General features: G+C 43.3%; 1 protein-coding gene across 3 annotated transcripts; it reads right to left on the bottom strand.

Moving 5' to 3' along the window:
• Positions 1 to 11674: 11674 nt before the first annotated feature.
• zhx2a (zinc fingers and homeoboxes 2a) lies at positions 11675 to 93063 on the bottom strand. Of its 3 annotated transcripts, none has more exons than XM_078539874.1 (5): positions 92824 to 93063; positions 34202 to 34313; positions 28061 to 28149; positions 16727 to 19550; positions 11675 to 12219 (listed from the first exon to the last, which is right to left on the bottom strand). In XM_078539874.1, exon 4 carries the CDS (start codon positions 19369 to 19371, stop codon positions 16732 to 16734), a length of 2640 nt encoding a protein of 879 aa, XP_078396000.1. In that variant the 5' UTR covers positions 19372 to 19550; positions 28061 to 28149; positions 34202 to 34313; positions 92824 to 93063; the 3' UTR covers positions 11675 to 12219; positions 16727 to 16731. The 3 variants fall into 3 exon arrangements, with proteins under 3 accessions (XP_078396000.1, XP_078396001.1, XP_078396002.1); XM_078539875.1 differs by lacking the exon at positions 92824 to 93063 and adding an exon at positions 30873 to 31000; XM_078539876.1 differs by lacking the exons at positions 28061 to 28149; positions 34202 to 34313.
• Between the last annotated feature and the right edge of the window lie 38587 nt (positions 93064 to 131650).

The raw sequence follows: 131650 nt of genomic DNA, 5'->3' as shown, positions 1-131650 counted from the left end.
AGGGCAATGGGGCATCTGAGACCAGAGTGAACAAGGGAATCAATGGTCTGTCTCCTTAAACCATGAGATTTAGAGATTGAGAAAGCTGGAGAACAAGGGTGAATTAGTGTCAAACCAGGCACAGAAAGAAAAGGGAAAGATTGGATTAAGAGACCAAAAGGAAAAGTAAGGATGTATTGTACAAATTTAAAATATCTTAAGAAGAAGGAGACAGTTCAAGTTGTTCCCTTTCTGGGTTGGAGAGGTTGATTGGTGCTGCACTAACAATGATCCAACAAGCTTTTCAAAATAAGGTGAAGGCTGAGGATGCGAGGCCTTTGGTGAGAAGTTTCGGTGGAACACCGTGAATTGACAAGCAAATTCTAGAGACTGACAACTCACAGAATCTCTCTTCATCCACTGAACTGGCGTGAAAATTCAACACTGGCTAAACTTGTGGCAATCGGGTCACCATATTCGCCACGTGGAAAGTACTTTTCCTTTTCCCAAGAAAAATGCATTTGTGTAGCATTTTTCGTGACCACTGGACACCTCAAAGTACTTCGCAATCAATTAGGTACTTTTGAAGTGTAGTTGCAGTTGTACCGATACAAAATATATGCAAAGGATGGACTGAATCTTATACCGATCTCCCAGAGATGATCTAGGATTGAGGGACAGGACTAAATGGTGCCCTGCACTGTGACAGCAGCTCTGTCAAAAATGTGATTACCACACAGCATCCAGTTCTGACGTAGCAGATAAAATATTTCACCATGTTTTTACTTCTGTCAATAGGCACATTTTTACCACATCCCTTAATTGAGATGGGCTAGTTTTTTTTAATGTTAAGGCTTGTTTTTCATGCAGGGTTTTCTGCTAACTTTTGATATGGTCATGGATTGTGCCACAATCTGGAGCTGCATCCTCATTCCAATAGGCTACAAGAGCAGGTCAGAGTCTGGGAATCCTGCGGTGAGTAACTCACCTCCTGACTCTCCAAAGCCTGTCCACCATTTACAAGGCACAGGTCAGGAGTGCTATGGAATACTCTCCACTTACCTGGATGAGTGCAGCTCCCACAACACTCAAGAAGCTCAACACCGTCCAGGACAAAGCAGCCCCGCTTGGTTGGCACCCCATCCACAAACATTCACTTTCTCCACCACCGACGCACAGTGGCAGCAGTGTGTGTACCACCTACAAGATGCACTGCAGAAACTCACCAAGGCACCTTAGACAGCAACTTCCAAACCCACAACCACTACCATCTAGAAGGACAAGAGCAGCAGGTACATGGGAACACCACCACCTGGAAGTTCCCCTCCAAGCCACTCACCATCCTGACTTGCAAATATATCACTGTTCCTTCACTGTCGCTGGGTCAAAATCCTGGAACTCCCTCCCTAACAGCACTGTGGGTGTACCTACACCACGTGGACTGGAGCGGTTCAAGAAGGCAGCTCACCACCACTTTCTCAAAGGTAACTGGAGATGGGCAATAAATGCTGGCCTAGCCAGCGACACCCACATTCACATCCCTCGAATGAATAAAAATACTGTAGGATCCCAATTTCTATCTTACTATAATCTGTCACCTGAGGAAGAGCATCAATTCGGCACATGTGGCCAGTGGTCAGTATTGGGCAACACAGCCCTGAACTTGCTGACTAATTTGCACATGAATAATGCCATTATTTTTCCAAGAACGTTTGACTTGTTTCTTGGTAGTTTCTGCTGATTTTTTTTGTTGAAGCCATTAGATATTAAACTGTCTGCTCTCTCAGATGGATGTAAAAGGATCCCATGGCACTATTTTGAAGAGCAGGGGAAAAAAATCCCCGGTGTCCTGGCCGATTTGGAGTGCTTAGCGGGGGGCAGGGCAGAGACGATACGGGGAAAAACCTTTTTGCGTGACGAGTGGTTGGTGTCTGGGGTGCACTGCCTGAGAGTGTGGTGGAGGCGGGTTCAATCGAGGCATTCAAAAGGGAATCAGACTGTTATCTGAAAGGGAAGAATGTGCAGGGTTACGGAGAGAAGGTGAGGGAAATGGCACTAAGTGAATTGCTCATTCAGAGAGTTGGTGCAGCCATGATGGGCTGAATGACCTCCTCCTGCATGGTAAAAATTCTGTAACCAACATTAATAAAAAATCTGATCCTTATCACTTGGCTATTTGTGGGAGTTTGCCATGTGTAAATTGGCGTTTCATCATTACATCAGTGAATACACTTCAAAAGTGCTTCATTGGCTGGCAAGTGCTTTGGGACGTCTTGAGGTTGTGAAAGGCACTACAGAAATGCAAGCCTTTGTTTTTGCTGGACCAACCAGCACTGAACAGCTCAAAACAAAAAGCTAAAAGCTACTGCGGATGCTGGAAATCCAAAACAAAAACAGAATTACCTGGAAAAACTCAGCAGACTGGCAGCATCGGCGGAGAAGAAATCAGTCAACGTTTCGAGTCTTCATGACCCTTCAGCAGAACTGAAGCATAGTTAGGAGAGAGGTGAAATATAAGCTGGTTTAAGGTGGGGGGGGCGGGGGGAGGACAGCTCACTCTGTGTGAAAAAAGATACTTCAGATTTTTAAAGCTCGCGAAGGAAAGAGGTAAAAACTGTACTGATAACTTAATGGTGGCATAGTAGCAATGTCACAGGACTAGTAATCCAGACTATTTACATGTTATAATTGTTTTCAATTGAAGCAACATTGATTATGGACATTGACTGTGAGGCTTGGAATGCCACAGGGCTATGTTTGCATTTGGAATCCCAAAACAATCGGGAGATGATACTTTCAGCATGTCCACAGAACCATTATTTTGGCAGATTATGTAAAATATTGCCGGTACAGAAACATTTGAGGGGGAAAAAAACTGCCACTACTGGTGTATCACACCTTCCATTTTAGAACACAATGCCCTAAGAAAAAGCCCGGTCGAAAATCTTGAAGTTGGCTTATTTTCTTGATACAAATCTTATCATCTAATTTTCCAGGTAAGAAAGGGTTTCTGTTTCTCCATAATTGTCTCCCAAAATGTCGATTAGGTTTTTATTTCAAATGGGGCATTTACAAACCAGCCATGTCTGCCAAGTGCTAATTGTTTTATAAATAGTGAACACTGCTTTTGCAGATTGAACTTACGATGATCCATGAATTGTACTATTTATCTCAGAGCTGGGTGTCTGTGTCTTGGGCCTTTGTTGGCTTCTCTCAAATATGTGGACACTGTTTGAGTGGACCTTCTGGTCAGGACACAGCCAATCAGCTGGATCACTCTAATAATTGCACTCAGTAAGATTGATACTAACCATCGACTTAACAAATGGGATTCAAAAGAAATATTAGTATTAACCCTGTAATAGTTTTTGTTATGGCTTATATATTCATCTTGGGTAATATTTTATTAGACCATCATCATCTGACTTCAGCTAATCTATATAGTGCAGAGCAGGTAAATGTGAATGGCGTTCTGGAGCAATTTATATGTTGGTATTATAAGATTTTTTTAAAAAAATCCACCGATCAACAAACAAAGATTCTTATCCATGAATAAATTCATCGTACAACACCAAGTGGCTACAGAGAAACACAATGTGCATATGAAATAAAAATTACCAAGGCACACAGTTTAACATAACCATTTAAAGAATGACTACTGTAACACTTAATCCAGCATTTTCATAAATCAAAGAATTGGGAACATTCATATCTTTCTGCATTGTGCATACATCACACCAGTTGGAGAATCAACTAGTTTTCACCTGAGTAACAAAAGCATCACTTTGATTCAGACGCAATAGGACATTTCCCTCGGGTACAATACGTGGATAGAATTCAGTTCAAAACATTTACAGCAAATCACCTCAAAAGGTCTCTTGGCCATCTCCTGAAATAGTGCTTTGCCATTTGCAAAATCCAAGGAAGTGGGGGGAACAACACTAATATAACAACTGTGGAAATCACAAGATTTACATCATTTATTGCAAACTATACTTTCAGTAACTTCCAAGTTTTCCTCCCCACCCTCCAACTAAAGTTTCATCAATTCATAAAGAATGAACATGTTTTCAATAATTTGGCGGTACGATTTTCCTGTACCTCCAACGACCAAGTCAAAGAAGCCAAACTGTGCGGAGCTCATTAAGTGTCATGTCCTGTTACACAGAACTACTGATGGGATGATTTCTCAAATTCTATTTAATGAACAATCAAATGCAATTTCCCATTTAAATTGTAAATTTATTTAACTGTAGTATACATTTTAGAATTTCATCTGTAAACTTAAGACACGGAGAGAGAATAAGATGTAATGACTTCCTAAAATACCATGTGAAAGAAAGATGGATTATCACAGGAAGCCATATCCAATAAATTCCCTCCATCAAGGTCAGACGTGGGGATGTTCGCTGATGATTGCACAATGTTCAGCACCATTTGCGACTCCTCAGATACCGATGCAGTTTGTGCCCAGATGAGGTAAGGCCTGGACAACATTCAAGCTTGGGCTGATAAGCGGCAAGTAACATTCGTGCCACACAAGTGCCAGGCAATGATCATCTCCAACACGAGAGAATCTAACTATCTCCCCTTGACATTCAATGGTATTACCCTTGCTGAATCTCCCATGATCAACATCCTGGGGGGTTAGCATTGACCACTGAGCTGGACCAACCATGTAAATACTGTGGCTACAAGAGCAGGTCAGGGGATGGGAATTATGCATTAACTAACTCACCCCATGACTCCCCAGAACCTGTCCACCATCTACAAAGTACAAGTCAGGATTCTGATTGAATACTCTCTACTTGCCTGGATGAATGCAACTCCAACAATGCTCAAGAAGTTTGACATCATCCAGGAAAAAACAGTCCACTTAATCGGCACCCCATCCACCACTTTAAACATTCTCTTCTTCCACCATCAATGCATCATGGCAGCAGTGTGTACCATTTACAAGATGCATTGCAGCAACTCACCAAGGCTCCTTCAGCAGCACCTTCCAAACCTGCGACCTCTACCACTTAGAAAGAGGAGGGCAGGAGATGCATGGGAACACCATCACTTTCAAGTTCCCCCCAAGCCAATTTACATATGAACATATGAAATAGGAGCAGGAGTAGGCCATTTGGCCCCTCGAACCTGCTCCACCATTCAACAAGATATGTTTGTGTTTGGAATTCCACATCCCCATCTACAACCGATAACCTTTGATTCCCTTGCCTGACAGGAATCTATCTACCTCCGCCTTAAAAATATTCAATGACCCTGCCTCCACCACCTTCTGAGGCAGAGTTCCAAAATCGCACAACCCCCTGAGAGAAAAAATTCTCCTCATCTCTGTCCTAAAAGGACAACACCTAATTTTAAAACAGTGCCCCCTAGCTCTGAACTAACCCATAAGAGGAAACATCCTTTCCATGTCAACCTTGTGAAGACCGTCCAGGATCTTATACAGTTCAATCAAGTCACCCCCCATTCTTCTAAACTCCAGTGGAAACAAGCCCAGTCTGCCCAACCTTTCCTCATTAGACAACCCACTCATTCCAGGTATCAATCTAGTAAACCTCCTCCAACGCTCTTACATCCTTCCTTAATTAAGGAGACCAAAACGGCACACTATTCAAGATCTGGTCTCACCAATGCCCTGTATAACTGAAGCAGAACATCCTTACTTTTATGTTCAATTCCTCTCATAAGAAAGGATTGCATTCCATTAGCCTTCTTAATTACTTGTTGTGAAGCCACTCACCATCCTGACTTGAAAATATATCGCCGTTCCTTCACTGTTGCTGGGTCAAAATCCTGGAACTCCCTCCCTGACAGCACTGTGGGTGTACCTACACCACATGGACTGCAGCAGTTCAAGAAGGCAGCTCACCACCACCTTCTCAAGGGGAATTAGGGATCGGCAATAAATGCTGGTCTCAGCAGCAAAGCCCACATCCCGTGAACGAATAAATAAGAAACTCCTGTATTGAACAACAAGATCCCATTTCGAGGAAATTGATTTCTGCACTTCTTGATTAATCCTTATGCAAAAGTTAAAAATAAACCCTGCTGTTTAACAACGTGTAGATATTATGAATAAGATCAGCTGTTTGCAAAACATGAATGAAGCATGAATCATAAAAAGCTGGCTTGTTAAGACAGACCAATGTATTTTTATTTTACATTTCAGATTATAACTTAGGAATACAATCAGAAGTATTATCGCTTGAGAACATTGATGTGCATCTTTTGACGTGCATTTAGATCCAGTGACTATGAAATGTCACTAAAGCTGCACCATCACCTGAATTGAGGACTTGCATGGGCTCCAGACTCCCAAATCAACACTCCTCCTTTTCAAGAAAAAAATAGCCAAAGAAGCAAAGAGTGATGAGTTGCAAAAATAATAAACTCCCTCAACCTCACGAAATACCTCAACAGTTCCATCACCTCAGAAAAGTTTGTGGCTTCTTAACAGCTAAACAACTTGAAAGCTAAGATCTTGTGTTCAACTCTCAGAACGTTAGTATTAGAGCAAGGGACCTGCCTTCCAATTGACTTCACCTGGGTTCTGAGAATATCTATTTTAGAACAAATAGATTTTTCAGTTCACATACCTAATGGATGGAAATACAGGACCAACTGTAAGATTTTGGTGAGGCTACACTTTTACAATACCAACATTTTCAACAGGTTCACACTTGCAGCTGCTGAAAAGCATATTCAAAATTATCAAACAGGCTAATGTCATTGCTTACCCAAACTGTCTCCAACAGATCTTAGCTGGATTCCCTGGTGGAATGGTGGATATGATGACCACCTCCCCTTAAGGAAAGCACGGGACAAGGGAAGAATGGAGAAAAAAATTACCCTCTTCTGCTTTTCCTCACTTCACAGAAGCCCAGGTGTGATACAGACACTGACCTGGAAAACACTACCTATTCATTATGATCAAGGAATGGCTTAAGGTGTGACAAACTCAATAGTAGGCACAAGCTACTTCAGTACATGTGGTGCTGGAAGGCAAACATTGAATAGGTCTATCTGATGTTCATCAGTTGAAATACTCATAACTTTGGTTTAAGATCAAATGGAATACAAAGAATGGAAATTTTTCCCCTGCCTCGCCCACTCTCCCCTCTCTCAAAACGAGACCAAATTAGAAAGTAGATAAATTGTTCAAAATTAAGCTTCAGTCATTGTGTAGAACACAGATGGCAAAAGCAGTCCAAATGCTTTGACATTAGTTGAGGCGCAACATTATTTCATTCACATTGGAAATGGCAACTACAAGGATAACCTGCAAATATGATGGAGATGTGCGCAAAATTTCGATAAGCTCTATGTCTTCAGTACAATTACAATAAAGCATCACCTTTAACCAGAACGCTTTTACCAGGAAGTATTAAACTGACATACAGAGCAATAGCTCACTGGTATTTAGAATGTGTTGACTGTTCCTCACTAGCGAAAGGGGAAAAAAAGCACAATTATCAGGAAAAGTATGCTGTAATTCAATTCCGAGGCACATTTTCCAATCGGATGTGAAAACCCATTAATACAAAAATCAACAAAACATATTTACATATGTTGGAAGAAAACAGAAAAAATATTATAATATACTCTTGGTTCAGATTTATTTGTAATCTACTTAAGGTAATGAATATGACAAAAAATGCAGAAAGATTATGAGCAACTATTATTCACATGCACAAAAAAAGTTTGCTCAGAAATGATAAAGGAAATATTAAAGTTAACAGCCCATTTATTTCTTCCTCACAATCTGGCACATTGAGTAGGACATGTAAAAAAAAGTTTATTTCCAGTAGCGATATTTTAAAAAGCTAAACAGCCATAGGTCCCAAAATTAACTATTTGACCTCAAAAGGATGTTGGATATCAAATTGGGCAAGAGACTTGTGCAGGATATCGGTGTATAGCAATTCCATGAGTAACTTAGTTGTTTTCACAATATGCAAATTTACACAAGTCATTTCATAATTAGTTGGGTAAATCAGAAAAGCGACATAGTATGACCAAGCAAAGGAACTTATGAATATGAAAGCATGCATAACGAAAAACAGTTGAATTTACAGCTTACTTCACAACAACTGAGTCACTTATTTCCTGCTAAGATTTTACTCGTGAAAAATTTCATGTCCCATTGATCTTCTGTGATGTTCATGTTCTGTTGAAAACTGGCAAAAATTTAGAAACAAACTATTTTCTCTTTCTTGGAAGTATACGAACAGTAGTTGTTTTTCATTATGTCATGAAAGACTTGTTATCCGATTGCTTTTGGCTGACTCTTTTGTGCTAAATTAGAATGTGGGAGTTAGAACACTTCACCCACCCACTGTGGCAGTAGCACTGGCATGAAGTACTGAAGATCGGGAATGGCACAGCCAGTTAGAGTAAACTGCTTTGCAACATCAATGTAACTGAACTAAAATGTCATTCATTTAAATAGCGTCACCTGAAAAGTTCCTTCCAAGGTTTGGTATGAACCAACAGATGTTAGATAGGCAGTTAAGTAAGTGATGAGTGCTACCAATGTATGACCCTGAAGATAGAAACTTCCAGAATGTGTGTTCTAACTATTTTTATGCCACAGTTAAAAAAAAAGAAAATGCACCTATGTTCCAGACACCAACTTGCAAAGGCTCCTTCGACTACACCTCCTGAACCTGTGGCTTCTGTCACCTAGAAGAGCAGCAGACGCAGGAGAACACCACCACCTCTAAATCACTCACCATCCTGCGTTGGAGCTATATCGCTGTTCCTTACTGTTGATGGGTCAATTGCCTGGAACTCCCTGCTGAACAGCACTGTAGATGCACCTACACCACACGGACAGTAGTGGTTCAAGAATGTGGCTCACCGCCACCTTCTCAAGGGCGATAATAGATGGGCAGTAAATGCCATCCTTGCCAGCGATAACCACGTGCCATGAAGGAGTCAGAAGAAAAATCAGTGCTCTCCTCAAGAATCATCTTGTTCCATGTTTACTTCAACACGAGCCTTCTGAATCTCAGCTGGGGTGAAATTGTGAACACAAACAACAAGAAAGCTGGGTTGACAACGTTCAAAGGATTCCACATAGTGACATACTTGAGTCACCATTCCATTCAGTTCTGAGCAAGTAGCTGAGCGATGATAGTACCATTAGCAGCAGTGCGCACAAGTGATAATTCGATCAGTTAATGCCGAGTTTGGTCAAATCAAGCTAAACAGAAGTAAAAACCAAAGCATTCCAAAAGCAGAGTGCTATTTCAGGAACTTAACAAGACAGCAAATTCGGTTCTTACCTATCATTGGGGTTAATAAAGTTACATTATTTCTGTAAACGTGCCCCTCACCCCAGCTTTCTGCCCCGCCACCCACCCAATAATTAATTTGTAAATCATTCTTCTGGTTAGAAATTGCCTTGTTAAATGCAATTATTTGATGAGTCCAGATTTGTTACAATTAAACCGGAGTGATTATAAAGTGAATACAGTCGAGATATGGTTTTAATTCTTTTTTGGCACAGGTCTGGCTAATGCAATAACTCAGCACAGTAATTAATCTTCTGCATAAATTCCCTTTTCTAGCAAAAGGGTGTTTTAAAATGTTTTACAACAGCAAAGTGATTAATACAAGTTCAGTCACTGTAATTCTAGAAAACAAAATGGCAGTGAAAATTTTGGTATCCCAAAGAGAGCAGAGTTAATTATTAAACTTGACAGGGCTGGTTTGGTTTTGTAGCTTTTTACTATTCTGATGTCATGGTGCATTTTTTTTTTTATTCGTTCACGGGATGTGGGTGTCGCTGGCTAGGCCAGCATTTATTGCCCATCCCCAATTGCCCCTTGAGAAGGTGGTGGTGAGCTGCCACCTGTCAGCTGTGGCTCAGTTCATAGCACCCTTGCCTTTGAACCAGAGGGTTGTGGGTTCATGTCCCACTCCTGGAAAACCAAGAACTGTGATTGTACTCAAAAGAGTTGCAATCTGTGACACTTGATAACTCGAAAGAGTTTGAACCACTACAGTCCAGGTGGTGTAGGTACACCCACAGTGCTGTTAGGGAGTTCCAGGATTTTGACCCAGCGACAGTGAAGGAACGGCGATATATTTCCAAGTCAGGATGGTGAGTGGCTTGGAGGGGAACTTCCAGGCGGTGGTGTTCCCACGTGTCTGCTGCCTTTTGTCCTTCTAGGTGGTAGCGGTCGTGGGTTTGGAAGTTGCTGTATGAGCTTTGGTGAGTTGCTGCAGTGCATCTTGTAGATGATACACACTGCTGCTACTGTGTGGAGGGAGTAAGTGTTTAAGGTGGTGGATGGGTGCCAATCAAAAGGGCTTTGTTCTTGGTGTAAAAATTGGATTTCGCACCAGTAAATATGGCCTACCTGGAGAAATAAGAGGGACTTTCAATTAGAAAAACCACAATGTAATGGAAGTATGTAAAATAGTTAATGAGCATTATTTTAAAAAATCCATGTGGTCCTACAACATATATGGTAACAGTGGAAACTAATATGATGCTTTCATTTAGTCAGTTCGAGTTGTTAGCATAACACATGCATGTGTAATAGTAAACTCAATGATATTAAATGTGATTATAATTTGGGATCACTAGCAATTTTTGTTATTAAGCTGCAGTGAAAGTGTAACCATACACCCAGCATTTCGACTCAAAGTCATGCATCAGAATGTCTTGATTTTACCTGAAACTTCTTGTTGCCTTTAATTGCAACATAAACTTACCGCTGTGTTATCCCTCTTCCAATGATCTGTGTTTATTTACCCTTGCCAGCTCAGTTTTTATAACAATGAAGCACGTGTTTCTTTTGCTGTTGCAATTTGAACACCATCCCTGAACAAAATAAAAACAGACTCCAGTTTCTTTCAGCTACAAACATAGGAATAGGAGGCCATTCAGCCCATCGAGCCTGTTCAGCCATTGAGATCATAACTGATCTATGACCTAACTTCATACACCGCCTTTTCCCTATATTCCTTAATAAGCTTTGTTTGATTTAAAAAAAAACTATCTCGGATTTAAAATTAACAATCGATCGAGCATCAATTGTCATTGGCTGTACTGAATTCCAAACTTCTACCACCCCACCCTTTGAGAGTACAGGTGTTTCCAAATGTCACTCCTGGCTCTTTTGACTGTTCCCCTGAAATAGATACTTTCTGCAGGGTGAGTATAGATCTTAACTGTGATAATTTTCCCCTCTGAATGGGACCAATTTTAACGTGTTGGTGGGTTTTGAAGAAGTTAAAGTCTCACCCAATATGTCACCACTGCTTGGCTAATGGATTGGAATCTGAAACGGTGGGGAGGGGGGGTTAAGACGTGAATTTAGACCCCGCAGAGTCCAATATTCCATCATCACAGCTATCCAGTCATCTCCGTCCATCTGCGAAATCTGATTCAGAAACAGATCTTATAACCTGAACTCTACTCTGTTAGTTGCAAAGTTTTGTAAAATAATTACAAAAATTCAGACTGGGGACAACACTTTTTTTTTTATTCTTTTGAATATGTAATCTTGTGATAGGAGGAAACAAGTTACTGCAACTTCAATTATGTTAGTATACTGACATAAATAAGTCAATATTGCACACCTCTAGCTGACGGAAGGCTGGCTAGAGCAGTTTGCATTACAATACAAATGTAGCCTCTTACAATATCAAGCTTCTAATAATGTGCTTGTTAAAATATCTTTTCCTGCCATTTTATACATCAAAAGACCTAAAGATGTTACTGGACTCAAACATAATTTTCGTCAATCAGTGTCTCAGCCCTCTTTGGCTAGGAGTTCAGATTTTATTTTTTGCAAAAAGTAGTGAGTGTAAAAGATGTCAAATGAAGAGAGTCTGGTAGTGGTTACTAAATCTAAAACCAATGGGGACTCTAAGGGCACACCCTGATCTGCAAAGTTTAACTCTCACCAATTATAAATGTAATAAAATTCCTAAATTGTACAAATCTGTTCAAAAACAGAAAAAATATTTACAAAGACCCTTTTGATTACAGTAGTAAAACTTTGGCACTATGGATATAACCAAATCTCTTGCTCTCTGAAAGATGCTCGAATGAGAAGTCAGTTCTTCATTCTGTCTCCGTGTTTGCGTTCTCACAATATAGAGCCAGAGCCGAAGTTCTCGATTACTCTCCTTGTGTCGCAGAGAATAGAAATGGTAGCTTTCTTTAGACAGATGTTGCTATTTGTGTCAGTACTTTTCTCATTTGGCTTCCTATGAAGGTGAAATGAAAAATGTTATGTGCTTAAAAGAAAGACAAATCCCCACAACAAATTTTGCCAAGCTATTTTCAAATCACTTGTGGCACAGTTTTTCACTCCCGCCTCCCAATTTTCCCCACACACAGTTTCCTGACCTTATCTTGGGTTTGGGGGCAAGCAGGGAAGAGGTGAGCAAACAAAGGAAAAATATCTGTGAACCATTTGGCCTTGTAAACGCTACTAAAGCCTCTATGCCAATGGAATAAAGTGATGGCAGTAAGTTATTAAAGGGAGCACCATTGCCAGAAGGACACTAGTGGTTACCATCTTAGGCAACCAGGCATGGATGATATTTACATTGCCAGATCAAACAAAATATCAGTGGAAGAGGAAACAAGTAATAAGTGGGGGAACTGTATTGTGGAGGCCAGTACAATCCATTTTCTCTTCAGTCTGTCACTTTTTTGACAACTTTCTTCCTCTTTCTTTAAAGATGTTTATTTCTACAGAGGGCGTGGCACCATAGGCAAAAGTGGCCTTTGATTGTCTCACACAAGTGGTCATTTCTGAACGTGCACACTGAGTGCCAGGAGAGTGTCGGGGACATCACAACAATGCACATTCCCGTCCTCGCCTAGCATCCTTACACCTACTTGCCAGGTAAAGTTACCCACAAGCATTCCTGAAGAGGAACCAGCCCCCACCAAACCCACAAACACACGAGTGCACAAGGGTCAGCTGCAGGTAAGGGGCAGCTGGGTAAGTGCATGAGGGAGAAGGGAATAGAGTGATATGTTGGTAGGGTGAGATGAAGTAGGGCAGGAGGAGGCTTGTGTGGGGCGTTAACAACAGCACAGGCTACCTGGGCTGAATGGTCTTGGTGCTGTAATTTCTATATAATTGCTGGTTGCCAGAATCACCATTCTTTTAAGGAGATATTTATTTGTTCAACAGGATTCCACCTTTCCACTACTAATGTGACCCAAATGTTTTAGAGAAAAAGGTAGTGTGTTTTTATTGTATGTTTTTGGAAATGCAACAATACATTATTAAAAAATAAAACATTTAAAATTGCCATTCATAGACTTGAAAGGAACAATGAAAGGGTCCAAAGGTCACCACTGGGCTGTCCTGAATCTGAAGAGAAACTTTAAGGATTTGATTGTTAAAGATCCTTCCTGCTTCTCCCCACCGTCCAAGAAACAAAGACTGCAACTCAACTTATACATTGGAGGAAAAGCTCAGGGAAGTTGCTGCTGCTGCTGTTTTCTGCTCTGGTTGTCCTTTTGTTATAATTGCATTTGTGAAGTCATACCCAGGAGGAAATATTTGAAAGGCAAGGAGTTCTTGTGAAGGAGGGGAGAGAGTACCTAAACTAAAAGACTTGCATTTCTATGGCGCCTTTCATGACCACAGGATGTCCCAAAGCACGAGACAGCCAATGATGTACTTTCTGAAGTGAAGCTACTGTTGCAACGTAGGAAACGTGGCAGCCAATTTACACACAGAAAACTCACATAAACAGCAACGGGATGATGACCAGATAATGTTTCTGCGATGCTGGTTATAAGGATAAATATTAGCCAGGATTCTGGGCATAGCCCCCCAGCCCACTCTCTTCTTCTAACGAGTGCTAACTGAGAGGGCAGACCGGGCCTGGGATCAACATCTCATCCGAAAGACACTCTCAGTGCTGCACTGCAGTGTTGACCTGAACTTCTGTACATAAGTCTCTGGAGCGGGTCTTGAACTGACAGCCTTGTGACTCAAGAGGCAAGAGTGCTGACCACTGAGCCATGGCTCACACTTGGCTCCTACCGTACGAGTGTCATTCTCAAACTATTCAAATCGAATGCTAACACCATGAACATTTTTGCAGAACTTACACAAGTGCACGCAAATAAAATGTCACATCGAAAGCTAGAACGCGAAAAATGTATTTATGCAGGACAATGCAAAGAGCTTAAACGTTTTTTTTTAAAAAGTGTAACAATACTGCGGTGGAGTCTCTAAGATGTCATGCAGAACAGAAGGTCATGGTTACTACAAAAAAGGGCACAAGGCTCATCAAACTGAAGTAATATTGACCCAGTTAGTGCAGAATTACAGCAAACTCAGATTACGGGGAACAATCAGCTCTGGAGCAAACTCTGTGCGGGATGCAGTTGGGATAGTGGTGTACAGAGGTCTGCTCCTGCTGGCCAATTCCACGTTCGTGACAGAAGCAAACTCTTCACTCAAAGAAAATACTTGACATTGGAAGACGTCACCATGATTCTGGGACAACAATTTAATTGTTACTCTTAAAGGGAGAAATGTTACAGAATCCAGAGCCAGGTCTCCAATAGGACAACTCATTCAACATGAGCATTTAATTGTGTCTTTTTCAAATGTGGCTTGATGGCATTTTTTTCCCTCCCCTAATAATGCTGCTGTGAAGCACTTTGGGACATATATTAAAAGGTGCTGCATAAATGCAAGTTGTTCTTGTTCTGAGGAGTGCCAAAAATATCGCCGTTCTTTTCACTGTCGCTGGATCAAAATCCTGGAATTCCCTTCCTAACAACATTGTGGGGGTGCCTACACCACAGGGACTGCAGCGGTTCAAGGTGGCCACTCACCACCACCTTCTCAAGGCCAGTTGGGATGGGCAACAAGCGTTGACCTAGCCAGTGATGCCCACAGCCCAAGAGAGAATAAACATTGATGACACAATTGATGAATACAGGATTACACTTCTTTAAAAAAAAAAATTGATTTTAGTTTTGTGTTCGGGGTGACATGCACTGGATTCAGCATCAATACGCGAGTGCCAAAATGCATCTCCTTGAGGCATATTTCGGCCTGCAAGCCAAGGAGTTTTTTTTATCCTTCCGTCTTCCACGGATTCAAATCTAACCCATGATGCCATTTTTAAACCATTAACCAAACAAAACGTTTGCCATTTTGCTCAGTAACTCATGTTACGGAATATTCTGATTTTAAACAGAGAGCGAGGACTTATACAAGCTAAGAAAGTTGTATTCGGCTTACCCTTCACTGGGAGGAGGACCAGTAATCAGAGGGACGCAAATTTAATGCGATTGGCACAAGAAGCAGGGGGCGACATGGGGAAACTTTTTTTTTGGTACCTTTAAGCACACTGAGTTATGATGATCTGGAATGCGCTGCCTGTAAGGGCAGTGGGAGCAGACTCAATAGGAAATTTCAAAGGGGAATTGGATAAATACTTGACGATGGAAATTTTACATGGTTATGAAGGAAAAGGGCAGCGGGAGTGGGGGCAAATTGCATAGCTCTACCAGAGAGCTAGCCCAGTCACAATGGGCAGAACGGCCTCCCTCTGTGCTGTATGATACTGTGATACTGCTGATAATATATGCCAGCACAGCTCTTAAGAGTTCAAAAGATCAGCCAAGATGCACAAGACATTTATTTCAATAGTTCTTTATGAAGATTTACTATCTACAAGGCTGAGGCATCAAACCCTACAGTCACTGGCAAAAGGTTCCATTTTCAGTTTTAACCAATCCACTGGCTTCACTCTGCTGAATCAAGGGGAAATGCCAAAAAAAACTGAACTGGACTCTCCAATGTCACCACAATACGCCATCTTGTAAAAACAAATGGTACGTTAGCCTTTATTACAAAGGGGTTGGAGTACAAGAGTGAAAAAGTCTTCCTACATTTACATAGGGCTTTGGTGAAAACACGCCTGGGGTACTGAGTCTGTCCAAGCTCTGTTCCCTACCTTATAGTCAAGGTATACTTGCCTCAGAGCGGGTGCAATAAAGGTTCACTAGTCTTGAGTCCCGGGATGAGGGGGATTGTCCTACAAGGAGAGTAGAATGGACCCGTATTCCTGAAGAGTTCAGCAGAATGAGAAGTGATCTCAGTAAAACATAAAACTCTTAAGGGGATTGACAGGGTAGGGGCCGGGGGAATGGTTCCCTTGGAAAGGAAGTCTAGAAGTAGGGCTCACAATCAACATACCCTCTAAATTCTTTTGATGCACGTGTGGGTGATTTCAGTGCGCGGGGCCTTTAAACATTAACTTTACCGGGCCGACTTGTGCAGGGCGACCATGCGAACATCCGGGTTGCTGCACGATCGTGCGGCTTAGAGCGAACATTTGTCGGTCTCAGGATAAGGGGCTGGCCATTTAGGATCGTGTTAAGGAGAAATTTCTTCACCCAGGGGTTCGAGAGCCTCTCTACCCCAGAGAGATGTAGGTGCTCGGTCGCTGAGTATATTCCAGGCAAATATCAATTAATTTTCTAGACACTAAAGGGACTCAAGGGATAGGGGAACAGTGCTGGGAAGTGGGGTGGAGGTCGCAGAACAGCAAATGATTTTACCGAATGGCAGAGCAGGCTTGAAGGGCTAACTGGGTCCACTCCTTATCCTACCTCTTTAGGTTCTTATTCAGGCCAGCTATATTGCACGTATAGTCTCAACACACAGTTCTATCCAAGAATCAACTGCACTTGGACGGGAAATTAAATAATCAAGTCCTTTACCTTTGCTATATTGTGGGATTTTCAGCAGATAAGCTTTCAGAATCCAGTTCATTAAACTCAGTTGAGCCACATTGTGGTGTGTGTGCCCAGCTGCCTGTGAATTCAGAGACAACACTTTCGTCTCTCTCACTGATGTCCTCTACCTCACCCCACTCCTCATCCTCATCACTATATTGGCCGTCTCTGCTATTGCTCTCTGACGTGTCCATGGCATCTTCCGTTTGTTTTTCTGCGAACCAGTCCCTGACCTGCTCGTAGCTCATATTGGACTTTGAAACCAACTCGTCGAGGTCTTCCTCCCTTAGCTGTCGGTGCCGCAAGTAATACTGGAATAGGACGGTTTTACCAGCCCGGCTGTGTGTGGAATGCCCGATTCCACCCCAAACACCAGCTGCCTTATGTCCTCTGCTACTGCCTCTTCGTTCATTGCCATTGAGGTTATTCTGGCCATTATGACTTTCTGTATTTGCTCTTTGGTACTGGTCAAGCCATTTCAAGTTGCCATTTTTAATTGCATATCTGTTGTCGCCAAACCAACGGACGATGTCATTTCTTGGCAGCCCACTCTGCACTGCTAAGCTGTCATATTGCTCTACTGTTGGCCACTGGGTGCGTACAAATGCACTCTTTAGGATGTGCAGCTGTTCCTGACTTTTCTTATGAGTCTTGTCAATTGGACTGGTCGTTTTAATATGCTGTATTCCGGTGTTTGGTGGAGGGGTCCCAGGCTTGCCTGGATAATGTGGACCCGAAAGGGAAGTTTTCGTGTGGCTATCGTCAGCTACTTCTTGTCCTTCTGATTTTACAGTCTCTGGTTTCACATCCTGGCTGAGGGGCGGTTTGCTGGTTTCTAGAATCCCTCCTTCCAGCGAGTCTCTCAGTTTCCGCCGTTCGGAGAACCAGGCATCGATCTCCCTCCTGGTTAGTTTGGACTCTGATCTTAATCTTTCTTTCTCCTCATCTGTTGGGAAGGAGCTATACTGAAAGCTCTCCTCGAGCACCTTCAGCTGATCGGTACTTTTCTCTTTGAATTTCTGCGGTGCAAAATCAGAGAAATTGTTCCATCCGGATTTCCGATTTGGATGACCCCCGGAAGGAGGGTCCTGGGGGATGGTGACCACGATTTCATTGGCGGCGTGACTGGAGTGGCCCTTTTGCGTCCGGTACCGATTATCACTGAACCACTTCTTGATCTCGGCCCTGGAGAGTTTGGTCACCTGCATGAGCCGGAAAACCTCTTCATCGTCGGGGAACTGGCTGACGGCGAAGCTGGCTTTCAATTCCGCCATTTGCTCCTTGGTCTTCTTACGGCTCGTGTTCACGTCCCCGGCCCCCGGAGAAAACACGACCGAGTTCCCCTGCGACGCAAGCTGGCAAACCTGGACAACATTCGCACGTTTCGGCTCTCCGGTTACCTGGGAGGGCGGCAAACTCCGCTTCTGAGACTGGGCTTGGCTCACGCTGGCAGCTACCGTCAAGGTGATGGGGGCACAGGACACGGTTGACCCGTTGGCGACCTGCGTCCACACGATACCTGTCTGGCCGACCAACTGGCAAGGCACCCCCGTCTGGATAACCTGCTGCGCCGTGCCTTTGGCGGACGATGGCATCTGCGCCGGTACAACAGTGATTGTTGGGGTCTGAATGGTGCCGTTAAACATCATTTTCCTGGCCTCTTCCACCTCCTCAGGAGCCCAGCTGATGCCGTGTTTAAGACGCTGGGTCGAGAACCACATTTTAATTTGTTCTTCCGGATGCTTCGAGACGGCCGTCAACCAAGATAGTTCTGCCTGTGTAGGGTAGGGGAATTTATTAAAGGAACCTATGAGGCTTTTGTTAACATCCATAGCAGCGTTATATTTAGAGCCATGCATGGGAATCATGACCTTGGGTATTAAGTTGATGTTTGGCGGCGGCTGTATCGATGGCATCACATGAGGCACGCCATCCTTAATCACAGTTTCTGGAATAAGTAATCCACCATTGGCATTTTGGATAATGTCAGTGTTATTCCCTTCAGTCTTGCTTTCTTGCTTAGTACTATATTCCTCTTTCATGCGTGGCAACACATTGATTCTTTTACTGTCTGCTTTGCTTTTGATCATTTTCATGATTGGAGTTTTACTTATTGAGATTCCAGCCGGTGGAAATTCCTCTCTATCTGCAAACCCAGTGTTAGTGGGATCTTCAATTGTCTGTTCAAGGATAGTCTGATTATTGCGCTTTATCAACTTCAACTTGAAGTTGTTTTCACCTTGGTGATGCCTGCCATTATGATCGGTAAAGGTGTCGTACCTTTTTGTTGTAAAGTTACAAACTGCACAGACATAAAATGGATTGAGGATAACATTTGGATGTATAGTATCAACATGTTCTGTAAACTCATTCAAGTCCTGTGATTCAAAGGTGCAGTATTTACATTCATAGCCTCCCTCTAGTTTCTTGGTCTGTTGATTGTCTAAGGCAGTTTTCTCTAAAACCTGATCCCCGTCACTTATTCCATTATCCGCCGGCCAGCTTTCATCCGACAACTGGCGGGGAGACCTGTCGCCTGGGTTTCCGTCCATCTCCATATCTGGGTCCTGCTCCAAGACATCTGTGGCACGAACCATACAAGGAGTTGTTGACTTACGTTTACTAGCCATGAGTGGTCTGATTATAGGAGCAGCTGTTGGCTAAGGGCCTTCTTGAAACCTCAGTGGACCAGTGCCCTCTTTAGTGAAGTGTACCCAAAACTACTCCAGGTTGCAGTAACTCAGAGCTCACTGATTACCATCAGCTCCAGCTAGCGGCTTTGTTGGCCCACATCACAGGAGAATTTTACCTGCAATACAGAACAGTTGATTGAGCTTTTTGTTTTTTAAAAAAAAAGTTAAATACATGTACAGCAGTGAAAAATGGATTAGAAATAGGTCTAGTCACAGCGGTCCAAGGCTGTGAAGGGTTTAGATAGCGACTTGTTTATTAGGGCCATCTGAATTTACTTAAACTGCCCTAACCTTGATTTCAAAAGAACAATCTATACCCACCGTCCGATATTCAAATTTATCAGCTGTTATATTTGTTATCTTATGAGGAAAATCTGCTCATTTTATGTCAAATTATGAATACTATTGCGTGCCTTGGATTCATGCCCAAGATCCTGATTGAAACGGCCTACATAAATTTTACGTAACAGGTTTTCTAAGTTAGGAAGGGGTTCGATAGGGCGGACGCAGAGAAAATGCCGCGACTTGTAAGCGGAGGCCCAAAGCAGGGCTCATAAATACGAGATAATAAATCCAATCAGCAACTCGAGAGAAACGGCTTTACCCAGAGAGAGTGGTGAGAATGTGGAATTCGCTACCACGGGGACTGGTTGAGGTGAATAGTATAGATGTATTTATCGGGAACTCGGATAAACACATGAGGGAGAAAGGATTAGAATGGTATATTAATAAGGCTAAATAAAAGCCAGACATGGCAGTGAAGTAACTAGCAATCTGAGCTGAATTTGAATTCACTTGCAATGTTGCAAATACACTTGCACCAGCTGCTTTGCTGTATTTTAAAACTTTAGGAGTCAATTCAGGCCTGGGTAACACAAATGTGGGTGGTTGTAACAGGCTTGTCCCAGTATCACTATATCATTGTCACCATGCTTTCAGCTATTTTAGTACTCAACTCTGCAATTCCCTGCCTAAACCTTTCTGCCACTTTCCCTCCTTAAAGACTTTCCTTAAAACCTACCACTTTGACCGAGCTTTTGGTCACCTGCCCTAATATCTCCGTATGTGGCTTGGGGTCAAAATTTGTCTGGTAACGCTGCTGTGAAACGCAAAGGGGTGTTTTATGCAGCAATGAATCAATGCTCGCGGATGGAAAAGGGAGGTTGGGAAATTACTAAGACAAATAAATTAAAATAAAATTATTGGTACAATTCTTGGTGTGCATTATAGGTCAGTGGAGATGAATTGGAGTTGGAGGATATGCAGCTCAGGGGGATATGCAATAATAGTAAGACAACATAATTAGGTGACTTTATCCATTCCAAGGTAGACCAGAGTACGAACAATATCCTGCAGGTGGTACAGGATGTACCCAATGAACAGCGCCTATCTAGTCACAGTCTCCTGCATTATCATTGCGGACACAGCCCTGGACTGGGACACTGGAATCCTCAACATTCACTCCGGGCCCCATGTAGTCTCATGACTTCAGGTCAAACACGGGCAAGAAAACTTCCTGCTGATTACCACCTACCGTCCTCCTACAGCTGATAAATCAGTGCTCCTCCATGTAGAACACCTCTTAAAAGTAACAATGGCTCAGAATGTATTCTGGGCGGAGAACTTACACATCCATCTCCAAGAACGGCTCAGTAGCTACATCACTAGCTGAGCTGCCCCAAGTCCTCAAGAACAATGCTGCCGGACCCAAGCTTTCAGAGGACATCGCCCACAATAGAATAACCTACTTCACCTGTTCCTCAATCATCTGCCTATTGCAGATGCGTCTGCCCATTGCTGATGTGCCAGGAGTGACCATCATACATTCTTTGTAAAGACAGAATCTTGTCTTTCATACCCTCCATCATGTCATGTGGCACATGGTGCTAAGTGAGATAGATCAAGAAAAAATTGAGTGATCAACATTGGGCATCTGGGAGGCATTGTGAGCCACCAGCAGCAGAACTGCATCAATACATTCTATAACAACAAGGCCTGGCACATCCATTAGAGAAACAACATTAGAGCTACATAGAGCGTGTAGAGTAGATTCACTTCCATGCTGCCAGGGAAAGGGAAACTTGGATCATGAAGAGAGGCTTAGGGTGTGGGGATATTTTCACTCGCGTAGAGAAAGTGAAGGTGAGAGTTAATAGAGGCTACAGCCATTGTCAACACTTAACCCTCAATGAACATGACTGAAAAAAAATTCTGGTCATGTGTCTCACTGCTGTTTGAGACCTTGCAATGCACAAACTGGCTGCCTACATTACTACAGCAACTACATTTCAAAAGCTATTTAAATAGGCTGTAAAGCACTGCGGGATGCCCCAAGGGTGTTATATAAATGCAAGTTCATTCCTTTTTAAAAAAATCTTAGGTCTTAGTTTTGTTGTAGCGAATAAGAAAAAAAAGCATTTCCTCCGGTTAGGAAGTCAGTGACTAGGAGTCATTACTAGTGAGTGTGAGAAGAGATATTAGGAGAACTTTCAATATGCAGGGGGCTGGTGGAGCAAGGAATGCTTTGCCACAGAGTGTGGCCGAGGCAGAGATCATTCTACCCTTTAAAGGAAAATTGGATAAATATTTGAGGCTGAGGAAGACACAGGGCTATGGGGAGACAGCAACATGTTAAGGATTAACTTTGGGCTGCCATAGTGAGGAGCTGGTGGGCAAAGTGGGTTGAATGGCCTCCCTTCTCTGCTGTAAGCCTGGTTGTTTCTGTGTGACTGAGTTAAGCATCTGCCAGTCACGTTTAGCAACCAGGCTTTAGGTCCAGCCCAAACCGAATGGTGGGTAGAACCTATGAAATAGCTTCTTACTGGATAACAGATCATCACAACATCAGACCATGCAGCTCCAATAGTTTATGGTTCACCTACAAAACAATGGCGCCACTAGTTAATATGTGGAACCAGGAGGCTGTAGTCAGCAGCGAATGGACGGTGCTCACTGTTTTTTTACATTTACAGTTGCCCACAAATGTTGCTGAGTTTTGCACTGCAATTTGCTGCAACTCAGGGGTCAAAATAGTGCAGTGTCCGATAAAAGGGGAAGTGGGACCTGCTTGAATGGGCCAACAACAATCTATTTCCTTACTCAGTAAGATTGAACAATCCACACAGAGCCACATTGTCTAAACCAGGAAATATAGGTTCGAATATTTACTTCAGTGTCAATTTATGTACAGGAAGCAAAATAGAGAGGGCAAAGAAAGATGGGATTGAGAGCGAGAGAGAAAAAAAAGACAAGCAAAAACATAATTTTTTAAAAAAACTCTTTAAACAAAATTAAAATCCGAAGGAATAAGACCACGGTCTTTAAAAAGTTAAAATTTCAGCGCCAGAGTGGTTGATCAGCAGTAACGCAAACTTATCAATCCATCAAAAATACACTTACACTTGAACGGACAAGCCCCAACTTTTTCTGCTGTGTTTATTGGGTAAGTACAGCAACTTTGAATGTCGGGTCCCTCAGAGAGATACTGCATCAGTGAAGCTTCTGAAGGAGCAGGACAACTCAAGGCAGTGACTTCCAATGTCTAAGCTTAATTGCGCATGTCTCAACGTCAGGAGTTGATGGTCAATTTACTTTGTGATAATGGCAGGCACTGGCAGCCTCGCTTGTTATTCCTTCCGCAAAATCTGGGCTTATATCTTTGCATAGATCCCTAAAGAGTATGTGCAGATTCTACAATATTAGATTATATTCTAGTGGCAACAAATTTATTCTAATTATAGTATGATTCACTCAGAAAATCAGTTCAGTACCTGTCAAAAAGACAAAGCTACATTTATCCACAATATCTTAATGTGCTTTGTTTTGGAAAAAAAAATCTTCCACTTGCCAAGACTGAAATCTCGAAACATCAATAAGAATCCGTCAAACAAACTGTGGAAACACAGCCATGATCTGGTTTAACCGGCACTAATTAGTACCCTGAACTTTAAAAGATTAAGAGATAAAACAAAGACTCAAAAAGGCCAAGTTTAATTGTAAATTGGCTTTAAGTGCCCTGCTTCGTGCTCAATTATTTTGGAAGGGCAGAAAACCAATTATTAAACATTAGTAGTCATTAGACCTTTTACCTTGGAACGAGTAGGAAATAATTTTTTATTCTGCAAGTAGCCAGTTCATCTTTAATTTTCGAGTAGCAACTGGAAAACAAAAGCACTGAGAAATGTTCCTTATTTTAATAATATTGCGGATTAGAGGCAGATCCAACTGATTATTTTGTTACTGCTAACTTTGACTTTTAAACATACTTGTTTGCTGTTAGTTTAAGTAGTTTTTCCCTTTAAAAAAAAATGGGGTGGTGGTGGGTGGGAGAATATACTTGTTATGGGTCTTGAGTTTGCAGTCAATCAGCTGGAAAATAGCATTGCCCTGAAGCCAGCAGTCAAGTCCTATACCAGATGCAGACAGCTTGAGCCAAATTGTAAAGAATCACCACTCACACATATGGAGGGGACTGCCACTTTACATTTTCATTTTCACTGAGCACGTCACAGAAAATAACCTTAACCTCGCGAAGCACAGCTCGAGCAAAGTAAGACAAAGGTTTTCCAAACTGCCTGGGTACATCAGAACTGCACAGATAAATAAGAGTGTTCAGCAGAAATGTACTAGGGGAGTCACTGTCATAAAGAAATAAGCTCTCACTAAGCGGGGAAGAGTTTACAAGTTATGAATAGGGAATTGCTTACTCTGGGGACCAGTAATGACAAAATAAGTCACTGGCTGACAGGTATAAATGTTAAAGTAGCCAAGCCACAGGTAGTTTATTTTCATGTGGAGCACTGGTTGATGGCAAGTGAGTTGTAACAGTCACACTATGAGAGTTGCTTAGCATAACCTGCCAGTCTGAATAAGTGCCCTTCTTTATGCTTTTATTGAAGAGTGTCAAAGAAATAAGAGTGTCATTTCAGTCTGTCAGAAGGTAAAATAACCTGATTCAGGATGATGTTCAAGTAGCTATATTATAGAAGGTGGTGAATCCAGAACACATTCTCAGGTCAAGAATATAAAAGGAAGAACTTGCATTTACATAGCGCCTTTCGTAACCTCGGGATGTCAAAAAACAACGAAGAGCCGTGAACTTTTTACTACTTTAACGACACCATAAAAACGCAACTTGTTTGTTTACAGCCGATTAGATCTTTCAAGTGCAGTCATAGTTGTAATGCACGAAACAGGGAAACCAATTTGCGCACAGCATGCTCCCAGAAGCAGCAACGTGAAAGTGACCAGATAATCTGTTTAACAATGTCAGTTGATGGATAAACATCAGCCAACACATCAGGAAGAACTTCTTCAAACTATGCCGTGGGATCCTTTACATCCAGCTAAGGGCAGATAGAACCTTGGTTTAACATCTTGTCTCAAAGATGGCAGCACTCCCCCAGTACTGCACTGGGAGGGTCAGTCTGGATTCTCTCTCTCTGGATTGGGACTCAAACCCAGGGGCTACTGACTCAGAGGCTGATCATGCGATGAGAGATCTGAGACCCTTGGGTTCAAGGAGGTGAAAGACAAATTTTGGGCATGTCACATCAGCAGCTTCTTCATACCTCTTCAAGGTAGGACAGTTTATGCAAAAGCCTGCAAAACATTTAACTGGGAGTTGGGGGCGGGGGGGGGGGGGTGTGGAAAACTAAAGATCTTTTCTACATTGATAATCTTTAGTGGACTGCATGGCCTGTCTCCTCTCCATCTATCTGATGATCTTGATCTTGTGTGGTAATGGATACAGTGGGTTGGGACTTATTATGAAGGTGGATTGTGGCTGCTGGGAGTCAGGGTTGCTTACCTCCCCCCCTGTATCATGCATTAATTCATTTAGATTTGGCACCATCCACACTTTTAAACGACCAGGAGTTGAAACCCACCAAACCATTTTTCTTCCAACACTCGTATCGAGATGTTACCAAGAGTAAAACCACCACCCACTGTGCTTGATGACCTGTATTGATACCTGGTCCACAAATGCCTCAATTTTAAACACTCAACCTTGGTTTTAAATCCCTCCATGGCCTCCTTGCCTCCGCCTAGCTCTGTATTCTCCTCCAACCCTACAATCCCCTGAGATCTCTTTGCCTCTCCAAATAGAGAACAGGGACAGTGCGAATCTCGAATTACAATGAGCTATAAGCATAATATAAAACATGGGATTGGACAATCTGGAGCTGGAAAGCAAAGGCCCACCATGCACGATTAAGTTCAAGAAAAGGGGTACACAGGGTAGAGCATTAAGTGTAGTACAATACTGAGCTGAGCAAGTTGCATCTAAGCTAATCAGAGTGGGCTAAGTCACAATCAGGCTTTAATCAGCCACATTTCTGCTTTTTTTTTTTAAAAGGGCACACCCCTGATTTTAAGTGCTCCACCATTGGCGGTTTTGCCTTCAACTGCCTGACCCTCAAGCTCTGGAATTTCCTCCTTAAACCACTCCACGTCACTTTCCCCCTTCGAGAGACTCCTTAAAATCCATTTCTTTGACCAAGCTGCTGGTCACTTCGCCCCCCCAAGGTGATCTGGTGTCAAATTTTGCTTGATAACTCTCCCGGGGAAGTTTTATTGTGCTAAAAGGTGCTATATAAATGCAAGCTATTGTTGTAAACAGCTGAACTCAGCTTTCTAGCGAGAAACAAACCAGTATCAGTTTGCACTTTTTTTTTTTGTTCAGTTCAGCCGAAGTTGACTTCACCAGATAGAACTCAGACCAGATGTGAACAATGGAAATCTTTGTGCCAAAGACAACAATACAAGGCATTAGTTGGACTCTGCTCTAACATCATCATCAGCTTTAGATTTCTTCATGAAACTGAAATTGTGCCCTTTTTTTTTTAAAAAAAAAAGCAGAAATGTGGCTGATTGAAACTAGTTGTTGCTTAGCCCGCTAAGATTAGCTTAGATGCAACTGGCTCAATTCAGCACCACATTTAAACGCTGTACCCCTGTGTGTACCCCTTTTCTTGAACTTAATCATGCATGGTGAGTCTTTGCTTTCCAGCTCCAGATTTTCCAATTCCATATTGTAAATTAGGCTTATGGCTCTTTGTAATTCGAGATTTGTACTGTCCCTGTTCTCTATTTAGGTTCCCAACATGTATTCCCAACAAAGAATCCATTCTGATGATCAGCATAGTTCCTAGATTTACCCCCCCGGTCTTAAAGTCCTCCAAATTGTTGAAAGTGGCAGAGACACTAGGAGACCTTGTTTAAAATCCCAAAACAAATTTATTAGAACAGTAAGTAAACAATCGAATGACATTGGTACTACATCCCTACAGTACTTATATTGAACTCCTTATGCAAGGAAACAAATGGCTCACTATAACTGTATTACGATGACTTTGTAAATAGCTTTATACAGACAAATATAGTTGTTATTTTAATAGTCTCACCACCTTGTGGGAGCGTCTGATTAACTAATTCCTGTCAGGAGGTTCTCTTCAGAGACTTCAGTTCAAACTCGAAAGATTGTTCAACACCTCGAGGCTAATAAGCATCCCCAAAACAGTTACTGTGGGCTTTTGGGAATTAAAATTGCCACCTCTTAAATTCAAAGCCAGTTGCCAATTAGGCACATATCTGAACCAATCATGTAGCCTGTTTTTGTCTGGATCATGTGGCTATGTTCAACCCTCAAGGAAATCCTCTCCACTGGCAGGATAAGGCAACTAAATTTCTTCTTTCAAATCCAGCCAGTTGCGCTCTGGGTTATTTTGATAATAAAGTCCTTCGTTTTACACGGATGGTTTATCAGCCTGACTCTTAACAACCACCACACCAGCACCCCACCACCCCCAACCCAAAACCGACTGATCAGGAGAACCAGCCCAGGTGTGATGGGGGAAAAGGGAGCAGCCAATCCACTTCAACTGGGGGCTTTTGCTTACCCTGCCCAATGTCAACTCAGTGTCCAAAGGCCAGCCTTCCACTGAGACCAGTGATAATCAGGAAATCAGCGACATTCATCTCGATTTAGGTGGGGTTGAGTATTCTGTGAAAGCAGCTGTTTATCACAACTCGGGTGACGTCGTTGAATTAAAAAGCCGCCAGCAGGATATAAACTAATTTTTAAAAAAATGCTTCAGTTTTCTCATAGTTCCCCTCCTACAGGTACCATGCCCCGAGAGGGTGTTGGCAACCATGGACTTACATTGGACTGGTTCATGATTACGCTTGACAAAGTACTGCAGTGGTTTGCCATTGCCTTCTACAGTATGGCTGACCTGGAAACTATCCTGCTCTTATTGCCCACCATCAGGTGTATTGGAAGGATTTACTGGCCAACGACCAACCTGTTTGGCCATGTTATGAACGCCCCTTCCATGCCCATCAAGTCCTGAAGTGGGACTTGAACCCGGAGCTTCTGGCCCAGAGACAGGGACACTACCACTGCACCACAAGGCCTCCATTTTCTCATAGTGGGGTCATTACAAAACATGTGGTTATAAAAGTCCCACACTAAATACAGCGTACATGTACCTCACTCTCTGCCATTATATGTTCAATTACAACCAGTAATAATGCTTTAAACAAAAGGAAGTAATTCATTTTGAGAAGGGTCCTTTTGCCAATTGGATGCTGTAGGAAAAAAAAACATTGAAAAACGTCTTACCTATTCATAGTCTTAATCTGTTCTTCTCCCCAAGTCTGTGACGGAACCACTTTACTGTTATCAGCAAGAGATGACAGGACTCATAATTGCTAAGAGAAAGGATCCCAATTAATTTGAGGGAGAACTTACATAGAAGATGCAACTTTATATACATAAATCAAAATTAATTTCCAAATTGCATTTCTATTCTTGTATCACAGTATTTGAATGGGACAGTGTCATCTTACTGAGGATTACACCGTATTTTTGAAAGTTATGGAGAAAGATATAGATTCACATACTGGTGTTTTCCAAGATTTTCCTTTCCCCTCCCGGTTCCAGACTTACAGCTGCTGGTTAGAGGCAGACATTTTGTGGAGAACTTTGCTTGTTGTAAAGTACACTTCCTGTGATCTCATGAATGAGAACAATGGGACTGTAGCATTACTTCACACTGCTGCTGTCACTGGAGCAGAACGTTGAACAAGGGAAAGTTCTACTCAGAACACCTGCTGGCTCATTCTGAAAGGAAGCTCATCGATGGAAGTCCCTGCAATATTGCAGGTGGTGTTAGGGAGCTGAAAATTCCTAGACTTGCTGAGCCTATTGGCTAAGACCAATAGTACCGCACTGTATTGCAGTACGTCCAAGGCCTAGCGAGGTCTCATCATCATAGGACCATACACAGGACCACCATTCGGCCCATTGCACTTATGACAGCTCTTTGAAAGAGCTATCAAACTTACCCTCCTTCACAGTCCTGTACATTTTACATTTAAGTTTATATCCAATTCTCTTTTGAAGATTGCTATTGAATCTGCTTTTGAAAAGCAGCGTCATGGTAGTTGGTTAGTTAAAGAGGATTATTTAGGTTTTGTGGACTAGTACAAGGGATGTCACAGGTTCCGGTAACCTATAACATTGAAAGGGTTATGACCATCACTTTTATCAGTGAGGCTGCCGAATCAGCAATTAATGTTCCTTCAGTCAGCTGTTCTTGGTAGAGAACACGAGAATATTGGTTATGCTACTGGACTAGTAATCCAGAGGGTTAGACCAATGATCTGGAGAACACGAAGCTCGAATCCCATCACAGCAGCGGGGAAATTTAAATTCAGCTAATTAACTAAATCTGAAATAAAAAGCTAGTATCAGTAATGGTAATTTCAAAACTATCAGATTGTTGTAAAAACCCACCTGCTTCACACTAGCGAACACAAAGTTTATAAGGATGTTAGGTGCTGAGACTGTGTCTTTAAATTTAAAGGTAAAATGGAGGAATGCATTGGCTTGCTCCGAATTCTGCCCAACAATAAGTCTGCATGGCTTGGTTGTTAAAGGGGGCCCAGGTAATCTTACTGGGAAGAAGGTGCAAGATGTTCACACCTGTAGACAATGATAAGAGCAGTTGTGCTGACCTTGGGTAGGCTGTTAGTCTCCAAATCTCACAGGGAGGTGTTAGGAATGTCAGGTTTTATAAACAGTTATACTTTGAACTGCCTGTGTAATTCCAGGACAGAATGGAGTTTGGGGGAGGTTGGCAATTAGCATTTCCATCTGGATACAAGGCTCATTTGATTCACATTACCATGGAGAAGGACTTTGGGAAGAGTCCATAGCCAGCCATTGTAGTACTGGGTCACAGGGTTTCTAAAGATGTCCCTGAAACTCTCAGGCCCAAGCCAAGCTGCAGCTGAGAGACAGGAAGTGAGACAGAGGCAGCCGGTCCTGCACATGAAGCAGAAAAAATGCTGACTCGATTGGTCATCACACCGAGTGCAGGTGGAAGATCTCACTCAAACTGAAGAGATCGAGTTCTTGGGGATTTAAAGGAGGCTGCAAGATTTGCCTAGCTTGGGCTACAGGGTAGGAATCTCAAGTGTAACCCTCGCAGTGAGGTCTGTTCTGGGATTAAAAGTTACCAGCCTGGGAAAGGAGAAAGGAAGCAAGCCATTGGGAACTGAGAATAATTTTAGGCAGGTTCCTCGTGAACCAAGTGGCAACTTAAGGGACAGTGTAACATATAACCGGGAGATTTTTGGTCATGCTAAAAGTTAAATGGGGACTTTCTTTTCTATTGTTTAAGAGTATAAGTTGCCTACAAAATTATGTTTAGTTATTGTTGCTTGCTGTTTGTTACAGTACAAGTCTTAAAACTTGAAATCTTGTTACGTAATCCTTTTAGTCGGTCACTGGAAATTCAACAAATTTAAAAGTTATTGGTCCCTATGGAGATTGTAACATCACTAATGCCCTATAAGGGAAGAAAATTTGCCACCCTAATCTGGTCTGGCCTATACGTGACTCAAGACACATGAATGCTTGCTAAAATGGCCTAGCAAGCCATTTCAGTTAAGGGCAAGTAGGAATGGGTAATAAACATTGATCTTACCAGCAATGCAATGACCACCACTAGATCAGGTTTTCTGCTGAAATGTTTTCCGGAGCTGGAGCAGCAATATCTTTCTTCTTGCACTTTATATAGTCGTATATAAATAACACACACAGTGCACTCTCTAACGTCATCCTCATGAATGGACAACATTTGCTAAATAACCCTCAGTGTTCCAAAAAAACTACGCTGGCAACCAATTTAAGATCGTCAGTCAGGCTCAGTAGGGCACATTTGCGTGTACTGGAAGCTATATATATACTAATACACAGGGCCCAGTTCTTTGCAGACAGAAAGAGCATGTACACACATTGCGCCTGTTTCAGCTAAACAAAATAAGTGAGTCTTTCGCTGACCCATTCTTCAGGGAAACGCCTTGGGCAGAGTCAAGCGGCATGGTTTAAAATTTCAAACAGTGCTTCGTCGTTAACTGTCAGTCACCATTAACTGGTGCATTCTCCATGGCAATGCCCCTGCTAATCAGAGTCCACTTGCCAATCAGTCAGCACTCTCTTCTCATACAGTATAAAGTTGTTACTTCCCCTGATGTTGGTATACTTGCGATTGTCCTGATGAGAGCAAGACAAAAGGCTTTGACTAAATGCCTTCTTTCAGCAATACATAAGTTCGGCACTACCAAAAGGCAGTTCATTATTTCAGAGAAGGGAGCAGTTGGTAACGAATTGACTAGATAACAGTGTGCTGCTCGCATTTTCAACTGCAAGTTGTGTAAAATAAGTGGCTTCAGGCCAGATGCCCTAAAGTCTTGCCTCTTTATTCAAAATTACTCAAATTATACCTAAACACCATTGCTGAGTAATAAATTCCTGCTCTGTGGTGTCATTTATGTTGCTTAATTTTATTTAATTTAATGGATAGTTCAATTTTTTTTTTAAGTGCAAAAAAATAAAGACTTTAAATTATCAGGACTATATTGCACCAGCAATTCTGTTTTTTTTAAAGTATATAATCAAAAACTGAATCTCTCAAAACTCATTTTGTAGAATGATTTTTATAGGGTAGCATTTCACCCTAGTGATCGTGTCTCTAAAATAGGAAACATTCCATAAATATTTTAAGAATTATTCTAGGTCCAGGGTGGTACTATAAACAAAGCAGTAGAGATTTGATTCAGGGTCAATGTTGAATTTAGCCAAGTGAACAAATGTGACACTACAATTAGCCTCAAATTCCCTTGCAAAAAAAACAGGGAAAGAACAAGGGTTGATCAGGGTGAATAAATAGGAGTAGGCCATTTAGCCCCTTGAGTTTTTTCCACCATTCAAGATCGTGATTGACCTTCTATCTTGTCTACACTTGCCCGCTCTATCCCCATATATCTGGATTCCCTTAGTATCCAAAAATCTATTAACATCTGTCTTGAATATACTCAACGATTGAGCGTCCACAGCCACCTGGGGTGGAGATTTCCAAAGATTCACAACCCCCCACGAGTGAAGAAATTTCGCCTCATCTCAGTCTTAAATGGTCGACCCCTTATCCTGAGACCCTGTGTTCTAGATCCCCAGCTGGGGGAAACAGTGCCCCAGCAGCTACCCCATCAAGCACTTAAGAATTTTATGTTTCAATGAGATCACATCTCTTCCTTCTAAACTCCTGGGAATATGGACCCATTCTACTCAATTTCTCCTCTGAGCAATCCCAGGAACCAGCCTAATGAACCTTCATTGTAATCCTTCATGACAAATACATCCTTCCTTGGGTAAGGATAGAGAGCTTCTTAGCCCTGATTGCTCACCAGTGACTTCCACTATAGAAGTGCACCTGTGTAGAGGCCAGGTGAGGATTGGATTAACTCCGTTTTAGACAAGTGGCAAACCCTGACAACAGTTGTCAATTGGGCTCAAGTAGGCAAGATATCAGAGGTAAAAGCAAAAAACCGCAGATGCTGGAAATCCAGAACAAAAACAGAAACAGAAATACCTGGAAAAACTCAGCAGGTCTGGCAGCATCGGCGGAGAAGAGCACAGTTGACGTTTTGAGTCCTTATGACCCTTCAACAGAACTAAGTAAAAATAGGAAAGGGGTGAAATATAAGCTGGTTTAAGGGGGTGGGGGTGGGGAGTTGTTAAGACAAGATATCAGAGGTATCTGCGAAGCTGAGTTCCAGCAAGAGTCAGGACAGGGCAAGCAATTCACAAAAAAAAATCTTTACTGAAGAATTAACCAAACTGTGACATTAACAATGCTGCTAATTAATGTTGTCCTCTCTGATAACGTCTACACAATCAGTGATTACATGATTCATCTCAACAACAATGGAAAAAAATCCCATGTAAATTGCTATTAGGTCTCTGACTACAGCCTAGATACACAATATTTTCACTTGCAATGTTGACATGTAACTATAATTATGAAGGAGAGACTTAGGCATGAGGCTACATCCACTGGGATACACGAGGCAAGATGATTTAATACAAGTTTTTAAAATTACAAAAGGTTTTTGATAGAGTGAAGAGGGAACGTTTATTTTCTCTAGTTGGGGATTCAACGATGGGAGATCATCAATTTTAAATGGTCACTAAATGCGCGGATAGGGGTTTGAAAAAGTTTCAGAGTTTTTAGAAAATGGAAACTTTTTACGCAAAATTACTTACAGCACAGAAACGTGCTATTCAGCCCAACCAGCCCATGCTGCTGTTTATACTCCAATTGAGACTCCTCCTGTCTTTATATAACTAATACTATATACTCCTATTGCTTTCTCCCTCATATGCTTTGACTGAAATGCATCCAGTCTATTTGCCTCAATCACTCACTGTGGTAGTGAGTTCCACCTTCTTGCCACTCTCAGGTTAGAGAGGTTTCTCCTGAATTCCCTTGGTGACTATCTTATATTTCAGCCTAGGGCATGTACTTTTTTTCATGATAAATATCTAAACTGGATTAGCCATATAAATACTGTGGCTACAACAGCAGGTCAGAGGCTGGGAATTCTGCAGACAGTAACTCACCTCCTGACTCCTCAATGCCTGTCCACCTTCTCCAAGCACAAGTCAGGAGCGTGATGGATGGGTGCAGCTCCAACAGCACTCAAGAAGCTCGACACCATTTAGGTCAAAGCAGCCTGTTTGATTGGCACCCCATCCACCACCTTAAACATTCACTCCCCCCACCACCAAGGCAGAGTAGCAGCAGTGTGTACCATCTACAAGGTGCACAACAGCAACTCGCCAAGGCTCCTTTGACAGTACCTTCCAAACCTGCGACCTCTACTACCTAAAAGGACAAGGGTGGCAGATGCAGGGGAACACCACCACCTGCAAGTTCCCCTCCAAGCCACACACCATCCTGGCTTGGAACTATATCACTGTTCCTTCACTGTCGCTGGGTCAAAATCCTGGGACTCCCTCCCTAACAGCAGTGTGTGTGTACCTACCCCACATGGGCTGCAGCGGTTCAAGCTGGTGGCTCACCACCACCTTCTCAAGAGCAATTGGATGGGCAATAAATACTGGCCTGGCCAGCAACACACAAAGAATGAAAATAGAAGCAGAGGAAGATACAAGGCTACGGGGAGAGAGTGCAGTGGATTTAATTTGTGACTGCTCTAGCGAAGAGCCAGCGCAACAACAGAGGGCTGAATGGCCTCTAATCATGCTGTAAAATTGTACAGTTCTGTTTTCATTTGTGAATGATATGACTGGCCACTGTTGCAGGGCTGGTCGCTACGTGTGTCACAAAAAACAATGTATCACAAAAAACAGAGTTGGTATATTACTAGTGGACTATAATTAAATGGAACTCACCGCTTCAACATTTGTTAATGGCGGAAGCATTCATGCTCTTTTCGTATTATACCACAAATGGAAGTTGCAGTGTGTAAAAACTGCACCATAAACAGTCAGTCAGTGAGAATGCCTAAAAATCAGAAGAAAACCTTACTTAAATCATTCCACAGTGAAACCAACATGAAATAAGATTTTATTTAAAGTGACGCACAATAATATTGAATTTTAATTATAACACAAGAAACAGGAGCTGGAGTAGACCATTCGGCCCCTCAAGCCTGTTCCTCCTCCTCCTCAATGTCAGGCTGATCTTCGACATCAACTCCATCCATTTCCCTCTCCCTTAATTCCCTTTGTACCCAAAAATCCATCAACCTCTGTGGTGAATATACTCAGTGACTCCAGCACTCACAACGCTCCGGGGTCGACAATAGCATCACTTCAAAATAAAAACTGGGTTACATTGTAAAATTTAGCAATCAGGACGAGGGATCAAATCAAGCACAAATTAAAAGAAAAATTGCAAATGCTGGGTAAAAACAGCAACTATTGGAAGCACACGGCAGATTGAATGAGACATTAAACTGAGGCCCTGTCAGCTCTCTCAGGTAGACAGAAATGATCCCAAAGCAATACTTAGAAGGAGGACAGGAGTGTTCTCCAGGGTGTCCCACACAGATCTATCCCTTAAATCAACATCCACTAAAACACAGATGTAGCGGTTATACAAGACTCAGAGTGATTTGTCACATTGAGCTGCAGAGACAATATATACTGGCACGGACTTTGCAATGGCAATGACGGTGAAACTGTCAGCGCTTGTCATCTTTACTCCACTAGAACCTGACGGCAACTTCTGGAGTCTGAACATGTGCAGAAATTCAGGAGATTTCGCCACAGTGATTCCATGCTTCCCCAGAGGTTGTGCTGTTGAGGCTTTCCTTTAGCTTTACCATAATCCAATCATAATCATTTATTTTGTCATCTGAAAATATCCCTCACTATCATTTAAGTGCCTTCCTGGTTTGCTGTCTGTGAGAATACTTCACAGCGAGTGGCTGCTAATCTGCTTGATGACATCACTAGAGATCCCCTCAACTTGGTGCCAGATTTAAACCGATGTTGGGAAAAGGGGGAAATCCACATTACAGAAATCTTTTATGAGCAGCTTTCTTCGAGGTTAGTGGCTTTACTTCTTTAGCCAGAGAGTGGTGAATCTATGCAATTCATTGCCACAGAAGGCTGTGGAGGCCAGGTCACGGAGTGTATTTAAGACCAAGATAGATAGGTTCTTGATTGGTCAGGGGGTCAAAGGTTACGGGGAGAAGGCGGGAGAACGGGGTTGAGAAACGTATCAGCCATGACTGAATGGCGGAGCAGACTCGATGGGCCGAATGGCCTAATTTCTGCTCCTATGTCTTATTATGGTCTTACTGCTGACCGCCAAACCTGCTCAGAATTCTAATTTTCATTCATTTTTTTTATTTCCACTGATGTTCTTCCACCTAAGCTTGCCTGTGAGTGTGTTCTGAGTGTGTGTGTGTGTTTATTTTGTTGCTGCTTTTGCTGGTTTCTCTTTTGGACCCAAACGGATTCCAGGACATTTCCATCTTTGAATTCTTTCACGGGATGTGGGGGCGTCGCTGGTGAGGCCAGCATTTGTTGCCCGCCTCTAACTGCCCTTGGACGGAGTGGTTTGCTCGGCCATCTCACGGACCATTAGGTGAACCAGATGGGCTTTTTACAACAATCAACGTTAGTTTGATAAAACCAGCTTTATATTCCAGATTTATTAATTGAATTTAAATTCCAACAGCTGCTGTGGTGGGATTTGAGCCCATGTCCCCCAGAGGATTAGCCTCGAGTATCCATTCCACACCACCATCGCACCCACCCCCCCCCCACCACACACACACACACACACAATGTCTGTGTCCACATTAGCTGATAAAAAACTTCTCTCAGCTTTGTAAAAGCCAACTTTTGTTCACTTCCCTGGTGCGAGGAGAAATGTAATATTGCCAGCAGAATTTGGCTACATTACAGGCAGCTTTTTCCAAAATGAATTCCAGTTACCAAGTCATACCATGAGATCATCAAATTTAACAGCAACATCACCACTGCCCACAGCACAGAAAGGGGCCATTCAGCCCCACATCCACGTCATTGTTTATGCTCCGCACAAGCCTCCCCCCACCCCTCTTTAGCTAACCCGGTCAGCTTATCCTTCTATTCCCTTCTCCCTCGCCTGTTTATCCAGCTCCCCTTAAATGCATCTATACTATTCACCTCAACTAACTCACTGTGGTAGCGAGTTCCGCATTCTCACCACTCTCTGGGTAAACAAGTTTCTCCTGAATTCCCTACTGGATTTATTAGTGATCATCTTATATCTGTGGCCGTCATGTTCTGGTCTCCACCACCGGAGGAAACATTTTCCCTACGTCCACCCTCTGACAAACACTTTTGTAATTTTAAAGACCTCTATCAGGTCACCCCTCCATCTTGTCCTTTCTAGAGAAGACAGACTCAAGTCTCTTCAATCTTTCCTAATAAGTATAACCTCTCAGCTTTGGTACCATCCCAGTAAATTAATCTGTACCTTCGCTATATCCTTTTTTTCATAATAATATGGAGTCCAGAACTGTTCATTATACTCCAAGAGTGGTCTAATCAAAGTTCTATACTAGTTTACACAACTCCTCTGCCTTTCAATTCCATCTCTGTAGAACTTTCAGTGAGTTGTGTATCTGTAACCCAAATCCTTCTGCTCCTTCACCTCAGTTAGACACCTGTTTTCCAGCACCCCCTCATATTTATCCACATTGCGGATCAATAACATAATGCCCTCCACATACCCTACATAGGCATTGTGTTACCTGCAATTAAAATGTTTTCACCTCTACTAACCCAACAATCAAATCCCAAACCTTAAATAAATCAAGAACAAAATTTTCTTTCCCCAAAGTACTTGAAGGTAATGATTCCAATACTTATGTAAATAGTGGCCTGGATAAGCTTTAGAAATGAGTCCCACCTATTCGCTTTTTCTCACCTATCCCAACACATGGGTTTGAAAATAAACTCAGTCCATTGGTTTGCACGTGTGCTCGTTTGCATTCTGTCCCCCCCCCCCCTCTCTCTCTCTCTCTCTTTAGGCTTTTAAGAATCATACTCCTAGGCTGGGGCTAGAAACAGCTACGAGTCTGTTTGACTTGAGTGGAGTGCAAATTTTGGATCAATTGGTAAACAAGGTTTTAATGCAGATAACTAGTTCATTCCAGATCAGAACTGGCTGACTGTGAAGAAACAGCAGAAGCAAAAAAAAAAAACACGCTACCATAGTGGTACCAGATTTTACACATTCGTCAACTACCTGCCAGGTCTAAGCTTGTTAAGGGCACGTTAGACCATCCTAACAGAGCAAATTATTATCGAGACATGTTCAGCCATTGTGCTGGGAAAATTAAAGGCCCCCGAGCCTTCAGAACAACAACAGGCAAAATGACCTTTTTTCCCCTCAATGTCACGCCATTTTATGTCAAGTCAGGTTTCGCTCCCCATGACAATTCATTACTGGTTAACAGGCCTGCAGGAAAGATGCTGGTTATCGAGTACTTTAGCACTACAATTGGTCAGGGACAGGGTGCTGTCACGTGACATGGTTTTCTTCACCACCACCCCCCACAATGGTATTGTGTGGAGCTACAAGTTGTGTCCAGGGGCCTCCATGGGGGCGGGGGAGGGGGGGTAAAGCAGTGGATGGAAGTACATGGAGAGAGTGTCATTTTGAATTTCTGATGCTGCAGACCTCCTGTTTTCAGGCTGCTTTCAAACCAGCACCGATAAAGATCCAGGGAAAAGCTGGAAAGTGCATGTCATCTGGGACGACCGAAGAAATGGGTGGCAGGTAGGTCACCAAATGTAGCCGAAAATTCATATAGCGAAGGAAAATCTATAGCACCAAGCCCAAAATTCAAACTCAACCCAAAAGAACTGCCTTGATACAAAATACACATTGCAGAATCATTATTTATCACTTACATACCACTTATAGAGACTCATTTCATGAGGCGAGATGAGAATTTTTCTTTTACGCAGTGAGTCGTCATGATCTGAAACACGTTGCCTGAAAAGGGCGGTGGAAGCAAATTCAATAGTAGCTTTCAAAAGGGACCTGAATAAATACGAAGAGGAAAAATCTGCAGGGCCACGGGTAGGAAGACGAATTGGACAACTCTTTCAAAGAGCGGGCACAGGCACGATGGGCCTTTGGTGCTATATCATTCCATAATTTATTTCTGTTGGGATCACCAAAATGCCTGACAAACTCTGACTAAAATTTCTTGGGAAAGGATTTAAAAGAAGGACATGTAGAAGTCCTTGGCATCTTTATAATCCAGGATGAGTTCTGTACCCACACGAGCCAATCCTTCAATTTCCTGCTGCGCCCTTAAACAGATATTATGCTGAAATATATGCGGGGTTACATGTGATCTTGTCAAAGAGAATTTTTGCCTAAATTTCCTGCAGGTTGCTTTAGCACAGCAGAGCATTAGGGACTGGTATTATGCAAGCATTAGCCTAGGCGTCTGGATTATCTAACAGCACTGTGGGTGTACCTACACCACATGGACTGCAGCAGTTCAAGAAGGCAGCTCACCACCACCTTCTCAAGGGCAATTAGGGACGGGCAATAAATGCTGGCCCAGTCAGTGAAGCCCACGTCCTGTGAATGAATAAAAAAAATGTAGCATAAGCACAATGCTACCACTCCCAATTAAATACTCGAGAACAGAACACAGCACTTAATATACCTAGCCAAAAGACCATAAGACATTCGGCTCACCGAGTCTGCTCCGCCATTCATGTCCCTCTGTAGACTCCTCGTGTCATCCTCACCACTTGCCTTCCCACCTATTATTGTGTCATCTGCGAACGTGGCAATAGTACATTCACTTCCCTCTTCTAAGTCACTAATATATATTGTAAATAATTGTGGCCCCAGCGCTGATCCCTGTGGCACTCCCACTTGTTACACGTTGCCATCCTGAAAATGTCCCCCTTATCCCACCTCTCTGTCTTCTATTAGTTAGCCAATCCTCTATCCATGCTAATATACTACCCCCAACACCATGGGCTCTTAACTTATTAAGTAGCCTTATGTGCGGTACCTTATTGAATGCCTTTTGGAAATCCAAATATATTACATTTGCTGGTTTCCCCTTCATCTATCCTACTTGTTACTTCCACAAAGAATCCCACTTGACTCCCATGTGGACTGCTCCATCACCAGTGCACCATTGTTGCAGAATGTAGTAGCTACAGGATGGACTGCAGCAAGTCACCAGCTTACTTCGATAGCACCTCCCAGCCAAGTTAACTCTATCATCTACTAAGAAGGACAAGACCATGAACCCAAATTTCCCCCAAGTCACACATCATCCTGATTTCCTTTTCATTCGTTCATGGGATGTGGACGTTGCTGGCCAGGCCAGAATTTATTGCCCATCCCTAATTGCCCTTGAGAAGGTGGTGGTGAGCTGCCTTCTTGAACTGCTGCAGCCCATGTGGTGTAGGTACACCTACAGTGCTGTTGGGGGGGCGGGGGGGAGTTCCAAGATTTTGATCCAGCAACAATGAAGGAACGGCGATATATTTCCAAGTCAGGATGGTGTGCGGCTTGTAGGGGAACTTCTAGGTGGTGGTGTTCCCATGCATCTGCTGCCCTTGTCTTTCTAGATGGTAGTGGTCGTGGGTTTGAAAGGTGCTGTCACAGGAGCCCTGGTGAGTTGCTGCAGTGTAGCACACTGCTAGATGGCACACGCTGCTGAAACTGTGCATTGGTGGTGGAGGGAGTGAATATTTGTGGATGTGGGCTGCTTTGTCCTGGATGGTGTCAAGCTTCTTGAGTGTTGTTGGAGCTGCACTCATCCAGGCACGTGGAGAATGGTTTATGACAAAAGCAAAGTACTGCAGAGGCAGGGGAATTTGAAATAAAAACAGAAAATGCTGGAAAAACTCAGCAGGTCTGGCAGCATCTGTGGAGAGAGAAACACAGGTAATGTTTCGAGTTTTGATAGGAGTCATGTTGGGACTCGAAATGTTAACTGTTTCTCTCTCCACAGGTGCTGCCAGAGCTGCAGAGCTTTTCCAGCATTTTTTGTTTTTATGCTGCTTTATATGAGGCTCATATCCTCAGCAACCTGTTGTACAGCTAGGAAACATGAGCAAATTACAGCTATCACAAAAGGAAGCGCAACAACTTTCATCTTCACTGTTTCTAGCACATTCTGGGCATCTCTTGGAAGGACAAGATCATGAATGCGGCAGTCCCCTCAAGGGCAAAGCTCTCAACTGTGTTGGCGATCATCAAGCAGAGTTGACTTCACTAGCTCGGGCACGCCCACCAGATGGATTTTCTATTTGGCGAGGTAGCCAGAGAACTAGAGGGGCTCCCAAAGCTCTGTGGGAAGGATGTATTTGCCATAGATGGAGTGCTACGGAGGTTCACCAGACAAATCCCTCGGATGGCAGGATTGTCTTGTGAGGAGAGATTGAGGAAACTGGGCCTGTATTCTCTACAGTTTTGAAGAATGAGAGGTGATCTCATTGAAACTTAAAATTCTTACAGGGCGTGACAGGATAGATGTGGATAGGATGTTTCTAGGATTTTGATCCAGCGACAATGAAGGAACGGCGATATATTTCCAAGTCAGGATGGTGTGCGGCTTGTGGGGGAACTTCCAGGTGGTGGTGTTTCCATGCATCTGCTGCCCTTGTCTTTCTAGATGGTAGTGGTCGTGGGTTTGAAAGGTGCTGTCTAGAGTGTCTAGAACCTGGGACACAGTCTCAGGATAAGCAGGAGGCCATTTAAGACCGAGATGAGGAGGAATTTCTTCACTCAGAGGGTGGCGAATCTTTGGAATTCTCTATCCTCAAGGGCTTTGGAAGCTCAATCATTGAATATACTCTACAAGACAAAAATCAATAGATTTCTGGACACTAATGACATTAAGAGATATGGGGGCAGTGAGTGAAAATGCCATAGAGGTAGATGATCAGCCAATGATCTGTTTAAATGGCGGAGGTAGGCTCGATGGACCAAATAGCCTACAGCTGCTCCTCTCTCCTATGTTCAAAGCTCCGCATCAAGGATGCTTGCAAATATGACACGAAGGCCCTAAACATCAATCTGCGTAACTGGGAAAGGCTAGCCAATGACTGAGGGGAAATGGCAACATCACCTGTGAGCCAACGTGCACAATGATGGTGATCAATGGCTACAGCGGTTTGGCAACAGGCGCCAACACCAAAACCACCACCTGGTAACCACTTCACATGTGGAACTAGTGGCAGAATCTGCCTCTCATGGATTGATCCTTTCAGCCATCAGGAAAAGTATGAAGCTACCCCATCGCCAACGGATTGGATTTGCCGCATGTCCATCATCTAATGCAGACGGAAGGATGCCAATGATGCCAATTTATCTCCATATCATCGTTGGCATCCTTCCGTTCCAATTTTTGGCAATAATAAACTCCCAATATATTAATAGTTTGCTTCTTCATTCTAAACTCTAGCCAAATAGAGCTTTTTTAAAAAATAAATTCCTCCGAAGCTTGCATTCCAGAATTAAATTCCACCTTCCATCTGTTTGCCTAGACTATCCTTCCCGAATATTTTGGAACCAGAGATGTTTAACTCCCAGTTCCGCTGTGGTCAAATTCACATCTCAATTAAATATGTTCGGTTGGAGAAAGAAACTGAGGCTCACTGTTGTTAAGGAATAAATGGTGCACCAATTTCCAGTGTCTGTACAAGCACAGTCAGAAGTGGAAATCAGGAAGCTGCATTCCCAGTTGTCCCGTTTCTCGAGAAACTGATCTCCACTGGGATTTCAGTGAGAGGCTGCATTGAAACATATGGAACAGCGGGAGATGGTGGCACTTACCCGCTAAACACAACAGAAAATGTTGCGGCTGGTCCATTCAAGTGAACATTTGACAGATTATAAATCTCAATTACTCTGGGATTGAAAATAAACTTATACAAGTGTGGAGTCTCATTCCTTCATGTTTTAATTATTGTCAGAGATTCTAAGATTTTTTTAAAAAAAAACTTTTCTTTCTGCTCCTCTCTTAATACCATCTTTCTTCCTCTCTCTTTATTGTGCTTTCATTGTGTGATTTCACATCGAATTAACTAGTAATATTTACATTTCTGGGTTTAGGTTCTGCGTGGCTCAGTAAGCATTCTACAGTCTGATCGGTTAAGAAGACATACAGTTGCTTGGCCTGCTCCTACTGGCCCCAGATCCCCTGTCGAGTGCACCACACCATATATATGATTTGTAATAACTGCAAGTGCATTGCAAAAACCCACAGAACATCTGTAACAACTTGCAAGTCAAATGGATGGCTGGCATTGCCAGTTTGTCAGCGACCGAATATATTATACTCTGTGGCTTGTGGAGCTCTGTGGAATTGCATCGTGAGTTACTGCAGCTCAATTTTTAAACGTGTGCACGCGCTTGCAATACATTTGGCGGCTGTGCTTTAATAATCTGAACCAACAGCATACATCTGTTGGCAGACAAATGAAGATCCAATAAACTATAAGAGTTTAAACTTCCCATCTTTTTACCTGCATTCGCCTTTGCGGTAATATTGCAAACACAGGCTGCTTAATGTGAGATTGCAGCCAACAGGCACCAGGCATTATGTAATGTGTTGCAAAGAAAGCAAATTGCTTGAAATAACCAAAATACGATTACCTAGCATAAATTCCTATTTTATCACTTAGTGCAAATTGTTGTATTGTTAACTGCACATGTTCTTCTCAGGATGATATTAAATCATTATATAATGCTTTAGATACCTCTCGATTGCAAGACATGCAGGGTCTGACAGCTCCGAAAGAATGTCAACATGAGTAATTTTTGTAAAGCTGCGCACTTATTTATTTTATTAAAAGAACATTTTCAAATCTGTACGACTTACACTGCTAGGTGCAAAGCAATTCTGTGAAATACACATTTTGGGGCACATTGGTTCACTTATTTGGATTCACGGATCTGCATCCTCTAAATTGTCACAATGCTCAAGGGTGGAAAGTGACATTAGGCCACACCGCATGTAGGACAACTGGGAATTAGAAACTGCATTTAACAGATCGCAGTTGTCTTCCTCGACAAAAGCTAAGGCGTATGCCTGATTTACTCTTTTATTCTGTTTGGCATTTTTGCAAGTTTCTGAATTTTATAATACCAGGATGGAGCAATTATTTATTTCTTCAAAAAGTAGAGAGTGAGGGAGGGTGGGGGGGGGGGCTGCTGAATAAAACATGAATCTTACATTTTTGTGCTCACTTCCACCATCAAAGATGCCCAAAAAAATGCCACTTCTGCAAAACATGTTTTTTCAATTTCAATACAAGCGATATCGCTGAATCCCCCACTATCAACATTCCTGAGAGTTACCACTGACCAGAAACCGAACTGGACTAGCCATATAAATACTGTAGCTACAAAAGTGGGTCAGGGGCAGGGAATTCTACAGCCTGCTCAATGTCTAGAAGGCACAAATCAGGAATGTGAAGGAATACTCTCCACTTGCCCAGATGAGTGCAGCTCCCATAACACTCAAGAAGCTTGACGCCATCCAGGACAAAGCAGCCCACTTGATTGGCACCACATCCACAAACATTGACTCCCTCCACCACCAATGCATAGTGGCAGCAGTGTGTACCATCTACAAGATGCATTGCAGCAACTCCCCAAGGCTCCTTTGACAGTACCTTCCAAGCCTGCAACCTCTACCACCTAGAAGGAAAAGGGCAGATGCACGGGAACACCACCACCTACAAGTTCCCCTCCAAGCCACACAACCATCCTGTCTTGGAACTATATCGCCGTTCCTTCACTGTCACTGGGTCAAAATCCTGGAACTCCCTTCCTAACATTGCTGTGGGTGTATCTACACCACAGGGACTGTAGCGGTTCAAGAAGGCAGCTCACCACAATGAGGGATTGGCAATAAATGTTGGCCTAGCCAGCAACAGCAACATCCCATGAAAGAATCAAAGAAAGTATGTTAAGCATCAGTTGAGCAGTTTTAGTTTAACTATCTATCTTCATTAAAAAACATTTGCATTTATATAGCTCCTTTCATGACCACATAACTTCCCAAAGTGTTTTTCAAGCAATGAAGTGTAGTCCCACCATTGTAAACGTGGATGCCAGTATGTGCACAGCAAGCTCCCACAAATTGCCATGTGACAATGACAAGGTAATCTGTTTTTGTGATGCTGATTGAGGGGTATATATTGACCAGGACACCAGGGAAAATTCCCTTGCTCTTCCTCAGAATAGGGCCATGGGGATCTCTGACGTCTACCTGAGAGGTTTGATGGGGCTTCGGTTTAAATGGTCTTCCGGAGGATGACACCTTCGACAATGCGGCACTCCCTCAGTGCGATGTCAGCTTTGCTTTTTTTAAAACTCAAGCCCTGAAGTGGGGACTTATACACACAACCTTCTGAGACTCAAGAGGCGAGAATGCTAACACCTGAGCCAGATTTGACACCTGTGCTCTAGATTTGCAAGCCCTCATTCAGGGCTTTTTTTGGGTGTCCAGCTGCTTGTGAAACTGTTGGCCAGCTTCTGGTTGAGAAATATATAGAAAATCAACTCTGCTCCCACATCCCAGCACCGGGCATGTCATCTTGCAGCAGCTCACCTACCCCCAGGTTTTACCATCCCTTCATGAAGAACAGTGACTTGACAACTGCAAGAGAAACTGCATTTAACAGTATGCATACACCAACTTAAGGTAATTGGCAAAAGAGCCAGAAACAACATGAAGGAAATCTCTTCTATGCAATAAGTAGTTAGCAGTTGGATGACTCTTGAACTGCTGTGTAACTCTTTCGAGTTAGCAACAGTCACAGATTGTAACTCTTTCGAGCACATTCACAGTTCTTGGTTTTTCCGGGAGTGGGACATGAACCCACAACCCTCTGATTCAAAGGCGAGGGTGCTATGAACTGAGCCACAGCTGACACCTCTAGTTAGCAGTTGGAATGCACTGTCTGAAAGAGTGGTGGAAACAGATTCAATAGTAACTTCAAAAAGGGGAATTAATTGGATAAGTACTTGGAGGAGTAAACACGGCAGGGGACTGGGACTAACTTGATTGCTCTTTGAAAGAGCCAGCACAAACTCGATGGGTCAAATAGCCTCTTTTTGTGCTGTCCTATGATTCTCTGGAACACAGGATTGAACCTTTCTCAGACAGAAATAGCACAAGATCTTCCTAACTGACCTGGCAATCAGAATAGCTCATTGAATGATCTGTATAAATAGCAATGGCACTATGCTCTTGACCATAGCATGGGCACTCATCATTCATCATCAAACTGTGGTTTTAGCAGGATGGTCTTTATGTTCTTCACAGCAATTGCTTGGTTCCAACGAAGGGAATCAACAAATTCTGGGTACATGAGTGCATGTTTACATACCAATCTCCAAGTAAACGCGTCCACCAGCGGTTGTTCAAACCATCAGAATTTCATCAACTGCTACGGAGCAGAAATCTCCCGTCAAATTAAAAATTCTCGCCTTTAAAATTCCCCCATGGCCTTACCCCTCCACAACCCTGGAACCTTTTCCTGCCCTACAAGTCTTTGCGATATCTGCCTTCCTACACATCCCCGATTTTAATTGCTGCACCATCGGTGGCCGTGCCTTCAGCTGCTTGAGCCCCAAGCTCTGGAACTCGCTCCCTAAACCTCTCCACCTCTCACCCCTCTTTAAGATGCTCCTTCAAACCTACCTCTGACGAAACATTTTGCCATTTGTGCTAGCATCTTCTTATATGTTGTGGTGTCAAATTTTGTTTGACGATGATCCTGGGACTTTTTACTCTGTTAAAGGTGCTATATAAATGCGAGTTGTTGCTAAATTATTACAACAGAAGGACTTGTGAAGAACGCTTGCAATGTGTCAACTCAGATATTCAGGACAGTCAAGTGTATTGTCCCTCACCAGTTTTGTTCATTCATTCAAGGTCCACATGTAAAGGGCTTTGGCAAGGAGATATATCTACTATGAGGCTGATTTTCCCTCCAGGGCGCTGAGCTACAGACTCCACCACAAACTGGCCTCTCAGCTTGGCTCTGGATCTTGCCAAGGGAAGCTTTTCTGTTGCATTCTCAGAAGGAAATAGTAGGGGCCAAGATTACCATCATAGAGAACAGATAAATGACTAGCCTGCAATAGAAGTTACAACATCTCACTATTCTCAGCAGAGTTAGTTAATTCCACCCAACTAACAGCAAGCAATAATTTACTTGTAGATTTGACAAGTTGAAAAACAGAGTCCATCTAGAGAATGAAGCAATGTGAATGTGTTTACCCTCCAGCGTTAGTATTTAATTTAAACTATTTTTGTCAGATCCCTACTCAATGACAAGCTCCTACATACGAACATACAAATTAGAATCAGGAGCAGGCCATTCAGCCCTTCCAGTTTGATCCGTCATTCAATAAGATCACAGATGATCTGACTGTAGGCCCAATTCCACTTCCCTTCCTACACCCTATACCCTATGACTCCCTTGTCAATCAAGAATCTACCTAAGCCAGCCTTAAAAATATTCAATGGCCCTAACTCAACTGCTCTCTGGGTAAGAGAGTTCCATAGATTCACGACCCTCAGAAAACAATTCTCCTCATCTCTATCTTAAATGGGAGATCCCTTATTTTTGAACTGTGGGCCCTAGTTCTAGTCTTGCGCACAAGGGGAAACACCCTCTCAGCATCCACCTTGTCAAATCCCCTCAGAGTCTTACATGTTTCAGTAAGGTCACCTCTCTTTCTTCTGAACTCCAATAGAAACAGGCCCAACCTGTCCAACCATTTGTCATAAGATAACCCCTCCCAGGAATCAGTCGAGTGAACCTTCTCTGAACTGCTTCTAATGCTGTTATACCCTCTTATATAAGGAAACCATAACTGTACACAGTAGTTCAGATGTGGTCTCACCAATTCCCTGTACAACTGTTGCAAAACATCCCTACTTGATATTCCATTCTCCTTGCAGTAAATGGCAACATTCCACTTGCCTTCCTAACCATTTGCTATCCTGATCACTAATTTCAGAAGCGTTATTATCTTTTAAGATATTTGCTTTGATTAAAAGCACCAGTTTGACATGTTGGTGAGAAAGCTCAATGCTTATATGAATGAACTCTATTGCTCTTACTCTCCCAACCTGCAGCCCCTGGGATGGGGGGAGGGGTCCCTTCCACAGGATGGATTTAGAGGAAGAAAATGTACTGACAACCAGCTTTTAGCTAGTTGCTTTCAACCTGTAACCCTCAGGATATTGACTGAAGCATACACCTCATTGCCACCATCAGCTCTAAGCAAACTGACTATGAGATTTAACTCCGTAAACTCACAGACAAGCCATGGTTTAAAGATAAGAGGTCTCTCATTTAAGACAGAGATGAGGAGAAATTCTTCTCTCAGAGGGTCATTTGTCTTTGGAATTCTCTTTCCCACACAGCAGTGGAGGCTGGGTCATTAAATTTATTTAAGTCTGAGTTAGGCAGACGAGGCAGTCAAGGGTTATGGGGGACAGGCAGGAAAGTGCAGTTAAGGCCACAATCAGATCAGTCATGATCGTATTGAATGGTAGAGCAGGCTTGATAGGCCCAATGGCCTACTCCTGCTCCTATTTCTTATGATCTCATACAGAGTGAATTACAGATTGGGCAGCATTATTTCCCAGGTCAGGGAGCAAACAAAATTCACCTGTTGGGAGTACTGAGCCTTCACGCACTGTGCAGTTTGGGCCAATGTCACTCAGTAATTTGCATCAGTGTAGATGTTGTCACTGGGAGTACCAGAACGCTGTCGACATCTCTTTCAGATACAAATACATATGCAAAGTCGTGCACACTCCCAAATAGCTTTTTGCAAGGCTAGTAATACTAATTTTAATAATTTACATGGTCTCCCACACAGTAAACTAGCTTATAATTGAACATTTTTCATATCCCAATAGATTATGGCCAAGGCGACAGATTATGAGTGAAAATGGATGGAATGGTGGAATATAATGCCTGAAACACTTGTAAGCATTCAAGCATTCAGAAAATTCCATGTAATAGAAACAAAATTAGATTGGGCACTACTTGCTGAACAATTCTGAGTGCACTAATAGCTACACTAACAACCAATTTAAGATAATTAGTCAAACTTGCAGGTGGCTCATTTACGCCTGCTAGAAGCAACATTAATTCCTACGCAGGGACCCGTTCTCTGCAAAGACAAGGAATATGTTCAAGCCTTGCAACTTTTTGAATTACCTGGGAGCTTGGGGAGCCTAGCTCCTCGTTGCTTTCTCAACGGCAAAGCCTTGGCCAATTAGAGTCAACTTTCAATCAATCAGCACCCTTTTCTCCTGTAGTATAAATTGTTGTGATCATTTGAAATTTGACACTCTTGCACTTGTCTTGATGAGTGCAAGATGAAAAGTTTCGACAACTCTTTTCAGCAATATTCCAAATTTGACTTAATCACTGTTTAAAAAAAAAGCTTTCATTATGAGTTTGAAATCCTAAATTGCTCAATTCAAGGAGATTAACCATAGATATGGCAAAATTTTAGCTACTCTTATCTGGCTCCCAGCTACCAAATCTCAGGTCTAGAGTCAGTGACTGGGTGGTGCTAGCACCAGCAACATAATCATGACCCATTAACTTGGTGATGAATAGAGACTGAATTTCTATGGCTTTTCTTTAAAAAAAAATACATCTATTTTTCTCATGGCTTCTCGAAGTCATTAGTTAAATTGCTAAACCATTGTTCACTCCACTCTAAGTGGAGTGTTTTTGGCATACTCTGTAATCTGGAGTCAAGAGGGACCTTTGAATGTGCATACTTTTTTTTTAAGACTTCCATTGGCTAACTGTAGTGCCTCTGGTAAATAAACATTACTTCAACAATGACAATTTTACTTTGTGCAAAAATTGATTGACCAAGAAAAATAAAGTTTCTCTCTTTGTTTTGTTCTTTTCTATTCTGCTACTACCGTTTTAAATACTTCTTTCTCTTCCCATCTTTCCATACAGGTCTCACGTGTTTTTGAGGTGCCTGTGTCACAGCTCATCTCCGACTCCTCCATCACAGTTTCTCTCCTGTTATCCCTGCCAGTCTCTTCTCTTTCTTCCCTCCAGCAAGCTCTCCAATCTCTCCGAATGAGATCCCTTATCAATGCTTTGGATCTCTTTGCTTGTGCAAAGCCCAGGATTCTTGCTGTAAGCTAGTAGCTCCCCTGGGTTGGATGGGGTACCATAATCATAGCAGGGAGCGTTCATGTTGAATTTGTGCTGCAATAGTATACATACTTTAAGTTGGTAATTAAGCACAGCTGTCCCCAGTTGGGGAAGGATTAGGGGATCACTGCAAGACTATATAAACCAGCTCACTTTAGATGTCTGGGAGGAACTCGGAGAGTCTGTGATTTTGCTTTGCTGTCTTGGGAATGAACGTTTTGAGGTACAGGCGATCTTCAGGCTCATTCTTCCTCAGCACAGAGTTATTGGGATTAATAGGGAGAGGTTTCCTTGAAAACCAAAACCAGGAGTCATAAATGTAAGATGGTCACTAATAAGTCCGATAGGAAAACCAGGAGGAATTTCTTTACCCAGGGAATGGTGAGAATGTGGAACTCTCCCACAGGGAGCAGTTGAGGTGAATAGCATAGATGCATTTAAAGGGAAGCTAGATAAACATGAGGGGGGAAAGGAACAGAAGGATATGTTGATAAGGTGAGATGAAAAAGGGGATGGGAGGAGGCTCATGCGGGGGCATAAACACCAGCACAGACCAGTTGGGCTGAATGGCCTGTAATTTCAATATAACCACTAGAATATCCATCCAGGCAAGAGCCTGTGAGCACTTGGCAGAAGGGAAGGGCTGGAAGTACTCAGGGTGAGCTGGGCCACAGAGAGTGGTGGTCACCTTCTGGGAGCAGGGAATGCAAGGATCTGGGTCAAGTTGTGTAAGAGGCACACCATGATGGAGCCACCAGCAGCAACATGCTGAGCAGAGCAGGGCAGAAAGTGGAGCTCACACATGCAGGAAGTCCAAAAAAAAAACAAATCACGATCAATGGCCCCAAAAAATGACCCAATTTTCAGAAACGTAACCAACAAAATACCTTACATTTACATAGCACCTTTCATAATCTCAGGATATTCCAAAGGAATTATTTTGGTGGGGGGGTGGATGAAAGTGGGAGAACCAAAAAGTCAAGCATTGTAGCACCAAGCACTTCAGTGACTAAGTAAGAGCAGGAAGAGAAGAAGCTTAGAGTCAGCCATGGCTTAATAGGTAGCATTTGTGCCTTAGAGTCAGAAGGTAGTGGCTTCAAGTCACAATCCGGGACTTGAACACAACAATCTCGGCTGACACATTAGTGCAGTACTGAGGGAGTGCAGCACTCTCGGAGGTGCCATCTTTTGAACAAAACATTAAATTGAGGCCCTGTCTTTTTTTAAAAATTCATTTATGGGATGTGGGCATCGCTGGTTAGGCCAGCATTTATTTCCCATCCCTAATTGCCCTCGAGAAGGAGGTGGTGAGCTGCCACCTTGAACCGCTGCAGTCCCTGTGGCGTAGGTACACCCACAGTGCTGTTAGGGATGGAGTTCCAGGATTTTGACCTCTTTTAGGTAGATGTAAAAGTTTCCATGGTACTATTGGAAGACGGCCAGGGGAAGATTCCCAATACTTAACCCTTAACCAACACCAATAAAAATAAGATAAAAGCAAAATACTGCGGGTGCTGGAAATCTGAAACAAAAACAGAAAACGCTGGGAAAACTCAGCAGGTCGGGCAGCATCTGGTGGAGAGAGAAACAAGAGTTAATGTTTCGGATCCGTAAACCCTGTGCTCTGAAGGAGGTGCTCTGCAGAAGCGTCATATGGACTCGAAACGTTAACTCTTTGTTTCCCTCCCCGCAGATGCTGCCAGACCTGCTGAGTCCGATTGTCTGGTCACCATCACACTGCTGCCCGCGGGAGTCGGCACACTAGCTAGGCCGCCATACCTTCCACACCAGAACAGCAACTCCACCTCAAAAAGCGCCCCATTGGCTGCCAAGCGCCCCAGGGTGCCTGATGGCCGTGGAAAACGCTACAAAAATGCAAGTCTTTCTTTCTGTTTTCAAATTGAACTAGAGCGGTGGTGGTCAAAAAAAAGAGCAAGAACCACTGAAATTGCATTTCTTCACTGTTCATTTGCTATGAAATTCCTGTGATATCTCACATTATGACACAAGTTTTCCGCCAGCAACTCCACAAGTGGTAAGGCTTCAAACGCTGAATCTCCAGCAGGGGGGCGGGGGGTGTCCACAGGGAATCCTAAAACCCATCGGACATTGATCCACCATTACTTACCCTGATATTTGTCTTGGCCAACTTTCCAGCACACTTGCTATAAGCTAGTTTTAATTTTACTCCACGTGGTGTTAAGTACAGTTGGCCTTTGGTTACCTGACACAGGTCCTTTAGAGCTTTGGACAGGAGAGTTCCCAGGAACCTGTCACTATTTGTGACAGATACATCACAGCTAAGTTTAAAATCCATGCGGTAAGAGAACTCAAGCATACCTTTTAGTTCGCTTTTAAAAAAAAAAAGCTCTTGTGAATAGTTACCACATAAATGCCAGGGATCAACAGCAGCCCACAAAACGAGCAAAGAGTCAATGCCCGGATTTTGTCGTGACAATAACAGCGAAACCGTCAGCGTTTTCCATCAGTGAAACTGACAGCAGCTCCTGCACATGTGCAGAACAATGCGGAGATCCAGAAGTTGCTGTCAGTGATTTAACACTTCTCCAGACGGTCCTCCCAGAGTGCGGTCGCTAAGCAATCAGTGAATTGATGAAAAAGTCCATTTTATGTCGTCAGCCTCACTGTAAAAACTCTTGAAAAAGTTGCACCTTACTGAAGTGTACCCGTGGTTTTAAATGGTGTACTAACTTCATAATTACATCTAAACTTGTCCTGAAAATCTAATTTTATCTAAATTTGTGCAGTGGCACAATAAAAAAAAAGTTTTAAAATATACTTTAAAGTTTCATATTTTAGCTTCTATCTTAATCCAATCATAATCATTTCTTTCGCTCTCTAAAAATTTAAAATTAAAAGCGACGGATAATCAGTGCTTTTAAATTCCAGGGTTGCGGCCTTGAGAATACTTCGATGTGATTGGCTGCTTACCACGCTCGATGACATCGCTGCTGGTGCGCGCCTGGAGGTCCCTTTGACTGAGCGCCAGATTCAAATCGAGATCGAGAAAGGGGGAAGGAAGCCCATGGCCACAGAGACTGCAAGATCTTTGTGGGAAGCTTTGTTCGAAGTCAGCGGCGAGTGTCAATGCTTTGTCACTGGCCACGAAATCCAGCCCGACATCTTTAGGACCGAAGGAAGTGAAGGGTGGGGGGTGGAATTGGTGAGATCCTTTGATGGCTCCAATAGGCAAACATGGGCCATAAAGACAGAACAAGAAAGATCCCGAGTTTCCTCTTTTCCCGTGCCGAATTAAATGGAATGGACGGCAGAAGTAATGCTAAACAATTGGCCCCAGCTATTCTAAGGCCTGGATTAGAAAACTATGGGTGGGATTTCCCACTCCAGCCCGCCACCGGGATCTTCCAGTCCTGTCGCAAGTCAACGGACTTCTGGCTGGGTCACCACCTCGCCCGTGACAGGGCCGGAAAATCCCGGCCTAAGAGTCAGCTGGGTTTTCACTCATGATGGATACCCAGCAATCTTTGCACACGAATGTTCATGGGAGAGAAGGTTGAGAGGTTTGGTAGAGGTGTTAAAAACCACAAGGGGTTATAGACAGGGAGAAACTGATTCTTCCGCCAATGGGAACAGTGGGCACTGGTTTAAAGTTGCTAAAGGCGACATGAGGGAAAATTAAAACGCAGCGAGTGGTTAGGATCTGGAATGCACTGAGGGTGTAACGGAGGCTGACTCAATCTGAAAAGAATACGTTTGTGGGGTCAAAGGGGAAAGGGTGGGCGAGTGGGGTTAGTTGAGCTGTTTTTGCAGGGAGCTGGCATGGACACAATGGGCCAAATGGTCTCCTGTGCTGTAACCATTCTATGATTCTATAAACCTCCAGCGAGGAGGTAAATAATTTCTGATAAGAAAGGGGTGTCAGGAAACTGGTTGAGCAGCGAAGTTGAAAGGAATGGCTGGTGGGATTAAAATAAGCTGTTAGCCATCTTCATTTGTGAATATCAGGTTAAAAAAAAGTCTCAGCTCCACATCAGACAATACTGCAAACAGACGAATCTTACAGCCAGGACACTTAATTAACCTGGGGTGCAGGTTAAAGCGTGACCTAACAGAGACAGGAGGGACAGGTAATAGGCGCGTGAACGTGATTAGCATGGAGAGAATTCAAAACAAAAAAAAAACAAGTAATGTGAGCAAATCTGAAGAGGGGGAGAAAGTCTAACAGAGAGGGGGTGAGAACAAAGCTATCAAAAAGACTTACATTTCTGTAGTTGCTAATGATGACCTCAGGACATCCCAAGCACTTTCCAGCCAATGAAATACTTTTGAAGTGTCGTCACTATTGTAATGTAGGAAACTTGGCAGCCAATTTGTGCACAGCAAGCTTCCACAAACAACAACGTGATAATGACCAGATCATCTCGATTTCAGTGATACCAATTGAGGAATAAAAATATTGACCAGGACACCGGGGAGAACTCCCCTGCTCTCCTTCAAAATAGTGTCATTGGGATTTTTTTTTAAAATTAATTCCTTCTTGGGATGTGGGTGTCACTGGCAAGGCCAGCATTTGTTGCCCACCCCTAATTGCCCTTGAATGGAGTGACTTGCTCAGCCATTGCAGGGGGCAGTTTAGAGTCAACCACATTGCTGTGGGTCTGGAGTCACATCTAGGCCAGATCAGGTAAGGATGGCAGACTTCCTTCCCTAATGGACATTAGTGAACCAGAACGGGTTTTATTTTTTAAAAACGACAATTAATGATAAGTTTCACGGTCACCATTACTGAGATCAGCTTTATAATCTCAGATATTATTAAACAGGAAAAGAGTAAAGTGAGGGTTGGTCCTCTAAAGAGTGAGAACGGGGAGTAAATAGTAGATAATAAAGAAACGGCAGATGAAATGAACAAATATTTTGTTCCGTCTTCACTACAGAGGATACAGAAAGAATTCCAGTAATAGCTGCACATTGGGAGGAGGAGGGGAGAGGGGAACTTGGTGAAATTACAATCACTAGGGAAGCAGTACTGAGCAAACTGATGGAGCTGCAGGCTGACAGGTCTCTGGGTCCAGGTGGACTTCACCCTAGAGTCTTAAAAGAAGTGGCTAATGAGGTAGTAGATGCGTGGGTGTTAATTTTCAATAATTCGCTAGATTCTGGAAAGGTTCCATCAGACTGGAAAGTAGGAAATATAACCCTTCTATTCAAGAAGGGAGGGAGGCAGAAAACAGGAAACTATAGGCCAGTTAGCTGTCATGGAGAAGTTGTTAGAATCAATCATTAAAGAGGTTATAGCTGGGTACTTAGAAAAACTCACAGTAATTGAGAAGAGTCAGCATGGTTTTATGAAAGGGAAATCATGTTTAACAAATTCGTTAGAGTTCTTTGAAGGAGTAACATGTGCGGGGGACAGAGGTGAGCCTGTAGGTGTACTGTACTTGGATTTCTAGAAAGTATTTGATAAGGTGCCTGCACATCAAAGGTTATTGTGGAAAATAAAAGCTCATGGTGTAGGGGGTAACATATTAGCATGGATAGAAGATTGGCTGGCTTGCAGAAAACAGACAGTATACATAAATGGGTCTTTGTCTGACTTGGCAGGATGTGATGAATGGAGTCCCGCAGGGGTCTGTGTTGGGGCCTCAACTTCTTACAATTTACATCAATGATTTAGATGAGGAGAGCGAAGGCATGGTAGCTAATGACACAAAGATAGACAGGAAAGTATGTTGTGAAGAAGACATAAGGAGTTTGCAGACGGACATAGATAAGTTGAGTGAGTGGTCAAAAATCTGGAGTATAATGTGGGAAAATGTGAAGTTATTCAGTTTGGCAGGAGGAATGAAAAAGCAGAGTATTACTTAAATGGAGAATGACTGCAGAATTCCAAGGTGCAGGGGGATCTGAGTGTTCTCATGCATAAGTCAAAGAAAGTTAGTATACAGGTATAGCATGTAATCATGAAGGCTAATGGAATGCTACCCTTTATTACAAGAGGAATTGAACATAAACGTAAGAATGTTATACCTCAGTTCTACAGGGCATTGGTGAGACCACATCTTGAATACTTGTGTGTAGTTTTGGTCTCCTTATTTAAGGAAGGATATAAATGCGTTGGAGGCGGTTCAGAGGAGGTTTTCTAGATTGATACCTGGAATGAGCGGATTGTCTTATGAGGAAAGGTTGGACAGACTGGGTGTGTTTCCACTGGAGCTTAGAAGAGTGAGGGGTGACTTGATTGAAGCATATAAGATTCTGAATGGTTTTGACAAACGTGGACTTGGAAAGGACATTTCTTCTTCTGGGTGAGTCTAGAACTGGGGGGCACTGTGTTGAAATTAAGGGTTGCCCTCATAGGGGAGAGGTGAGGAGAATTTTTTCTCTGAGGGTTGTGCGACTTTGGAACTCTCTGCCTCAGGAGGCGGTGGAAGCAGGGTCATTGAATATTTTTAAGGCAGAGGTAGATGATTCCCTTGCCTAACAAGAATCTAAGGTTATCGGGGGTAGATGGGAATGTGGAATTTGAAACACAAACAGATCAGCCGTGATTTTATTGAATGGCAGAGCAGGTTTGAGAGGCCAAATGACCTACTTCTGTTCATAATTCCACCAGCTACCATGGTGGGATTTGGACCCATGTTCCCAGAGCATGAGCCTGGACCTCTGGATTACGAGTTCAGTGACATTAGCACCACGCCACCGTCTTTTACATTCACCCAAGAGGGCAGATGGTGCTCCGAAGCCTCATCTGAAAGGAGACATCACTGTCACTGAAACTCAATGTACTGCACTGCCAACTTATGTTCAAGTTCTGGAATGAACCCACAATCTCTGACTCATAGGGAAGAGAGTGCCATCCACTAAACTATGGCTGATACTGGTTAAACAAGAAACAACTTTAATTTTAAAAAGTTTTATATACAGAAGGGGGATAAGGAAACAAAGGAAGCATCTCAGATAACAATATTACTCACTGTTATTAATTATCTGCTCCTATCACTGCTTGCTTGTCCCTACAACCACCCCCCACCCCCCAACTTCTCTCCCCCCCCCCCCCCCCCCCCCCACCTTAAACCAGCTTATATTTCACCCCTCTCCTAACTTTACTCAGTTCTGCTGAAGGGTCATGAGGACTCGAAACGTCAACTCTTTTCTTCTCCGCCGATGCTGCCAGACCTGCTGAGTTTTTCCAGGTAATTCTGTTTTTGTTTTGGATTTCCAGCATCCGCAGTAGTTTTTTGTTTTTACTCACTGTTGTGTTTAACTGAAATCTTAGTGACAGCCTTACGTGGTTTCACTCCTGGCTGACCTTGAATGTTTTACCCTCTCCAAACTGGACGTCACCCAAAACTCTGTTGCCCGTGTCCTAACTCGCACCAGTTCCTGTTCACCCATCACCCCTGTTCTCGCTGACCTACATTGGCTCTCGGTTTAGCAAGGCCTCCATATTAAAGTTGCTATCCTTGTTTCCAAATTCCTCCATGATCTCCCCGCTTTCCTCCCCCAACCCTCCTCCAACCCCACAGCCCTCCCATTTATCTGTGCTCACCTAATTCTGGCCTCTTGAGCATCTGATTTTTAGCACTCCATCATTGGTGGCTCTGCCTTTGGATGCCTAGGACCTAAGCTCTGGAATCCCCTCCCTACACCTCTCTTTCCTCAAGGTGCTCCTCAAAATCTACTTCTGGAACCAAGCCTTAGGCCACATTTGAAACATAGAAGATCCTGAGGGTTCTTGATTGGGTTGACACCAAGGGGATGTTTCCTCTTGTTTGGGAGAGTAGAACTAGAGGACACAGTTTAAGAATAAGAGGTTTCCTTTTTAAGATGGAAATGAGAATTTTTCTCTGAGGGTCTTTAGTCTGTGGAATTTTCTTCCCCAGAAAGCAGTGGCGGCAGGGTCATTGAATCTATTCAAGGCTAAGTTAGCTAGATGTCTGACAGAGAAGGGAGTCAAGGGTTATGGGGGCAGGAGAGGAGGGGGGTTGGGGGTGCAGACAGGAAAGTGAGTTAACGCCACAATCCTCCCTTTGTCTTTTAATCCATGATATCTTTGTCAATCTCCTCTTAGCCTCCACCTATCGCTGACCTTTTATCCAGCTTCACCTGCTCCACCCCCTTAAACAGTATAAAATTCATCACATTTCTACCTCACTTTGGATCTGAAGAAGGGTTATACAGTCTTGAAACATTAACTCTGTTTCTCTCTTCACAGATGTTGTCAGGCCTGCTGAGTTGTTTCAGCATTTTCTGTTATTATTAAGGCCAGAATCAGATCAACCGTGGTCCTATCGAATGGCGCGGCAGGCTCAAAGGGCTGAATGGCCTACTCCTGGTCCCAAGTTCTACGTTTTCATATATTGATTTGAGGGGCCCTGGGGTCAGCTTTTTTTTTTTAAAAAGAAGGGCCTTCAAAGTGCATGGGACATTTTATTGTGTGAAAGAAGCTACATCAATACAAACTGCTGTAGCTCGTTAGTGTTTTGCTTTTGCTGACTGGCAAGTAGGATCCAGAATGTAATTTTAAGTAGGCAGATAGTGTCAAAGAGTAAAGCAACTACTGTAGATAACTGTTCCGCAGTTACCAAAACACTCATTATACCCAAGAATCGCTTACTGCAAAACCATGTAAACCAGTTCTCCACATCAGCATTTTGATTTCAAATCAAAAATCAAAATAACATTTTTTAAAAAATCATCACCGAAGCATGTAAACTCATGCAGTTTTACAATGAAAATTTGATCTGCATCATTTTAAACAAAAAAGGATCAGCGACCTAAACTTGGGTAACGTTCAGATGAGAAAAGACAAGAGTAGCAAAAGAAAAATTTAAAACAAAAATGTACACATCATAGTCAAACTCTGTAGAAACTGTATATTGTCAAAGTTCCCTTCTCCTCACAGCTTCCCCAAGATGGCAAACTGTACCTAACATTGAACAAATGCAATTGGGTTTCAGCATGCAGCTCAATACTAAATAACCAGGAGTTCCACTTCTCAGGCTGAAGGAAATTCATATTCAGAAATATTGCTAAAATACAAAAATTCAAACACTGACTGCTAAAAATTCAAATAGGTTCACTGAAATGGTTACTTGCAACTAGCTCAGAATCCGTGCCATTAGTTTAAACTTCTTCCTGCCCAATGCTGGCTTTCGAGTGCATCTTTATCCTTTATTTGCTCGTTATTTTAGTTCTTCAAGGGCCCATTAATTCCGAACCTTGGGCGTGGAAGGAAGACTAAATATAACACAACAAAAACCTGCTTTACCTACTTAAACGGAATACTTTGGACTAGAATGGCAAGATTAGATACACTATATAGCCAAGCTTGCAGACAAAGTTAATGAACCATGAGAACATTCACAAGTCAGGTCAAGGCTTGCAAAGATGGCTCTTAAATGACAAGTACTGACACTGATTGACAACAGAAAGCCTGAAGGATGCTTCCCTGTTTTTTTATGGATGCAATTGTGGATAGTAAAGATGCGCACAAAACCAACTATTTTTAAAGCAAAATTCTAACTCCGTAGAGGCACAGTACTCTTGTAAATCAAAAGATAGGTTATGTTCGAACATTGCTCGAAAGACTAACCTATTCTTTCGCTTTTCAGTCTTGTTCTGTCTGTAACAAGATGGCAAATCCTCCAAAAGGGTTGCTTTTTGCATTGTGTCTTGTTACAAGCGTGAGGTTTATAGAATTATGTTTGAGCACTATATCTTTTGTAAGTGTTACAATCTGGGACTGTATCTTTAAATGTAGGTTAAATGAAAGGAGCCACGTGACCTAGGATGGAGTCTGTCTGACAGTAGACCTGAGTGAGCTGACTGTCAGATCAAAAGGAGAGTCGCATTGTGATATTGAAAGGGGAGTGTTGAATGTTAACACCTGGGGACAATGACAGCCATTTCTAAATCCAACATGAGAAAATCCCAAACAAAAACAGAAACAGAAATACCTGGAAAAACTCAGCAGGTCTGGCAGCATCGGTGGAGAAGAGCACAGTTGACGTTTCGAGTCCTCATGACCCTTCAACAGAACTAAGTAAAAATAGGAACGGGGTGAAATATAAGCTGGGTTAAACCCCTTTCCTATTTTCACTTAGTTCTGTTGAAGGATCATGAGGACTCGAAACGTCAACTGTGCTCTTCTCCGCCAATGCTGCCAGACCTGCTGAGTTTTTCCAGGTATTTCTGTTTCTGTTTTGGATTTCCAGCATCCGCAGTTTTTTGTTTTTATCTATGAGAAAATCCCAAGTCTCCTAAAACTTGGAGAAAGGTGGCATCCCAGTTTCATGTTGTAAACAATTGTGCTGGAGCCTCTCCCTTTGTTTCTAAGCTGAAGAGCAGTGGTATTCAGAGATAGTTGATTAACATTTCCACTTAGATACAAGGCTAAGTGTGTTTCCCATTGCCATGAAGAGGAAGGTAGAGGAAACCATTTTGAGATCATATTGCACGCTTTACTGTAAACCCAGAGATTTCACAGACAAAAGTGCAGTTGCAGTTTTCGGTCGGGTGTGATCTGCAGCCAACTGGGAGTTGGAGAGCAAAATGATAGATGTTAGTTAGGCCTGAGGCCAGAGAAAATGCTGACTTTATCCATCGTTCACCACCTGGAAGGAGGGTGGGAGCTCACGTTCAGTTTGAAGACCAAATTCGTGGGGAGTTAAAGCAAGGCTGGAGGGTTAACCTATGTGTAGCTAGAGGGAGAATCCTCAGGGAAAACTCACATGGTGAAAGACAGTTTTGGGAAAGGAAAAAAACAGAAGTAAACCCTTGGGCGCTACAAACACTTTGGACTGGTTTCAGGACATTAGGTGTCTACTTAAGAGGCCAATTAACGTAACAAAATCAGGGTTTTGGTTGTCATTAAAAGCAGAAAGGGGCGAACTCTGTTAGTTTGAAGGAGAAGACCTTTAGACGTAGGAGCAGAAGTAGGCCATTCGGCCCATCGAATCTGCTCCACCATTCAATGAGATCATGGCTGATCTGATAATCCTCAACTCCACTTTCCTGCCTTTTCCCCATAACCCTCGATTCCCTTACTGATTAAAAATCTGTCTGTCTCAGCCTTGAATATGCTTAATGACCCAGCCTCTGCTGCCCTCTGTGGTAAAGAATTCCACAGATTCAGTATCCTCAGAGAAAAAATTGCTCCTCAGAGTTGCCAACGAAAAGAAAAGAGTGTTTGATAAATAGTGTTTTGTTTTGAGTCATTGATAGATTAAAAGTTCTGTTAAAGTTCCTGTCTTGGAATTATATCGCTGCTTCTTCACTGTCATTAGGTCAAAATCCTGGAGCTCGCTCTCTAACATCACTGTGGGCGTACCTACACCACACAGATTGTAGCGGTTCACCACCATCTTCTTGAGGGCACTTAGGGATGGGCAATGAATGCTGGCCTGGGCAGTGACACCCACATCCCATGAATGAACAAAAAGCCGACGCGGATCTAAAACATGGCAAAGTTCAACCAAATGCAACACATCCTCATGTTTAAACCGTGGCCCGAGATTCAGACAAACTTTTACCTCGTGATGTAAAAATTCTTCTTTCTGCCTCAAATATTCAGCCACACAAGAGAGTTATATAAACATCAAGCACCAAGCCACACGGTTTGGAGCCCATAGATTTTTTTTTTTAGAAGCAAACACAAAACTACTTTGACCCAAGATTTTGCAGTAATAATGTCAATGAAACTGTTTGTGTTCTCCGTTATCTCTCCTCTGAAATTGACAGCAACTTCTGGAGTCCACGTGTGCAGTTAAACACAGAAATCCAGAATATGCTATCAGTGGTTTAATGCTTCCCAACTAGGAAACTTTGACATTGCACCCTAACTGCAATCAAACAGAAATCACTGAACTGACAAGAACTTGCCCTTTTACCCACTAGCCTTGTGGAAAAAAAACCCATGAAAAAAGTTGCACCATGTTGACTGATGTGTAACTGGGTTTTAAAAGGTATACTAACTTCCTAATTATTGCTGAACAGCCTCAACGGGCTGTAAAGAAAAAAACTAATTTTATATTTTGGAATGTCAAATTTCTCTCTTATGATAAAATTATTTACATTTTTAAAAATAATCTTTTTTTTTAAAAAAGGTCTATGATATTCACCTTCCACTATAATCCCCATGTGCATGTCCCCAATCATTTATTTTGCTCTGATAAATTTCAATTTGAAGCAAGGGATAATCAGTGCATCTTACTTCCTGGTTTGCTATCTATGGGAATACTTCAATGTGATTGACTGCCTACCCTGCTTGATGACAGATCCCCTTGACTTGGCACCAGGTTTAAGCTGATGTCGGGCAAGGGGAAAACCACGCTAAGAGATCGTTATATTGTTGTCACTGACCATGAAATCTGGGCCACAGTGATACTCTGATATTCTGCTAGTGTTGATTTTGAGCAATGTTACTGCCTTACCTAGTGCTGAAAGGTGAATAAGGCCAAATCTGATTCAAGGCATTGCACCACACCTCGAATGGGGGGGAAGAAAAATATATGTTGAATCTCACATCAAACATTTTCCTCAATTGAAATAGTACTTGTATGTGACAATTTACAAAAGCAGAATTGTGACAAAATAGGAATGCAATGTTGTGGTTAACTACAGGGAATGATTTTCATAGCTTAACCATAAAGATTTACCACAAGAATCATGGCAAATATGCAGAGAGTTTTGTGAATAATGACTACTCATGCAAAACCTGTCTAGACACTACTAACCATACATGATTTCTTTCTAAATAAAAGGTGATTGTTTAAATAGTGACAGATTTAAAAAAAATTAAATTAGTGTAAAAGCAAGATCAAACCACCTCAAGAAAAAAACACTGCAATCTGTCACCACAAGAGCTGGAATGTATCGCTGATAACAGGAATAACATTGTTAGTTTAAGTTTTATAATGTTCTTTTGGTTTTGTGATTGAGCTCTTCACTCTTGTGCCCCTTCTCGAATGGGATGGGGGACCTTTGCTTTGGTTTTCAGTTGGCAACCCAACGTCTCTTTATTAGAAGGAAAAAACAATGCACTTTTACGACCAAGTAATTAAACACTCGGGGGACATAAAGGGGCTTTCTCTGCAAGTGAGGCTGGTGCAAATGGCCACATTGGGGATCACAAAGGATTGTTCACTTCCACAAGTCTTTTGTCCTTGTGCGCTTTACCCCAGCACCCCCACCACAAGGCCAAATTTCAAACATCAGGTACAGTGGCCTCCAGTAACCCTCAGCCTGAAGGGTGGGGCGAGGGTTGGGGGTCAAACACAAGAGCCATATCCCTTCATGTACATCATGTAAAGTAACTCATCCCACATTTAAAAAAAGTATAAACATGTCAAGCTTAGAGAGCCTCTAATCTTTTATGATGGTACTATACCACACCAGGAACCAGGAGATAGACAGCAGCCTTCTTCAGGGATATGTGGGACAGTTGCAATAGATTTGGGGGTAGGGGAGGGGGTGGTGGAGGCTGAGGTTCAGGGAAAATGACCAGTAGGGTCAGGTTTTTTTCAAATTAACAGAGATTTACAGAAATGTGGTCCCTCGCTCACTCAGTGGCCTTCAAACCTACACAGCTTCTTTTGACTGGGTAGTCATGGACCAATGGTTACGTTGCCCTGGTGATGGATAGAGGTGGTGTTTTCACCCCATTCATGCCACAAGTCCTGCCCCAAGCTCTCTCCAGGCCCTGCAGCTAAGCCAGGCAGCCTCCCCAACCCCTGCAACCAACCTACCCAACCTCCCTAACCCTGCACCCTTTGTCGCCCCTCCAAAACCCCCAAACCAACTTATCCTGTAACTACTCATAAATCTCTCTCCAAAACCCCCTCAACCAGCCTTCTCGCATCCAATCCTCCAAACCGCCCCCTCCAATCTGTTCCCAATCTCCTTCCAACCAACCTCCAAACCCTAACCTTTCCACCTCCAATCTCCACACCCCCAACCACTACCCTGCCCCCGCAACCACACCAGTCATCCCTAGAGCCCCTTGAGTCACAGTGAGAGAGCAGCATGAATACCTTGGTCTGCTGTCACGTTACATTTATGTATTTGTGGCAAATGGAGGAAGCAAAGTATGGGGATCCAAGCCTTTGTGATGAAAATGACAAATGACCCAGCAGCTGATGGCAACCTTTTGTGATGCAGCAGTTTTAATCTGAAGTGTTCAAGAAATCAGGATTAGATGAACGCAGATATCTCAAAGGGTCGTGGGAGGTTACAGAGATGGGTTGGGGTGGTGGGAGTGAGGCCATGGAGAGATTTTAAAATGAGGATGAGAATTTAAAAAAAAATCAAGATGTTGCTTGACCGGGAGTCAATGTAAATCAGCGAGAGCAGGGGTGATAGGGGAACGGGACTTGATGCGAGTTTGGACACAGACAGCAGAGTTTTGGATGAGGTCAAGCTTACAAGGTTAGGATGTGGCAAGCCAGCCAGGAGTGCATTGGATTGGTCAAGTCTAGAGGTAACAAAGGCATGGATGAGTGTTTCAGGCAGCAGGTGAGCTGAGTCAGGGACAAAGTTGGGCGATATTATCGAGGCGTAAACAGGCACAATAATTGAGCCCTCTCCTGCTAAAAGTAACAACCATTAATTTTATTATGTTGATGTATAATGTTCATCAAATGTTAATCTGGCAAATAAGACATTTCTACAAAAGAAAATAACAAAAGAAACAGGAACAGGAGTAGACCATTTGGTTCCTCGAGCCTGCTCCGCCATTCAAAAAGATCATGGCTGATCTCCTTGTTACTCAATTTCACATTCCCATCTAACCCTGATAACCTTTGATTCCCTTGCCTAACAAGAATCTATCTAACACTGCCTTAAAAATATTCAATGACCCCGTCTCCACCACCTTCTGAGGCAGAGAATTCCAAAGTCACACAACCCTCTGAGAAAATTTCCCCTCACCTAAAAGGGCGACCCCTAATTTTAAAACAGTGCCCCCTAGCTCTGGACTCACCCACAAGAGGAAACATCCTTTCGACGCCCACCTTGTCAAGGCCATTCAGGATCTAGTTTAATTTTAGCTTAGCTTGAGGCTTTAGACATTTTCTTGTGCAAGCATCCAAAGACAGCAGGAAATGGGGCCAGTGTTAAAGCTTTGTAGTTGACATATGATCATTGAAGCCAAGTTGAACAAATGAAACTTCAAAGCACCCAATCCTCCATTACAGCTCTATTCATTCATCCCTTAAAACCCCAACTCATAATAATCAATGGAGGTTACGCATGGTTAGAAACTATTAACAATAATTGCACAATTTAGCAAAGAAAGGCTCATTTACACTGATTGCAATTTTTAATACCCCCAGTCAATTTGCCAACTGTAAATTGTGCAAAATGATTTTAGTATGAAAAGTTTTATAATCTTGTCAATTAAGGGGAATCTTACAACTGCAACTGCATAATCAATTTGCCAAAGAAATGTTATGCTTGGATGAGAATGACTATAAAACAGGAATGAACTGTTAGAATTCCAAGCTTGCATCAGATTATCTAGATTCCATTGAATAAGTATTAGAATAAAACCATCTGCATTTAAAACCTTTTTTCTGAAGTTTGCAATCTACAATTCTAGCCTGAAGTAACAAAGTCATTTGATTTTGGTAGTTAGGCAAAGTGTTGAAACCATAATTTATTCACTGGTGCTGTATGTGGGCAAGAGACCAAAATAATAACAGCTAATGTTCTTGCCCTGCAGTGTAGAGAGAGAGAGAGAGAGAGAGAGAGAGAGAGAGAGAGGGAGGGAGGGAGGGAGAGAGAGAGAGAGGGAGAGAGGGAGAGAGAGGGAGGGAGGGAGGGAGAGAGAGAGGGAATGTGTTTAAAATTTATTTTCTCCTGTATTCCTGGTTTAGGTTCAACTGCTGCCTTCTGCCACTATCCCTCTTGTTTCACTCAAAGATACAAGTGGAGAGTTTTCACAAACATCCATACTGCTGTTGTATGGTTGAAACCGCAGAGATGTGCCTGGTCCTGCCAGGTCTATCCCTTCTCCATCCTCTTTGCTCCAAACCAAAGAGAATCGAACAGCTTCCTGCGATAAGAAGTTCCATTTAAGTTAGGCTGCCGAGAAACTGGCAAAAGACTCACTTTCTTTGTGGGGATGTCAGTCAAGGCTGGAATTTGAACTCTGGCGCTATGGTTGAGATTCCAGAAACATTTTCGCTAAGGCTGCCCAACACAATGCTTCATTTGACAATGTGTTTGTTTGACCTTTCCCACATAGCATAGTTCAGACAACAAATGCTGCCACCTTAATAAATTTACCCTCATGTGGGAACTAACTGATTCATTGAAGACTTTCAATTTAAATTATATAAACTGAAGGCTAACGAATGCGGAACACTGGTAATCATTGATATTGATAATTAGTACATGTTATGGAAACGCTCCTTCCTTTCATAAGGCATTTCTTCCCCATTTTCTTAAACATGGGGTACAATAGCATAATGATTATGTTGCTGGACTAATAAGCCAGAGGCCTGCACTAATGATCTGAAGAAATGAGTTCGAATCCCAGCACGGCAGCTGGAGAATTTAAATTCAGTTTGTTAAATAAACCTGGAATAAAAAGCTAGTTTCAGTAATGGGGACCATGAAACTAGCAAATTGTTGTAAAAACCCATCTGGTTCACGAATATCCTTTAGGGAAGGAAATCTGCCATCTGTATTCCATCCAATGACTCCAGACCCACAGCAATTTGGTTGATTCTTAACTGCCCTCTGAAATGGCGTAGTGGGCCACTCATTTGTATCAAACTGCTGCAAGTATCTACAACTCACTATCTAACAGCACCACGGGGACACCTACACACCGCGGGCTGGAGAGGTTCACAGCGGTGGCTCACTACCATCTTCTCAAGGGCAATTTGGGATGGATAAGAATGCGTGAAAGCTAAGAACAAAAAAAATGGGAACAGGATAGAGGCCAGTAGAGATAACTTACAGAACAAATATTTATACAGAAAGCAAACCTGCACGAGAAAGTCATCAGAAAATAGAATGCTAAGAGATGAATTAATGGAATCTCTTCTTGGCTTTAGAATTCTACAGCACAAAGAAATGTTTCCATTTATGAAGGTCATAAATATAAGGTTAGGTACTCATAAATCTAATATGGAATTCAGGAGAAACTTGGTTACTTAAGAGGGTGGTGAGATTGTGGCACTCACTATCACATGCAATGATGGGGAGGCGAACAGCATAGATACATGAAGTGGAAATGAATAGAAGGATATGCCGATAGAGTTTGATTAAGGAGGGTAGGAGGAGACTGGAGTGGAGCATAAATACTGGCCTGGACCACTTGGACTGAATGGCCTGTTTATTCTATGTGGAGGAAAAAAAAAAGCAAGATCAGCTAAAACTGCAGATGCTATTGAAGAATCTCAGGTTAATGGGTATTGTGTTTCCTTACATGTCATACTGACCCTGTATCTATAGTTATTCCTCTTTGTTTTAACCGAGTGAAGAGTTATTGGAGGCTCGCTGAAAATTCACTCAGCTACGTCAGTCAGTAGTTGAGCTGTGCATACAAAAAAACCAGTTCTCGGTTGACTTAATGATCTCAGCTAAGATAGCAAGAGTGACTCCCAATCTTCTATAATACACCCTGGGCTCGTTAGGGAAATTTCACTTGGGTTTTTGCTCCTAGGTGATGTTCACCAACCACTGCTGGAAGTGCAAATCCGTTAAATTCTAGGTGAGGAGAGGATTGAGAGTGGCTCTGATGTACCTTGCATTATTGCAATATTCTCACACCCGAGATTGGCCACTTCCAAAAGATCCTGTTCAGAGGAGAAAGCTACTAACCAAGCTATAGGACTGCCCATTTGCAAATCACTGTTAGTGCATCAATAATCTGACATTAAAACTACAGTAAATCAGCACAGGGAAAAGTAACAAAAAAATGTTTATGATCTACCTTTTAGGATCAATGATTTCCGGAGGTATCGGAATTTACCACCTTCTTTTGGTCATCATTAAACTGGCTATGTGCAGATTCAAATGTTTTGGTGCACACACTTAGAATAATAGAGCACAAAAAAGAGGCCTTTAGGCCCATCATGTATGTGCCGGCTCTTTGAAAGGACTATCCAATTAGTGCCACTCCCCTGCACTTTCCTCCCACAGCTCCGTAAATCTCTTCATCTTCACGTATTTATCCATTTCCCTTTTGAAACTTATTGAATCTTTTTCCACCACCCCTTCAGGCAGCGCATTCCAGATCACAAAACTCTTGTTTGAAAAATTTTTGTCCTCATGCCACCTCTGGGTCTTTTGCCACATTACCTTAAATCTGTGTCCTCTGGTTGCTGACCCTTCTGCATTGTAAATGGTTTCTCCTTATTTACTTTTAGCAGAGTCGTTCAAGATTTTAAGCACCAGTATTGAATCTCCCCTTAACGTTTGCTGCTCTGAGGAGAGAAAATCCGGCTTCTCCAGTCTCTCCGCCCAACCGAAGTCCCTCACCCCTGGTATCATACCAGTAAACCTCCTCTACACTCTCTTCAAGGACTTACATCCTTCCTAAAGCATGGTGCTCAGAACTGAACACAATCCTCCAGCTGAGGCCTAACCAATGGCTTTAAAGTTTTGGTGTAGCTTCCTTACTTTGGTTTTCCACTCCTCTTTTAATAAAACCAAGGATCCCATATGCTTTATTTAAAACACAATATAGCCTTCTCAACCTGTCCTGCAACCTTCAATGACTTGTGCACATATACCCACAGGTGTCTGTGTTTGAGTACTCACCTTTAAAATTGCACCATTTAGTTCATTTTGCCTCTCCTCATTCTTCCAACCACTTCACACTTTTCTGTGTTAAATTTCAGATGCCTTGCATCTGAACATTTCACCAATGTATATGAGTCCTTCTGAAGTCTGTTACTATCCTCCTCACTGTTTTACTGCTACATTTCTAAGTTTCATGTAATTTGCAGACTTTGATACTATACCCTGTAAACCCAAGTCCAGATCATTAATAGATATATATCAGAAACAGCAATGCTGCCAATACCAATTCCTGGGGACCACTACTGAATACCTCCCTCCAGCCTGCAAAACAATCATTCACCATGATGTACTCTCTTGTTTTCTGCTCCTCAGCCAATTTTGTGTCCATGCTGCCTGCTGCCATCCCTTTAATCCCACAAGTTTTAATTTTGCGAATAAATCTATTATGCGGCACTTTGTCCAACACCTTTCAAAGCCCATACACACATTAACCATACTGGCATCAACCCTCTCCATCGAAGAACTCGATCACGTTAGACAAATGCCGTTTTCCTTAAATCCGTGCTGCTTTTCATTTATTTGCTCAGGTTGTTCCAAATGTCAATTAATCATTGCCTCAAGAGTTTCCCCGCAACCAACATTACGGGCTAATTGACTAGTCAAAACGGTAGGCTAACATTGGCAGAAGGCACATCACCAACTCAGGCAACAGGGAGGGCTGTCTGATGCATCAGAATTCCAATTTCATTTTTGGAGTATGGTCTGAAAGCCATTTTCGGTGTTGTGTCAGCTGTTCCCTTGAATATACTGGCAAACTGCAATACTCTACTGTGTTTTGATCTGCAATTAGGCAAGGAGTTAAAAAAAATGCTCATTTGCAGGGGCAGGGGACAAAAAAAAAGTTAAAAAGTTTGCAATTAGCCATTTTTGGGGGACTCATGTCAGGTGAAATATTCTACTGGGCAGAGTTACAGCAAAGCAAAAAATCACTTTATAGCGGAGAAATCACTTTACCAGGGACATATTCTTTGGATAGTCTTGTGCCACATGGTTTATCTTGGTATTTTCTGAAGCTTAAAAACGTTTCAGACAAACCACAGAATCTGCTAAAAAATTGAAGTTTTGAGAAGCTGATGCCATCAGCAGTGAGGAGGATAATGGGGATCTTCAGCTTTTACAATGAATGTTACCATCTCGTTACAGTCTGTTTTCACTTTATAGCATATCTTTTGCAAGCCTTTAAAGTGCACCAAAATATCTTGCACACAGATTAGTTTTATTCGGCTCATAATTGCAGGTTCGGTATGCTTGCCTGAAAATATGGGTACATTTCACATGTATCTATTTTTACCAGTTAAGAAGTCCAAGCAGTACAGCCAGCACAGCTATTAAAATTTCACACTTAACATAGGACATGACTATAGCGTAGGCTTCATTTCCTGATCCCCCTTGAATACCTTCTCTTTCTCTCTTCCTTCTCCTCAGCAGCCAATTTTGTAGCTATTTCTGTAACTATAAAGCACAACCTTTAATGCATTCAGCATTTAGAGCAACGAAAGCCTGGAGATGTTTTTTTTTTGTTCAAAGTTCTCAATTTAATGGAGAAATTCGAGATGTTTGTTAAGGTGCTATGCAGGAAAGAGAGCTGGCCACCAGAGAATCAACTGGTTCAGAAAACTAATCTTGCAGTTGGTTTAAATAAGGAACCACACTTCTCCCTATATAAAGTATTTCTGTCCTCCTTACTTATTTCCAAAAACAAAAAAGGTGACAGGAGGAATGTCTCTTTTACGCAGTGAGTGGTTACAATCTGGAATGCAGTGTGCGAAACTGGGGTGGTGGAGGCAGATTCAATTGCGGCTTTCGAAAGGGAATTGGATAAGCATCTGAAGAGAAAAACATTGCAGGGCTAAGGGGTGGGGTGGGGCTAGGTAGGGTGGGGGTGGGTGGGTGCAGAAGAGCAGGGGCTAGCCCTTCCAGAGAGGCAGCAGCACAGGCGTGACGGGCTGAAAGGCCTCCTTTGGCGCTACAACCCCATTCCATGATTTTATACACTGGTAATTAGGATTCCCAAAAAATAAGTCTACTTAAGTTCCGAAGCTTGGAGGGAGGGCGGGGGGGCTGAGTCACAGTAAAACAACAACTTTTTTCTGCACTGAAGCTTTCAAAATTACGAAGTGTTTCTCGCAGCACAAGTCCCCTGATAGTGATTTCTTAATGTTTTTTTATGCTGGAGCCTTGGAAAAAGGTACCCTTAATCACGTTCTGGTGCGACACATTTCACCACTACTGCTTATTTTAAAACAAGCATTCATATTTCTGCACATAGCACTGGTGCAAAACTGTTTCAGTGGTACCCCCAAGTACATCTGATCAAGTCTTAAAGATCAGTCAGGGACAGCATGGCGCAGTGGGTTAGACAACACTTTAACCGCGGGCACTGGAACCTACATACATTTCATTCTGATAAAAGTAGGACTTGCATTCATATAGCGAATTTCACGATCACTGGACATCTCGAAGCACTTTATAGTCAATGAAGTACTTTTTGAAGTGTAGTCACTTGTTGTAACATAGGAAATGCGGTAACCAATTTGTGCACAACATGCTCCCACAAACAGCAACGTGATAATGAACAATGTTTTTATGGTGCTGATTGAGGGATAAATATTGGCCAGGACACCCGGGTGAACGCCCCTGCTCTTCTTCGAAATAGTGCCATGGGATCTTCCACATCCACCCAAGCGTCCCCTTAGAGCTGCACTGGAGTGTCAGCCTTGATTTTTGCATTCAAGCCCTGGAGCGGGACTTGGACCGAGAACCTTGTGACTCAGAGGCAAGAGCGCTACAAACCGAGCCAGGGCTGACAGATGATGGGATAAAAGTTTCCTTTGTTGCTGTCTTGACAGGTCCTGTGTGGAATTAATTTTGGCAGATTCAGTGCAGTTCCTAACAGGCGTGGGTAAAGGGTACTGAAAATGGAGAAACATCACACCGGTACAATGCATAGGGTGTTCTGCATCAGTCAGGGTCGATCAACATCATGAGCAGAGTACAACGAGATTTTCACTAAATTTAATTGCACTCTACCTGACCTGAGAATTTATACGGTTTCAGTAAAATTGTTTTTAAAAATCTTCGAAAAGCGATGGGAGTCATTTTACGTGAACCTTTGTACCTCTCACGCAGATTATGCAAAAAAAAACATGGCCTTTGGAATGTAGTTTTTTTTCGTCCATCTCCCCAACTAATGACTTCAGTGCTCCAGTGGTAAAGAATGTGTTTAATTTAGTGAAGACTTCATTCGCAGTACTTCCAAGTTGCACCCACTGTGCAGACTTCATAGCCAAGCTTTTTTTTTTCCCGTAAAAGCAATTCATTTGTCTTGGAGGAGTTCCAGGAAGCAACGACTTAACTCTGAAAACTCCTATGCAGCAGAAACGTAGCTCCTGCTCAAATCAAATTCAGGACCAAAAACCCCACTAATACCCCCCACAGCAGAATAAATAAATAAATAATCAATCCTAGCTGTAATTCTCTCTCCCTGTCAACCACTACATTTCATTCAAATTGAGCTGTCAAAAACGCCTGAATTCAGGGCCTGCAGTGAGAACAGACCGACCTGAACTCACTGCAGTGTTCAACCATTTAATTTGCAGTGCTTAATAAGTAACTATCTTTTCTTTCTGTGAAAGCTTCGCTCAAAAAGGCAAAAATTTGCCAAAACGATGGGCTTTTTTATTTAAACAAAACTTCCATTTTGTACATTTTTCAGAACTCAGCATTTCAATTACTGAGTTAACAAATTAATTAGAGCAATGGAAACCGAGTCTGTACTGCCTGTCCTGTTTCAAAGTACAAGGATTGAAATTTGGAATGGTAAGGGTGTCTTTTGTTTAGAAATAGCTGTGAATCCCATTTTGGTTCCCTCAGTCCTGTTAACCATAGCATTAGATTTGGTGGAGTTAATATTAAACCAATGTATGTCTCAGCATCTTCATTACAAAAATCTAAAACATGTGAAAAATGGATGGCGTCTGACAGGGCATTTTTTGCTGGGGAGTTGGAGGAGGGGTATTTAATAACAATACTTACAATGCTATTTATTGTTAAAGAAAAAATACATTTGTGGCATCAAGGCGACTTTAATTAGATTAAATCTAATCAATCTATTCAGTTAATTCAGTCAACTGGTCAAAGGAGTGTTTGGATATGTAAAATAGCAGTTGCAGCAAAACCTGGAGTCAATAAAGGTTGTAGAGGAAAACCTCAGACTTGACACGAAAGAAGACATTTGTGGTTTTTGAATACCACTCATTGCAGCCCAATGCTGCAGGAATTCAGGAGGTGTGTTTTTGGGACCATCTTTAACTGCTTCATCACTAACTGTTCCTCTGCCAGGAGATCAGAGGTAGGGCTGCTCACTGATGACTCCTCAGGTGTTTAGCTCCATTCATAACTCCGTCAGTGATGAAGCAGCCCATGACAGCAGGACCTAGGCGACAAATCGGTCTTGCCCTGACAAGCAATAGATAACATTTAAGTTAAGAGTCAGGTAATGACCGCCTCTAACGAAAGAAAGCCCATCCATCTCCACTTGAACAATGCCACTTTTGCCAAATTCCCCACCAACACAACATTTTGTCACAAGTGGGTGAAGTTGAATTGGCCGAGTCATATAGGCTTTGTGGGTACAAAAGCAGGGCAGAGACTAGGCAATCTCAACCGTGGTGCACCTCCTGACTCTTCAAAGCTTCTCCATTTTCTACGAGGCTCAAATCAGAAATATGCACCACTTGTCTGAATGGGTATAGCTGCAATAACACAAGACACCTGATGACAGCCAGGACAGAACAGTCTCCTTAATTCATTCCACTGCCACTCAACACAATGTCCACCTTTGCAGTACCAGCACAGTTGTAAGTGCAGCGTCTACAATCTGCATGGTGCACTGCAGCAACCCACCAAGATTACTTCAACAACAGGTTCACTGCTTACGACCTCTACCACCACAAAGGACAACAGCAGCAATGTCGTGGGAGCTCCATCACTTTGTTTCCCCTCCAAGTCACACACGCACAACTTCCTGATTTACAAATATCTAGGTTCCTTCAATGTCCGTGGATCAAAACCATGGAGTTCCCAACCTAACCTCATTGCTGGGTCACCATCATCACAAGGGCTGCAGCAGTTTCAAGTGAAAGGCCAATCACCACCTTCTGGGCAATTATGATTAGATAATAAATCTGGCTGTAACAGTATAACTCGCATCTGGAGAAAGACAGAAGGAAAATTTCTACTGTAGAGCCAGCCCTTTAAGTACATGACAGGACTGCATACCTGGCATTTGATTTGGAAATGTATTTTTGAATGGATTTAACAGGTGCCACCAGGATAGGGAAACATCGATGTATTCATTAACCAGACATCTGATCATAAAATTGAGTGAAAAATGTAACCTGATCATTGGAGGGGTGAGTGTGTAACATAAGTATTTTAATTTATTGAGAATATTAACTGAAAATGCAATAAGGGACATGTAAGCACAAATCATTATCAGAGATGCCCGTTAATGCTGACTGAATATGCTCAACTCTGTTTCCATAACAAAAGGTTGTGGGATTTTAAAGCAGTATTTTGGGGATTGAATTTTTCAATTCCATCCATGTGTAGACTGTAAATCAGTAAGCAGCCTTGAATATTATTACTATCAATGGCGTAAATCCTGGTCATTTCTGAATGGCTACCCATCTGCAGCAATTTGGCTGGCTGGTATATAATTATAAATTTTGATGTGCACTACAAAACGGATTTGGAGTCATGACTCGATAAGTTCACCATGGTCAGGCACTTTCTACCAAGGGTGTGGGAGAGAGTCGCGGTGAGCGGGCGTACATAAGCACGTGGGAAAAAAAATGAAATCCTGCTATTTGAAGTGTACCTGGAACATGCAGACAAAACCAGTCAAATAGTTACACTAGCTTTGGCACAAAATTAACTGGTTTGCTTTGGAGTAATCTCCACTCCCTGATCTGCTCCACAAGTATTGCCAGTAGGTGGGGAGGCCAATGTGGACTATTGACCTCTGTATTTATCCTGTGAGAGGCTGGCCAAGCAGATTTATCCAAACAATCGGAGGAAAGACTGAAGCTTGAATCTGGAGGAGAGAGTGCACTGGTTCTCCCTTTCCTCCCAATGACCACCTCCATGGAAGCTAGGGGAAGCACAAAGCCCAAAAAAGACCATTGTCCAGGTGCAGCTAAACTGCACTGACATACGCCACACAGATTCACAATGAACAGTTTTTAAGTTGAATAGAAAAGGGAAATGGGGTTGGGGTGGGGGGGGGGGGGGGAAAGAAACAGGCTGAAACCAATAGGGCTGCTTCAGGAAACAAATCTCCAGACTCCAGGTTTCAATAACCGATAATCTGTGTCACCCATAATATTGTGCAGGACTTTCATGTTGATGTGGAAAAGGGTTCTGGGGTCTGGGAGCTTTCATGTCCACATACAGTCTACTTTGACTTAACTGATCTCTCTACTGGTTGCTTTTTGCCTCAGCATATGAGCCAGGAAGGGAAAAACAGTCACTGTCCCCATCCTCAGTGTCACCCTGATGAGATGCATGGGATGAGGCAGAATCAGGCTTTACTGATTCACCTCCTAACTCTCTATATCAAAGGTCCACAATGAATGAGGGCAACTTGCACAAGCTATTGGAGAGTCACTGGTTCTGTGGAATTGAACTCAGTTAGTGGGCAGTGATTGTGGGTGGGAGGGGTGGGGGGAGCGACACTTTCAGAAGGGAAAGGGAGGCGGGAACATCAGTGAGAACTTGTCTTTTGAAAAACAAAATCCTAATCCTTTCCTAATTAGGTTTATTGTAGAGAAATCCAAGTCACTAACTTGTCCAAGTGTGCATAGGAACACTTAGCAACTTACATAGGAACAGGAGACAACCTTTCCGCCCTTCAAACCTGTTCCACCATTCAATGAGATCATGGCTGATCTGCAACCCAACTTCACATACCTACCTCGACTCATATTCTTTAATACCTTTGGCTAACAGAAACCTATCAATGTCAGGTTTAAAATTAATAAACAAGTTCCAAATGTCTACACGCTTTGTACGAAGTGTTTCCTAATTTCACTCTTGCAAGGTCTGGCTCTAACTTTAACACTATGCCCAGAGTCCTAGGTTCCCCAACCAGTGGAAATGGTTTCTCCCAATTTTCCCTACCTGTTCCCCTTAAAATCTTCAATCAATTCATCCCTTGATCTAAATTCCAGCAAATATAACCCTAGTTTGTGTAATCTTCCCTCATAGGGGAACCTGGATGTTATGTACTTGGATTTTGAAAAGATATTTGATAAGGCTCCAAAAAGGTTACATCACAAGATAACAACACATGGTGTAGGGGGTAACATATTAGCATGGATAGAGGATTGGATGGCTAACAGGAAGCAAAGAGTAGGAATAAATGGGTCATTTTCAGGTTGGCAAGCTGTAACTAGTGGAGCGCTCCACGGATCAGTGCTGGGGCCTCAACTATTTACAATCTATATCAATGACTTGGATGAAAGGATCAAATGTATGGTTGCTAGATCTGCAGATGACACAATGATAGGTAGGAAGGTAAATTGTGAGAAGGACATAAAGAGTTTACAAAGGGGTTTAGATAGTTTAAGTGAGTGGGCAAAAAAATGGTAAATAAACTATAATGTGGGAAATATGAACTTGTCCACTTTGGCAGGAAGAATAGAAAAGCAATACATTATTTAAATGGAGAAAGATTGCAGAACTCTGCAGTACAGAGGGACCTGGGTGTCCTGGTACATGAATCTCAAAAAGTTAGAATGCAGGTGCAGCAAGTGAGTAGGAAGGCAAATGGAATGTTGTTGTTTATTGCAAAGGGAATGGAATGTAAAAAATAGAGAAGTTTTGCTACAGTTGTACAGGGTGCTGGTGAGACCACATCTAGAGTACCATGTCCAATTTTGGTCCTCTTACTTGAGAAAGGACGTAACAGCATTAGATATAGTTCAGAGAAGGTCCATTTGACTGATTCCTGGGATGAGGAGGTTATCCTATGAGGAAAGTTTGGACATTATCCATTGGAATACGAGCGGTGATCTTATTGAAACACATAAGATCCTGAGGGGACTTGACAGAATGGGTGCTGAAAGGATGTTTCCCCTTCTGGGACAGACTAGAACTAGGGAGCATGGTTTAATAGTAAGGGGACTTCCCACTTAAGATGGAGATGAGGAGAATTTTTTTCTCCGAGGGGGTCATTGGTCTGTGGCATTCTCTTCCCCAGAGAGCATTCGAGGCTGGGTCATTGAATATTTTTAAGGCTGAGTTTGATAAATTCTTCATTGTTATCGGGGGTAGGCAGGAAAGTAGAGCTTATCAAACGGCAGAGCACGCTCGAGGGGCTGAATGGCCTATTCCTGCTCCTAATTTGTATGTTTGTAATTTAACCCTTGGAGTCAGGTATCATTCTGGTCTATCTGCACTGCACTCCCTCCAAGGCCAATACATCCTCCTTAAGGTGTAACGCCCAGAACTGATCACAGTAACTCCAGGTGTAATCTCAGTAACTCCAGGTGTAATCTAACTAGGGCTTGCTAAAGTTGAAGCAGGAGTTCTACCCCTTTGTACTCTCATCCTCTAGATACATAGGTCAGCATTCCATTAGCCTCTGATTATTTTCCGTTTCTGTTCATGACATTTTAATGATCTGTGTACCTGGACTTCCAAGTCCCTTTTGTCACCGATTACAATAGATCACAAGCAGATCCCAATCCCCAACATGCAGGCAGCTTAATTGCTCTCTAATTGGCCTACAGAGTCTACACGTTAAACATTACAGATGGGATAAATCAACACTTAAAAAAAATGAGAAGTAATCTCGTTTAAAGAGAATATTTTAGTTGGAAATGTGACAAACATTTTAAAAATGGCTTAAAAGATAAGCAGCCTTATATTTGACGTGATGTTTTGGGGTTTGGTAACAGTGGGTTTACAATATTACTGGGTTTAGGGTGAACTGAGAAAATAATGAGCCTAAAATCCAATTTTGTGGGTTAAACATTACCAACAGCACACTTCAGGCACTGATCCAAATCAAGATAAGTAGGCAAACGAGATTTGAGCTGCAGTTAGCTATTCAAGAAATGGCAATTATGACATTACGAACCATTAAGAATATTTGGTTTTGCAAGATTTAAAAGTGCAAAAATGAATACATTGATAGTTTACCCTGAAGTATTTGCCTGCAATCACTGGGCAAACACTGGGAATTGATCATTAGACGGTCGAAGGGAACAGACAGAACTGAAATTTAAATTGTATCGTAAATTGTTTAGTCAGTTTCTACCTAGTAACCATTTTCGCTCATGACAATTTCAATAAAGCCACCAATTAAAGTGCTCATGTTCCTGCTAGGGAATAGAAAATTCATTACTATACGGGTTCAGCTTCATATCAGCAGCTATTTCAATATTAACAACCTCAACCCAATGTTTCATAGCTAATTTTATTTGCGTTGTTTAAAAAAGTGACACTGCAGTTAATAAACGTTAAAAGAGGAAATAAATTATTCCGCCCACAAAAAAAAAGACATACACACAGGGAAGAAAAACTTGGCAGACCTATAATTAATGAGATGGTGACAAAAGCCAGTGTGGTACATTGCAGATGTTTACTTTACATTTCAAGTGTTTAAAAGGACTTCAGATTCCTTCCCTTTCCAGAAAACGCTGGTACTGCTTATATGAAAAGCTTCATTTCAGACAAAAGTGCTCCAGCCGTATGAAATTCACAACAACAATTTGTATTTATGTAGCACCCTTAACACAAACAAAGTGGTCCCAAGACGCTTCACAGAGGCATTACAAAATAAACCACACCGAGACAGGCGACCTTAGGTTCGGTCACAAAGGTAGGTTTTAAAGGAGCATCTTAAGAGGGGGAAGGAGAGAAGTAGAGAGGCTTAGGGAGGGAATTTCAGAGCTTGGGGCCCAGGCAGCTGAAGGCATGGCCACCAATGGTGGAGCGATTAAAATCAGGGATGGTCAAGAGGCCAGGATTAGAGGAGCACAGAGACCTCGGGAGATTGAAAGGCTGGAGGGAGGTTACAGGGATGGGGAGAGGCCAGGCCAGCGATAAGAATTTTAAAACGGGGGCACTGTTTAATCAGGGACCAACGCACCATGGACTGTGGTGTATAAGATAGCCCCATTTTCTCAGCACCAAAATGCATGTTTAGGCCTATACTCAGCATATAAAAGTTGGACCCCGCCCCCCGGCCTCATTTTTCAGCTAATAATGCATGTTTAGTCGCATTAGGAATTGGCCTCAATTTTTCAGCTCAGAGATACATGTTTAGGGTTATACTCACCTCATGAGTCAGCGTCTGGGAACAAGCAGGCCACGTTGCCAAGCAGATGCTGGGGGGAGTTTAAGACACGCCCACAGAACAGACTGCACGTGGCGACAGACGAAAAGAAATGGGTCCTCCTGCACCAATACTGGCCTTTACATTTTATACTCGCCGTACCAGTCGACCCCCAGTTTTGGGCGGATTTTTCGAAGCTTCATAGGTCGACTTACATGCCGCACGGTCTACGGCAGGTCAGAACCCACCGGGGTGACGGATGAACAGCATTCGGCGCGCTCTGGGACACTCTAGGCAGCAGAGTTTTGGATGACCTCAAGTTTACGGACGGTAAAACATGGGGGAGGCAGGCCAGGATTGCGCTAGAATAGCCGTCTGGAGGTTAACAAAAGGAGTGGGACGAGGGCTTCAGCAGCGGAGGAGCAAGGCAGGGGCGGAGGTGGGTGGTGTTAAGAGGTGGAAAGAGGCCACATTACGTGCGTCAATTTAAAATTTAAATAGATTATTGTATACCATAGCCACCCTGAATCGAAAATCTTTCTCTAAGCTTAAACTTATTGTCTGTATTGATCTGTTCAGCATCACTGTTATATATTTAATTACTGATTCATCCCTGACAATTAGCATCACAAACAGCAGTCCCTCTTGCTAAAAGCGTCTGTAAATTATTATAAAAAGCACTGCTGTTGCAGGCACAGAACATTCTGTTTCTATGCAAAAGGTCATGTATGACAAAGTATTCTTTTTGTTTACATGATACTCTGTCCCTTGAATCATCATCATGGCTGAAAGAAGGGGGATTATAAATTTATAAATTTCACATTCTAAAAGGTAGTTGTTTTGAAGTGTACTTTTAATCTTTATTTCCTCTTCCCTTCACGCCTCCATTCTATCGGCAAGAACGCAAACAGGACACTTCAGGTATAAGAAAAGTCGCAGAAAGTCAGCCCCTCGAGGCTATTCAATCGGGCCATAGTTAATCGGTACCTCCAATCCATTTATCTGCCACTGGTGCATATCATTTGATATCCTTACCCAATAAAAATCCATCCATCTCCGTCTTTAAATTTAAATTGATCCTTTTGGAATGAAGGGGGGGGCGGGGTGGGGGGGGGGGGGAAGAAAAGTTTTCCAGGTTTCCTTTTATATGGAAAAAGATTCCAGGTTTTGCTCTGATAAGGCTTAGCTCTCGCTTTAAACACTAATTCCAGAAAAGGGAACACAACTATCAAAACTATTGTGTCATTTTAAAACATCATGATTAAATCACCCCTCAAACCTTCTAAACTAAAGGGAACACAAGCCAGGTTACTGCAGCCGTCTTTATAATTTAACCCTTTAAGCCCCAGTACCTTTCTGGTGAATCTGTGCTGCATCCCCTCTAAGCCAATATATCCTTCCAGAGGTGTGATGCCCTGGACTGAATGTAGTGCCACAGTTGGGGTCTGAACAAGGCTCTGTTCAGGTGAAGCATAACTTCCATTTGTATGCCCCTTGAGATAAAGGCTAACATGTTAGCCTTTTGATTACGCTTTATACCTGTGCGCTAACCTTTAGTGATTTGTGTACATGAATGTCTAAAATCACTCTGCTCCTCCACAATTCCTCATTTCTCACCATTAAGAAAACATTCTGATGTCTTTCTTGGATCCTCACATTGAGCTTCATCTGCCACTGTTCTTCCCAATCCCTTAGCCTGTCTCTCTGTCCCTTTGTAACTTCTTGCTCCCATCTGCACAACTTAATGTGGCTCCCAACTTGGTGTCATTGGCAAACTTGGATGTACAATATTCCCACTCTCTCATTTCCAGCATTCTCTATGTCAGTAACTTGAAGGAATAACACGAAAAGCCAAGGCCCCAGTACAGATCCCCAGGGAATACTACTTGTCGCATCCCCTCAATGAATATGTTTACTTTCTCCTTACACTCTCCCTATCTCCCAAACCCAGGCGCAAGGTTGCATCTAAATCCACATGCTTTCATTTTTGCATAATAGACTTTTGTTTAGAACCTTATCTATATGGACTTGATAACATCAACAACCACACTCTTACCTACCATTAAGTGACCACTCCATGCTCCAGATGCTAAGGACACCCCCATACTCCCTGAACACTGTGCTGAGAATACTAAAAGGCAAATTTAATTGAAGTTTGCTATCTTCATCATTCCCCCTTTCTCCTGATGTACCCAACTGAAACAGTTAACAGCATAAGAGATAAAAGCTGAGCTTTAATGTTAAACAAGACTTATACCCAGACCTAATTATATTAACAGGCTGCACCCTTGGTCTCGGCTACTCCCAAACCACGATGTAATAAATGTTTTATTTTCTTCTGAAACTTAAGTTTTCTTTTTCCAACCACCTACATGAGAGAAACTCAACCCTCCAATGTTATTTTCCGAATTTTGTGATGAAGAATTAGCATAGTAGGATTGAGGTCCCTGAAATTTGCAAACAGAATGATTTACATGTATTTTAAACTCAGATCATTTCTACAAAGTACATAACATCTTTTGGTTATCTGCACCCCTGGAAAGATGTCAAAACCATGTTAAAAAGGTGTAAAACACTCATGTACTGGGCCTCTTAGTGAATAATATCATTCTCTCAAACTAGCCACCAGTTCCCACCTCTGTAACACTGCCCTTTCCTCAACTCATCTGCCACTGAAACCCACATCCATGCTTTTGTCACTTCTGGACTAGACAACTCCAATGCACCCTTGGGCGGCCTCCCACATTCTACCCTCCGCAAGCTTCAAGTCCTAATGCGTTCTAACTTGCACAAACTCTTATTCAACCATCATCCATCTGCTTACTGACCAACACTGGCTCCCGGTTAAGCAACAAGTCGATTTTAAAGTTCTCAATCTCGTTTTCAAATCCCTCCATGGCCTTAGCCGCCCCTCTCTCTCTGTGATTTCCTTCAGCCCCATGGCCCTCAGGGGTACCTGCGTTCACCTAACACTGGCCTCAAGCATCCCTGATTTTAATTGCTCCACCATTGGTTGCTGTACTTCAGCTGCCTAGACCCCGAGCTCTGGCGCCCCAAACCTTTCCGCCTCTCTTTCCTCCTTGAAGATCCTCAAAATTTAACTCTTTGACCAAAGAGTTTTTGGCACCTGCCCTAATATCTTATGCGGCTAGGTGTAAAACTTTGTCTTACAATGCTCCTGCAAAGCAGCTTGCGATATTTTATGATGTGTTTAACAATGCAGGCTGTTATTATAAACTTGATTGACACATAATGGGACAAACCAGTGTGCCACCCCTCCCCCACAACCATTCAGACAAACTCTCTCCTCGCGTCCTTGTGCAGCAGTGGAAGCCTGCGCATGGATACCGTCTACAAGTGCAGCTCAGAATTGAGTCTCTGTCAACACTCAGCAGGCATGCTACCAAAGTAAAAAAAAAACACTTTGTGACTGCAAACCCCACTGTACCTTAAATCTCTCCACTACCCCTTCCAGTCAATTGGTAATGATCTCCAATCTAAACTACAAATTTCAAATGCAACCTTCACTTCACTTGTCTTTCGCTTTCTGGCCGGTTGATAATTTATTGTAACCTCTCTTTTGATGGCTGAAATTCAATAAAGAGTAAATACAAAAAATTGATTTCTTAAAAGAACAGATCTAACTCGTCTGTTGTGATTTTCTAAACATCTTTATAATGTTTAAACCAACCCAGTACAATCATAATTTTTCCATATAATATATAAATATATATGTATTTTTTTTTTAAAAAAAGAGTAAAATAGTTGAAGGTATGTGACACAAATCACTTCGGAAAAAAGTGTGGGGAAGAGGAAAACCTCCATACCAAGGAAGGTAAATATACTGGAGAAGATTGGGAGACAGCATTATTCTATTGCCACTAGGTAAAAGGCAAAGAACAGTTGGACATTTCTTTCAAAATCAAAGTTAAAAAGACTGGGGTAGCTTGCTGAAGTTCTGAGTTTCTCTCTCTTAAATCAACTTCAATGGAATACATTAAAAGATCTAACTAGCAGTCGCTGTACACTCGGCTAATTGTGGCTTGGCTGCAAGTACCATTTTTTAAAGTGACTAATAAATCAACATGAAACAGAAGACACTACGATTTAATGACCTATAGAATAGGACAACTTTTTAAAAACAAAACAACACTGTTGGACTATTTAAGATGTGAGGTAAGCAAACATAGAGGGAGCACTGTCTTCTTAATAGCACATTTTATAGCATATTACATAAATCTATCTATTTCTTTGTTCCTCTGAATTGCTAAACCAATTTTCTCCCTAATGCACTGGTATTGAAAAATTTATTTCCACAATCATACAATTATAAACATCTGACAACTTGTACTACATCTTAATGAGTCATTTACATCCAAGTGTACAATCTCGATCTAAAAGATGTTCATCACGGAACTTGGCAGAAAATAAGCCAATTTATTTAATTATTTTTAAAAGGGATGTCATGTTACCAAGCTTGCCCAATGCTCAAATGACGATGTGAGGTGATACTGGCACAACACAATGAGAACAAGTTCATTTTGACTTTAAAAAAAAATCAGTCTGTTTGGTAGAATGTTGCCTTTTACCATTCATTTTTAGGTCATGGATATTGCTGGCAAGGGCACATTTTATTACCCATCTCTATTTGCCTTGAGAAGGTGAGCTTTCTCTTAGAACTACTGCAGCCCTTTGACGACGGTGTACTCACCATGGTGTGAGGAAGGAAATGCAAGTGCATTAATTCACTGAAGGGATGGCATTGAGATATGCCTAAGTCAGGATGACTTGAGACTTGGAGGGGAATCTGGAGGTGATGGTTTTCTCAGAGCATTGCTGCTCTTGCCCTTTTTAGCGGAAGGGATCACAGGAGAGGAAGATTCTGTGGATGTAACCTTGGTACATTGTTGCAGTGCACACCATAGATCATTCATCATCGTTATCATTGGCTATTCCTCACTAGTGAAGATGATTGTCCTCCATGAATCCGGAGTCTGCTGTTGAGGCCGATTCAGGATCTGCAGATTTTATGGCACATCAGGACATTTGCCATCATGTGGGCTGTCTGGATGTGTTTTAACAGTTCGGGTCATGGCGCGTTCTTTTACCTGCTCTCGCTTTTCCTCTTCATTTTGTCCCTGTTGGGTCTCAAAACACTGGGCCCCTTCCCACAGACTCTGCTGCCATCTGGTTCGGTCCAAGGCGATGGTCTCCCAGGAGTTGGTGTCAATGTTGCATTTCTTCTCGTTGGCTTTCGGCACATCCTTGAAGTGCTTCTTCTGCCCTCCTCTGGTTCATCTGCCCTGACTGAGCTGGGAGAAGACAACCTGCTTTGGAAGCCTGATGTCTGACATCTGAACATGTGACCAACCCGACCGAGATGGTGGTGGGTGATCACCACCTCAATGCTTGTGGGAGAGCACTGATGTTGGTGCGTCTGTCCTCCCTCTTAACATGCAAAATTTTCCACAGACAACGTCGGGCGCGTTAGTGGTCGAAGGGATTGATACAGAGTCCAGTGGCATTGGGGCCAATCAAGAGCAGGGGGGCTTTGAGGGGGAGCGAGGTGAGCTACTCAGGGTGTCCAGCCTCTGCCCTAAACATAGCCATGGCGTTGATTTGACTTGGTCTAATTTAGAAGCTGATTAGTGGTGAGCCCCAAGAAAGTCAATGTTGGTGATGACTGTACTATTGAAGATTGGGGTTAATGGTTGCGTTTTTTCTTGTTGAAAATGGTCATTAACTTGGCACTTGATGGCATAAACATCATCTGGCACTTCTCAGCCCAGGCTGGGCTGCTATCCAGGTCCTGTTCCAAGCTGTCACAGGCCTTTCATTATCAGCTGAACTATAAATGGATCTGAACACTTGTATTGTCAGTGAAGAATTCCACTTTTGGTGATGATTATACCAAAGATGCTTTCCAAATTAATCTGAAGCCATTACAGTCATGTCCTAGGCCCAACCATCTTCAGGAGCTTCACAATGAACTTCCCTCCAACACAAGGTCAGAAGTGGGGATGTTTGCTAATGATTGCACATGTTGAGTACCATCTGTAACTCCTCTGATATTGAAGCAGTCCATGTCAATATGCAGCAAGACCTGGACAACATTCAGGCTTGGGCTAAGTGGCAAATAACAATCATGCCAGGAAGTGACCACGTCCAACAGGAGAGAACCTAGCTGTCTCCCCTTCACATTCAATGATACCACCATAGCTGAATTCCCTACCATCAACAACCTGAATCAGAAACTGAACTAGACCAGTGATATAAATACTGTGCCTAAAACTGCAGGTCTGAGGCTGGGAATCCTGTAACAAGTAACTCACCCCCTGATTCCCCAAAGCCTGTCCACCATCTACAGGGCACAAGTCAGGAGCATGATAGAATACTCTCCACTTGCCTGGATGAGTGCAGCTCCAACAACACTCAAGAAGCTTGACACCATCCTGGGCAAAGCAGGCACATGATTGGCCCCCTATCCACCACATTCAACATTCACTCCCTCCACCACTGATGCACAGTGGCAGCAGCATATACGATTTACAAGATACACAGTAGAAACTCACCAATGCTCCTTCAACTGCCCCTTCCAAACCCGTGATCTCCACCATCTAGAAGGATGAGGGCAGCAGATGCATGGGAACACAACCACCTGCAAGTTCCCCTCCAAGCCACTCACCATCCTGACTTGGAACTATATCGCCGTTCCTTCACTGACACTGGGTCAAAATCCTGGAACTCCCTCCCTAACAGCGCTGTGGGTGTACCTACACCACATGGACTGCAGCGGTTCAAGGCGGCGGCTCACCACCACCTTCTCAAGGGCAATTAGGGATGGGCAATAAAAATGCTGGCCTTGCCAGCGATGCCTACATCCCATGAAAGAATTTAAAAAAAGGCCAAGTAATTAGCAGAAACAAAAGAAAAATATATATGTTATTCATGAAACGGTATAATGTTCAAGCCCTTACACTTGCCATGAAAGAGACCCACTTCCTAAATAAATTCAGTAATGCAGGTGTCTTATTAAAGCCATCACTGGTATATAGCCCGTAACCTCTTACATAACCACGTCCTGAACAAGCCTCATTAAAGATACACTAAGACATAGACCCATCAGAATTAAACTGGTTTCTAAATGCCACAATAAGGTTTTTGAGAAGTAGTTGTTTAACTGACTTGACAGATTAGTGCTTACATCATTTCTGCAGAAAAAACATATCTCTATGCTACATCTCTCTCTGCCTCGGTACAAAGAAATCAGACCTTGAATTTCTGTTACAGAAACTCCATACAAACCCTGTAGGTAAAAGGGTGAAACATCATGAGGCTGCAAAAATAAATTTGAAATACAAAGTGATAAAAAGGCAAGCCATGGGATAGCTCACGAACACAATGCCATCTTTCAAGAACTAAATTGTAATAGCCCTTTACAGAGCAAATTATGGAGCTTGGAATTAATGAAAAAAAAAGAGTTCAGCTCAGGCTGTGCTTGCCCAATATTGTAAACACTGAACACTGGGGTAGAGTAATACTTAGCAAATGTCCAAAAAGACATTATTTAGGCAACGTGAGAGTAACAGCCTGTGCAACGTTTTATTAGGAAAATAAGAGCACAAGCAGTGACGTTTCAGTGTGACTGTTGTCAAGGCAATAGTAAATGTACTGTAATTTGAAACTATCCAAAACTCTCTCAACCGAGCACACATGATCCCCTTTCCATTCACCAGGCTTCTCAGAACTCAGTGTTAACAGCAGCAAACCCGAATGTCCATTTGGATTTCTCCCCCCCTCCGAAAGCGTGGAAACTTTTGGATTTATTTTAAATAGCCAACAAAGATATCCGATCAAATGATTTTATTAATGGATGGCTCTGGCTTCTGTTAAGCCTACAATATTTATGTAAATTGGACAGTAAATGTTTCCACAGCAAGTGTGCATCTTTGAGAATTAATGGAAGCTGACAGTTCTTACTGGTACAAATTAAGATGTGAAAGAGCTGTCTGTAGGGCCCCCCATTTCCTAGATGCAAGCAGGTGACCGGAGAGAAACTGTTATAGCAGCACAGAATATTTTGAGGTCAATATAGACATAAATTTGTGAAACTAATGAGCAGGTTGGGTAAAATCGAAGCAGTAATGTGGTGATTTTTTAAAAATCTTTTCATTCACAGGATGTGAGCATCACTGGCTAGGCCAGCATTTATTGCCCATCCCTAATTGCCCTCGACTCAGTGGTGGGGGGCTGACTTCTTGAACTGCTGCAGTCCATGTGGTGTAGGTACACCCACAGTGCTGTTAGGGAGGGAGTTCCGGGATTTTGACCCAGCGACAGTGAAGGAACGGCCGATATATTTTCAAGTCAGGATGGTGAGTGGCTTGGAAAGGAACTTCCAGGTGGTGGTGTTCCCTTTTTTCTCTGCCCTTCTCCTTCTAGGTGGTAGGAGTTGTGGGTTTGGAAGGTGCTGTCTAAGGAGTCTTGGCGAGTTGCTGCAGTGCATCTTGCAGATGGTACACACACTGCTGCCAGTGTGTGTCGGTGGTGGATGGAGTGAATGTTTAAACACACGGATGCCATGCTGATCAAACCGTCTGCTTTGTCCTGGATGGTGTTGAGCTTCTCGAGTGCTGTTGGAGCTGCACTCATCCAGGCAAGTGGAGGAGAGTATTCCATCACACTCCTGGCTTTGCCTTGTAGATGGTGGGCAGGCTTTGGGGGAGTCAGACGGCGAGTCAGTCACTGCAGAATTGCCAGTCTCTGACCTGCTCTTGTTGCTGCAGTACTTATGCACCTGGTTCAGTTAAGGTTCTGACCAATGGCAACCTCCAGGGATATTGATGGTGGGGGATTTGACCATGGTAATGCTCTTGAAGTCAAGGGGGGGTATTTCTCTCCCCCCTCCCACCCGATCTTTGTGTGACAGCTTTTGACCCACTGAAATACATGACACCCAGCCCAGTGCAGCTGTGATGGACTGAGTCAGTCATTAGCCTGAGAACTGGAAAGAAGGATAAGCTGAGATGCAGTGGGTGCAGTGAAACAAATAACTAAACTGAGCAGGCAGGAAAGACAGAGAAAGCGCGCAAGCATTTTTTTTTCCCACCACTGAAAGCCGGAAAATCTTTTCAGCTTTTAAATTAAAACCACAAGCTTTTCTATCACACAACCTTGGCAAAAGATCTTCCTGGACGTTTCTTACACTGGCTTTTATAATTTAAAGTGGAAAGACCAAAATTATTTCACATCCTGAGAAAATAAAATAAAAATTAATTTAAATGCAATGATGTAGTTGAAAGAAATGCCTTCGACTTGCTTTCAACAAAGCCAACATGAGTCCATTCAGATTGCCGTGGCTAGTCAGTCATTCTCACAGTTACTCCTTATTGGCATATTGGAATGTTATATGTAGGAAAAGGATCGCAGACAAAAATTGCAGAAGGGCTAAGTAGAGAGGCAACCACTGGCCAACAAGCATTTTTAAAGTGGGGGGGGAGAGGGAGTGAAACGCCATTGTCGGACTCCCCTGATACCGAACATCTGAAAGAAAGTCTACACGTTGCGACTCAAGTTGCGCACGTTGCGGAGAGAAGGACACATCCATTAAAAAAAAAGTGGAAATTGTAACTCCAATCCTTTAGCCCAAGATAAACGGCGGAGAAGGTGTTTACAGGTGTTGCGTGGGATGGCCACAAAATTTCTTTAAAAAACCGAAATCTGTCCCTCAGAACTTGGGTTTCCAGGTTTTGCAAAAGCGACGAGATAAACACCCTGGCCCTTTCTGAACTCCATCATACTCATCCAAATCATCCTATTTCGGCAGGAAGCGTTAGTCACCCAGCATCACGGAGATGAGGAAACAAATGTAGCAGCCTTTAGGAAACAGGGAAACGATTCACAAGTTGACAGTTGCCACATTCATTAAGAAACAAAATTTCTTTTGCAAAAAAAAGTTTGCACTGCAGGTGAGGGGAGGGAAGAAAGCTGGTCCTCACAAGCTTGGCTGTTGCTTTGGTTTCATTCCATTTGCCAATCCCTCAAAAAAATAATCCAACCAGATACAAATTCACACAGTAACCTGTTCACTATGTTTGTCACTACAAAATCTGCTCCTGCTAAAGATATCCAAACAACAACAGTAAACATGAAAATCATAAAATGTCACATGTAAATAACAAGATGCCTTGCAGTTGCTCTCTATCAAAAAAGCTACACATTCATTTCAGCCAGAACTTGAACTAAACCCCAAATCACATTACACAGCAACACATTCATCCTGTGAATGCACAGCCAATTTGCAATAAAATTCGTGTCAACATTGACTGTGATTTAAAAAAACTCACAGAAGAACATAGTGCCTATAAAACCCAATAAATAATACATGCAAATCTAATCCAGTTTTTAAAAACAAATCAAGGAAAGCACGACACAAGTTTAACTGGGAATCTAATGCTACCTGGCACACAAATTCTCAGGGACCGCAAACAGTGTAAACACAAGATGGGTACATTAAAGTGCAGATTGCCCTGATCAGAAGTGAATGCCTGCTTGTAACATGCAAATTGTTACATGTAACATACCAGAAATTCCCAAGTGACATAATATTCACATACACTTGCTCACAACTAGCCATTTGAGCAGCAAAAGTGATATATTCATAAAAGCAGTAAAACGGAATACATTTTCGGCTAGCATTTAGCATTTAGAATATTGCGGTTCCCTGCGTTACAAATCACGCATTTTATCCAGGTATTATAAAAGCTTTTATACTTTTACACATTTTCACTAAATTGCGAACAGCAGAATTTTATTTCAATTCTGAACACCAGATCGTGCTGTCGCTCACCATTAAAAACAGGACTAGAAAGAGAAAATGTTAATTTAACTTGTATCATCAGGTTTAATAACCTTCGAATTCCAAACCTCCTCCCCCACCCAACCAAGTTAGAACTCCCCTGGATTGGTTTGCTCATCTTTCCTCCTTTAAAGCCAAAAAAAAACATAGACATAGAAAAACATAGCAACATGTCCAGGTTTCCTGTGTGGGTCTCAATGTTACATCTGTTCTCATTTGCCTTTTATTTAAAACCTTTTTAATTTTGATTAACTTTCTTCCTTCAGAAGAGACTGTGGCATAGTGGTAATGTCACTGGCTAGTAACCCAGAGGCCCAGGCTAATGGCCTGTAGACACATGGTCAAATCCCACTATGGCAGCTGGTGAATTCAATTAATAAATCTGGAATTGAAAGCTCGTCTCAGTTTCATGGTCACCATTACTATTCTGGCTCACTTTAGGGAAGGAAATCTGCCGTCCTTACCAGGCCTGGCCTACGTGTGACTTCAGACAGACTCTTAACTGCCCTCTGAAATGTCCTAGCAAGCCACTCAGTTCAAGGACAATTAGGGACGGGCAACAAAGACTGGCCTTGCCAGTGATATGCATATCCCAATAAAGAATAAATTCAGATAAAAGCAAAAAACTGCGGATGCTGGAAATCCAAAACAAAAACACCTGGAAAAACTCAGCAGGTCTGACAGCATCGGTGGAGAGGAACACAGTTGACGTTTCGAGTCCGTATGACTCTTCAACAGAACTCTCATCAGTCTCATTGCAAAAGAAATTATCTAGTTAAAATCATACAAAAATACATTACACGCCCGAAGCTTGAGCAGCATATTCGACGAAGGCTCCTCACCTTCAACACGCCTGCTTTTTTTAAAATCTAAAAGCTTAATTTAACACAGCTGTCCTGCCAACCTTTGTACTCATCCATGTAAAGATAGTGTGGTCATCAGTAAATTTCATCCAACCCTGTGTAACAACAGGGTAAATCAGGCCAGGGAAGTGTACAACTGTTGCTGCTTAGGCTGGTTCAGTTCCAAGGTCGACAGGCTTCTTACAAACACAACCAAGGATCAGAACATTTTTTAAAAAAAAAATTTTCATAAAAACATAGTGCTTTTTCTTAAAAAACAGAATTTAATTTTGGCAGGTCTGCACCTTAAAATCGCCAAGAAAACACTGTAAATTCAATATTAATATTTACACTGAATGCAGCCGGCACTTGGGGAGTTACTGTGCATTGCCAAAACACAGGGTAGAAGGGAAGCTGCATAAAAAGCTGCTCTGCAGATGGGGGCAGTGATCTGATACAAGTTTTTGTTCTGCACATTCACGACTTTACAATAGTTCTGTTTTGGTTGACTGCTCATTAGTTTTTGTGTAATTCGTGTAATTATTGTTGTCTAGCATAATTTTGGGTTGCTAAAATTTATGACTGAATAAGCAGGGGAAAAAAAACAATAGCATTATCTTGCCACAGGGTTCATATGATTTGGAGATTATGTTTTTTTTTAAAAAAAAGAAAAGTCTGCACATCACCAGAGCAACCAAGGTCCCCCTGTTTTCAGTAAGACGCATTGTTTTCGCGAAGGACTCAGTAATGGTAAAACTGTTTCCGTCTGCCCCATCTTGGCAAAAAGAAACCTTCTCTCCATTTCAGTGTTCTCCAAAACCAGTCTTGCAAAACACCGACATTGGCTTGTGAACACTGTTCTTTTCTCTGTGCAACAAGCGTGCCAAAAGGCCCAACAAGTTTTAAAGACACCGGATCCCGTATTAAAGTAACCCATACAAACTGGCACATTTTACAGATACAATGCCATGGTTTCAAACCATTTCAGAAGAGCATACACAGGTGACTGACGACTGCAAACATGATATGGGCCAGAGAAGATGGCACGACTACAGCCAGATCGCTTAAAGTATGGAACTCACCCTCGTTGACCAAAAGCAACCGATTTGACCTTTATAATCATAAAGAGATAAATAGGTGAATCTTGAAGTACTGGCTTTCGATTATTTGAAGGGGGGGGGGGGGGGGGGGGGAGTTGCAGGGGGAGGAAGAGGGTTGTTTAGATGCTACCCAGTATATTTAGACAGGGAAGAGGTACTGTCTCCTTAAACTGAAGTTTGGGAAATTTAAATCTCTCTCTCTCTCTCTCACACACACACACACAAGCAAACAAAAGCCCAATTCCCCCAGCACATCTTTCCAAGTTTCAAACCCAAGGTGCTACTTGGTCCAAACAGAAATGACTGGCCACCCCCAACCACTATCTCTGGGAGATCAAGGCCTCCAGATTAGATTAGATTAGATTAGATTAGATCAGGATTATTTCTTTTTTTTTTTAAAAAAAAGACAAAAACAAGAGCATTAGGTCGCAGTAAACAGCGTCCATCTCCACAACAACCAGCAGCTCCACTAACCCCAGCCACCAGCCCGCCAAACGACCGCCGAACCTCCGCTAAATCTCGCTCCCTCCCACCCCCGCCAAAACTCCTCAGAATTCCCACCCCCTCCAAAACTCCTCAGAATTCCCACCCCCCCCCAAAACTCCTCAGAATTACCACCAAATTCCCAACCCCCCCCACCCAGATTTCCCCCAAATCCGCGCGAAACTCTCCCCCCTCCCTCCAAATCCAACCCCCTCCCCCCTCACTCAATCAGCACCCACCCCCCTCCTCCCTCCCTCAACCAGCACCCACCCCCTCCCCCCCCCCTCCCCTCAACCAGCACCCACCCCCTCCCACCCCCCCCCGCCCGGCCGGATTACGCCAGTCCCGCGCCGGATCTCCGCCAAGACTCCGCCAGTCTCCCCATTCCCCGCCGGACCGCGCAATACGGCCAAACTCGCCAGACGGCGACACCACTTCCACAGCCTCCCTCCCCTCAACCCCTCAAAAGGAAAACAAGACACTCTCTCTATTAACCTTCCACTTTGTTTTTGAGGAGGGAGGGAGGGAGGGAGGGAGGGAGAAAAAAAGAGGATGAAACGCCGGTTGACCAAAACAAAAAAAAAAACCCTTTCCAAAAATTAAAAATAAAAAGGAGGGAAGGATGAAGAGGAGGGAGGAGGAGGGAGGGAGGGGTGAAAAACAAAACGAAAAAGAAACCACACTTTTTTTTTGGGTAAAACAACAGCTGACAGGAGATGGGGGAGCCGTGGCCGCCATGTTTCGCTCTACTTACGACATGGGAGACATGTTTAAGTTGCATTTCTATTCCTCACTCTCTGGGTAGAGGGTGTTTTGTGTGTGTGGAAGGGAGGGAGGGAGAGAGGGGGTTAAAAGATTCTCTTTACCTGCTGCTGCCGCCGCCGCCGCTGTGTTGAGGGGATAGTGAGAGCTGAGCCGCCGCTACTCTGTAACTCTTTCTTAGCTACAATGAATCCAGCAGCGAAATGTAGCAAAACCCAGCTTGGAGGCAGAGGGAAACCTCGATAGGGGCAGATCCACCAAAGCACATGATCGCAAACGTCAGCAGGCACTATTTGCATACGATACTAGAAGCACTTTTTCCCCCCTTTTTTTTGTGTCTGGGAGTATTCCGTCTCCCCCCGTGTCTCGTGTGTGTGTGTGTGTATGGGGGGGGGTGGGCAATTTCTGTCCAAACTGTCTGCACTGAACTCCATCCCCCCCACGTGTGCTAGATCCTTCCTGTTACAGCAAATAATGAAAAAAAAAACAAGTGATCAGGTCCCATCCTGGAAGGGGGCGGGGCTGGTTTGTGGGGTGGGGGGTGGGGGGTGGGGGGGTTGGTTGTCCTATGTGAGAGGCTGAGTACATTGGGCCTATGTTTCTCCAGAGTTCAGACAACGTGAAAGGTGATCTCATTGAAACCTACAAGATTCTGAAGGGGTTTGGTATGGTAGGTAGATGCTGAGATTGTTTCCCCTGGTCGGGTAATCTCAAACACCGGGGGGGGGGGGGGGGGGGGCACAGTCTCAGGAGGAGGGGGCCCATCGTTCAGGGCTGAGATGAGGATCAAGTTACTTCACCTCTCTGGAGCTCTCTACCCCAGAGGGTTGTGGATGCTCCATCGTCGAATACATTTAAGGCCGGGACAGACAGGATTGTTGGTCTCTCCGGCAATTAAGGGATATGGGGAGCAGGTGGGAAAACAGAGTTGAAATCCAAGGTCAGCCACGATCGTATTGAATGGCAGAGCAGGTTCGATGCACTGTATGGTCTACTTCTGCTCCTGTTTATGTTCTCGAGTTCAACCCAGATTCTGCTACCACCGTCACCATAAAAAAAAGGCTTGACTGGTGTTTTAACAAGTATTTAAAATGGCCATTTTTTTGCAACCCGATTGGTACATCAAACCCCGTGTAATATTGTTTATTATTAACAACTGCATTTACATATTACCTTTCTCTACACCCCAAAGCTTCACGGCCAATGAAGTCCTCTTTTCCAAGCGCAGTCACTGTTTGTAGTGTAGGAATCGCCACAAGCCAATTTGCACACAGCAAGCTCACACAATGTGCTCATATCCAAATCGTCATTTTTTTTCACAAAAGTGTTGGCTGAGGAATAAATATTGTCTATGACACCAGAAATAACTCCCCTGCTCGTCTTCAAAATAGTGCCATGGGATCTTTCACATCCACCAGAGAAGTCAGTTTAAGGTCCCAGCTGAATTCTGAAAGGCGGCTGATTTCCCTAGGACACTACTGGATTTTTTTTTTTTGCATTCCCTGGAGTGGGACTGTACTCAAGTTGCATTTTATTTTACCCATTATATACCCACGCATCAGATTCGTCCCCCCAATGTTAATAAGGGTTAGGATTAGGGTAATGTCATCATCACCGTATTGCTGCAATAACAGTTTTTACACGGCTAAATTTGCTAATAAGGTTTGTTAAACCAAAACCCAGAGTGTCAGATAATCCGGTTAAATTCGTTCCCCTTTCCCCGCCCCTCTCCCGGGTTTAGAATTAACATTCGTCGTTTGAAATCAAAAATGTTTCATTTCGATTTAAAATGCAGCTAAGATTGAGGGGAAAAAAAATAGAGCACTTGACATTTATAGCCGGGTTAATTTCTGCTTGAGGCCGTTAAGATCTCGTCTAATCCAACATAAAATAAAGTGGGGGGTGGGGGGGAGAGCACCTGGTTAGAAGATGTCCCGAGATTTCCTGCGGAATTGCAATGACTAATTTCTGTCCGGTGGGTGAATTTATCAGTTCACTGCACTCCAAAAGCCAAGTGGCCTTTTATTCCTGCAGCTCTTCCCTCAGACGTGCTCAGTGAATCTGACATCAAGCCTTCTCTGATGAAAGATTGGAGTGAGATCTACGGCCGGGGAAAGCCCTGTAGTTAGAGAAACACACACACGGGGGATTTCGCATGACGGAGAGGAAATGACACATATCAGCAGCTCCAAACAGCAGGCGTGCAGTCAGTCAGTCAGTCAGACTGTCCCAACTGGCTTCGCAGTGACACCCACCGCTCTCCTGGTCTCTGGTCAAGACAAGAGGCACCGCTTGAAACATTTTTAAAGGGGACACGGTCGCTTCGCCGTGTCGACCCAGGCAGCGTTAGGAGTTCGCTGCCAGAAACCCCCCCCACCCCCCACCACCCCATGAGGCCAAAAAAAACACAGCCTTCAGTAGGTTGACGAGGTTGTGGGATTTTTTTCTGAATTGCGGATCAAAACCGCGAGCGAAAGTCTTGCATTTGTGCAGCGCCTCCCGTGACTCCCCCACCCCACCACCCACAGGCGTTCCAACAGCCAATAAAGTAGGTTTGAAGCGCGGTCGCTGCCGTAACGCGGGAAACGCAGAGCCAATTTGCGCACAGCAAGATCCCGCAAGCAGCAATGAACAGGTCGTCTGCACCTGGACTGGAGTGAAGCAACTTCTTTTTGAGTACGATCACAGTTCTTGGTTTTCCAGGAGTGGGACATGAACCCACAACCCTCTGATTCAAAGGCGAGGGTGCTATGAACTGAGCCACAGCTGACACCTCCGCACTGCAGTGAAGCAAGAGGAACCTGCCATTGCCATCAATCAATCACAGCAAATTCATCATCTGAAACCTCTGGACTCTATATTTTTTCAGTGAACCAAAACGATATTATAGGCCTGCAACATTTCAAGACTTTGTTACTAGAGTGTGACAGTGTGACAGTGAATTTTTGGACTTTTAAGACCTAAGTGCATGCTACCTTTTTTGTAATCATCATGTTTTATAGTGTGTGTGTGTGAATGGGTACAGTTGCGAATGCATTTCGGGTGTCGAGTAATAAACATTTATACTTTTTAAAAAAAACTTACAAGAAGACCTGTCATCTGTCTATCCTTAACACTCAGCACTCGGGTGTTAAAATGCTTTTTGTTCTTTTTAAGAATCCATCTGTGTTCGGTCAGTTGAGAGGTGGGAAAAGGGGACACCACCTGACCATCTCTCCCTCTCCGTAACAATGGGTATCAGGGATGCTGGGATCGGGTTCGACTGTGATGGCTCCTTACCACTTAACTATCTGTCAACACTCCTTGTCAAAACTGATTTGCCCAATGCCCATTTCGCTGAGATGCTAGAGGATTGCCATCACCCATGGAGCCATATTGTAATAAGGAGTCAACACACATAGGAGAGGAGAGGCTAACTATTGTCAAGGAAAGAAAAGATGAGAGATTTAAAACAACCTGCAAGTCCATGCTTAACAAATGGGAACCCCACCATCTCTAAACTGCCCTCCACCTACCAACACCCCAGTTTCCCAGCAGTTCCTTTTTATACATTTTTTGAGAACAAAATCAAGAAATTAAACTAAAAATCATTGAGGGGTGACAGCCCCTAGTGGGCCTCTGTAACTAAAACAAAAACGTGAAAGGAAACTTACAGAACTGAACCAAAAAGTCATTTCCAGGGGTGATGATACACCCCAGTCCCTTTTTATATGTGCTCAAGATATTTAACCAAGCATTACCGTCCACCTGTTTATCCTTAACCTTGACAATACAATCCACTCACTATCCTGACTTGGAACTATATCGCTGCTCCTTAACTGTTGCTGGGTTCTTGGAGCTCCCTCCCTAACAGCACTGTGGGTGTACCTACACCACATCAACTGTAGCAATTCAAGAAGGCAGCTCACCACCACCTTCTGAAGGGCAATTAGGGACGGACAATAAATATTGGACTTGCCAGCAACACCCACATCCCATGAATGAATAAAGAAAATACTGACTAAAAATAACGAATGTCCCAATTTTAACTGCTGACACTGCTCCAAAAATGTCTTATTAAGTGTCCCTTATTAGAAACCTGGTTTCTGTCATGTGACTGTTGAATCAGTTTTTCATTTGTCACCTGACTTCTCAACTCCATTTGGTTTTTAAAATAAAGTGTCCATTCTCCATTAATCCATAAGTCCATATTGTGTGAGCATGGCAGCACTCAGCCAATCCAACATAGGGTTCTGTCTGATCAGGAATGGGAACCATAACCAAAGCCTCCCTAAACCATGGCACCAAGGCCAGCATTATGGCTGAGGACACATTGCTTAGCACAGACTCCAGGCTGAACGAGTGACGTCCCTGAACCCCGTGGCTTAGGGAGTCGCTAGGTTGATTCCTGGGATGAAGGGGTTGTCATATGAGGAAAGATTGAGCAGATTGGGCCTATACTCATTCGAGTTTAGAAGAATGAGAGGTGATCTTATTGAAACATAAAACATTCTGAGGGGGCTTTGACAGGGTGGATGCTGAGAGGGTGTTTCTCCTTGTGGGGGAATCTAGAGCTAGGGGGCACAGCTTCAAAATAAGGGGTCTCCCATTCAAGATGGAGATGGGGATGTATTTCTTCTTTCAGAGGGTCGTTAGTCTTTGGAATTCTCTTCCGCAGCGAGCAGTGAAGGTTGGCTCATTGAATTTGTTTAAGCCTGAGTTAGGCAGATTTTTGATCAATGAGGGAGTCCAAGGTTATGGGGAAGAGGCAAGAAAGAGGAGTTGAGGCCACAATCAGATCAGCCATGATCTTATTGAATGGCGGAGCAGGCTCGAGGGGCCGAATGGTCTACTCCAGCTCCTATTTCTTATGATCGATCTTATGTTGTTAAAACCTTGCTGTGGCATTTTGACATAATCCTTCCAATTTATTTGCTTCATCATCCTTCTTCAGAAGTAAAATAGCTATCACCTTGAAAGTCTGCTAAACCAATTGTATTTATTAATGAGATGACCTGGGAATTTAAGGTATTAAAATTCCTCAGCTATCTGATTATTGAATGCATTCTGTCCCATCAGTGAGTCATGAAGTTAGCATCATAGGTTGGTTCATGACTTGATATAAACACATTCAAAATAATTAAATATCCATTAAAATTCACTGTATGTCATGGTACAGAAATAAAACCAATGCTTATTACTTCAATACCACACAGTAGCCTGCAAGACAAGAAGCTACTTTGGTAAATCTGCTGTATTCTATGTTAATTTGATAGCAGTAACACAGCATTTAATGACAGGGGATAAAGGCATTGAGTTACAAACCACGATGATGAATTGAAATAGATATTGATTAAAAAAAAATACACATTAAATCGATAAACAGAGCAAAAAACAGTTTGTATTAAACCCCTGGCCTTCTGGTAAACTTAACCTACACTTAACACCATCATGGTCCAGTGAATTGATAAACAAATGCTGATTTGGGAGATGTTGGCCTAGATTTTGCTCCTGCTGGCTGATTTGCATTTGGGGGAATCTCAAAATCTGACAATGCGAACATGCTGTAATCGAGTTACTAAATAAATAATTTATTCCTTCATTTTTAAATTTATCTTAGGCTTCTCTATGTTAAATGGATCCAAACCAGATCGCAAAGTATGAAACTAGACACAGGTCCTTTCTGTGATAGTAGGTTTATTCACAGAATGCAGCATTACCTATCTCTGCCTCCTACCTACCAACCAACCCAGTGTCCCAGCAGTCCTTTTTTATACTATTTTAAGCAAAACAAAAATCAATAAATGAGAGGGGGTGACAGCCTCTGGTGGGACACTGTAACTAGAACAAGAACGTGAAAGGAAACTTACAAAAATAAATCAAAACAACATTCCCGGGGGTGATGATGCACCCCAGCCCCCGCGGTGCCTACTGATTGTGGAAGGCTTCTAGCATACCGATGGACACCGCATGCTCCTTCTCCAGGGCCACCCAGCTGCAAACATAGCCACGATAGGGGGCAGACACTCGGATCTGACAACCCCCTTGACCGCCCATTGCCTGGACCTGTTGATGTCCACGGGAGCAGGGAGTAGGCTTAAAAAAAGTGATGGTGGTGGTGGTCCTCCTCCTCCTCCTCGTCTTGGTCCTCAACCTCAACCTCGTTGTCCTCCTCCTCCTCTGCCTCCGCCGCCGCCGCCACCCCGGGTTAGTCTCTTTTTATATGTGCTCAAGATATTTAACCAATCAATACCCCCCACCTGTTTATCCTTAACTGTAACAATACAGTTAATGCAACACTAACACTCTATACCAGTGGCGCTTACACCTTTTCAAATGAATTAGTAACCACAGGCCCTCCCACATCTCTGTTATAATACGACATAATATTTCTAATACGAAATTGACGCATGTAAAGAATATTTAATACTTGCCCAGATCCTGTTGTTAGTGGCCAAGTGGAAGTGTTTGCTGAGCCTGTGAAAAAGTACAATATTAGCCTTACTGTCGGTTGCAGTGGGAACTTGCTCTACTTGTTGCAGTGTGGGCCCAATGAGGGAGTAAGTAGAAATGCCTGGTGGCACATTGCTGGTGAAGGCATGCCCCTTTTTAATGTCATGAGCTAATTTGCTGTGTAAAATGTCAGTAAGTATGCAAATGGTGCTGGACAATAAGGTCCTTAATATGTGGGCTTGAGCACCATGCTATTCAAGCATTTGGGCAAAATTTCCTGAGACCTGTGCTCTCTGAAAAAGTTTCCTTTAAACGCTCTTTGTGACCTCTGGACTTGACTGATCCAAAGCGCCGCAGCTTGTATCCTAACTTGCATCAAATCCCACTCACCCTTCATCCCTGTGCTTGTTGACCTACATTGACTCTTGGTGTGGCAATGCCTCGATTTAAAACTCCTCATCCTTGGTTTCAAATCCCTCCTTATCTCTGTAAAATCCTTCAGCCCTACAGTCCTCTGAAGTTTCTGGGCTCCTCCAAATGGGGCCTCTTGTGCGTCGCTCATTTTAATTGCTCCACCATTGGCAGCTATGCCTTCAGTTGTCTGTCCCCTAAGCTCTGGAAATCTCTCCCTAAACCTCTTTGCCTTGCCGCACAATAATTCCTGAGAAACACTGCTCTAATTGAATCCAACGTGATGGTGGCTGAAGGAATTTACTCAGTAAACTGCAGATATAAAGGCTACAGTCACTTCCCCACACCACATAGCACCATTACACCCCCGAAATCCCAGTGAGTAACTCCCCTCTGCTGGCTCTGCCAATTGAACCAGTGGGGGCGTTCAAGCTTTGATGATCCATAGAAACAAAAGTTTGACGTTTGCATGGGCTGAAAGTGCAATTGTGGCTGGTGCCCAAACTGCAATTTGGCTAGAGGGCAGAGATTAAAAGGTGTTGGAAAGTGAGGCCTACTCAGTGTGCAGAGCGTACAACAAGGCAGGCTAGAAGCAACCTATCATCACATATATCTCAAGCAATTTGAGTCTGTTGAACGTGAGCACCAATTAGGCAAAAGTGCATTAAGGCTCTAAATTTCCAGGTAGATGAAGGGAGATCATCACAGAGCAGTTGGGCCATCTGAAGGACGCCAAGTCCTTTCATTGCCCTTTTCAAATGAGCTCTTCAAAAGGGGGCTGTACTAAATTTGACCTTTATTCCCTGAGGAACGTCTCTTCGATATAGGGTACTCGTTCATGACGTTACTTTTGGCCAGCGATCCATCAATGGGATCGTTGTGCCGCAGGTAAGTTTCCATCTGCCACAGCTTTAATGACCGCTAGCAGCCTTTCAATAGCTTCTCAGTCCCCAACAGTCAGGCTACCCATAGCAAACCCAGTCAACGCTTAAAAAAAAAATCCCACGGTTCCAGTTGAAGAAAAGCAGGGGGCCTCTCCCAGGTTTCATTTCCAATTTTCATCCCTCAGCTAACATCACCATAGACGGGTGATCTGGTCATTATTGCAGTACAAGCTCGCTGTGCGCCATTTGGCTCCTGTGTTTCCAAAATTGCAGCAGTGACTGCACTTTAAAAGTAACTCATTGACCCTAAAGTGGTCTGGGACATCCTGAGGCTGTGAAAGGTGCTATAGAAGTGCTAGTAATTTGTTTTGCTCTTTAACATACATTAAATGCTGGAAGAAGCAGAAAATATGTAAGTAAGCTCAACATGTGTTAGAGTGTGCCATTAGCCTGTTGCCCCCCAATATACGTGTTGTGACTGAGACAAGGCCATTCCAGAGCTGCCATGCTGGGATTGTATTAACTGTCCTTAGTTATCTAATTTCAAACATTTTAACATTAACAAAAACTGGAATAGGCAAAAAAACTGCCATTTACAATGTGCAGACAGTAATATAATTAAAAAGCTCTATTATTTGCATTTTGCCTTTCAAAGTATTGTTATTCAATGGACTTGATATCCGGCTTGAAAAGTGTTATCAATACATTTTCCAGTGTCTCCATTAGTAATCTATATTTTCCTCAGAGACTGGCTTCCTTCAACGTCTCCTTTCCTTTCTCACATGCCAGGTGCAGTCTCTGCAGCGGCCATCACATGTGTGCTGCTCTCTTCTCTTCCCAAGCTTCGACATTCACTGCCTCAGGTTCACTGCGTCCGTCCTCTGCCAAACCCGGGTCTCCTGTGCCATTGAGCAAATGGTTAGAACCAATCACACTTCAGCGATTCATGGGGTGCCAACCTACACGGGAATTCAGAAGACACCTCAATAACCGAAAACAAAATCTGCCCCCTTATGATATACCGTTTGTGGAATAATTCCTTCAATTCTCTCAATCAAAATTTGCCACACATCTTTTTGTCCATGTTCCACACAAACAAAAGTGTTTCTACAATTTATTATCTATGATGGAGAATGTTTTTTCTGTTTATGGTTCTAGCTTTGCTGCCTTAATAAAGCTTATTAATAACACCAGGAGGAAGCTTATGAAATTAGCCCAAACGCATACAATATTTCAATTTGTCACCACATAATCCTCCTGTTTAACTCCTTTCAAACTAGCCATTGCATCGATAATGGCTGCATTGTGCGCCATCTACAAGATGCACTGCAGGAACTCACCAAGGCTCCTTCGACAGCACCTTCCAAACCCACGACCACTACCATCTAGAAGGACAAGGGCAGCAGACACATGGGGAACACCACCACCTGGAAGTTCCCCTCCAAGCCACTCACCATCCTGACTTGGAAATATATCAGCCGTTCCTTCACTGTCGCTGGGTCAAAATCCTGGAACTCCCTCCCTAACAGCACTGTGGGTGTACCTACACCACATGGACGGCAGCGGTTCAAGAAGGCGGCTCACCACCACCTTCTCTCAGAAAATGGGTAATGGACAATAAATGCTGGCCTAACCCATATCACAAGAATGAATAAAACAATATATATTTAGTAAGATCTTTTCCCATCCAACTTTCATCCTAAGCTTTCACTTCCATTAATTTGGTACTTTAACGTCTAAAGCAGGGCTACTCATTTTGTAACCTATAGCTAACTGTGACCCTTGCGCAATTCTGCTTTGGTCATCGATAGGAATCTGATCCAGTCTTTCCCCTTTCCTACCCACATCATGGCTGGAGTGACGAACAAACCCAATTCCTCAATGAACCTTTGCTGCTCCTTGCTGGCTTATCTTCTCAGCCCAATCAGAGGCATTCAACACCAACAGCAACCTACATTTATAGAGCGCATTAAGCACAGTGAGACATCTTGAGATGCTTCACGAGAGCGCTATTCATAAAAAAAAAATGACCTTTTTGGCTACCGAGCCACAGAAGCAATATTGTGGCAGATGATCATCATAAGCTTGATCAAAGTTGTAGATTTTACAACATGAGAGGTGGGCCCAAATCTTCCAAACCTTGGATCGTCGGAGACCGGATGTATGACCAGAGACGCGGTCAGGACCCTGTGGACGTCCTGATGCATTGACCCACATGGGAATTGCCCAGGACATTTCAACTTCTGATGGGCAATTCCCCAGCTCCCCGAGACCCTTCATGAAAGTTTCCCGACTCTGAGCTAGAGTCGGAGGCTTTGGACTTTCCATGGTATTAACCTGGATAGTTACTGGGAAATGTTAGACAGAAAAAATCTAGTCTAACTCCTGGGTACCTCCAGAACTGATCTCCAATCACTCACATTGACATGCTGATTACCCCCCGGCACCCTCTCCCGACAATGATTCTACAACCACACCCCCACCTTCCAAGCACCTGACTACCCCCAAGACCCGACAACCACCTGCCAGCTCACCCACCTACCTCCTCGCTAACCTGCCACCCTCCTGACCTGCCACCTCATGCACTTGTCACCTTAGTTATCTACCACCTCACCCACCTACCATCTCATCAACCTACCACCTCATTCACCTGCCACCCTACCTACCTACAACCCTAACCCCCTACCGCCTCACCCGACTAACCCACCTACCCACTTACCCACTTAAGGCACCCACATACCGACCCTAACACCCTATCCATTCATTCATCCGCTCACCCACACAGCCATTCATTAAAATTCAAACTGGATCTTTAAACTCACCATATGGCAGCTGGTGTTGTAAAAAGGGGCGTATCCTGTCTCCCCCCACAACTCTACTCTGCCTCGGTGGAGCTCGCCAAGGGATGCTGTGCTCTGCATTTCTGGAAAAGCCGGACTTGGAACACCTGGCAAGAGATGTGGAGCAGTGTCGAGTCATAGAAAAGTTTGAATGGAGCAGCAATCCCATGATGATTGCTGCTCCTTAGAAGATCTGGGCTATGTAGAGATGTGGAGAGGGAATCCCAAAGTTTTGGGCCACGAGAGATGAAGGCTAGCCCCTGCCCCTGACCACCTGACTGCTCCCACAACAACCTGACTGACCCTCAGACCTGACTACCACCCTGCCCACCTTCCACCTCACCAACATTCCACCTCACCCATCTACCCCCCTACCCGCCCACCACCTCATTCACGTCCCACCTCACCCACCTTCCACCCTACCTACCCACCACCTCACCTACATTCCACATCACCCATCTACCCCCCTATCCATCTTCCACCTCACCTACATTCCACCTCACCTGCCTGCCAACGGTGGAGCGATTAAAATCGGAGATGCTCAAGAGGGCAGGATTAGATGAGCACAGATATCTTGGAGGGTTGTGGGGCTGGAGGAGATTATAGAGATAGGGAGGGGTGAGGCTGCAAAGAGATTTGAAAACGAGGATGAAGATTTTAAAATCGAGGCATTTTTGGACAGGGAGCCAAGGGGTGATGGGTGAATGGGTCTTTGAGAGGGTTAAATTCCAGGCAGCAGAGCTTTGGATGAGGTTGCAGGAGCAGCCGTAGAGATATAAATACACCTTTATTGATCTGATGCAAGACCTAGACAGTAAGATTTTTCAATCCCTCTCAAACACCAGTAATGCCGCTTCCACTCTGAGCAAATCTGGACCTATGACAGTGCAAGTTGTGAATGGGCTCTTAGCCAAGATAGATGTTCAGTTCACTCAGGGCCATTGTTCCTCACTCTTTCAAAAAGCACCTTTGCTCTCTGCTTCACTTAGTGCTCTAGCACCACTGCTGCTGCCTCAAAGAACGTGGGTCTCTCCTACAAAACAAGCAGACATTTTTCAATAGGAAATCTTCAGCCACGGCTCCCAAGCCAGCTGGTCCTTGAAGCTACGCAAGTATTTAAATCCTAAAGGTGCATGATACTTTCTGCCCCTCATGTGACAATGATCCCAATGGAGAAGTTTCGACAATGGGTGAGTCTCCAGGGAGAGTTGTGATGGTTTCCACTCATGCTTTGTTCATGCCTTTGTTACTTCTAGACTTACACATATGAGCATAGGAACATTCGGCCCCTCGAGCCTGCTCCACCATTCAATAAGATCATGGCTGATCTGACTGTGGCCTCAACTTTACATTCTTCCTACCCCCGATCGCCTTTGACTCCCTTGTTAGTCAAGAATCTATCTACCTCTGCCTCAAAAATGTTCATTGACCCTTCCTCCACTGGCCCCTGGGGAAGAGAGTTCCAAAGACTCATGACCTTTAAGCGAAAAAAATTTCTTCTCATATCTGTCTTAAATGGGAGGCCCCTTATTTTTAAGCTATGGGCAGAATTTTGACGTCAGCATGTGGGGGTGGGCCAGGCACGCCGATGCGTAAAATGACACACGGTGATGTCGGGCGTGCGTCCTGACGTCACTGCGCGCCATTTAGATCTTTCGTTCAGCGGGCGTGCACTGGAGGCGGCTGTGTGCCCACTGAACTGTCAAAGGCCTGTTAAAGCCATTAGGGAAGTAATTAAGGTAATTAACTGAGCTGCCCGTCCAATCTTAAGGTTGGCGGTAGGGGGGCAGGTGAAGATCCCAGGCGGCCTTCGCGTTTTTCAGGAAACCTCATCCACGGGCGGGATAATGTTTCCTGAAGGTTTAATAAAATCAATAAATAAATTCTGATAAATTGACATGTTCTAGCTCCTGTGACACTGTCGCGTGAGGGGGACATGTGTAAATAATTTTTATCTTTCTTTATTTAAAATTTTCAAAATGAACTTAATCTCCCTCAGGCAGCTCCGTGCCTCAGGGAGATTTCTGCGCTCTCTCACGAGCGCATGCGCGCGAAAGACCACAGGCCCCGACTCTCCCTCCTCCTGCCACCCCCCCAACCCGCACAAGTAGTGCTGAGCGCTATCAGCCGGGCGTCACGCTGGGCGGGCCTTAATTGGCCCGCCCGCATAAAATGGCGGCGCGCAGCTGATTGTGGGCGGCGATCAGCTCTGCGCCCGCCTGCACCTGCTCCTGACCGGCCCACCCGACATTCAGAAAATCCTCCCCTATGTCCCCTAGTTCTAGTCTTTCCCACATAGGGAGACTCTTTTAGCATGCACCCTGCCAAGTCCCCTCAGGATGTTATATGTTTCAATAAGATCACCTCTCATTCTTCTAAACACCAATGGATTCAGGCCCAGCCTGTCCAGCCTTCTCTGAACTGTTTCTAATCCAATGTTATATCCTTTCTTAAGTAAGAAGCCCAAACTGTGCACAGTGCCCCAGATATGGCCTCACTAATGCCCTTTGCAACTGTAGCAAAACATCCCTTCTTTTATATTCCACCCTCCCTGGCAAGAAACAACAACATTCCATTTGCCTTCCTAATCACTTTCTGTAGCTACGTATTAACTTTTTGTGATTCATATGCCACAACACCCAAATCCCTCTGTACCTCAGAGTTCTACAATCTCTCTCCATTTAACTGACAATTCCTGCCTGCTCTCTTACATTTTGCCCATCATAAAGGTCATCCAAAACTGCTACCCATGTCCTAAATTTCACCAAGTCTCATTCATCTATCGTTGCCTGTGCTTGCTGACCTACAGTGGCTCCTGGTTAAGCAATTTTAAACACCTCAACTTTAAAATTCTCATTCTTGTTTTCAGATCCTTCCATGGAAGCACCCCATCCTATCTCTGTAATCTCCACAACCCCACAACGCTTCCTGCACTCTGTGCCCTTTTAATTCTGACTGCTTGAGTATCCCCGATTTTAATTACCCCACCATCGGCGACAATCCCTTAAACTGCCTGGGCCCTAATCTTTGGAATTCCCTCCCTAAACCTCTCATTCTCCCTACCTCGCTTCCCTCCTTTAAGACGCTCCTTAAAACCTACCCTTTTGACCAAGCTTTTGGTCACATAAACTAATATCTTCTTATGTGGCTCGGTTATATTTTTATATTGTATTTATATTGATAACCCTCCTGTGAAGCACCTTGGGATGTTTTGGTATGTTAAAGACACTATGTAAAGTTGGTTGATAATCCATTGATGAAGTATCCAAGTGGAATGCACTCGGTCTGGTTTAGGTCCAGAAACCAAAGCCTCAGTGAGACTTCGTCTGTTGGGAGTGGAAAGCAGCACTGCCTGATACCTGATCCTCTCAGGTGGCTCGATAACATTTCAGCCAAGCCTGAATTGTTGGATGCCTGCTATGAGTGGAATTCCTCTCAGAGATGTTTATTCCTACTCCCTAAGTAAGCTGAGGGAGGTCTTGTGTCTGGTGCACTGGGTAGTGCCTCTACCTCTGAGCCAGAAGCTCTGGTTTGAGTCACACCCCAGGGCTTGATGGTCAAGAGAGGTGTTTCCATAATGTGGCCAAACAGGTTGATTATCCTTCCAACACATGGCAATGGCAAGCAGTAAGAGTGGGACAGTCTCCTGGTCAGCCATGCTTAATGTGGAGTGGTGTCGCTCAAGCTATTGCCTCTGGCACAAGCTAATGACCTGTTCCAGGAAAATTGAGCTATGTAAACAAATGGAAGCATGTGCTCTGTCTGCCTTGTGCATCTCTAGACATGAGTAAGCTGCTGATGTTTGAGAAAGTACCTCAGAGCCAAATCCAGCACACTTAATCCGCCTAATGTTCTTTTGCTTGTCCAGCTAAGAAGTGGAACATTTTCACATTTCTTGGATTTGTTTTGGTGGTGATTATGGTTTTATTTAGTGTGTAATGTACCTTTAAGGTGAGAATTTTTAAAGTTATAAACCCTTCATGAAACCTCATCCCGCCCGTGGATGAGGTTCCATGAAAAATGCAAAGGCCGCCTGAGCTCTTCGCCTGCCCCCCCTGCCAACCTGGACGGGCAGCCCTGTTAATTGTTTTAATTGATATTTAAATGGCCTTAATAGGCCTTTGACAGTCTGGCGGGCGCACAGCCGACTCTGCTGCCCACCCGCCCAACTGAAGATTGGAATGACGCGCGGTGATGTCGGGATGCACGCCCGACGTCACCGCGCGCCATTTTATGCGTCGGTGTGCGGGGCCCGCCCCCACACACAGACCAGAAGATTCTGCTCTGAGAATAATACTTGTTAGGAGAAATCACATGGTCTGTAGTAACCAATAGGAGAGTAGCGCGGGCTACCTCAGCAGTCAGTGTAGAGATGGAGTTGGAGGTGAAAGCACACGTGTAGTTGCTGTTGAGCATATTGAAAATAAACTTGAAGTTTTCACCCGAGAAGTGTCTGCAGATCAACTCTATCATTAATAGTACAACTCTGACACCCGACAACACTTTCTGATTTCTCAATTTTGGTTGAGTTGACTGCGTCTGCCATCTCGGCCAGGATAACAAGACAAAACAACTGCTGCCTTCACTCTTTCCTCTTTCCCTGGGATTACTAACAGAATTTACAAGGGGAAATTGTGGTTAGGAGAAAGGCAGAGCTGTCCAAGTATGACCATTAGTGGCACAAAAAAGCTAATTGTTGTTCAAGAATTTGAAACTTGGACCAGGCCTGTGCTGAAATCCCAGAAGAAATTTTGGATTTGTAAAAAAAAAAATTTGCAAGATGTTTCAGGCCTGTGAGCCAAAACAGCAAGGCAGCACCATGAGGGTTTCATATGGAGTAGATCGATTAAAGTGGGTGATAAAGGGGACAATTTCAAAGTGGGTGCTGGAACAGAGAGACTGGGAGTCTCCTACTGATGTATGCAACTCACATTGGTGAGACTGCACCTATAGCACTGTGTACAGTTTTGGTCTCCTCACTTAAAGGAGGGATATACTTGCATTGGGAGCAGTTCAGAGAAGGTTCACCAGGCTGCTTCCTGGGATGAAGGGGTTGTCTTACGAGGAAAGGTTGAGCAGATTGGGCCTATACTCATTAGAGTTTAGAAGAATGAGAGGTGATCTTATTTAACCATAAGATTCTGAGGGCGCTTGACAGGGTGGATGCTGAGGGGATGTTTCCCCTTGTGAGGAAGTCTAGAAGAGGAGGGGGAGGCGGGAGTCAGCACATTTTCAAAATGAGAGACCTCCCATTTAAGACAGAGATGAGGAGGAATTTCTTCTCTAAGAGGGTCATTATCGTTGGAATTCTTTTCCCCAGACAGCAGTTGCGCCTGGATTATGAAATATATTCAAGGTTGAGTTAGATAGTTGGGTAGATAGGGTAGATAGGTTTTTGCTCGACAAGGCAGTCAAGGGTTCTGGGGAACGGACTGGAGTGTGGAGTTAAGGCCACAATCAGATCAGCCATGATATTATTGAAGGATGGAGGAGGCTCGAGGGGCTAAATTATCTACCCCTGCTCCTATTTCTTATGATTTTTGTCCTTAAATCTTTGTAGCTTGCAGGACAAACAGTTAAAAAAGCATTCGGGATATGTGGCTTTAGTTTTGGACAGATAGAGTACAAAAGCAAGGAAGTTATGCTAAACCATCATAAAATACTGGTTAGGTCCAGTTGGAGTAATGTGTTCAAATTTGGGCACCGCACTTCAGGGAGAAAATTGTGAACTTGGAGCGGAGGAGGTTCATTAGAATTGGTACCAGCAATGGGAGAATTCAGTTACGTAGAGAGACTGGAGAAGCTGGATTAAGGGGACATTCAATCGGTCTGTTCAAAATTGAGAAGAGCTTTGATAGAGTAAATGAGGAACAAACTGTAATCATTGCAGGTGTGTTGGTAACCAGAGGTTCAAGTTAATTGGCAAAAGAACCAAAAGGGGAGATGAAGTGAAATGTTTTTATGAAGTGAGTTATGTTGACCTGGAACGCGCCAGCTCAAAGGGCGGTGAACGCAGGTTTAACAGCAACTTTCAAAAGGGAATTGGATAAATACTTCAAAAAGGAAACATTTGGAAGGTTCTGGGGGACACCCTGGGGAATGGGACTAATTGGATAGCTCTACGAAAGAGTCAGCACAGACACGATGGGCCAAATGGCCTCCTTCTGTGCTGCGTGATTCTACAATAACAAGAGGGAAAAACTGAATGGAGGAGAAGGTTTTAAACATCTTCTGAATGAACAGACATTTCCCTTTTCTCACTGCAGCATGGGCATACAAAGTAAAAATCTAATGATTAACTGGAGAGTCAATGGTGGTTTAAATTTGCAAATGGCCCAAAAAGTCCCAGATCTTTAATCCCTCCTAATGCCCACTTCTATTAGCGAATTGGTACAGATAAATCATTAGTCAGTATTAGGAGATGGTGGTTAACTGCAGCCTTTTAACGTTAGTCCAGGACAGTGTTCAGGAGCAGATAATATTGGCTATTACGCCAGCAGGATGATTACTCCAATGTGGTGTCAGTCAGTCACAAACGCACACTGGTGGGGCTCTTGACTGTATTCTGATAAGTGAATGCTTCCTGTTTACTGGTGAATATAGTTAATACACAAAGAATTCATAAGGGAAAAAAATAAAGCTCGCTTTTTAGCTTGTTATTTTCCTTATATCAAGAGTTACTTAAACTTTGATTTTAAAACGTTTATGTATTCTTATTGTGGAGTAAGTATAGCCTTCACTGGCCCTGCATGTCCATGACATGGTGGGAATAGATTCTTCAAAATTGAAATGGGATTCAGTGGTCCAAACCTATGCAAGGGTCAGTCCTTTGCTGTTTACGCTTTCTAATTGATGTAAACATTTTAAATAATAGGCTGAAAAGATGGAACACTGGAACATGCAGGTCACATTCTAAAAAGTTTATTGAAGTAGGACCTAGATAGAACCATGGATCAAGTTAGAGCACGAGTAACAATCATCTACTGAACATTCTTCTGTGACAAATCCTTGCAGACTGTGAAACTGCAAAAACTTTTTTCCAGTTCCGAATAACAGTGGAACAATCCTCGAAATTTAACAAATTTCACAGTTGTCTGAGAGCCTCACCTGGAACACATGAATTTTTGGAAATTGCAGGCATGCTGATATTAATTGTATATCAATTGAGTGTTTAATTGTATTCGAGTGGTGGGTATTAACTGGGGATTCACTTGTGCTCCTACATATGAGGGCAGAGGGGTGCATCATCACCCCTGGAAATGACATTTTGATTCGATTTTGTAAGTTTCCTTTCACGTTTTTTGTTTTAGTTACAGTGCCCCACCGGGGGCTGTCAGCCCTTCTGATTTATTGGCTTTTAGTTTAATGTGTTGATTTTGTTTCTTGAAAGAGTCTATAAAAGAGCAGACTGAAACTGTGCTTGTTGGGTGTGGAGGTGCATGCCTGTAATGTGTGTCTCTGTAAAAGAAAAGCCCATAAAGTGTGTAAAAGTTCGGCTTCATTTGTATCCTTCACTGCCTGGCTTCCTGAAATTGAAACTGGCAATGAAAGCAAAGCACCCAGAGAAATTGGGTGCGTTAAAAAAAAAGGATTACAAATACCTGACAGAATTTGTTTACTGAGACGTAAGCACTTCAGATCACGTTTTGCTTCTGTTACATTAATATCTATCTCACCTTCACATCAGCAACATCATTTCTCCCTTCGAGGCTCCTGTGCCAGACTTTAGGGTAACATTGAAGACATTCTGGTTCTCTGTGGTTTCTACATGCAATACAGCCTGAGCCACTGTGATGAATTTCCAAGAATCGCCAAAGCAAGTGTAATCATCGGCAGACATTGAACATCAGCCCGGGAACGAAGTAAGTCCGCTGACCAAACTGAAGTCTGTAGAGCAAATAGTCCTGCCCACTCTGCTCTACCCATGGGAGACTTGGACGGTGTACCGGAGTTATGCCAAGAAGCTCAACCACTTATATTTGAGCTGCCTTTGGAAGCTTCTGAAGATCAGATGGTAGGACAAAATACTAGACATTGAGGTACCAAGCATCCACACCATATTGAGACAGTCACAACTGAGCTGGGCTGGTCACAGCCAGGATACCTGACACTCTCTTACCAAAGTGAATCTTCGATGGAGAGTTTGAGTCTGGAGTATGCTCTCATGACGGTCAAAGGACACTCTGAGGCTTCACTTAGAAGTTTTGATATTCGAGTCCTGGGAGCACAAGCAAAATAAAAAGCGTTGAGGCCTCCTTTGGATGCTTCCTTCGAAAGCAAGCACATATAAGAGGCAGAGAGAAAATGCAAGGAGAGGAAATCCCGAGCTAACAGCGCATCCAAAACTCAATCGTCCGCGCATCCTGTCCGACTGGCAGCAAAACATTCTCTGTTTCATTATTGTGGGTATTAGATGAGGCTGTTCATGGTCTGGATTTACACTTGCTGGTGGAGGCGTGGTTGTTGGTAAACTTTACCTTTTTAATCGAACTTTATACGATGTACAGTAGAGGCTTAGCACAAGGTTCTACACAGGACCATCTCTCCGCATACAATGTTGTCGTGTGATCTTACGTCACTGATGATGTACCTAAATATTTACATATTTTGCATTAACCATTTATACCGATCTTCCAGGTGCAGATCGACCTTGGCAGTCATCGACATAGTCACCGGAACCCTACCTAACACCCCAGATGGTGCACATGGCCGCCTTTGCCTTGAATGGTGAACAGGAGAGAAGAGAGAGATAGCCTGAACACTCTACAGACCTGGGACTGTAAATGTTGCTCTCTGACACTTAGTGAGGGCCTTGACCACCTTATGGCGGAATCACTGTGACTGAGGAAACAAAACCTTTCACTTAATATCTGCTTTTTATTTCTCACCACATTGCATCTTCAGAATTTCCTCAAGTGCTTCATAGCCAATGACTCACTTTCACTTTAAAGTGCCCTCTTGTTAAGTACCTGAACTTTAATCGTTTAGTTAAAAAATGAATAGAATGTAAAAATCAGTCATAATGAATAGCCTATTATTGTTAAAGTTGCAGTAGCGCTCTGTGCAAAACTTAGGAAGTGTAAAAACACAGTCAACCACTTCTAATGGACCAGGTTAAATGTCAGTGAGCTCCGTCCTAAGTACAAAGCTAATTTCTGGATGGGTGATTTTTGGATTTCTAATACTGCATTACATGTATTGTTCTCTGAAACTTGTGGCTTATGAACCACAAAATTGTGTGGCTAAGGTTAGAGTATGAACCATGCTGAGAAGGGAAAAAGAATGTCACAGATAGTTTCAGACTGTTGAGATTTCATCACCATTCAAATTTTCAAAAGTACTTCAAGCGTAAAACTACACTCGATTCCAGCATTGCAGATTTTCACATCTGGCTTTAAAGAGAACTTCAGCTTATAATGCAGAGGTTCACAACTTACACTCAATCTCATATCTGAAACACATGGAATATTTTTATAATTAGTTTTCTTGTAGGATTAAATTGCATGCCAGAGACTTTTCTCTGCTGTATCTCTCTCCCTAGTTTTCTTTTCAAACATTGCTCCTGCAACCTTAGTGTATATTTTGAAGTGATCGTGTTTAAACTTTAAAACTAAAACCTTGTTCCGATTTCCATCTAGTGGTGGGCCATGGTGCTACACTTCAGCAAGAAGCCAGACTTTGGAGGTTATTTGTGAAAACTGAGCACACTAGGTTGCTGAAGGTTCTACTGTTCTGCATTGAAAATACATTTACTTACCTGCAGGTGAATTCCAGGGGTGAGTTATTATTGTGAATTGACTCTCCGATTTCAGTCCCTCATAATCCACTGGCTCAATTTTTAATTACAATTTGCAGCCACTAAATCAACCCAATTAAGTGCACCCAAAAAAAGACAACCAACTTAACTAGTCCCACCCAGAACATTATTATTGTGACTTGTGAGTCCCAATTGCATTCTAGTTGTGGGGTGACCGAGTTGGTACTTTAGATAAAGTAGTTCAGCAGACACTTCTTGGGTGAAGCACATTCTGTTTATTTACATGATGCTCAGCAGATACTAATATGTGCTTCTACACCAAACTCCAGGGGCCGATCAAGGGGGTCGTCCCACCTGACTGTCTGGCCCTCTTTTGCGGCTAAGTTTGCTACCGGGTGGCCCTGGAGAGGGAGCACGTGGTGTCTGCCGGCACCCTCGAGGCCTCCCGTGCCCGGTGGGCACCGCGGGGGTTGGGGTGCTTTATCGGCCCCCTTAATCACATTTTGATTTGATGATTGTAAGTTTCCTTTAAACTTTGTCTTTGGTTTTACAGCTAACCTAACTTAGGGGCTGTGTTTACTTTACCCCTCATTTTGTTAATTTAGTTTAATTGTTTGACTCTGAAAGAGTTACACCAAACTCTACCTACATACTTCTGCTACTCACTACAGACTACTGACTTCTAACTAACTACTGAGTTAGCCCGTGCTGCTCTTCTATTGGTTACACAAGATCATGTGATCTTCCATTACAACATCCTTCTTAAAGGTATACTACACATTAGATAAGACCATAGGTACCACATCCCTCCCCCTTTACTTGGAACATACATTTTGCATTTACAATTACAATTCTTTCAAAATAGCTAATTATTTACATTGATAAGTAATTTACAAATTCAGTCTTTCAGGGGGTTTCCTTAGGCCTGTAGGACGTCTCAGCTCTATAACTTCAGGTGATTTGTTAGGAACCTCCTTCTCTGGAGTTGTCTGAACATCAGGTTCTTCAGCAGGTACCCGCAGATCTGTATTCTCAAATCTTGCAGGTACAACAGGCACTTCAGGCACACCTGTACTGGGTTGAGTTCTCTCAATAGGAAACACTGAGTCAGTCGTGAACATTGGTGGAATCATCTCTCGGTGATTTGTTTCTCTCTTCCTCAAATGGTCCACATGCACTTGCTCTCGTATTTGAGATAGGACTGGGTCCCTACTTGTCCAGTCTCTGACCTGTCTAACATATACTGGTGAGGAATCTAAGAAATTTAACAACAAAACAAGTTCCTGTGGAACTGGGACATCCTCGTCATTTTCTTGTAAAGGCAAATGACTCAGTGCATCAGTGTTTGTGATATGACTGCCAGGCCTATTTACAAAAGTGTATTTGTATATTGCCAGACTCCATGTCCAGCGTTGTATTCTTGCTGAGGCTATGGGTGGTATAGCTATGTCTTTGCTAAACAATCCTAGCAATGGCTTGTGGTCTGAAATGATTGTAAAATGGCGGCCGTGTACATACTGGTGAAATTCCTTGACACCAAAGGTGATGGACAGGCCCTCTTTTTCTATCTGTGAGTGTCCCTTTTCCACTGTGGTGAGTGTTCTTGATATATATCTTATGGGCCGTTCCATGCCGTTGTCCATCCGATGAGAGAGAACTGCTCCCACTCCATAGGGAGATGCATCACCTGTCAAGACTAATTCTTTCGTCTGGTCATAATGCACTAATAGGTTGGACGAGTGCAACAATTGTTTCACCTTTATGAAAGCTTCTTTCTGGAGTGCCTCCCAAGACCAACTTTGGTTCTTCTTGAGTAGAGAATGCAGCGGGGGCCAGCACTGTAGACAAATTGGGTAAGAACCGCCCACAATAGTTGATCATTCCTAGGAATGATTTGAGTTCTGAGGCATTCTTTGGTGCAGGTGCCTCTCTTATGACTCTCACTTTCTCCTCTTCTGGGTGGGGACCCTGTGAATCTACCCGGTGACCCAAATAGATTACCTCCCTTGCTTGAAATGTGCACTTTTCTTTTTTTTAAAATGCACTCCAACCTGCAAAAAACATTTTAAGACTTCTTCCAAAGTTAGCCAAGTGCTCCCTCACAGTGAGCCCTGTCACCAGAACGTTGTCTGAAATAAACTGCAACGCGGAGAGTCCCTGCAGTAAACTTTCCATTGTTCTCTGGAAGATGGTGCAGGCTGAGGAGATGCCGAAAGACAGTTGAGTATATTGGTACAACCCTTTGTGGGTATTAATTGTGACAAATTCCCAGGAAGCCCTTTCTAACTCTAATTGTTGATAAGCATGACTCATATCAAGCTTCATGTAGGCAATTCCACCTGCCAGGTTGGCAAACAGGGCTTCGATTTTTGGTATGGGGTATCTATCCAGTTTAGCCACTTTATTAGCTGTCAATTTGTAGACTCCATAAATTTGGACACTTTGGTCGGGTTTAAGGATGGGCACTATTGGCGCTGCCCATTCTGAGAACTGCACAGATTGTCTAACGCCCAGTTTCTCTAATCTGTCCAGTTCGGTGTCAACCTTTTCCGAGAGGGCGTAGGGTACTGGTCTCACCTTTATGAATCGGTGGGGGCTGCCTCTGGATCCACATGAATTTTTTGCTTGCAGCTCCTGGATCTTCCCAAGTTCGTCCTTGAAGACTGAGGAGTATTTTTGTAGTAGCTCTGGTAACCCACTTGCTCTCAGCTGGAAAATTTCAGCCCATTCTAAGTCTTTTTTAGCCAGTTCCGTCCCAGGAGACTTGGCCCTTCACCTGCTACCACCATCGAGGGTAGCTTTGCTGATTGACTTCCGTAATGGACAGCAACTCTACTTCAGCCTCTGACTTGGATATCTTCTCCCATGCGTGTTCTTAATTCGGCATCAGTTTCTTCTAAATTTAATTGATCTTCTCCATTCTTCAGCTATCAGAAGGTGTGCTTGCCAATCACTGTAGTGAAAGGCCCTGTGTCCACTTCCAGACGAGCAGGTCTGCCATTCACTTTTACTGTGACATCAATTGGTTCTGTTTCCCCTACCTTCAAATTAGATGATGAATAAATATCTGAATGTGTTGCTTCAGGCTCTTCTACACGGTAAATCTCATGGGGTTTTCTCTTTTGTTTAAAAGTCTGCCTGATTCTTCCCTTGCACTGTCTCACTATGTGTCCATTTCGATAACAATAAAAACATTCGATTTTTTTAAACTGCCGGTTGTTACTAGTCTGCTTGTTTCCACCTCTATTGCCATTATTCCTTACTTTCGCTGCTAAGTCAGTTCTTTTTATTTTTCTGCTAACGGGGGCTGTTTCCTGTTCCTTGGCAGAGTCTTGCATTTTCGCGTCCTTTTTGGCTGGGGCTTCCTGCCAATGTGGAGCACGGCGCCATTTTGCGCTCCCTGTATAGCTTCTGAATCCCTTACTGTGCTTCCCATGGCCAGTGCTATCTCTAGCGCCTTCTTAAAATCCAAATTTGTTTCAGACAGTAATCTCTTCTGAACCCTGTTCTCATTCACACCGCACACTATAACGATCTCTCAGCATATCGTTTAAAGATGTACCAAACTCGTAATGCTCTGTTAACTGTTTCAAGCTTTCCACATAACGAGCAACTGTCTCCCCCAGGGCCCTATTCCTTGAATTAAGCTTGAACCGTTGCATTGTTACCGAGGGCTTTGGCTGGTAATGACCCTTCACCAGGTCCACGGATTCATCAAAATTCTTCGAGGCTGGGGCACCGGGTGCTGTCAAACGTGGAAGTAAGCCGTAGGCTTTATTCCCACATGTAGATAAGAGGATTGCCCGCCTCTTCTCTTCCCCTGTAATCTCGTTCGCTTGGAAATAGAACGTTCAATATAATGAGACCAATCGTCTGTGGCTGGATCGAAAGGATCAATTCTCCCAGATTGTGGTATTCTGTGAGAGTATTGCTTTGGCGATTTTGAATTTGATTGTGCAAGGTAGAGCCCGATTTCAGTTCTTTTGATTTCCGCCGTAAAGTGATTTTACTCTCGACATCAGTTTGTTGTATCTTCACTTTTATCGTCGCTTTCCCCTTATTTTCTCTTTGCTTTATCCTCGTCGCCAGTTTGTTGCGTCTTGTAAGCCCTAATTGCAAGCTTGTTGCAGGGTGACCGAGTTGGTAGATAGAGTAGTTCAGCAGACACTTCTTAGGTGAAACACATTCTGTTTATTTACATGATACTGAGCAGCTGTTAATGTGTGCTCCTACACCAAACTCTATCTACATACTTCCGCTGCTCGCTGCGGACTACTGACTTCTAACTAACTACCGAGTTAGCCCAAGCTACTCTTCTATTGGTTATAATGTGATCTCCCATTATAACTACCTTCTTAAAGGTATATTACACATTAGATAAGACCATAGTTGCCACAACAATGCTGCTTCTTTTTTCAATTTAATTCAATAGTTACATGTCATGTCGCCCTCTTCTGTTTCTTTCACTCTGACGGGCCACGGAAATGGCTCCAGCAGCTCTGAAATGAAAGCCTAACTCAGAAAGAGATTTGCTTTATTGTAACCCTCAAATACATCTTTAAATGCCTAATGTGCATTGGCGTCATTTGGTTTATGTAGGCAAACATGGGAGCCATTTTGTCCGTAGCAATATCCCACAATCAGCACTGAGGTGAATGACTAATTAATTAGCTTTGGTGTTTTTATTTGATTCTTCCATGGGATGTGGATGTCACTGGCAAGGCCAGCGTTTGTTGCCCATCCCAATTTGCCCTTGAACTGAGTGGCTTACTACACCATTTCAGAGGGGCAGTGAAGAGCCAAACCACATTGCTGTGGGTCTGGACATGGGCATGTAGGCCAGATTGGGTAAGGATGGCAGATTTCCTTCCCTAAAGGACATTAGTGAACCAGATGGGTTTTTACGACAATCGATGATAGTTGCATAGTCACCATTAAGGGATTATGAACCCACTCCCCTCCCAACTCCAACCCTGAGCATTAGCTGAGTCTCTAGATTACTAGTCCATTGATATTACTAGTTCGTCTCCTGTTAAGGGAGGAATGTTGGCCTGGACAGTAAGGGAACGTCGTGCTCTTTTTCAAATATTGTCATCTCCACAATAAAACTGTAAAAGGCAGATGTACTTTGGTCTGCCTGAAATTTGTTGGTCTTCCAATGCAAAGAGGTGTCAATGGCTGAATGTTGCAGGCTTGCGCATTCCAAGGTCCAAGACTATGTGCTGAGGATAGCGCTAAAGCTTGGGGCAGCTGCCGCAAAGACACAATGGGGAAAGGTCACTATTAAAGCCCTTCTACTGTAGTACACTGAGGGGCTAGAACCTGTGTAAAACTCCTTGGGCCGTATATTTGACGTGGAATGAATATTGTAAATATAAGCTGTAATTGCAAGTTCAGTGTGGCACCTCAGAGTGTCACGTACTGCATTGAAAGGAATGAATCACATTGGCACTCTATGTAATGTCAACTTTGAACTGTCAAGTAATGTGCTTTTATAAATTTTAGGAATGAAGTATATTTTTTGGGGGAAAAACAGGCAGACAGGGTTTCAGTTTAAGGTATCATCAGGAGAGCAGCACCTCACTCCGTCAGTACTGCATGAGTCTTAGCCTGGCCCCAATTATGGCTGTGGCTTTTCCCATGAATCACCACCTGTTTTGAGGCAGATTTGATTTGGTGAAGAGAGAGACAATTGCAATCTTGAAGGCGACTGCATCAAAATGGGCACAGAAAAATTCCCTACATCCGAATACCCCCCCTAAAAACTGCCAGTTCCAATTCGGGCCTGCCAGAAGCCACATTCAACTGGGGTGAGGGGGCATGGCTAAAAATAGCACTCCAAATTATTCCTGCCACTATATTAGTGGTGGCAAGAGCTTTTGCAAGATAGTCCTAGGGCAATATTAAGAAATCCATTTTGTGCATCTTAAGCTGCTGCTTGGAGGTCTTATGGAGCAGTGGGTAGTGCCCCTGCCTCCAAACTGGAAGCCCTGGGTCAAGTCCCACTCCAGGACTTGATGCCCAAGGAAGGTGTGTCCATAATATGGCCAAGCATATTGAGTATCAACTTGGAAATGCTTCCAGCATGCTCCAATGGCAGGTGGTAAGAGCAGGAGAAATTCCTGGTCACCCAGGTGATGGAAAGAATGCTGGAGCTTTTACCATCACTGTCCATATCTCCAGGCTATGACATGGATGTAAAAGTATATGTTGGCATAGCAACTCAGACTCCTTGGGTGGGCAGTTGGCTGGACAATTGGCATCAGATTAAGTGGTATCGGATTGAGTTCAATCCCTGTTTTGGCTGGGATGGATTCGGGACCTGCCTCTTGTCCTACCCATGGTGCAGATCGTGGCGATGTAGGTCAGACCTGCCTTCGGGCTGAGAACTGAAGAAGCTACTGCTTAAAGGTTATTCTTTGACAAGGATTTTGATCACTTGTCCCAATAGCTCCTTATGTGTTGGGTGTCATATTTTGTCTGATTCCACTCCAGTGAAGCACCTGAGGATGCTTTACTACTTAAAAGGTGCTATATAAATGCCAGTTGTTTTGGCTGCTGTTACTGAAAGTTGTTTTTGTGCCTGCGTTTAACTACTCTCGAGGTTCAGACCATTACATTTGCTTAAAAGTGCCGCTTTGTGTTCTAAACACGGATTTCTCAATGGGGATTTAATAAATGTGTGAAGAGCAGCGGTGAAGACATGGAAGTGGCCAGGTAGGAGGCTCTTAAGTCTGGATTTTAACCCCTGGTGGAAGCCATGCAGGTTCAAATCTCTTGAGCCTTTATTGACATGGGCTCCATTAGCCCGCTCTGGTCCCAGACCCACTTGCTGCCAGTTTGGTCTGTTGGCGAAGCCTCAACAACAAAACTTCTATTTATATAGTGTCTTTCATGTAATGAAACGTCCCAAAGCGCATCACAGAAGCACCATAAAACAAAATTCGACACCGAGCCACACGAGGAGATATTAGGCCAGGTGACCAAAAGCTTGGTCAAAGAGGTCGGAGTGCCTTAAAGGAGGAAAGAGAGGCGGGGAGGCGGAAAGGTTTAGGGAGGGAATTCCAGAGTTTTGGGCTTAGGCAACTGAAGGCGCGGCCACCGATGGTGGAGTGATTAAAATCAGGGATGCTCAAGAGGCCCGAATTAGAGGAGCAAAGAGGTCCCAGAGGCTTGTGGGCTTGGGGGGGATTACAGAGATATGGAGGGGTGAGGCCGCATGGAGGGATTTGAAAACAAGAATAAGAATTTTAAAACCGAGGCCTTATGCAACCAGGAGCCAATGCAGGGCAGTAAGCACAAGGGGTGATGAATGAACAGGACTTGTTGTGAGTTAGGATACAGGCAGTGGAGTTTTGGATGACCTCACATTTATGGAAGGTAGATATGAGAGACCAGCCAGAAGTGCGTTTTAATTGTCAAACCTTGGGACAAAATTGCAGTCAGGCCTGGATGAAGTAACTGGGTCTGATTTTTTTCACCTAAATAAGGGCCCTGCTGCCTTGCAGTGATGTCTGGCTCACTTCCTCAGGAACATGTCACTACGACAGAAATTGTGACTCAGTGAGATCTACCTATACCTTCACCAGCTAACCAAAGACATATTGAACGGTTTTAAGAGGACGTATTTTTCTTAAAAAATACAAGAAAAGACACTGACCAAAATGGCTGTCACAAGTCACCTGATGTCTGGAATTGTAAGTTGACCTTTTCTGGAAAGTTACTATAGAGATTGCACTGCTGACATGTTGCTCATAGAATTCCACCCCTGGGGGGTGTCAAGGTGCGCTTCGAAAAAGGACTCTTGAAAAAAAGGCGCTAAAAATGAAAAGTACTGGACTTTAATCAGCTGCAATTCTGTCAAGACAATGGGAACTGCTAAACAGTCAGATATCCAACAGACATTCAAAACCCCCTGTGGAGGACAAACTAACCCCATCTCCTTTTGGTTTCTATTATCTTGAAATGTGTCAAAATGAAAGATCAAAAATGCAAGTACTTGTTCAACAACAATGACAAGACATGTTAATTGGATTCCTTTTTGGAATATACAGACAGGAGGTTTAAGAACTGATTTTGCCAAGTTACCTGAACTTTGATTCAACTCCAAGATTTTAAAGGAAACCGGCTAACTTCAAACAGCCACAACCTTCAACAATCTACACCTCAAGAACAAGCAAAGGACTTAATTGTATATTCTTTCAACTTTTATTTGGACTCTAACTTTTTTTACTTTTAATGCGTGTGTGTGTGTGTGTGTGTGTGATCCCATATTTTATTTTCTTGGGTTTAGTAACTAATAAACTTTCTCTTTCTTTGACTCAAGAAAACCTGGTTTGATTGGCTTGTTAAAAAGTAAATACACTTGGATTGGAAAAGGCATCTACGGGGAATTTGTTTTTTTTAAAAACTATTTTGCGATTATCGATGGGGCTGAATAAAGGGGACCCAGTTCATTCCTTTTCACCCGGTTGTAACAAACATTGCAATCCGAGACAGGGCAGCAAATTTTTTTTGTTCTTTTGTGGGATGTGGTCTTTGCTGGCTAGGCCAGTATTTGTTGCTCATCTCTAAATTACCCTTGAGAAGGTGGTGGTGAGCCACTTTCTTGAACCGCTGCAGTCCATGTGGTGTAGGTACACGTAGACTGCTGCAAGGGAGAGAATTCCCGGAGTTTGACCCAACGACAGTGAAGGAACGGCCGATATATTTCCAAGTCAGGATGGTGAGTGGCTTGGAGGGGAACTTGCAAATGGCGGTGTTCACTTGCATCTGCTGCCCTTGACTTTCTAGGTGGTAGAGGTCACAGATTTGTGTCACGTTTCTGCAGTACATCTTGTAGGTGGTACACACTGCTACCACTGCGTGCCGGTGGTGTAGGGAGTGAATGTTTAAGCTGGTGGATGGAGTACCAATCAAGCAGATTGAATTGTCCTGGATGGTGCTTAGTTTCTTGAGTGTTGTTGGAGCTGCACTCATCCAGACAGGTAGACAGTATTCCATCACACTCCTGACTTGTGCCTTGTAGATGGTGGACAGGCTTTGGTGAGTCAGAAGGTGAGATACTTACCACAGAACTTACAGCCTCTGACCTGCTCTTGTAGCCACAGTATTTTAATGTGGGTAAGTGAGGGGGTAAGTGGCTCTGGCTATTTTAATTGTCAGGTTAAACAGGGCAGGCAGGGTTAAGATCCATCCTTTAATGTCAGGGTCACCAAAGATATCTCTAGGTTACACAGACACACTTAGTTACCAGGTTCCACAGAGAAGGCCAGACTTTGGCTCTGTGCAGTACAGGAAAGAGAGGGAGTGAAACAGGAGAGACAACAACAACTGAGAGCAATGGAAAGAAAGACTTGCATTTATATAGCACCTTTCACAACCACAGCCAATGAAGTACTTTTTGAAGCCCATGCTTTAATTTGGTAAAGGGAGTCAGCCAATTTGTGCACAGTAAGCTCCCAGAACTAGCAACGTGATAATGATCAGATTACCAGGTTTAGTGTTGTTGGTTGAGGGATAAATATTGGTTTGTGGGCAGTGGGGAGAATTCCCCTGGTACACCAGCAAAGCCCCATGGAATTTCAGAACCGATACCTTTATGTCACTCAACTCCACCATTTCCACAGTTATGCTACCAATCAGCTTGCGCATACTTTGAAAGGGCAAGATTTAAAAAGTTTCTCAAAAATTAAAAACTGTAAATGGAGTCATTGAAATAGTTCTATATACGTCCATTTTATAGACATAAATTGCAACAAGGATATTAAAATATAATAATAAATTGCTCGTTTTGAATTGTTCCTTAAACTGACATCTCATCAGCCAGCCAGTAATAACAATAGCTTGCCTTTAATTTATGAGCTCTTAAACAAACATTACAAGCAAAGAAAAGTACACGAAATTCATTGGCGCCGTACCCATACTTGTTATAATTGAAGGAGCAATGCAATGACAGGTAGATAAGATCGCAGCTTTTATATAAAATATGTTAGCCCAACCTATGTATGGTTGCCAGCACTCTGTGAAATTCACCCCGTCAGGTTCCCTGGGGAAGGCAAGCGCTCTCCTGGTATGTGAGGACATCAGCAGGAGTAGGCCATTCGGCCCTTTGAGCCTGATCCGCCCTTTAGTAAGGCTGATCTACAATTGCCTGACCTAAAAGGAACAAAAGTTTAGGCATTGTGAGAGAATAGGTGAATCCTGGAGAGATTGCAGTAGGTTGGAAAGAGCTCAATGTGGTGTCCAGTTTAATAAGGCATGACTGAATCGACACAGATGACTACAGGCATAATGAACCGCAAAAAGCTTCAGTTTACGAGCACGGCTCACCTGGGAGAAGGCACCATGTAAACCCGCTGCTTTCTCCTCATTTACCCGGATTATATTGCTGGCCCAAGTGGCTCCTGCACTGCTGGCTGTCCAGGTACTCAACAGGGGGGCCAAGAAGGGTTGCCCTGATTGAACGTGGATTAGCCAGCCTGCTCCTCTTAAAGGCAGTCTGCTACCTGACTCATAAATGGAAGGGAAGCAGCACTCAGTGGAAGGGAGCAGCTTCTGGCTTCCTATACTGGCCACTGGCTGCACAGAGGAGCTACACATTGCACTAGGACCATTGGTGTTCAGCTCCCCTTGTGGGACTGGCACTCCTCCCAGTTCCCAAGCCTAAAGTCCCTAAGGAGTTCTACAATTCAGTGTTGACTGGAACTTGGCAGTCCCAAGTTTCACTCTAAAGGAGCTGGATATACCAAGTACAAAAGATCAGAAAGTTGGAAAAGACTGTTCACCAATTCCTCGTATTCTGTTGGGTAGCAGAATAACATTCAGCTGAAGGCACTTAAGGACGGGTGTCCATCTAATTGACCCTCCTGGTTGCTGAGAGTATAAAGGACCAACAAGACCCTTCCAAGCCAGAACTTTGCATCAATGTAAAGCACGTTCCAAAAAAGCCTGGCTGAGTAGATGCGTATTATCTTTGAATTCCAGCAAAACAGGGAGTTTGGTGCCAACACTGAGGAAAAGTGTATGTAAATCTTCTCCATTATTGCCCTGTGTGACACTGTCAGCTTTTAGGATTGTTGCAAGTATTGAATTACATCTGCAGCAGATCTCTCAACCCTGACCAAAACTTCCGTGTTTAAGTGGCACTCAACAGGGTGAGGGATGGAGGAGTGAGGGATGGGAAGAGTGGGGAAGAGGAGTGAGGGGAGGAGTGAAGGTGAGGGTGGGAGGAGAGTTCAGAGTGAGGAGTGGGGAAAGGAAAGAGTGAGGAACAAGAGGGCTGAGGGACAGGAGGAGTGAGGGGGTGGAGTGAGAGGGGGATGAGGATGATGGACAGGAGGTGTGAGGGATGGGAGGAGGGAAAAGAGAGGGAAATGAGTGAGGGGAGAGGTGAGAGTGAGGGACAGGAGGAAGGAGGTGGAGCGACAGGGAGGGATTCAAGTGAGGGGCAGGTGGGGTGAGTGGAGAAGTGAAAGTGAGGGGTGGGCGAAGAGTTCAGGGTGAGGAGAGGGTGAGGAGGAGGGGATGAGTGAGGGATAGGAAGGGTGAAGGATAGGAGGAGTGAAAGGGGAGGGGTGAGGGTGAGGGACAGGAGGAGTTAGGGGGTTGGAGTGAGAGAGAGGGATGGGGGGGGAAGAGAGCTTCTCAATCCCAGAAGTGAAAAGCTTTGCCATTCTAATTGGATCGCCACTCCTCTGGAGGACCCTCAGGTGGCCTCACTGTGCGTGTGGTTCCAGCTCATTTAAGTTGGTGAGGTGGTAGACCGCATCAGGAACACAAGGACTGAGATGAGGAGAAAATTTCTTTACTTGGAGGGTTACGAGTATTTGGAATTCCCTACCCCAGAGAGCTGTGGACGCTCAGTCATTGAGGATATTCAAGACTGGGATTGGCAGAGTTTTGGATATTAAGGGAATTGGAGGATATGAGGATAGTGCATGTAGTATAAGGGTCTGGCACATACAAGGTTAATGTGGGACTGAGTACAGTACCACCCACATGGTGATCTAAGAAGGCACTTGACCCAGACCTAGGGTCAATGTGGTGTTGAGCAGAGACATGTAAAGACCTACAAGTGAAGATAGCTCCTTGCCTGTACCCTTTACTGTATATATGAATATAATTACAAGTAGTTCATAAAAACTTGCTGTAACACGCTGAAGACTACAAAGATTTTTTTTAAGAGACACCGTTCTGTAACCAATACCATCCCAACAGTGCAGGTAGGTGGAGTTGAGGTAGAAGACCAGTCATGTTCTTATTGAATAGCGGGGCAGGCTTGAGGGGCTGAATAGACTACTCCTGTTCCTATTTCTTATGCTTTTATGTTTTTATTTAAGCATTCTCGGGAACCAAACATGCCCAAATGACAGTTCAACCAACACAGGCATATTTCTTTTCTTAAGTTAAAATGTCAACTTATAATTGGGAAGAACTTTGATACTCTGATTCTGAGTTTAGTGCATCCCTTACTGGGCCAGTAATCCAAAGAACTCAAGTTTGTTACCCAGTTTGTGCCTCTATGTGACTCCAATCCCACAATGTGATTGACTCTTATTGCCCTCTGATATGTCACAGGAACATAGGAGGAGGAGGAAACCATGTAACCCCCCTTGAGCCTGTTCCGCCGTTCAATTCATTCATGGCTGATCTGTGACCTAACCCCATGTACCCTTCTTTGCCCCATATCCTTTAGATTTCTGTTAGCCAAAGGTACGACCAGTCTCAGGTTTAAACTGAATTGATCTGGCATCAATTGCTGTTTGTCGAACAGAGTTCCAAACTTCTATTAGCCTTTGTGTGTAGATGTGTTTCCTAATTTCACTCCTGAAAGGCCTTACACTGTCCTGTCATATTAACTGTTTACTCAACCACATGGCAGAATGAAAGTCCATGAAAATGAATGTTGTGAAATAATGTGGCCTGGTCATATTGCATGATTGTGACAGCAGGATCTATTTTGGAAACTGCCTTGTTTAAGGCAACTGGTAGGTTGTTGGCCTTTGATAACAATCTTACGCCTGGGTTCCAGGTTGAAAATCTACCCCAGTATTTCAGAGTTTCTCATTATGAAAATTCTCAGCAGTGAAAGGTGATGGTGTTATGCCAGAAGTCTCTGCTGTAAATAGTTCCGGAGACTGTCACCTAGTATTGCTGTTAGCTACACCTGCTTCTTAAGTGCTTGTCTCCATCATCAACTGGATTCCAACACTTGGCAGTGAGTCCTTTGTTTTTTTTTTCGCACTGTCTTGTTAGCTCATGAGATTAGCACTTGTGTTTTTTAATGACGGTTACTGAAACGTTAAAGAAGAACGTTCAATGTGGTTGTAGGATTTACCCCAGTGCAGTTCAAACTTATGGTTATGATAGGGGCTTCCCTCCCTAAACCTCTCTGCCTCCCTCTCTTCCTTAAAGGTACTCCTTAAAACCTGCCCAGATACCTCTTTTTGTGGCTTGGCGTCCATTTTTGCCTGTCAATGCTCCTGTGAATATTTTAGTACATTAAACTCTCTTTAAATTAGCACTGTGACTACACTTGGAAAGTACTTCATTGGCTGTAAGGCTCTTCGGGACATCCTGCGATTGTGAAAGTTGCTGAATAAATATGTCTTTCTTTCTTCCTACTGTTGGAATGCCCAGGTAACTACAAGTTAGGAAGAAAACTATTAACTCCATGATTAAAAAACCCAGCTACAAGGCTCCACAGTATGACTGTGAGTTCATCCATTTCAGGAAAGTAGAGACACTGGAATAATTTAGCTTGAGAAACCCTCTTTTTTTCTGAATGTTTTTATTAATTTAACTGTGAGTTTATAAACCAAATCGCTACAAGTAAGCATTTATTGGAGAATTATCCCAAAAGTCTTAGAATGAATTCAACCCAACAGTGAGGATGGAAATTAATCTTTGAATGCGTTGTAGGGGGATCTCCACTTTCCCAAGTAACTTCACCAAGATAAAATCAATGGAAGAGTTTGGGAATTACACATACTTTTAGGTCATGCTACTCCGCAAGGACATGTTTAAAGCTGTTCAGATTTTATTTAGGCTGAGTCACTGTCTAGGAAACTTCCCTTTTCTTCAGTAGCTCAAGGAGGCTGCTGACCTTTGGAAAGAATAGTGCAGAAAATTTGAAAAAAATGCCAGTCTAAATAAACACTTTCCGAAATGCATAAGATGAATCCACTTTCCAGTAATGTTGGCCATCAGATTAACATCAGCTGGACCTCATCTCATTCAGCCTGAATTGCAACTATCCTAATTTATCATTTGCTGGGATTTATCATTGATTTTGTGTGTTTGTGCATGCGTGTGTGTGTATTGGTGTGTGTTTATATGTGCATGTGTTTGTATGTGTGTTTGTGCACGTGTGCGTTTGTGCATGTGTGTTTGCTTGTGTATTTGTGCGCATGTGTGTGTTTGTGCATGTGTCTGTGTGTGTGTGTGTGCATGTGTTTGTATGTGTGTTTGTGCACGTGTGCGTTTGTGCATGTGTGTTTGCTTGTGTATTTGTGCGCATGTGTGTGTTTGTGCATGTGTCTGTGTGTGTGTGTGTGTGCATGTGTTTGTATGTGTGTTTGTGCACGTGTGCGTTTATGCATGTGTGTTTGCTTGTGTGTTTGTACGCATTTGTGTGTGTTTGTGCATGTGTCTGTGTGTGTGTGTGTGTGTGTGTTTGTATGTGTGTTTGCTTGTGTATTTGTTTGTGCATGTGTCTGTGTGTGTCTGTGTGCATGCACTTGTGCTAAATAAATGGCCTCATATGGAAGGCAGGAATGAGAGATCTAATACTGGCAACAAGATTCACAATTATCAGTGTGAGATGGCGGACACGATTACAGTGTATATCGTCCACAGGAGATCCAGCAGATACTGCTCTGTTGAGTCTTTTCAACTGTCTGTGCAAAACTAATGATCACCAAAAAAGTATTTCAGCATCTACCAGACCCCTCCCGGTAGGTGATTGAAACTTTTGACAAGTGTAGAAAAGGGCAGAAAAATACAAAGAATCTTAGCAACGGCCTGAAGAAAAAAATCCAGCAACTAGCCTGCAAGCGTTTGATGTTCCCTTTAAATAGCGCAGGTAGGGGGAACACCTGTTGGACACTTGCTCAGCTCTGGGAGGTTAAGAGAGGGTGTAGGTTGGGCGTGGAGCTCCCAATGCTAATGCTGGCATTAAATCAGTATTACCCACAGAGTGACCCACCTGCTCTGTATATCTCCGGTGGATGAGGGGCGGGCGTACACAAACCACTTTACAAATGTGGCGTCCAGCACACTTCGCTTCAGAAGTGTGTGCAGAACCGTGGATGCCATTTCGAAATCTCTTGGCATCCAGAAACCAGGCATAACCAAGCATTGTCTCACAGAGAAGGAAAGCTCGTGTCCAGAACTCAATCAGCTGCTCCCTAGTGGCTGACGTTAGAATGGCATTAAACAATTTTCAGGCAGATTTGTAAATGGGCTCAAGAGATGGAGCAGCACAAAGCTTAAGGAGGCTGCTTACATCTTAAAAACCGTTACCTGTGCTGGTTGTAAGGCACTGTTTGAGTTTTCGGTTTTGAATTGGCGGGGTAAGTGGACTGAAAGATTTGCCAACTGCCTCATGGATGGCTGGTAGACGATATGAAGTGTAGTAACTCGATGGATTGTCTCTCCCTCCTGTCAATCACTCATCATGTGATGCAATTATGGGGGGCTTTGACCAATCAGCTGATAGCCTGGGTAATCCTGTGGGCGGGGCTTCTGACGGAGAGATCGCGTCTAGCGTGCAAGCACCTCTACACGTCACCTCAATAAAGTTTAGCCCTTTCTTCACCAAACCTGCTGGTCCATCAAGTTATTACATTTGGGCGACGAGGATAAAACTGACTTCGTCCTGGGTGATGTGAGTAAAACGAAGCTGAACAATATTTATCAGTCATGTCACCGATTGGAAGAATCGATTCATACGATGCTGAAATTGAAGATTGGAGCCAGTACGTTGAGTAACTTGGGTTCCATTTCATCGTGAACGAGATTACTGCTGAAGAAAAATGTAAATCTATCCTGCCGAGTGCAGGTGGGGAAAAAATGTATAACCTGATTTGAAACCTGACTGCCCCAACCACACCCAGTTCTAAGCCGTGCAGAGACTTAGTGCAACTCGTGAAATCGCACTTTCAGCCCAGCCTGTCTGTGATCATTTTTAAAAATTAATTCACAGGATGTGGGCTTCGCTGGCTAGGCCAGCATTTATTGCCCATCCCAAGTTGCCCTTGAGAAGGTGGTGGTGAGCTGCCTTCCTGAGCCGCTGCAGTCCCTGTGGTGTAGGTACACCCACAGTGCTGTTAGGGATAGAGTTCCAGGATTTTGACCCAGCGACAGTGAAGGAACGGCGATATATTTCCAAGTCAGAATGGTGTGTGGCTTGGAGGGGAACCTCCAGGTGGCAGTGTTCCCATGTGTCTGTTGCCTTTGTCCTTTTAGATGGCAGTGGTTGTGGGTTTTTGGCATTTATTGCTAAAGGAATAGAGTATAAAAGCAGGGAAGTGTTGTTGCAACTGTACAAGGCATTGGTGAGACTGCACCTGGAGTATTGTACACAGTTTTGGTCCCCTTACTTGAGGAAGGATGTAGTTGCACTGGAGGCGGTTCAGAGGAGGTTCACTAGATTGATTCCAGAGATGTGGGGCTTGTCTTATGAGGAGAGACTGAGCAGTTTAGGCCTATACTCGCTAGAGTTTAGAAGGATGAGAGGAGATCTAATTGAGGTATATAAGGTGCTAAAGGGGATAGACAAAGTAGACGTGGAGCGGATGTTTCCCCTTGTGGGGCATTCTAGAACGAGAGGCCATAGTTTTAGGCTAAGGGGTGGTAGATTTAAATCAGAGATGAGGAGGAATTACTTTTTCAAAGGATCGTGAATCTGTGGAATTCACTACCTCAGAGTGCAGTGGATGCCGGGACGCTGAATAAATTTAAGGAGGAGATAGACAGATTTTTAATTAGTAACGGGTTGAAAGGTTATGGGGAGAGGGTGGGAAATTGGAGTTAAGGCTGAAATGAGATCAGCCATGATCGTATTGAATGGTGGGACAGGCTCGAGGGGCTGAATTGCCTACTCCTGCTCCTAGTTCTTATGTTCTTATATTTGGAGGGTGCTGTCGAAGGACCTTGATGAATTCCTGCAGTGCATCTTGTAGATGGTACACACACTGCTGCCACTGTGTGTCGGTGGTAGAGGGAGTGAATGCTTGTGGATGGGGTGCCAATCAAGCGGGGCTGCTTTGTCCTGGATGGTGTCCAGCTTCTTCAGTGTTGTGGGAGCTGCTCTCCTCCAGGCAAGTGGAAAGTATTCCATCACACTCCGTCACACTCCATCACACTGAAAAACAGAACAGCAGATTTTAAACACAATTCTATGGCCAATACACAAAGACGTTGGAAGCTTAATGGTAACATGTCAGCCAATAATTGCTACAGATGTGGAGGAAATCATGGAGCAGATGTTTGTAGACTCAAAGAGGCAGAATGCAACTGTTGCCACAGGAAAGGACAACTGGTGAGGCAGCGCAGAACAAAGGATAGGCAAACAGCAAAACAGCAAACCAATCTAATTGAGCTAACGGATAGAGCAGAGGCTGAGGCTGGTACTCCTGATGTATACTCTCTGTATCATGTGACTGCTGTTAACTCTGAGCCCATTACAGTGTCAGTGCAAGTGAATGGAAAGCACCTGCAGATAGAGGTGCTTCAACTACTGCTGTTGGGGAGCACATGTTCAAGTACCTCAGTGAAGGGAGTCAGCCATTGACATTGGAGCAGAGGACCGCCAAGCTGAGAACCTACACTGGAGAATCCATTCAGATCAAAGGCATTGCTGCTGTCCCAGTCTGCTACAAACAACAGACAGCTCAATTACCAGTGATCATCGGAAATGGGGAGGGACCAAGTCTTTTGGGTCGAGATTGGCTGCAGAGAATAAAGCTTGACCGGTCAGAAATATTCCATTTGAAGTCCGATGGAATTCCAGAGCTCTTGAAGGAATATGACCTTGTTTTTCAAGATGAATTGGGAAGACTGAAAGGCATGCAAACTAAAATGCACGTCAATCCCCAGGCAGCACCATGTTTCATCAAGGCCAGACCAGTGCCTTATTCACCAAAAGGAAAAAGTGGAAGCAGAGTTGTGCGGGTTGGAAAACCTGGGAATAGTTCAACCTGTCCAGTTTTCGGAGTGGGCCACGCCCTTGGCCCCAGTTGTCAAGCCGGACCAGGCTATGGGTGGAATCTTCCCAGAATTGCACTAAGTGCAGCAGTGGGCGGGTAAAATGGAGTCCTACCCACTATCGACAATGGCGGGTTTTCACCCTGTATCGTCCTGAACCCGCCTCATTATTTACTCACTCCTGCAAAACACGCCGTTTGCATGGCGTGCGGGCTCTCATTCACCCGCCTGCGATCACCCCACTGTTGCATCACGCCGGCCGCCATCTTTAAAAGGCAGCCCCCAGCAGAGTGCTCATCGCCACCCGCTCACCACCGCTGCCCGGGAGACATGGCCAGCAAAGGAAAAAAGACTGCAGACCCCCAGTTTAATGACGGGTCCCTCGAGTGACTGCTGG

The sequence above is a fragment of the Cetorhinus maximus genome, chromosome 4 (assembly GCF_964194155.1).
Source record: "Cetorhinus maximus chromosome 4, sCetMax3.hap1.1, whole genome shotgun sequence".
Lineage (NCBI taxonomy): Eukaryota > Metazoa > Chordata > Chondrichthyes > Lamniformes > Cetorhinidae > Cetorhinus > Cetorhinus maximus.
The sequence above is the reverse complement of the archived record's forward strand: the minus strand, read 5'-3'. Positions and strand labels throughout refer to the sequence as shown.

Bases quoted from the DNA above. Each gene is read 5' to 3' on its own strand.
- zhx2a (XM_078539874.1), bottom strand. From the start codon at position 19,371: ATGGCTAGTAAACGTAAGTCAACAACTCCTTGTATGGTTCGTGCCACA.